At 38.2% G+C, this 144179-nt stretch overlaps 1 protein-coding gene and 1 pseudogene across 1 annotated transcript; one reads left to right on the top strand and one right to left on the bottom strand.

The window, feature by feature from the left end:
* Positions 1-41777: 41777 nt before the first annotated feature.
* On the bottom strand, positions 41778-118144 carry XRCC2 (X-ray repair cross complementing 2). The gene is made up of 3 exons (XM_004476306.4): positions 118005-118144; positions 104533-104614; positions 41778-43440 (listed from the first exon to the last, which is right to left on the bottom strand). Exons 1-3 carry the CDS (start codon positions 118041-118043, stop codon positions 42719-42721), a joined length of 843 nt encoding a protein of 280 aa, XP_004476363.1. The 5' UTR covers positions 118044-118144; the 3' UTR covers positions 41778-42718.
* On the top strand, positions 89891-91189 carry LOC101422270 (glutamine synthetase pseudogene; annotated as a pseudogene).
* Positions 118145-144179: the final 26035 nt, after the last annotated feature.

The following is a 144179-nucleotide window of genomic DNA, read 5'->3' on the forward strand; positions in this document are numbered from 1 at the left end:
GTTTGAGATTGGGCAGAATGTATCCTGCAACTTTGTTGTTTTTTCTTCAGTAGTGTTTTGGCTATTCAGCATCCCTGGAATTTCCATGTGAATTTTGGGATCAGTCCTTGAATTTCCAGAAGCAGCAGCTGGAATTTTGATAGGGATTGCGTTGAATCTGTAGGAAAATTTGGGGAATACTGCCATCTTAATAATATTATATCTTCCAACCAATGACAACAGGATGCATTTCCATTTATTTAGGTCTTCTCTAATTTCTTTCAACAATGTTTTGAAGTTTTCAGAATGTAAATTTTGCATTCCTTTTAAAAATTTTAACCTATTTTTATTCTTTTTGATGATATTGCAAATGCAATTTTTAAAAAAGATTTATTTATTTTTATTTATTTCTCTCCCCTTCCCACCACCCCCCATTATCTGCTCTCTGTGTCCATTCGCTGTGTGTTCTTCTGTGATGGCTTGCATTCTTGTCAGTGGCACTGGGAATCTGTGTCTCTTTTTGTTGTGTCATCTTGCTGCATCAGCTCTGTGTGTGTGTGGCACCACTCCTGGGACGACTGCACATTTTTCACATGGGGCGGCTTTCCTTATGGGGTGCACTCCTTGCACATGGGGCTCCCCTACATGGGGGACACCCATGTGGCATGGCAGTCTTTGTGTGCATCAGCACTGCATGTGGGCCAGCTCATCACATGGGTCAGGAAACCCTGGGTTTGAACCTTGGACCTCCCATGTGGTAGGGACGCTCTATACATTGAGCCAAATCCACCTTCCCCAATTGTTTTCTTTATTTCACTTTCAAATTGCTCATTGCTAGTATAAAGAAGTACCCTTGATTTTTGTATACTGCTCTTGTATCCTTTACCTTGCAGAACTCAATTTTAGCTCTAGTGATTTTTAGTGAATACCTATGGATTTTCTATGTTCAAGATCATGTCACCTGCCAATAGAAGTAGTTTTCCTTTTTCTTTTCTTATTTGTATGTTTTTCATTTCTTTTTCTTGCCTGTTTGCCCTGCATTCAATACAATGTTGAATAGAAGTGGTTAATCAAGAACATCCTGTTTTTGTTACTGATTATAGGGACAAGTATTATGTTAGCTGGGGGTTTTCCTAGATGTCCTTTCTCAGGTTGAGGAAGTTCCCTTGTTGAGTGTTTTGTTGTTTTTTAAAAATATTTATTCCCCCCACCCCACCTTGTGGCTTGCTTGCTGTCTGCTCTCTGTGTCCATTCGCTGTGCATTCTTCTGTGTTTTTGCTTGTCTCCTTTTTCTGTTGCATCACCTTGCTGAGTCGGCTCTCTATGGTGCTTGTAGGCTGGTGGTGCTCTGCAGCACCAGGGCCGGCAGCTCTCTGCAGCATGCGGGCAAACCTGCCTTCACAAGGAGGCCCTGAGATGCAAACCCAGGGCCTCCCATATGGTAGACAGGAGCCCAACTGATTGAGCCACAGCCACTTCCCTTGTTGAGTGTTTTACCATGAAAGGGTGTTGGATTTTTGCCAAATGACTTTTCTGGATCTGTTGAGATGATCACTCTAGAACAATGTTTATTCTATTGATTTGGTGTATTACATTAATTGATTTTCATATGTTAAAGCAATCTGAGAGCTCTAGGATAAATCCCACCTGGCCATGGCGTATAATACTTTTTTACATATGGTTGGATTAGGTTTTTAATTGAGGGTTCATGATTTCAAGCCTTTTAAATGTTAAGATTTTTTTAAAAATCCAGCATACCATCTATTCTAAAGAATGCTCCATGAGCACTTGAAAATAATTTGTACAATGCTGTGATTGGGTTGAGGGTACTATAGATGTTTTTTGGGTATGGTAGGTTTATAGTATTGTTTGAAGCTTCTGTTTTCTTGCTAATCTTCCTCCTAGTTTTTCTACCCAGTAATGAAATTGGGGTACTGAAGTATCCAACTATTGCTGAATTGTCTTTTTTTCTCTTCAGTTCTCTCTGTTTTTTGCACCATGTATTTGGGGTTCTGTTGTTAGGTGCATATAGGTTTATAATTTTTATTACTTCCTAAATGATTCACACTTTAATTATGATAAAATAATACTCTTTATCTCTAGCAACTTTTTTTTCTATTTTAAAGACTACTTTTTCTGCTATTAGTATAGTCACTCCAGTTTTCTTAGGTTTGCTGTTTGCATGATATATCTTTTTCCATCCATTTACTTTCAACCAATTTGTATCTTTCAATCTAAAGTGCATCTCCTATAGCGAACATATCATTAGATTTTGAAGGGAGGAATACTTAACAGTGGCAAAGGTAGAAAGATTTCATCACACCTAGATGGTCAAGAAAAAATGTGAAAGTCTTTGAAATGGGTGTTCTGTTTAGCACACACGTCTAGGTTCTTGCTGTTTCATTGAATTTGCTATTTTACAACATTGTAAATTGAAAATAGAAGTGCAAATGATTCTTATCCACAGAAATGCAAATGAATTTTTGAAGAGATACAACTGATTATACTGTGTGATACTGACCAGTTTTCCACCTATTAGCAAATTCATGTTTGCATTCCTCATTGCCTGTGTATCTCTGTTCTTTGCTTGTTTTTGTTCCCCCCCCTCATTGTTTGCATTTGCTGTCTGCCCTCTGTGTCTGCTAGTCTTCTCTTTAGGAGGCACTGGGAACTGAACCCAGGACCTCCCACGTGAGAGAGAGGCACTCATTCATTTGAGCTACCTCAGCTCCCTGGCTTGTTGTGTCTTTCATTGTCTTTCCTCTTTGTGTCTTTTTGTTGCATCATCTTGTTGTGTCATCTTGCCCCACCTTCCTGTTGGGCCTGCTCACTGTCTTGGTTGTCTTCTTCAAGAGGCACATGGCAACTGAACCAGGGGACTCCCATGTGGTAGGTGGGACCTCAATCGCTTGAGCCACATCTGCTTCCCCTATGTTCTTTGAATTCTCCTTCTAGCCAGTTATAACATCTTACCAGTTCCCTCATTCATTAATGAGCTTAATAGAATCTTCGATATGTGATCATTTATATTTACATGATGGTCACAATTCATCCTTTTTAAATATTATCATTTAACAGTTTTAATGAATTGAATACAAGGATTTGCCATTGTCACAGGCACAGCCATGCTTAATTCCAGCTTTATAAAGACTCCTAAGTAGAAATACCTTAAAATTGTATGAATTGTATGAATTGTCTTTAATACAGTAAGTCCATATTAAACATATTTTAGGCTAGGTTCAAGTTCTGTTTCTTAGATGGCCACTATAGTTTGAAATGTCAAAAGTAGAACGATTTCATCCTACCCACCAATATCTTCTTTGGTCGATATCTCAATATTAATCCAGGCAGTTTCACAGTACCTGTGAAAATTACAGAAATATGAGGCCAGGATAGAGGAGTTCTCTAGGGGACATATGCACCCTTATTCAGGTATATTATTCCTTACATTAGAGAAGGATAACTTTTTGCTTTTTAATTTTGCTTTTAATAATGATAAAAGGATAACAGTGTCAACTACTTGCAAAGATTTTGAGGTCTTAGATAGCCAGAGGAGCTCATAAGAAGGTATAAAATTAAGTCAAAACAGTGTCCTATGTGTGTATTAGAAAGTATTTATTTAGTTGATAATTATTTAACGTCACTATTTCTTTCTTTTTTATTTTCTTCACTATCTCACATTTAAAACATTACTTAAAATTTACATCTGGTGTCAGAATTTGAAAAAACACCAAGGGGGTTTTCCATTTGTCTGTTTGTAGAATGGTTGGAAATTATTTTCCAAATGAAAATCAGCAGATAAACAGCTTTCTGGTTACTAACCTACAAGGATTCCGATTTTTCCGTACAAATAAAATTGTATTCTGGGATAGAATTTCAGTGTGGTATATCATCTCTATAACTCCTATTAAACACTACTGTGGGTCAAAAGGTAAATCCTTGCCTATAATGTAAAAGAACTAACATTTGTAAGTTTGAATAATCTCAGAGGCAGGAAATTCATGTCTAGGTGGCATCTAATACCTTACTTCCTAGTCTTGCTTTGCTATTAATATTTCACCATAAGTAGCTTATTATTGGAGAGGAAGGGAGCTGAGACCTAGTTTGTATTGGTGAAATAATAGAGATACCCCGCAGGGGAGGATGATGGATCAGTGATCTAAAGCACAAAGAAGAAAAAACCAAAAGGAGCCTTAGGAATAGGCTAAGGCAGCGCGAAAGGTCTAAGATTGTCTAAGGCATTGATTCTCAAAGTGCAGTCTCAGACCAATATCATCAGCACTTCCTTGTTTGTCTGAAATGCAGACTCTCAGGTCCCACTCCAGACATATGGAATCAAAATCTGCATTTAAACTAGATTTCCCAGTGATTTATATACATGTTAGATTTTGAGAAGCATACTGGTTGAAAACACCAAGAATTAGAAATTTCTTAGAACAGGGATTAGGATCTCACAGGATAAAGTGGCCCCTTATGTTGTCTCTGTTAACCTACAGCTTACACTAACTCACAGCTCACTCAAGAAATATTTAATAATGTCTATGAGAAAATATAATATGATATGTATTATGGAGGATATATATATTAAAATTTTAACTGCTGTGACCAGGAGACAGGCTATCCTTAAAATAGGAAATAATCCAGATACCACCCTACAAAAGACTCTTTCAACTCTAACATGACTAGCTGCCATGATAAATAAGGCATATTGCTTTAATAAATGTTTCATCCAAACAAATGTTAAATGCCTATGATTACAAAATTAGATTTGTGATGTTATCCTGTTCACACTCTGTTCTTCATTACAAGTCAAATTTAAATACTCCATTGAAAATTTAAGAATAGTTTCAGAAGCTCTCTGCTAAATAAATGCAACTTCAATTTCAAGTTTATTTTAAGCAGTACTGTATAAAGAAAACAAGAACGGATATGGATAGCTGAAAAGCTGCATGCAGAGGCCTGTACTTATTACTTCAAGATATCCAGAGAAGTAAATTGTATCATATGACAAAAAATTTGGTTAATGTCTCTAAAAAAAAGCTAGACCATAGTTACTTCTCTATTTTGAACAGGAGTAATCTACTCTACCATGAATGAGCTATTAATTTTTTTAATTTTTATTTTTTTGAGGTACTGGGGCCAGGGATTGATCCTGGATTTCTTATGTGGGAAGCTGGCATCAACCACCGAGTCATATCAGGCCCCCTGAATTGTTTTTTTTTTTTCGTTTGTTTGCTTGGTTTTTGTGGTTTTTTTTAGAAGGCATGGGGAACTGAACCGGGGACCTCCGTGGGAAGCAGGTGTTCAACCACTCGAGCCACGTTTGCTCCCCAGCCATTATTTATTGAGTAACTACCATGTAACAAACACTGAAAGGCATAAAGGTATATAGAAGACAAAACTTGTCCTTCAGGAATTTAGTTTAGGCCAGGAGAAAAAGTACATGCACACAAATTAATAATCAAGAGAATATATGTCTCAAAAAAGGGATCCAAAAAATGTGCAGAAGGTAATTTTGGTCTAGGATGACCAGGGACGCTTTATAGAAAACGTAGGAATTAAGCTGGAGTTTGAGGGTAAATCTCAAGTTTAACAAAATGATAGAATCAATAAACATCTTGAGTAAAAGATTCTCCCTCAGCTACAGATCTCAAGGTGCTTTTCTCAAAAGAAACATTTTCTTATGACTCTCAGGTATCTGAGATCTGATTCTAAGGTCCAAATCTGCTATGCCTTACTGGAATATTAACCATCTTGTAAAGAAAATTATCATTTTTGGGCAATAACATAGTTCAAGCTGCCTAGAGCCTTGTTAATTTACCTGGAAAAATGCTAATATGTTCATTTCATTTTATTACCCTTGTGAATTTTTTTCCTTCTAATTTGGCTAAGAATTCTAGGTGAAAACAATCAGTAAAGCCAAGCAGTCACTTCCCTCTTTCCCTTTATTAGGTGTTTCCCTTCATCTTCTAGGGTTGTACTCTTTGTATAAAAACGTTGGATTTGTAGATGAGGGAACCACAGGAACCACTCAGCAAAGCTCTCTAGCCCATCTTTTCTAAGTTACAAGCAGAGAAAGTACGCGATATCTAAAGAAGAAAATATAAGAAGGCTGGGATTTGATTACCAGTTGGCTTATTATTTTAATTATTGTACATTTTTTTAAAAGATTTATTTTATTTATTTCTCCCAACCCCCATGTTGTTTGCATTTGCTGTGTCTGTTGCATGCTGGTCTTTTTTTAGGAGGCACCAAGAGCTAAACCTGGGACCTCCCATGTTGGAGGGTGGTGCCTAATTGCTTGTGCCACCTCCTCTTCCTGCTTTGTTGTCTCATTATGTTTTCCCTCTGTGTGTCTGTTGTTGCATCAGCTCATTGTGCCAGCCCATTGCATCAGCTCACTACTATCTTGCTTGTCTTCTTTAGGAGCCAATGGAAACCAAACCCAGATCTCCCATATGGTATGCAGGAGCTTAATCACTTGAGCCACATCCTCTTCCCTGTATTTTTTTTGTTTAACAATCAACCTAACTTACACAGAGCCTAAAGTTAATTAACTCTAATACTATGCCAAAGAATAACTTTTACAAGGTTACATGACTCTCATACAAATATAAAATGAACATGTGGTCAAAGACTTTATTCAACATCATTTAATGAGGAAAATGATAAAAGACTGGATTCAAATGAGAATTTGAGGAGCCAGTATTTATTACAATTTAACAGGAATGTTAGGATAAGATTGCTAGCTCAGACTGAAAACTGGCTAATATCCACCTGGGCCATAAACCCCAACTTCTGAGGTCATCTTTCCTAATGGACAAAAGTTATTTGCATATCTGGCTAGAAAAGAATCTACAAGTTACCTTGCTCCTACAGAGTGGTAAAATAACCCAGTCAATAGAAAGTCAACCAAAGTTACAATCCCAGTTGTGCATGAAAAGAATACCCAGGAATCTTTATTTCCTGGTGTTTTTTTTTTTTAAAGAAGGATGGAAATATGCACTGAGATTTGATGTGGGCAGAAAGAGCAATATTTGGCTTGTGTGTCACCTTTCTAAAAGTTTTCTTTCTTTTCAAGATTTATTTTATTTATTTCTCCCTTCCCTCTTGTCGTTTGTACTTGCTGTCTACTCTCTGTGTCTCTTCATTGTGTGCTCTGTGTCTGCTCGTCTTCTTTTTAGAAGGCATTGGAAACCAAACTCAGGACTTCCCATGTGGGAGGGGAGTGCCTAATGGCTTGGACCACCTCCATCCCTGCTTGTTGTATTTCTTCGTTGTGTCTCCTTATTGCGTCATCTTATTCTGTCATCTTGCTGCACCAGGTGGTCACATCAGCTCACTGTCTTGCTCATCTTCTTTAGGAGGTACAGGGAACTGAACCTGGGACCTCCCATGTGGTAGGCGGGTGGCCAACTACTTGAGGCTCTAAAACAGTAATGGCAAAAAGGGTGGAAGCAGTCTCAGTAGTATTTATTCAAATGGAAGAATGGATAAACAAAATGTGGTATATACATACCATGGAATATTATTCAGCCATAAAGAAGAATGAAATTCTGATATGCTATAACATGGATGTACCTTGAGGACATCATTTTAGAATAGGAAAATTCATAGAGTCAAAAATTAAAATAAATGTTACCAGGGGCAGGATGGAGTGGGGAAAGGAAGTTACATTTAATTGGGTTTCTGTTTAGGGTGATGGAAGTTTGGTAATAGATGGTGGTGATGGTAGTATGACATTATTAAGGTAAACAATACTACAGAATTATATAGCTGAAAGTTGTTATATACATTACCAGAATAAAAAAATTTTTAAACCCATAGAACTGTACAACACAAAGAATAAATCCTAACATAAACTATGGACTATAGTTAATAATGTAATTATAATATTGGTTCATCAGTTTTAACAAAGGTACCACACTAATGCAAAATGTTAATAATAGAGAAAACTGTGTGTGTGTGGGAGGAAGTAAATGAGATCTCTGTATGTTCTAAATGATATTTCTGTAAACCTATAACTGCTCTAATTAAAAAAAAAAAAAACCTTCTCATTTACCCTGGGGAAAAAAAGGTAATGACAAAGGTCCAACCTCATGCTAAAATGGTATGTAGATCTTTATAATGGAGATTGCATTGTACCAATAATAAGGAACATTCTTATAGCATGTATTCTGTCTGTACAGTTTGAGGAAACACAATTTGATTTATATAATGATCAAACTCAAAGAAGTAAAAACAAAAAATGTACCAGTGAATAGTAATGAATATAGAGTTCATTTCCATAGCAACCTCAGTGATCTGGAACACATTTGAGAACCTAGACATAAGTTTTAAAAAAGAGTAAGTTCCATTTTAGTTTTAATTCTAATAATCTTGCTCTTTTGGATAATACTAGGCAGTCATATTGGTGGCAGATGCCGTTGTAGGGGAATAAATAATTTATAGTGCTATAAACCTCTGAAGGCATCAGAGTCTTATTAGTAGAGTTCTATAAATCATCTTTATGTGTCATTCCTTAAAAAAATCTCAATTGTTTTTCACTAAACTCTCATAAGAAAGCATGCAGATATATAATTCAGAAATATGTCTATCAAAGTACTTTAAAATTTAAAAGCATTAGTATTTAAAGAGAAAACAAATCAACTGAATATATACTATGTGCAGGCTATTTTATTGGACCCTGAGTTATATTAAAAAGAGTAAAATATTGCCTCTGCTTTCAAAAAGTTTATAATAGGGAAGATATCTTTGCAAACAAATTTAATATAAAAACGTCTGAATGAAGTGCTAATTGTACATGTTGGCATACAGAAGAAAGGATGATTGACTCAAATTTGAGTTAGAAGTCAGGGAAGATTTCACAGAGTAAGGGACTTAAGAGTTGGGCTTTGAAAGATTAATATTCATTTGATTGGAAAATTCTCCAAAAGAAATGACAATTAATAAACGAACGCCTGCTGTAATAACGCCATCCTCAAAAGTGATTCCAATTATGCAGAAAAATATGTATCATTCTGTGGTGGATTGGAGTTATGTACCCTAGAAAAACATGTTCTTAATCTTGATCCATCCCTGTGGGTATGAATCCACTGTAAACAGGACCTTTAAAGATGTTATTAGTTAAAGTGTACCCATACTGAGTAAGAGTGGGTCGTAATCCAATATGGCTAAAGTCTTGAAAAACAAAGGAAATGGGACACAGAAGAAACCATGGGGAGCAGCTGAACTGCAAGTCAAGAGAACGCAAAAGAGAAAGAAGAGGCTGCAATACGCAGTCATGTGACAGAAAAGCCGAGGAACCCACAAAATTACCAGCCAGTCAGAAGATACTGACCCCAGGAGACAGCAAGTCTTCTAGCCTTTGAAATCTTGAGCCAATAAATTCCTGTTCTTAAGACAATCTATTTGTATGGTATTTCTTTTAGAAATTAGGAAACTTCTATATGTACTATACACAAATATAAATGACAAATTGAAATAAAAATATTAAGAGAAAAGAACTATGTTATGGACAATTCATACACAAAGTGTAAATTTATACATGAAACAAATTGTGAAAAAATTGTATTTGATCTTGCTAATAATTAATGAAATGCAAAGTAAAATGTAAAGCTAAAAATATTTTTCATAGAGCAGCATGACAAAGATTAAAGAGAGAATAATATTCTTGGTTAGCAAATGAGTAAAGAAACTAGCGCTTTCATATTCAGTTAGGAGGAATATAAATTGATAAAATGTTTCTTTTAGAAATGTGTTTCTACTAAGAATATATATTTTGTGAAAATAATAAGACAATACTGCAAAAATTACATCTATAGGAAAGATTACTAAAAAAGTAATTTAAAAATTTTATTATAATTTCAAACTTGCAGTACAGTTGCAAAAATAAAACAAACTTTATACCAAAAACTCCAACATACCCCAACACCCCCAGATACCCAGATCCACCAATTTTTAAATTTTTAAATTTTGCCATGTTTGCCATACCATCCATCCTGTCTATTATCTATTTTCGGAACATTTGAGAGCAAGTTGCACACATCATACTCCTTGAACACATAATACTTCCATGAACATTTCCCATGAAGGATATTCACTTACGTAATCACTTTAAATGCAGGTATCAAGTTCAAGAAATTTAACATTGAGATAAAGTTTACATTCTATATTCCATTTTTTTCTTAAGCCCCAATAATGACCTTTTTTTTTTTTTAGGAGGTACCAGGGAATGAACTCAGGACCTTATATATGGGAAGAAGGAGCTCCACCACTTGAGCTATATCAGCTCCACAAGAATGACCTCTTGAGCCTTTTCTCCTTCATTTTTAGATTCCATCTATTATTATTTACTATAGTTTATTGCCATTCTCTTTTTATAATTGTGAAAATATATATACAACATAAATCTTCCTATCCCAACCCTTCCGAAGCACACAATTCAGTGAGTTAATCATTCACAATGTTATAGTACCCTTACTACCACTCATTACTAGAACTTGTTTTGTTTTTTGTTTTTTTCTTCCCCTCCCTGCCCTGCTGTTTTTGCTATCAGTGTCCATTCGCTGTGTGATCTTCTGTATCTATTTCTCTTTTTGTCTTCTCATCTTTCTCCTCTAGGATTCATGGGATTTGATCCTGGGGTGGAGAGAGGCTCCCTGTCAATTGTGCCACCTCAGTTCCTAGTCTCTGCTGTGCTTTGCTTTGTCTCTCCCCTTCGTCTGTCTTTTGTTGCATCATCATCTTGCTGCATGACTCACTTGTGCAGCACCATCTCACCGCACAGGCGCTCGTGTGGGCATTCAGCTTGCCACACAGGCACTCGGCTCACCACGCGGGCACTTGGCTCACCATGCAGGCATTCGGCTCACCATGTATGCACTTGGCTTGCCATGCAGGCACTGGCTCACTGCACAGGCACGCTTTCTCTTCTTTTTCACCAGGAGACCCCTGGGATTGAACCTGGGTCCTCCCATATGATAGGCAGAGGCCTTATCACTTGAGCCACATCTGCTTCCCATATTTTCTATGTTTATTTTTAAGATACTTAGATTATACAAATGTCACACACAAAAATAGGGGATTCCCATATGTCCTGCTACCCACACTTCCCACATTTTCCCACATCAACAATATCTTTTACCAATGAGGTACATTCATTGCAATTGATGAACACATCTTGGAGCATCGCCACTAAGTGTGGATTAAAGTTTACATTGTAGTTTACACTCTCTCCCACCCAATTCTGCAGGTTCTGGCAAGATATCCAATGGTCAGCATCTGTCATTGCAATGTCATTCAGGACAATTCCCAAGTCCTGAAAAAGCTCCTGTATGACACCTGTTCTTCTTCTCCCTGTCCTCAGAACCTCCAGTGGCTACTGCCTCCACATCAATGATATAATTTCTTCCATTGCCAGAATCACAATAAGTCTACGGTAGAATACCAGTAAGTCTACTTTAGTCCGTAGTTCATTCCCCAATCCTGAGGCTTCCGGGATGGCAATGTCCACTGCACCTCTAATTGAGAGGAGACTGAGATCCCATAGGGCCGATGGATGGGACTCTCTTGCCTGTTGTAGATTCTCTCAGTTCCTTGGTATGGTAGTTATCCATCATCAACCCCTTGTTAATTATCCTGGATGAGACCAATGAACTGGAGAGTAGGTGTTGCACCTCCATTGAGATTTAGGGCCCAGCTGGCACATGGACAGCATAAAGATTTAAGTCTCCTGGATGTACACATACTGAATCTAGTGCTAATTGTGGCTTCAAACAGAAGGACAGAAGAGCTGTGTGTAGGGAAACCACAACTGAGTCCAACTCTGTCACACTAGGGAGCATAAATTCCAAAGCAGGGCCCACTGACAAGGCACCAAATGCCTGAGCTATCTGCCCTGACTATAGTGTCTGGATGTCTCCAGAGCTCTCAGGAACACTGCTATTTGGCATAGTATCTACTTTGGCAGTCAATGAAATCCTGCTGAGATGTGCATAAGCTTAACCTCTGGAATGACCTCCCGACTCACTTGGAAGTCTCTTAGCTATATAAACTCATTTGTCTTTACCTTTTTCCCCCTTTTGGTCAAGGTCTTTTTCCAGTTGCTTTGCTAGTTGGTGCTTGGTAGTAATCCCTTGGTGCCAGAGAGGCTAATTCCCAGGAGTCATGTCCCAAGCTGTGGTGGTGGGACGACTTGGTTTTATTGAGGCTCCCTTACACCTGAAATGTTGCCTCTCTCTTGAGGCTTTCAGAATTCTCTCTTTATGTTTGGCATTCAAAAGTTTGATTATAACATGGTACAGTGTGAGTCTATTTGGGTTTATCCTATTTGGAGTTCATTGAGAGTCTTGGATATGTATATTTACGTCTTATGTTAATTTGGGAAATTGTCAACCATTATTTCTTTGAATAATTCCTCTGCCCCTTTCTCTCTTCTTCCGGGACCTCTACAATGCAAATATCGGTATATCTGATGGTGTCCCACAGGTTCCTCAGGCTCTGTTCATTTATCGTCATTTTTTTTTTCCCTTTCTGCTTCTCAGACTGGATGATTTCAATTGTTTTCAAATTCACTGATTCTTTCTTCTGCCAACTCCACTCTGTTGTTGAACTCCTCTAGGGAATTTTAAATGTTACTGTGATCTTTAGCTGTTTCTTTTTCATAATTCCTCTATATTGATATTCTCTGTGTTCGTCTGTCATTTTCCTGATTTCCTTGTGCTCTTTGTCCAATTTTCCTTTAGCTCTTTAAGCATATTTAGGACCATCGTTTTAAAGTCTTTGTCTGGAATGTTCTAGTCTGAATCTTTTCACTGATGGTTTCTCATGCTTTAATCTTCTAATCTTCTCCTTTGCCTGGGCCATCATTTCTTCTTTTTTTGTAATCTTTTGTTGAAACCCAGGGTTGTTTTTTTTTTGTTTTTTTTTTGACATACCTGGACTGGGGATTGGACCCAGGAGCTCATATGTGGGAAGGCAGCACTCAACCACTGAGCCACATCATCTCTCTTGAGTTGGTTTTCTTGGTTGTTTGCTTGTTGTTTGTTTTTGTTTTTTTTAAGAGGCACCAGAAACGGAACCCAGGACCTCGCGTGTGGGAGGCTGGTGCTCAACTACTTGAGCCACATCTGCTCCCAACATTTTGATATTTTAATGTGTTGTGGATGGAATTTAGAGTCTGAGTTGCCTGTTCCTTCAGCTTTTATCCAGCAAGTATTATTGAGCTTTCTGGGAATGCCAAGAGCTAACAACAATGAACAACAACAAAGAAACAATGAAAAGAAAACACATTTTCCAGTCTTTGCGTATCGACTTGTACAAGTAATTACCTTCCAAGCTTACCCATATAAAGAGCTTAGAGAATGGGTCCAGGCCAAAGCAAAGCACAAAGGGCCTCCTTGTTCCTTTCTGCACATTTGTCTTATCTTGGGCATGCGTGTTTGGCCCAAGGAATTTCACCATTTACACAGATAATAAGGTCCCTTCTTCACTAGGAAATAGTTTGCTCATGTTTGCAGGCCTTGCATGATATGTCCTACAGCCAGCAATTTCTTGCCCAGGCAGCATGACTTGACTGCTCTCCCATAACATTCCGTAGAAGAGGTATGTGTGGAAGGCAAGTTCTAGGCCATAAAGTCCCTTAGACCACCAGTATTTGCAAGAGAGTTATTCTGTTCCCTCCAGAACCACATGCAAGGATCTGCACTGCGCACTTGAGCCAGCTCTGTGCTGAGACGGCGAGGGGTGGCATAAGGGCCAGCCATGGCAACACAAGATCCTGCTGCTCTTAAGTACCCTTTTTCTTCATTCTCTGCTTGCCCTGTTACTGCAGTTTTTAAAATCTATTTTCTGGAGTTTTGAGAAAGATGTTTCTGCCAGTCCTTATTAATTGTTCAAAGCTTCATGGGGGGATGGAGCCCTGAAACTACTCACTCTGCCATTTTATTTATTTTTCAGGTACCGGGGCAAGGGATTGAACCTGGGACCTCATAAGTTAGAAGCTGGTGCTCAACCACTGAGCCACATCTGCTTCCCTGAGTTGGTTTTTTTCAATTGTTGTGCATGTTGTTTGGTTTTTTTAGGAGGCACCAGGAACCATACCTGGGATCTCGCATGTGCGAAACAGGCACTCAACTGCTTGAGCCACATCCACTCCCCACTCTGCCATGTTTATCAGGGCCTTAAAATAAAGTTTTAAACGAATGTAATTCCCAAAAGTTGGAGATTCATTAGATAAATTATGGATCCATGGAATAGTAAGTGCATTAAAAATTGTAATCAAATAAAATTTTGTGGTGTGAGAAATAATCACAAAATATTAAGTGAGAAAAAGCATGTTATAAAAGTCTATTAGGGGAAGCGGACTTGGCCCAATGGATAGGGCATCTGCCTATCACATGGGAGGTCTGTGGTTCAAACCCGGGTCTCCTTGACCCATGTGGAGCTGGCCCATGTGCAGTGCTGATGTGCAAAGGGAGTGCCCTGCCACGCAGGGCAGTCCCCTGCATAGGGGAGCCCCATACTCAAGGAGTGCACCCCATAAGGAGAGCTGCCCAGCACGAAAGAAAGTGCAGCCTGCCCAAGAATGGTGCCGCACACACGGAGAACTGACACAAGAAGTTGACGCAACAAAAAGAAACACAGATTCCCGGTGCCACTGATAAGGATAGAAGCGGTCACAGAAGAACACACAGCGAATGCACACAGGGAGCAGACAACTGGGGGGGCGGGGAAGGGGAGAGAAATTTTTTTTAAAAAGTCTATTAGTGTTGGCAAGGATGTAGAGAAATTGGAACCTTTGTACATTGTTGATGCAATGTAAGTTGGTGCAGCTGTTTTGGAAAACAGTGAGACTGTTCCTAAGAAAAGCTAAACATGACTCAGAAATTGCATTTCTTGTACATACCCAAAACAAATGAAATATGGACTCAAACAGATATTTAAACACCAATATTGACAACAACATTATTCACAGTAGCCATAATGTGGAAACACCCCAACTACTCACCAAAGATGAATGGATAAATAAAATGTGGTATATAAATACAATGGAATATTATTCAGCAATTAAAAGGAATGAAGTTCTTATACATGCTACAGGATAGATGAACCTAGTGACATCCTGTTAAGTGAAATAAGCCAGACACAAAAGGTCAAATACTGTACAATTTCACTTACATGAAAATATTTAGACTATGTAAATTTATATACAGAGAAAGTAGATTAGAAGTTATCAGGGATGAGGGAAAAGGGAAACAGGTTTTTTGCAGAATGGTTCAAGTTTGTGTTTGGGATCATAAAAAATCCTTGCTAATAGATGGTGGTGATGATAGCACAACATTGTGAATATAACTAATACCAAATACCACTGAATTACACACTTAAAAATAGTTAAAATGGTGTGTGTGTATATATATATATATATAAAATCTTTATCTATATCTATATATAAAAAATCTATAACATAGATTAGGCTTTGCTTAGGCCAGGGGAAGAGTTGTCAGGATAAATGTGACAGCACTTCTAATGCATCCTGGTTTATGGAGGTGATGAAATGTTGCAAAAGTGACTACAGTTTTGGTTGCACAACATTGTGAATACTATAAAACATTGAATTGTATACTTTATATGGGTATCTTGTATATGGGTATATATGGGTATATGGGTATATGAATATTTCAATAAAGCTGTTATAAAAATATGCCAGTACAATCCCAATTTTGATTAAACAAAAGAAAGAAAAATCTTTATTCTTCTGCTTCTTTTCAGATTATGCCTTTTAGGCTGCACTCTCACATTTAACACTGACCTAATTCTAAATCAATACATCTTTTTCCTTATGAGGAACAGTGAAATAATTTTTTTTTTTTTTACCTATTATAATGCTTAAGAAAGTCTGAAAGGATATACCAATAAAGGTAACAGCAGAGGTGGAGTGGACATCACCATCCCAGGGTCCACAGAGTGGAGGAATAAAATATGGATTACAGTGGACTTACTGATATTCTTCTATAAAACTATTGTGACTAGTAATAGAAGAAACTGTAGCACTGAGGTGGAGAAAGTGGCCACAGTAGTTGCTGAGATGAGGGAGAGGGAAGAAGAGATGTGATGGAGGGGCATTTTTGGGACTTGGAGTTGTCCTAAATGATATTGCAGGGTCAGATGCTGGACTTTATATATCCTGCAATAACCCATTTAATGTACTGGGGGAGAGTGTGAACTCATGGTAAACTATTATCTATATGGTCCAGCAGTGCTCCAAAATGTGTTCACCGAGTGTGATGAGTGTGCCACAATGATGGCGGAGATTGTTGGTGTGGTAGGAGTGGGGTGGGGGTGAGGGGTATATGGGAACCTCATATTTTTTAATGTAACATATATCTTTAAAAAATACAATTTACAAAAATAATGGGGTGGGGGTGGGGAGTGGGGTATATGGGAACTTATGTTTTTTATGTTTTTTTATGTTTTTTAATGTAATGTTCTTTGTGATATATAACTTTAATAAAAAAAAAAGTGTAGCCTTATTTCAAACAGCAATAACACTTAGAAATTAAGTCTAAAGAATCAATGATATGGGAAGTGGTTGTGGCTCAACTGATAGAGCACCTGCCTACCATATGGAAGGTCCAGGGTTTGATAACCAGGGCCTCCTGACCTGTGTGGTGAGCTGGCCCACGTGCAGTGCTGCCGTGTGCAAGGAGTGCTGTGCAACAGAGGGATGTCCCTCATGTAGGGGTACCCCATGCACAAGGAGTGTGCCCTGCAAGGATAGCCACCCCACGAGAGAAAAGTGCAGCCTGCCTAGGAGTGGTGCCGCACACATGGAGAGCTCATGAAGCAACATGATGCAACAACAGCAAAAAAGTGACACAGTTTCCTGGTGCTTTCCAGGAAAGCAAGAGTGAGGGAAAAAGGAAATTCAGGGAAGTAGGAAGAACATATAGAAACCATATATTGCTAAGCTTGTCACAGCTTCTTAATATTTTCAGCTGATTGATCTCATGGGATATTTTTAGTGAGTTTACATGAAGCACTGCATTTAGGAGCAGTTCATTCAGGAGGAGGAAGGAAAATTATTTATATGCTGTTGCCCTTCTTTCCCAGCCTTTCATCAGTAAAAACAGTTCCAGATGACTTTAATGCCTTTAAAAACCCATGTTGTTACCTCACCTCTCAAGACCATTATTGAGGTAAGCCAGAGCCTCCAGTTTGATCAGTAGGCAGGCACAGCAACTGGTATTTCGTTGTCGGTTGGTGCTGTACACAGGCCTCCTTCATCTGTAAGGCTATGGTCACAGCAGCATGACTGGGACTACAACCATTGGAACAGTGTGAGCCATTGCTAGTACTGCTCTGATCTGGAAGATGCCTTAACTTCTTCACAAGAAGAAATGAAAGACTAATCTTAATGATATTGGTGGTCAGCTGAAGCCTCCTGAGATTTATAGGGTTAGCCTAACAAGCTAACAAGTTCTTGCTGCTGTAGCTGGGACCAAGTTTGTAACCAGTACTCATCATCTACTCCCCCACCACACGCTCGGTGGCCATCTCCTAGCCCTGTCCTACGGCCCTCACTTTTTCTATTCTCGCTTGTTTGTGTGCAGATATTTGGGATAAACAGCCCCAGCTGCTTGTCAGGGTGAAAACTCTTCACAAAGGTTGCTTGATGGCAGAGCCTCCCCATCCACATGGAGTATATAATTACCCAACGCTTGGGGCGCAGGTGTCCATCACCTCTGATGCAAAGTGGGGCATGCAGAGCTGCCATTCACCAACCCTTATTTGGGGTGTTGACATCCCTGGGGCACTAGCCACAATCCCATGATGGGACCTCATTCCCTGCTCTTTTGGACCCTTTGTGCTGGGTAATAAAGTAGACACTTGTTCCAAATCTCTGTACTGTGTAAGACTATATTCCCAATAGGCCTCATATAGCAACTTGCTCCTCACCATTCATTCTAGATTTCCTTTACTATTAGCCCATGTCTGCTTGCCTGGTGGTGTTACCCAGACCTTCATCTCCAAGAGATCTGAGCTCTTAATTGCTATACCCTATTGGGCCATGGCTGCTTCAATTCCTCATTTAGTTATCAGTGAGCATGGAAGCATAAAAAGATGCCCCAGTGTATGTCCTCACTTTACAAAAGAAATGCATATCTCTCACCCGTATGAAATCTTTTTTGAAAAAGCTATTCTGTTGAGATATATTTACTTACCATACCAGCCATCCAAAGTGTACAGTGGCTTTTAGTATATAATCAGTGTTGTGCATTCATCACAATTTTTGAACATTTTCATTACTCCAAAAAGAAAAATCCCATAACCTTTAAGTCACCTCTTAATCTATCTCAGCCCTACATAACCTCTAATCTATTTCTGTCTCTATAGTTATTTATATTTACATTTTATATAAATGGAAATATGCACTATATAGCACTTTGTGCGTAATGTTTTTAAAAAAATTTTTATTGAAGCATATCGCACATATATGAACATACATAAATAATAAGTGTATAGTAATAGTTGTGAACCTACGAAACAAACGTATATAACATCTTACAGGGCTCTCCTACCTCACCCTACCACCAATATTTTGCATTGTTGTTAAACGTTTTTAACTAATGATTAAAGAGCATCCTCAAACTATTACTACTAACCAAAGTTAGTAGTTCCCCCCAACTCACCCCATTATTATTATTTTTATATCATTTATATTTGAACATACATAAACAATAAGTGTATAGTAAAAGTTGTGAACTTACAAAGCAAACATGCATAACATCATACAGGAGCCCTCCACCAACACCTTGCATTGCCATGAGACATTTGTTACAATTATAAAAATCTTACTACTAATTATAGTCCTTATCTTACATTTGTTTTATTTTCCCCCCAACCAACCCTATCATTATTTTTTAAATATATTTTTATGATAGAAGTTGCAAACTTACAAAACAATCATGCACATGTGAAGAATTCCCAAACAACACCCCTCAATCAACACACCACAATATGGTGAAATATTTATTACAGATTGTGAGATAATAGCATCCAATTATTACCAGGTCCATAGTGTACATTTGGCACACATTTTCCATACTTCCCCATTATCAATACAGTACATCTTTGGCATAGACGCAAGAATATTACATTATTACTGCTAATCACAGCCCATAGGTCACTCCAGTTGTATTTTTCCCACGCTTCTCAACATTCCCACCACCCTGCAATAGTGATATACATTTGCTTTAGCTAACAAAGGACACTATTGCATCTATACCATCAACCACTATTCTCATTCACCTCTGGGTTTACTGTGCTATTCACTCTGTAGATTATTCTCTAGCATTCTGTCATTTGGCATTTACAGCCCTAGGCTACCATTTTCAGCCACATCCCCATTTATAAACCAGCTGTTACTACAGTGTGTTACCATCAACTCTGTACATTTCTGCACGTTTAGAATAAAGTTAATTAAAGCTTCTACATACATTAAACATCGGTAGTCCATCTCAGTCCTCCTCTTACCTCCTTTAAGAATCCACCAACTACCACCAGGGCTTCAAGATATTTTCCATCATTTGCTTCTAGAAGCATTAAGGTTCTTGCTTTTATATTTAGGTGTTTGATTAATTTTGAGTTAACTTTTGTATAAGGTATAAGATAGGGGGATTTATTTATTTATTTTTAATTATCCCCCCTCCCCCGGTTGTCTGTTCTCTGTATCTATTTGCTATGTCTTGTTTCTTTGTCTGCTTCTGTTGTCATCAGCGGCATGGGAAGTGTGGGTGGCGCCATTCCTGGGCAGTCTGCACTTTCTTTCGCGCTGGGCGGCTCTCCTTACGGGCACACTCCTTGCGCGTGGGGCTCCCCTACGCGGGGGACACCCCCGTAGCACTGCGCATGGGCCAGCTCCACATGGGTCAAGGAGGCCCAGGGTTTGAACCACAGACCTCCCATGTGGTAGATGGACGCCCTAACCACTGGGCCAAGTCCGTTTCCCTCTCAGCATCATTTTTTGAATGGACTGTTTGCACAAGCTGGGTGGGTTTGACCAGCTAATCAAATATCACTTGACCATATATGTGAGGGTCTGTTTCTGAACCATGAATTTGGTTCCATTGGTCTATGTGTCTGTTTTTATGCTAGTACTATGCTGTTTTTTACCACTGTAGCTAGGTAATATGATTTAAAGTCTGAAAATGAGAATACTCCAACTTTGATTTTCCTTTTTAAGATGTTTCTTGCTATTCAGAACCCCTTACCCTTCCAGATAAATTTGATAATTGTGTTTTTCATTTATTTTTAAAATGCTGGTGGAATTTTTATCAATATTGCATTGAATCTGTATATCAATTTGAGTAGAATTGACATCTTAATGATATTTAGTCTTCCAATCCATGAGTATGGAATGTTCTTCCAATTATTTAGGCCTTTTTTGATTTCTTTTAACAATGAGTAGTTTTCTGAATACAAGTGCTTTACATAGTTGGCACTTAAGTTTATTCTGAATATTTGGGTTTTATCCTTATATTTTATTTTCACCACTCTTTTGACACTTTTGTTTACTTTTATGATGTATTCTTCATATCTAGACTCTCTTCCAGGCTTCTCTCTTTTCATTTCTTTTCAGGCTGTAGCACACCCTTTAATATTTCCTGCAAAGTCGTTCTCTTGGTTACAAGCTCTCTCAATTTCTGTTTATCTGTGAATATTCTAAATTCACTCTCACTTTTGAAAGACAATCTTGCTGGATGTAAGATTCTTGGCTGGAAGTTTTTCTCTTTCAGTATCTTAAATATATCATAACACTGTCTTCTTGCCTCCATGATTTCTGGTGAGAAATCAGCACTTAATCTTATTGAGTATCCCTAATATGTTCTGCACTGCTTTTCTTTTTCTTTCTTTTTCTCTTTTTTAAAAATGTTACATTCAAAAAATATAAGAGGTCCCCATATGCTCTCCACCCCCCTCACCCCACATCAACAACCTCTTTCATCATGGGACATTCATTGCATTTGGTGAATACATTTTTGAGCACTGCTGCACCACATGGATAATGGTTTACATGGTAGTTTACACTCTCCCCCAGTCCATCCAGTGGGCTATGGCTGGACATACAATGTCCAGCATCTGTTCCTGCAGTACCACACAGGACAACTCCAAGTCCTGAAAATGCCCCCACATCATACCTCTTCTTCCCTCTCCCTACCCTCAGCAGCTACTATGTCCACTTTCTCCACATCACTGCTACAATTTTTTCCATTACTAATTACAATATTTCCGTAGTAGAATATCATTATGTCTACTCTAATCCAGTCTATTCCTCCATCCTCTATATCACTCCACCTCTATATCAAGAGGGGGCTTAGACTCCACATGGATGATGGTTGCAATTCTCCTACTTGTAGTTGTGGGCACTCTTGGCTCCCTCCTGTGGTGGTTGACCTTCTTCATCTCCCTGTTCGCTGGCCAGGGTAAGTCCAATAAACCAGAGGGTAGGAGTTGCAAGTCCACTGAGGCTCAGGCCCTGGCTGTCACATAGACAGTCCAGAGATTCAGGTCTCCTGAGTATACACCAATCCCAGTGCCAACCACAGGTCCATTTAAAGGTGACAGAAGAGGCATGTGTAGAAGGGTCACATCTGAGTCCAACTCCATCACACTCAGGAACAGAAACTCCAAAGAGGGCCACCTGATGGTACTGAATTCCAGAGCCATCTGCCATGACCATAGAACCTGTGGGTCTCTGTAGCCCTCAGGAGAACCAGTGCCTGGGGTTGTATCTACTTCAGTTATCTCTGGGACCCTGCTGAGGCACACGTAAGTGCGACCCCTCTGATGAACTCCTGACTCTTTTTTGGAGACTCATAGCCATATAAATTCATTTGTCCTTTCCATTTCCCCCTTTTATTCAAGGTCAAAAAGCAGTTTTTAATACCTGTTATTACAAGTATGCTGAGATATTCTGCTGGTCTGAGTTGGCCCTTTTATTCAAGGTCTTTTTCTAGTTATATCATCAGCTGGTCTTGGTAGTAATCCCTCGGCGCTAGGGAGGCTCATCCCTGGGAGTCATGTCCCACGTTGGGGGAGAAGGTAATGCATTTACATCCTGAGTTTAGCTTAGAGAGTGGCCACATTTGAACAACATCGAGGCTTTCAGGGGGTAACTCTCAGGCACCCTGCAGGTCTAGTTCATATTTCAGGTGCATAGGTTGATAAGCATAGTCATCAGTATCAAGGGCTAATTGTTGGACCATCCTTCTTTATTGGTCTTTGCCATTGCCCTTGGGGGATTGTTGCTCTTCCATTGGGGAATGTGATAGGCCTTCCCTGGTTAGGAACTCAGCACTCCCTTAGTTGTCATTTTTAACTGTAACCACTATGAAAATATCCAAACATTTTTATGTACCCTGTATACATGCGCTGGAGAACTCCCTCCCAGCCATGTGCCCCCCATCAATAACACCCCACACTAGTGTTCCTCCCCTGCCATGGCTGAACCTCTCTGTAGTCCAAAACTTCTTCAAAAATGAAGCCTACTATATTGCCAGGTTCTATTAATTGTAAAATGGAATATAGTGATGGACTTAAAGGTTAGATACAGAATACATGCTAATTTAGAAAAATTAAAGTAAAAATAAATTGGGATATCAAAAATGAAAAAATGAAAAAGCTTTGTTTTTGACATTTTGCCTTTCATCACTGCAATAGGTGTTGCCCTGTATGTACAGTGGCAAGGCAATTTCTTTCATTTCTTACTCAGTGGCTACATCTTTTTTTTAAATGATTAGTTTTGCCTTCAAAAAAGTTTTAGATCACAGTAATTCACATATATAATATAGGGTACTCCTACATATCCAACATCAAACAATTTGTCCCTTCCCCAGCAATGATATTTTTACATGTTCATATTATATTTGCTGCAGGTGATATACAGACATTGAAACAGAGCTTTCAACCAAGGTTCCATTTTGGTTTACATTATGGTTTATATTTTAGAGTATACAATTTTCTAAATTTTTAGTTATCTTATATTTTACATTATGGTTTACATTTTAGCCTATAGACTGTTATACATTTTTGCTGTAATTTAACATGTCCTATATCCATCATTGCATGATCTTGTGGAACACTTCCATTGCCCCACAGTTACCCTGATTCCATCTATTCAATATCTCTCTCCCCTTCCCCACAGTGCCCACAGTGACAATCAATCTTCATTACTTGAAGGACCATATTCACAGATACTTGCAACAATGTGAGGGCTTGACATACTCGACTGCCCTAACCCACTGGGAGCCACCAATTCTCTCAAGAGACACAATTCCCTCTGTTTGAGAACATCAGTCCTCCCCAGGATGTGGGTATACCTTCACACTCATTGTATGGGTCTCCACCCAATGATATAACCCACTATGACAAAATGAGCACTCACACACTCCCTAGAAGCCTGCCCTGTGTCAGATGTCCCTCCTTAAGCATCTTAAACAGGTAAACCTCCCTATTATATTTTCTAACGAGTTTCCTCAACATTATAGTTTCAACCACATACCTGACAATCTCCTATGTCCAAATATTCCCCCACCCTCCCCCCAATTTCTTGGGCCATCTGGCCCTTCCTCCTATCCCTAGGCCCCCTCAAGCTCTCAAAGCTCCACCCAAAGGTATCCCTATGCCCCAATTTTATCCCTTCCGTCTACAAATACTTACCTCCGGCTGATCATAGATTTCACCCATGTAGGTGTCAGCTCGCAACTTTCCTCTCCCCACTGCATTGCTTTTCTCTTGCTGCTCTCAGAATTCTTTGTCTTCAGCATTTGACATACTGATTAGTGTGTGTCTCAGACACATAATCTATTCTAATTTTTTGGGAAGGGAGTACGTTGTACTTCTTGGACATGGACAGCTATGCCCTTCAACAGGGTTGGGTCATTTTCTACCACTATTTCTTCAAATATTCCTTCTGCCCCTTTTCCCTTCCTCCTCTTCTCCTTCGGGGACACCCATGACACATATGTTTGCATATCTTTCTATCATTAAGTTCCCTGAGACCTTGTTCAGTTTTTTTCATTCTTTTCTTCATCTTGTTCTTTTGTATGTTCACTTTCAGAGGCCATTTCTTCAAGGTCACCAATTCTTTCTTCTGCCTCCTCAAATCTGCTATTATATGATCCCAATGTGGTTTTTTTCCCTTTGTTTTTTTTTTTTTGTCTTTATTTTTTTAATGTTACATTAAAAAAATATGAGGTCCCCATATACCCCCCACCCCCCTCACCCCAGTCCTCTGCCCATAACAACAACCTCCTCCATCATCATGACACATTCATTGCACTTGGTGAATACATCTCTGAGCACCACTGCATCTCATGGTCAATGGTCCACACCATAGCCCACACTCTCCCACAGTCCACCCAGTGGGCCATGGGAGGACATACAATGTCTGGTAACCGTCCCTGCAGCACCACCCAGGACAACTCCAACCCCCAAAAATGCCCCCACATTCACATCTCATCCTCCCACTCCCTACCCCCAGCAGCCACCATGGCCACTTTCTCCACACCAATGCCACATTTTCTTTGATTACTAATCACAATAGTTCATGAATAGAATATCAGTAAGTCCACTCTAATCCATACTCTATTCCTCCATCCTGTGGGCCTTAGAATGGTTGTGTTCACTCCACATCTATATCAAGAGGGGGCTTAGATTCCACATGGATGCTGCATGCAATTCTCCTGCTTTCAGTTGTAGGCACTCTTGGCTCCCTGGTGTGGTGGTTGACCTTCTTCACCTCCATGTTAGCTGAGTGGGGTAAGTCCAATAAGTCAAAGTGTAGGAGTTGCAAGTCTGTTGAGGCTCAGGGCTTTTAAAATTTCATTTATTGTCCCTTTCATTCCCATAAGATCTGCTATTTTTCTATGTATGCTTTCAAATTTATCTCTGTGTTCATCCAATGTCTTCTTAATATCTTTAATCTCTTTAGCCATCTCATTGAATTTATTAAGGAGATTTGTTTGAACATCCATGATTAGTTGTCTCAACTCCTTTGTCATCTGGAGGCTTATCTTGTCCCTTTTAACTGGTCCATATCTTTCTGTTTCTTGGTGTGGGTTGTAATTTTTGTTGGTGTCTTGTCATATGGTTTAGTAGAATATTTATTCTGGGTGCAGTTTTTCTCTTTAGGGCTTCCTGCCCTTTCTCCCTTGCTGGTTGTGTAGTAGGAGCCAAGGATGTAGTTGGTGCTATAAACTGTGGAGGCTCAAGCTACCCTCATTGCACCAGGAACCAATGAAGCTTCTCCCAACTTTCTCCTTTGCCAGGGGTAGGGACAGAACCATAGCTGTGTGGAATAATCCAAGTTGTGCAGGTCTAGGGTGTAGTTGCGCAGAGAGACTGATGAAGCGTCACATCTCTTTCTCCCCTGCCTGGGGCAGGGATGGAGCTGCAGTCTGCACCGTGTGGGTCCAAGGTGACTGCAGTTGTCCTGGTAGACTTCCGATTATTCAGTCTGTGCCAGTCAAATGTACCTGCATTTACCTGTAGAGGCTGGTGCAGGGCCCACCAGCTTCCTCCCTGTCAGAGGTGGGACTGAAGCCTAGACTAGGGCTGCAGGCCAAGCTTGGTGAAAGAAAACAGTCTCTACCATCACTGTGATTTTCCGTCAGCCCAGCTTCCCCTCATGCCAGGAGTAAAAATGGTGGCTACTGGCCTCTTTCGGAGTTGAACATGTTCAAACTTAAGCTGTTCTTATGTTTATACTTTACCCAGCTCAATTTACTAATCAATAGCTGAAATCGGTGGCCAACCATCTCCTCCTCTCCTGTTTTTGGGAAATGGAACTTCCAATTCCAGCCACAGAATAGCTCTCGGGGTGGCTTGCACTGTCAAAGTAGGATGATCATCAGCCTCCACGGCGTGGCCTGTAGTTTCCTGGAGAGGAAGCTGGCACAGGTCCCCCCAGCTTCCTTTCTGCCAAAGGTGGGGCTGGAGTTTACGCTAGAGCTGCAGTCCGATCTGGATGTTAAGAACCTGGTCCCCACCAGCACTGTGATTTTCAGTCTGTCCTGCTTCCTCTCCCCTCATGCCAGGCGTGGAGTTAAGATGGCAGCTACCAACCTCTTTCTGACTTGGACAGGTTCAAACCTTAGCTGTTCTTAGGATTATACTTTAGCCTGCCAAATGTACTCATCAGTAGTTGAAGTTGGCGCCCAACTGTCTCTTCCTCCCGTTTTTAGGAAGTGGAGCTTCCAATTCCAGCCATGGAATAACTCCTGAGGCAGCTTGTGCCCCCAGTGGAGGGTAGGCACTGGCCTCCATGGCATGGATTGCTCTACTTAGGAATCTTCTCTGCTGATGAGCAGTCTCCTTCTTCCATTCTTTCAAGGATGTTGCAGGATGCTCTTCTGGTCTCCTGGAGCCCCCAAACTGGTGCTTTAGATAGCTCTGGGTGATTACTAACTGCCCTGTAGCAGGAGCTGACTCTAGGAGCTTCTTACTCTGCTGCCATCTTGCTGGTTTTTCTGTGCCTAATGTTTTTTAAGTTATTATTTTTTAAATTAGAAAAGTTGTGAGCATAGAAATCAATCATGCATAATATACAGGGTTCCCATACATCACCCCACCACCAGGACCTTGCATTACTGTGGCACACTCATACCAAATCTTACCATGTACACTACTGCTAGATATAGAAACCTTTGAGACATTTAAAAGGGAGGAAGGGATGAATATAAAATATTGTCTGTGATCCTTCCTTTACAAAAGAACCACATACCCTTGGCAGGGTCTCATGGTTTCCTCTGTCCTATATTAAGGATGAAGTTTCGTATTGGAAGTGAAGTAATGTTCCTGGTGGAATAGGTTGTAGAGTGGTCAGTGGAGAAAAAGGACAGTTTTTAAAAATGGCCTAACATCTCCAATTATTTAGAATATATCACTTCTGAGGGAGAATAGCATGCAAGGTCTCAGTAAAAAATACAGAAAGCATCATCAGGCAATAAAATGACAATACTTGGTGACATCTGTCTTTTTATCCATCCATCCATCCATCCATCCATTCATCCATCCATCCAATAATTAAAATATTCAATATTTGTAAATACTATTTTGGAAAATGCCAACCTGTTACAAAATGCACTTTCTGCATTTTCAGAGTTTTTGATAATGGGAAGGAACTTGGCTAGTAGGATCATCCAGCATATTTTGCATGATTATAAGGAAGGGGTTTAAAAATTTCCATGTTTACTTTTTTCCTTTTCTTTTCTCCATTCTAAAAGCTTTGCTTTGGGCCAGGATTTACTTATTTTGTACTAACGAAGTTTATGGTTTACAGAATAATTATGTATAAAACATAGAATTCTCATATACCACCCCACCACCAACACCTTGTATTGGTGTGTGTAGCAGTTTGATATTATTGATGAATTCCAAAAAAATATATTGGATTATGTTTGTAAATTTGTCTTCTCCTGTGGGCATATTAGAGGGTATTGGATTCAGAGGTCTTACTTTTACTTGATTAAATAATGGTTGAAGCTTTGATTGGGCCACATCAGTAGGATATTGCATCCCTGCCCTCTTGGTGGGTGAGGACTCCCAGAGAAACTGCACTGAAGAAAAGGGAGGTTGGAATTTTGAGCTGAAGCCCCTTGAAATAAGCAAACTGAGGAGCTTAGTCTGAGGAAAGAGAAAAGGTCCTGGGAAGAGAAACAAGCCATTTGTCTGATAGTCTATAGCTGGCCTTGTGGAGATAGCAGAGGAGCTGAGCCAGGAAAGAAGTAAGTCCTGGGACAAGAGGAACCCAGGAAGCCTGAATCCTCATAGACATTGGCAGCCATCTTGCTCCAACATGTGACAATAGACTTTGGTGAGGGAAGTAACTTAACACTTTATGGCCTGGTAACTGTAGGCTTCTACCCCAAATAAATACCCTTTATAAAAGCCAACAGATTTCTGGTATTTTCATCAGTACCCCTTTGGCTAAAATAGTGTGGAATGTCTGTTAAAATTGATGATAGCATATTTTTACAATTGTATTATTAATTAAACTCCATGGTTTAACTTAGGATTCAATGGTTGTACAGTGTAGTTCCATGAATTTTTTTAAAAAAATTGTTACCATATATACAATCTAACAACCCTTTTAGTCATATTGAGATATATATTTCAGTGTTGTTAATTGCATTCACTATTTTGAGCTACCGTCACCAACATCCACTACCAAACATCATTACCAATGGGAACCCTCTACATTTTAAGTCTTAGCTTCCCATTACCTATCCCCATCCTGTCCCCTGGTAAACTATATTCTAGATTCTGACTCTGAGTTTGCTTATTCTAATTGTTTCAAATCAGTGAGATCATTCAGTATTTGTCCTTTTGTGTCTGGCTTATTTCACTCAACATGATATCTTTAAGGTTGTCCCTATTTTCACATGTGTCAGGTCTTCATTCCTTTTTATGGCTGAATAATATTCCATTGTATGTATAAACCACATTTTATTTATCCATTCATTGGCTGATGAACGCTTGGGTTGTTTCCTTCTTTTGGCAATTGTGAATAATGCCATTATGAATACTATGTGAAAATATGTTAGAGTCCCTGCTTTTAATTCTTCTGGGTGTATACTTGGTAATGGGATTGCAGGGTCATATTGTAGTTTTATACTTAGCTTTCTGAGGATCCAACAAACTGCCTTCCAAGCAGCAGCACAATTTTACATTGCCACCAGCAATGAAGGAGCATTCCAATATCTCCACATCCTAACAATTATTTTCCATTTTACAAATATCAGCCATTCTAATAGATGTGAAATGGAATCTCATGGTGGTTTGATTTGCATTTCCTTGATGGTTAATGATGTTGAGCATCTTTTCATGTGCTTCCTGGGCATTTGCATCTCTTCTTTGGAGACATGTCTATTCAAGTCATTTGCTCATTTTTGAACAGGGTTGTCTGCCTTCTTGTGGTTGACAGATTTCTTTATATTTTCTGTATATTAAATCTTTATTGGATAAGTGGTTTCAAATATTTTCCCCCATTGTGTAGGTTGCCATTTTACTTTCATGAAAAAGTCCTTGGAGGCACAGCAATTTTAAATGTGGATGAGGTCCAATTTATCTATTTTTTCTTTTTTTTCTTGGGTTTTGGGTATAAGACCAAGAAACCATTGCATAATACAAGGTTCTGAAAATACTTCCCTACATTTTCTTCTAGGATTTTGACAGTTTTCTAGTTCTTTTATTTATGTTTTTGATCCATTTTGAGTTGATTTTTGTATTTGGTATAAGGTAGGGGATCACTTTCTTTTGCAAATGGAGATCCAGTTTTACCAGCACAATTTGCTGAAGAGAATGTTCATGTGCAAATGTGTGGTCTTCATCACCTGGTGAAAAATCAATTGACTATAAATGTGATAGCTGATTTCTGAGCTCTCAATTTGATTCCTTTGGGGAGCTTCTCAAATGACTCCCTAAACCTGAGATTTCCTGGCCTATTCAGCAAATGCAGCCCTTCAAATAACTATCCCCTGCAGCCCTGAGGAAGTACAATGTTTTAAGTCTCTACCCCCACCACCCCTGTTCAGTGTGGTTTGAAACAATGCCTGCTAGCACCCTTGTCAAAAATGGGTTAAAACAATGGCTGCCACCATCCTTGTCTGGGGCAGGCTGAAACAATGGCTGCTGCTGTCACCTTTGTCTGGGGTGGGTTGAAACAATGGCTACTGCCATCCTTGTGTAGGCCAGATTGAAACAAAGCTGCTCTGAGAGTTTGGCTCCCAGTGATCCAAATTTGCTAATTGAAAGCCGTGATCATAGATCACCTGTGCCCACCCCTGTTCTTGGGAAAGAGGAATTTTATATTCCTTTCTTAGCAACAGGAGCTAGCCAGGGGCTGGACTCTACTGTGGCCTGCTGCAAGAGCCATGTAAGTGTGCTGGTAGCCACCAAGCAGAGAGAATAATTTTCTGTTCTTTATTGTAATTTATCAGTCTCTTTCTCCTGTTCTTCCCTTGTGTTGGACCATATTTCTCCGACCTCCAGAGCTTCAAAAGAGTCACTTCAGAGAGTGCCTACCTATTCAATCATTGTTTTGGTGGAAGGACTGAGTTCTGGAGCTCCCTATTCTACCATCTTCCCATGGGGAGCCCCATGTTTACCTTTGATAGATTAAATTTACAATTTCAAATGAAAGAAACATCTATACATGCTAAGTTTATATTTTACATCAAAGTTATAGTTTCATTAACTTTTGGATTATTAATTATTAAAATCCATACTTATTTTTCAACTGGGGCAAGTCTCCTTCCTGATGTTACTGATCAACTAATTTTCTGTTAATTTATTCATTCCTACTATGAACTTATTATATTTAGATTTAACTTACTAGATCTTATTAATGAATGTATTACTAAACATTTTATGTTTATTATTTGTCAATATTTTAAATATTAAGTTGTTTCAGCCAATTGTGTTCTACTTAAAATTGTAATAGTATCTAAATTACGTAGTATTTGGAGCCTTAAGGTTACTGGAGAAAAGTGTTTCTAAATTAATGTTTTGCATATTTTTGTTGCAGAGACATATGATGGGGTCAACAGTCAAGAAATAACTTAAATATAAAAGTATATTACATTAGAATAATATTTTGTATGTGAAAGGGAATGGAAATACACATTGGGGAAACAGAGTAATATAAGAAGTCTGACTATTAAATACTTAGCTTTTCTTTTACAATAAAAAAAATAGGTTGGAACAAATTACTATGATATATAGGTTTCACTGGCTACATTTAATAAATGGTATGTTTATTTTAAAATGTTACTATGTCAGAAGTTAAGTCCTTTGCCAATATTTAAACATATGAATGAAAACATTGAATGTCAACTCAAAAGATGTAGGTGATACATAATTTTCCAACTTTCTTTTAGAGTATTGAGTAGAAAAAAAGTCCTAATTCAGTCTCTTTATTTTATAAATAAGAGATTACATGATTTGCATAAGGTAACAGAGTAGTTGATTGTACTGCATCAGCAAGAATCTAAGACTCCTGACACTCAAGAGTTCTTTCCAAAAACGGATTCTGCTGCCTATAAATTTTATAAATTTATTTAAATTTTAAACGTACTAGTGACATATAACCTTATGTGTGAATGCCTTGTTTAGTCAATAATCCTTGGAAATAAGTAATGCCCTATAATTTATCCCTGGTCTACGGTAGGCTTTTATATAATAGATTTAATTGGCAAACCTATATTTAGTAATATAGTATTTTATTTTAAATAAATTTAAGTGTATCTCCTTGTAAATGATCAGTATAGACTTGTAGAAGTAGAAGAGGTCTTAGGGGTTATTTAACCCAGAGAAATAAAGAAGAATAAACTAAAGTGCAGTGAAGGAAATTATCTGCAAATAGTCTTCAAGAAACTCTGTACAATATTTGAAATGGTAAAGATGTGAATTATGTGACTATCCATAAATATTGCTTAATCTTTCAAAAGAGATCCTGTAAGAAACTTCAAAATAAATGAATGGAATCTAATAATTTAAAACTCAAGTGCTGTTATTTCTACAAGATCTTGGATTATATGTTCATTCGTTCATTAGAAGAAAAATCACATTTTCATTTCTTATATTTTATTTATATTAGAAAGAGCACTGCAATATTAATTCAAATATCTATCCATTAAATGCAAAAATGTTAATGTAATATTAAAAATGAAATTTAAATGAAAGCAAGGGAATATCACATTAAGGTTCCCATAGTAACTCTCACTACACTTTTCAGAGTCTGAATTGTAATATGGTCATTCATTACAGGCTCACATAAAATATAATTTTGCAAATATTTAAAGATGTATAGGTTAATTCATGTCAATTCAAGATTTCAGACAAATTGTAATATAATAAATCAAGAATCCCCCAAATATTAACCCATATTCTTAATTTATACATCTCTACATAAACAGATGCAAACTTCCTCAATGTTGAGTGATATGATAGCACCCACATGAATCATACCATTTTTACAGCTCCCATCATGGTTGAAATCTGAACCTTATGTTACTGAGATACTAATATAGGCATGGTAAAGTGTCTTTCAGTTCAGCAAGATTTAGAAATTACAAATCACAAATTTTGCCAGTTAAGGTAAAATAGGAATTCATTAGTTCATATAATTTAAAAGTCCAGTGATCAAGTGAAGTAAGAGATCAAATGATACTGCCAAAGCCTCACCTTTATCATTGGCTTTGCTTTTTTATACAGTCTTCAGTAGTGTATATTAATGTATGGAAAACTAAAGAAAGGTTAATCTCCTTTAACTCAGAAACATCTATGAAAGGAAATAACTAGATTATTACAAAGCCATATGTATGATAATTTAGGAAAAAATACAAACAGTGTAAATATCCATCAATAGGTAGGTTAAAAAACTATAGTATACAGAGCCATAGAAAAGATGAGATAGACCAATATGTATTGATGTTTAGGTTATCGACATTTTTAAGTAAACAATGCAAGTAAAAAACAGTATGTACAGTAAGGGGAAAAAAACCCAACAAAACAAAAAGTCAACAATGTAGAGAAATATGTAGAGAAAGTTTAGAATAATGTACTCGAAAATGTTAATGGTATGGATCTCAGAATGGTGGGATTAGGGGTAACATTTCTTTATTTTTCTTAATTTTTTCAAATGAATATATTCAAATGAATATAATTAGAAAATTAATAAAGGTATAAGGAAAATGGTAATAAGCACTGTTATGGGTGTGAAGACACTGATATTCTCCTCCACTGAGGGTAGAAGTATAACTTGGGATATATCTTCTTGAGAGAAATTTGATAACATGAAGAAGTTGCAGCACATCTACTTCTATAATTCTAGCTTTGAAAAATAATAGTGCAGGGAGAGGCTGTGGCTCAAGCAGTTGGAAGCCCACCTCTCACATGAGAGGTCCTGGGTTTGGTTCCTGGTGCTTCCTAAAGAAGATGAGCAGATACAACGAGCTGAAGCAATCAGCAGAGAGCAGATGTGGCTCAAGAGGCTGGACACCTGTCTCCCACATGGAATATCCTGGGTTCAGTTCCCGGTGCCTCCTAAAAGACAAGTAGACACAATGAGCAGACAGCAAGTGGACACAATGAGCAGAAACAACAACTAGACACAGTGAGCAGACAAGAAGCAGACAAGGGAGCCATGGGGGGGGGGGGGAGTGGAAATTGGACAACATATAAATATCTGAGAGCAATTACATAATTACATATCTGAGAGTGAATACTATGCACCTATTTAAAAACATACTTCAGAATATTGATGTTGGAAAACAATATTGATACACTATCAGATCAGGGTGCTTTTAGCTGCAAGTAATAGAAAACCTCACAGCTTAAATTATAAAATTTTTGAATACCTATGTCAGTTGAACATGCCCATTCATTTCATTCTTCCTGAAACCCTAATAAAGTGATAGAAAAGGGAGGGGGATAGCTTAAATCCATAAAGACAAAAAAAGGAGAGAGGAGAAAATAGCAATAAAATTTTTGAAGCCAGAAGTTGGTGATGGGTGTAAGTCTCTAGACCTAGTAGAACAGATGATGTGGAAACGTAAGCAGGCAGCCCAGAACCAGCCTGATTTACCCATTAGGAAAAAAAAAATGCTCGAGAACTAGATACACATAGAAAGTGGGAGTATAGAAGGGGATGATAATGGAGAGACTGGATGAAATTCTGTATAAGAAATGATCCCCTTAGGAAACCAAACGACTTCTAGTTTTCCAGGCTAGTTCTCCTACATTCAACCAATGAACTTTTAAAAATGTAGTCAGAGCACCCAATTCATATATATTTGTGTCTTTATATATTATGATCACTGTAATATGTGATATGGATGAGTTATAAGGCATATTAAAATGAACTTTAATGAACTGATTAGAACATTCTCAAATCTCCTTTTGCTGTCCCTTTGCTTTCCTAATTTTAGCATGTATTATATAGATTTTTTGATTCTTATTAAAAAGTTTACCTTCACACAAAAACTCGTATGTGAATTTTCCTAACAGCATTCTCCAAAATAGCCCAAAGCTGAAAACAACCCAAATGTCCATCAACTGATAGATTTTTTAAAAAAAGTGGCATATCCACACAAATGGTATATTACATGGCAAAAAAAGGGAATAAACAGACACATACTACAACATGAAAACATGCTAAGTGAAAGACGCCATTCACAAAAGACCACTGTGGTATGACTGCAATTAAATGAAATGTCCAGAATAGGCAAATCCATAGAGACAGAAAGTAGATTAGTAAATGATAGGGGTTGAGTGGTGGGGGAAATGGGAGTGCCTGCTAGTGGGTATGGGGTTTCTTTCTGGGGTGATGAAAATGTTCTAAAATTAGATGGTTTACAATTTGGAATATACTAAAGAACACTGAGTTGTATTCTTTAAAAGGTGAGTTTTGTGATATGTGATTTTTATCTCAATAAACCTGTTAAAAAGGGCATTATATTGGATGTATGCTTCTGTAATATCCTCTAAGAAAATTCAACATTATGTTTCTAGGGTTTACCTAATGTTTATGCATCTTAGAGTAGTGCATCACTTTAAAAAATATTTTTATTAGAGAATTGGTAAGTTTACAGAAAAATCATGCATAAAAGAGTTTCCATAAGTGTATTCCTTTTTAATGCTATAAAGTGTTTCAGAGTATGAATATATTACCATGTATTTATCCATTCTACTGTGAATGGATATTTTAGTTGATTCTAGTTTTTTGCTGTTACAAACAATGCTAATATAAATATATTCATACCACTCTCTTGATGCATATGAGCAAGAATTTCTCAAGGATGTAAGTAGGTTAAGGGGGATATGTATAACTTTATAAAATAAAGCCAAATTAGTTTTCCAGGTACACTTACTACTATGGTTTTACATTCCCATTAAAAATCATACTATAGAATATTCATATAGGTAAAATACTATTGAAATATTGTCAAATAAGGGTCCTTTTAGTGGCAACTAATAGAAAACCCTAACTCAGTTTAAATTATAAAATTTCTGGAGTCACAGAAATTCAGCACAGAAGAGTTCCCTTTGTCGCATATCTTTTTCATTTACTTGGTATTGTCACCCTTTTAGTTTCTATCATCCAAGTGTGTATGAGATGACATTTTATTGACAGACATTATCTGTATTCCAGTTACCAATGAGGTTAATCCTCATTTCGTGTTTCTTGACCATTCATATTTCCTCTGCAGAATTCCCCCGAATACCTTTTGCTCATTTCTTTATTCATTAATTTTGCCTTGATTAGTTTGCTTTGTAAGCTAAACTTTTTTTGTTCGTGTGGTTGCAAAATACTTTCTCAGTTTGTAGCATATCTCTTCATTTGTTAATAGTATCTTCAAAATAGATTTATTTCTCCCCTCCCTTCTCCTCCATTGTTTGCAATCACTCTCTGCTCTGTGTCTGCTCATTGTGCGCTTGTCTTTTTTAGGAGGTACTGTGAACTAAACCCAAGACCTCCCATGTGGGAGAGAGGCACCCAATGGCTTTAGTTACCTCTGCTCACTGCTTGTTGTATCTCTCATTGTGTTTCCTTGTTGTGTCTCTTTGTTATGTCATCTCTGTGTCATCTTGTTGCATTAGCCTGCAGTGCTAGCCTTGTCAGCTTGCTGTCTTGCTGGTCTTCTTTTTTTTTTAAGATTTATTTTTTTACTTCTCTCCCCTTCCCCCCCGCCCACCCCAGTTGTCTGTTCTGTGTCAATTTGCTGCGTCTTCTTTGTCCGCTTCTGTTGTTAGTGGCACAGGAATCTGTGTTTCTTTTTGTTGCATCATCTTGTGTCAGCTCTCCCTGTGTGCGGCACCATTCCTGGGCAGGATGAACTTTCTTTCGCACTGGGTGGCTCTCCTTACAAGGCGCACTCCTTGCGCGTGGGGCTCCCCTACGCGGGGGACACCCGAGTGGCAGGGCACTCCTTGCGCACATCAGCACTGCGCATGGGCCTTGCTGGTCTTCTTTAGGAGGTACTGGGACCTCCCATGTGGTAGGTAGGCACCCAAGTGCTTAAACCACATCCACTTCCCAATGGTATGTTTTAATGAATAAAAATTCTAAGTTTAATGTAGTTAAATTTATCTCTTTTACGTTAAGAATACTGCTTCCCATATCTAGTTCAAGAAGTATTTCTTTACCCTAAGATCATAAATATATTCTCCTGCATAATATAATAGTTTGTAATTTTTTGTTTTTGTACTTGTCTTTAATCATTTGGGATGGATCATTATTTTGTAAAACTGTGGTATTATGTTAAGACCTAATTTCATTTTTTCCATATATATAGTCCATCTTTGCTACAAAGATAGAATAGTGAGTAAATCCTTTCCACAATGACTTGCTGCTTCTGACACATATTAAACTCCACATGTGTAGGTTTGTTCTGGAGTTCTATATTCTGTTCTATTTGTTTATTCTTGAACCATTACCCATTATTTTAACAACTTTAGCTTTATAATAGCTTTATATCTAGTAGGCTAACACCCCTACCTCAGTCTTCTTTAGGAATGTACATCAGTTGTGGGAGTGTCTTGCTCAGATCTCCCTCCAAGAGAGAATCTGCCACAATGGGTGAAGTTAGTTGACAGCCTCTCCAGCTAAAGCACCTTCTAGATATGCTGCAGCATTTTAACTGAGGTCATGCTCTTCCAAGGAAGGCAGGGGTACCAAAAGATCGGCCATCTGCTCAATGTGGGACACCTCTACAGATAACATTTGCATTACTCTATTACTTCCTCCTTCTATATCCTTTTACTGTTTTTTTTTTCCTAACTTGAGTTGTATGTAGTGTTTTCTAATTTTTAATATGATTTACGTGATCTATTAGCAATTTTGAATTTTTTAAGAAATGTTCTAAACTTGGAATCTTTCTAGTTATCTTTTTGCTATTGACTTTTAACAATTGCACTGTGATCAAGAGATTGTCTTCATATTATTTGAAATTTGTTGAGATGGATTTTAGTCTGTGATCAGTTTTCATGACTTTCCTTTTTGTGTTTAACATATGCATTCTTATTTTGTATAGAGTTCTAAATGTTTATTAGTTCAAGCTTAATGTTGTTCAGATCTTCTTTATCCTTAATGATTTTTCAACCACTTCATCACTCAGTTACTAAAAGTACATTAAAATATCTTATTTTTTAAAGATTTACTTTTTATTTCTCTCCCCTAACCCCCCAACCCCCCACCCCCAGTTCCTTATCAGCGGCACTGGGAATCTGTGTTTTTTTGTTGCGTCATCTTGCTGTGTCAGCTCTCCATGTGTATGGCGTCATTCCTGGGCAGGCTACACTTTTTCTTGCGCTGGGCAGCTCTCCTTATGGGGCGCAACCCCCACGCGAGGGGCTCCCCCACTCGGGGGACGCCCCGGCATGGCATGGCACTCCTTGCATGCATCAGCATTGCACGTTGGCCAGCTCTACACGGGTCAAGGAGGCCTGGGGTTTGAATCACGGACCTCCCATATGGTAGGCGGACACCCTATCCATTGGGCCAAGTCTGCTTCTCTAAAATATCTATCCTGATGATGACTTTCTCAATTTCTCTGCACAGTTCTCTACATTTTTGCTTTATAAATTTTTTGGAGTTATCTTATATTGAGGGCATACAAATTTAAATGATGAATCAGACACTCTATCACTCTCTAGTGATCTTCCTTAACACAGATTTATATAACTACAAGAGCTTCCTTTTGATATTTCTCTGGTATATCTTTTTTCAGGTTTTGGCTTTCCACACTTCTGTACCTTTTTTTAGAAACATTTCTTTAAAAAGTATACAGCAGGATTTTTAAAAAAATCTAGTCTGATGACCCAAGATTTTTCACTGGAATTCAATCCATTTATATTTGAATTTTTTTAAAAAAGTTTCTAAATTTGGAATCCTTCTAGTTACTTTTTGCTATTGACTTCATAAACATATTTTTTTTTGTTTTTCTCAATCCATTATTATTGGGAACATATATTGTTTCTTTTAGATGTTGCTCTTCAAATTTTCAAATTCATACCTGATCAAGTCTAAAGTTGCTCTATATCTTTACTCTCCTTTAGAATAATATAAGACCTTTAGATTGATATAACTCTAATTATCTACCTTACATGTACAGGTTTACATGCAATAAGTTACCTAGACTTTTCCCTTTGTATGTTTTTTACTCCTACAAATTAGATATCGATATTATTGTTTTATACCATCAATATTTTTTTATTTTTTAAAAAGATTTATTTATTTCTCTCTGCCCCCTCCCCCCTCATTGTCTGCTCTCTGTGTCCATTTGCTATGTATTTTTGTGTGTGCTTGCATTCTTGTCAGTGGCACTGGGAATCTGCGCCTCTTTTTTGTTACATCATCTTGCTGCGTCAGCTCTCTGTGTGTGCGGTGCCACTCCTGGGCAGGCTGCACTTTTTCACTCGGGGTGGCTCTCCTTGCAGGGTGGGGCTCCCCTATGCGGGGGACACCCCTGCGTGGCATGGCACTCCTTGCACACATCAGCACTGCGCAGCACTGTGCGTGGGCCAGCTCACCACGTGTCAGGAGGCCCTGAGTTTGAACCCTGGACTTCCCATATGGTAGACAGAGCTCTCTTTAGTCACCCTTACTTCTTACATCTCAGGCTTTCTTTCTGGGATAATTTTCCTCTTTAATGGACTGTACCTTTTAGAAATTTCTTTGGTGAGGTAATTTGGGGGGCAAATTCTCAGTTTTGTTCATTTGAATATGTTGGGTTATTTCACCTCCATTCTTGGATAATCCATATAGTAGTTTGCATCAAATTAAAAAAATATATTAATAATATAGCAGTTTGTAGCTGAAAGTTTTATTCAAAGGAAGTGATAAGTACCATCTTACTTTTGTATGGCATTTATTAATGAATGTTTGAAATATCTTTTACATACATTTTTTTCACTAGATTCTTACACTGACCCTGAGAAATCTACCTATAAGCCAAGTATTATACAACCCCTATTTTTTAACCAGTAAATGGGATAAAAATTCCAAGACTTTTTCATCACTCACTCCAATTATTCTTTTGGCTCTATCTAGCATACCTGGTATCTATTAGCTATGTAACTTAAGATTTGCCATTTTCTGTCTTTCTCTTTAAGCCTGGTTTTATTTATAAGTATTAAAACTTCTACTGTGTTCACAATGCCCCATTCAGTACAACTTTTAGTGAAAAAGAATTTTTGATTAACCAGTATTCTTAATTCCTTCCAGCATGCCAGATAATAAATCTTTTTAAGATAACCAAGTCTTTGTTAGCTCTGACATGTTAATATATAATTGATAATTTAACTTAATATAAAAGTTCATTATTATTTAATTATGTTCCTGAAAAATGTTATAAATTTGTGAATAATAGTCCATTAAATTAACACTTCATTTATACAAAGGAGAAATGGGAAAATTCTATCATATTCAAGGCTAGAATTTTGATAATAAGCATTGCTAAGTTTTTCATATACATGTGTGAGAAACACCCACATACACACCAACAGACTACTGAGCTTAAAAGGTAAGATACTTTTCATATATTTTCTTAACAGCTGAAAGGAGAGGTACTCTAGAGTAGCACAATGGATTATTAATTTTATTGATCATTCTTTTATCAGGGGGAAAAATCAGCATATTTCCCCAACATACAAATATTTACCTATCACTTATACCAAGTCTTGCATGTAATAAAAATCTACCAAAACATAAATTGAAAAAGGATGAACTATAGATAAAATATATTTTTAACTATCTTAAATTATATTTTTCATAATAAAATATTATTCGGTGAGCACAGTTTGTGTGAACAACAGTACTGTGATCCTATTTAATTTACCAATTAGACTGTCATTGTTTTTAATTTCATAATATGGCTGTACAGCGAATGTTGGGCCAGACAAGCTGCTAGTCTGGTCAGTTTTATTGTCTGCTAACATTTTGGTTCCTCCTTACCCCTCAACAAAGACAGTTCCTTATAGGATTTATAGTTCGTTTGGGAGATGATCCCAGGAGACACTATGAGAAAGTAGGCATGTGATACAGACAAGGGAGGAAGGCCAGTAAACAGTGTGTTAATGAATAGATTATTGCTGTAAGCAACTGGGAATCAACCCTACTGGGACCACTCAGAAATACCACAGTGTGGTCTCATTAAAGGATAAGGAAGCTGGGATATTTAAATGTCAAATAACCCGGGGATGAGCCTCCCTGGCAACGAGGGACCACTATCAACTACCAACTGATGATGCAACTGGAAAATGACCTTATATGGAAGGTTCAATGCCGATCAGCAGAATATCCATGTCTACATAAAATACCATGACTTTAAAATGCTGTTTGACCTAAAGTAAGGGGGAAATGGAAAGGAGAAATGAGTTTATATGGCTACGAGTTTCTAAAAAAGAGTCTGGAGGCTGGCAGAAGGTTTGCCCTCATGCACAACTGAGCAGAGTCAGAGAGACAGATAAAGCAGATACAACCCCCAGATATTGGTTCCTTTGAGGGCTAAAGAGACCCATGGGAGTTATGGTCATGGCCGATGGGGTTAACTACCAGGGCAGATGGCCCCTCTTTGGAAATGGTGTTTATGTGTGATGAATCTGGACTCAGATGGGATCTCCCTTCATAAGACTTTCATGCTAATGTGCTGGAGGTGCAGTTAATGTTGGGGTTTAAGATATATTTAGGGGATTTGAATCTCTGGACTGACAATGTGATAGCCAGGTCCTGAGCCTCAACAGACTCCAGCACCTACAATCTGATCTATTGGACTTACCACACTCAGCTAAGATGGAGTTGAAGAAGGACAACCACCACACCATGGAGCCTAGAGTGATTACAACTGAAAATGGGAGGATTGCATCCAGCATCCATGTGGAATCTGAGCCTCCTCTTGACATAGAGGTGCAATGGACACAACCAATCCAATGTCCACATAGAAGAGGTGGCATTGGATTGGGAAAAGTGGACATGGTGGACGATGGGTATGGGGAAAGGCAGGAAGAGATGAGAGGTGGAGGCGTCTTTGGGACATGGAGCTGCCCTGGATGGTGCTTCAGAGGTAATCACCGGACATTGTAAATCCTCACAGGGCCCACTGGATGGAATGGAGGAGAGTATGGGCCATGATGTGAACCATTGTCTATGAGGTGCAGAGGTGCCCAAAGATGTACTTACCAAATCCAATGGATGTGTCATGATGATGGGAACGAGTGTTGTTGGGGGGGGGGAGAGGGGGGGTGGGGGGGTGGGGTTGAATGGGACCTCACATATATATTTTTAATGTAATATTATTACAAAGTCAATAAAAAAAAAAATCACAAGAAAAAAAAAATTCCAAAAAAAAAAAAAAAAAAAAAGTCAAATACTGGGTCTTCCATAAGTAAGGGTTTCTCCTTGGGTTTTACTCTAGGCCTTTTGGCCTGCACCACATGCAGCCCAGCAGGCTCTGGCATCCAAAAGACACCCTCAAAAGTCCTAGGTTTTTGAAACTTTAGACCCAGGGAACAAGGGTAGGACAGACAGGAAATGCTATATGTGCTTTGCCTACATTAAGAACGTTATCTCCCACTTTATCTTACTGTTGTGAGAAAGTGAATATTTAGGTATATAGTTTTAAACCCATGAGAACACCACTGTCAATCCCTTCCACTCTTCCCACAGGATACTGCAGATACATATGTGATGTATAACAATCTGACAAATGGATTGAATGAGTGCACCAGGGTCAAACTGAGTATCAAATATTAATACGGTTTAATCTTTTCATTAAAATGTATAAATAGAAATTCCAAAATTTTCATTCTCATTGCAATACATTATCTTGTGTACATTATCTTAAGATGCAGGCTCCCCATTCTGGCTATCACTAGACCAAAGTTTATAGATACTTATCCAACTCTCAGCTGGAAATGATTCAACTCAGTGCAGGCTAGGTCTGGACTATTCTAAATGGGTAAGAAAATACTAATAACATACTGTTCTAGTATACTTTTAGCATTTATCCATCACTTAATGAGGAGATGAAATTTTCAAAATAAACTTCACAGAATTCCTTGAATGGGTATCTTATTTCCTGGTGTTTTACTAATTATACTGAAAGCCAACCATAATGCAACTCTTAGAATTCAATGTAATTCAGATAAAAATGCTCTGACATTCTATCACCTCAGCAAGCACACAAAAGGATGTTAGTTTTTGTTGTGAAAGGTAAATGATTAGCTTCTTGGTTTCATCCCACATACTGAAATAAAATTTAAATAAACGTTTCTAAAGTCACAGGTTCTGAAGACTTACATATGAGAGAAGAGAAATGCATTTGAACTTTTCTAAACAGGTAATTATTTAATTGAATCCCAAAAATGTGACATAAACTTTACAAAAGTCCATTTTATTTAGACAGAAATGTGTATATAATTTATTTAGCTTTAAAGCAAGTTTAATACAAAGTTTAATTGTTAATATCATTTTGATTTACCTTCAGTGATCTGATTTACCTTCAGTGAACAGAATAGTCTGAAATTTTTCTGTACCAGTTTAAGAAATCCATTCTGTATAGAATACCATTATGTTAATTCCCCTAAAGCTTAAAATTTTAAATCAAACCACTTTAGCTTAGGGGAAACTTTTTAAAAACCACTTAATTTCCCGCAAAAGACTATTTTATGATATACATCAACAAAACTCAACCCCACTTTCCCTAATAATAAAAAAATGTTTTTTTGTATTGTGACTTTTTAAATGACGTGAAACTAAGGAAAACTGTTTGCTGTTTTTAGAATCATCTGGTTTGGAAAAAAAAATTCTATGTTTTACCATTTGTTGCCACTCCTTACAGAGATAGGGTCTATAGTCTATCTCTGTATCACACCGATGTTTAAAGGTAGAGGAAGGTCCTTCTGTTGAGTTTGAGGTTTTTTGCATTATACTTTGTGTTGTGGCAAAGAGAACCAAGCGAAACTCGTTTACTAGTTTCTCTAAGAACTGAGAACATTTCTTCAGCGTAGACTCCTGTAAGTTAACACTTTCCCCTCCATTGACTCGGTCTATCCAGTAAAAAGCTGATAAGCTATCTAAAATCAAAAGGCAGAGAGAAGGGTGGCTACAAAACATAGTTTCAAGTGAGTAGAGTGTGAGAAGTAACTGAGTACTACTACAGCAGTATACCAAAAAAAATCTTCCAAGACAATATTTTATTATCTCTTCAGAGCTTTGGGAGAGTCTATGCTCAAGAACTGTAACAAGACGAAGCATGTCAAAGTGGTAGTCTGTATCAATAAATAAGACTTCTACTTCCAGTCCACCTTCTGATTTTGGAAGTATACATCGTGCTGTTAGATGATAAAGCATTTCTGTTTTTCCTGTTCCTTCTGGACCGTGAAATTCAAGAATATCACCTGTATAAAATTTTAAAATGTCAGTCAAAATGCAGCAGTATAATAATCATAGGCTACAAAATGAAAAGTCTGCAAAAATGTTTAAAAAGACATTTACTGGAAAGTGAAAGAAAATCTAAATCACCCAAGAGCTCTGATGGAGATGCACAACAAGGTGAATGTTGTTTTTATGCCTACTAACACAACATCCATTCTGTAGCCCATGGATCAAGGAATCATTCAACTTTCAAGTCTTTCTTTTTTTAAATATATTTTTATTTGTTTTTAAAAAGATACGTAGATTACACTCAAGTCATTATTGAAGAAATATATTTTTGCAAGATTGTAGCTACCATAAATCGCAACTCTTCTGATGGATCTGGGCAAAGTCAAGTGAAAACCTTCAGGAAAGGGTTTGCCATTCTAGATGCCATTAAGAATGTTCGTGATTAATAGGAGGAGGTCAAAATGTCAACATTAACAGGAGTTTGGAAGAAGTTGATTCTAACCCTCATGGATGACTTTGAGGGATTCTAGACTTCAATGGAGGAAATAATGCAGATATGAGAGAAATAGCAAGGAAACTACAAGTAGAAGTAGAAGCTAAATATGTGACTGAATTGTTGCAATCTCATGACAAAACTTAACAAATGAGGAGTTGCTTCTTATGGATAAGAAATAAAGTGGTTTCTTGAAATGGAATCCCCTCCTGGTGAAGATGTGAACATTGTTGAAATGACAACAAAGGATTTAGAATCTTACATAAACTTAGTTGATAAAGTAGTGATGGGTTTTGAAAGGACTGACTCCAATTTTAAAAGAAGTTCTACTGTGGGTAAAATGCTGTCAAACAGCACCAAATGATACAGAGAAATCTTTTATAAAAGTAAGAGTCAACTGATACGACACACTTCATTGTCTTATTTTAAGAAGTTGCCAGAGTTACCCCAAACTTCAGCAAACACCACCCTGATCAGTCAGCAGCCATCAACATTGAAGCAAGAGCCTCCACTAGCAAAAAGATTATGACTTGCTAAAGGTGAGTTAAAATATTGTTAGCATTTTTAAGAATAAAGTAATCAAAGTTTAATTAAGGTATGTATATTATACATAATGCTGTAACAAATTTAATAGATTACAGTATAGTATAAACATAAATTTTTATATACACAAGGAAACCAGTGACACATTTTATTGTGAGTGTCTGGAACCAAATCCACAATATCTTTGAGGTATGACTGCAGTTCTAGCGAATGAGAAGCAAACTGATGTCTGTTGTGGATCTCTTAAGTTTTGCTTTCCTAATATAGGGGTCACTCCTGCCCTGCTGCTTACTTCCTTGGAGGTGAAGGAGTTATCTTGAAACAATGACAGAGAAGGCACATGCTAAGGGTCGTGGAGCAGGAACAAAGTAAGTACCTAGGACTTTGATAACAATATGGAGCCCTGCACCAGTCATGCACAGCCTGCCTTCACACTACTTGTTATGTGAGGAAAATAAGCCTCTATCTGGTTAAGCCACTATGTTGGACTTCTGTTACATGCAGTTGAAAGCAATCCATAATTCAGTGTTTTCTCAATGCTATTGGCATTACAAGTAGAGTAATTCTTGATTGTGCGGTTTCACATATTATAAAATGTTATAATAGACCCTAAATGCCAATAACATCCCTCAATCATTCTGTCAACTAAAACCACACTTACATACATACAATCTGCCTTCAGTTACTCTTTGCTATTTCAACATCTCTTCAAACAGTGTCCAAGTGGAATGACACCTGTGACCTTAAAAGAATTCAAATCTCTTCCTTTCTATATAGGTGTCAAAAACTCTCTTTCACTAAGGTCCTACAAGTAAAACAGAACAAAACAAAACATTTGGGGGAATTTTCTTGCTTCCTGAGTACTTCAAAACCCACTCTAATCACTGGCTTTAAAGCCTTGCTAGTTTGTTTGCTATTATTAATAAATGGCTGAACCATTTGATTAGAAACACTATGTTAAAAATGCAGATTCTGGGAGCTGGTGTAGCTCAAGTGGTTGAGCACTGGCATACCACATGAGGTCCCATGTTCAACCCCCAGTCCTGGTACCTGAAAAAAAAATGCAGATTCTTAGGCCCAATCAAATTACACGGTCCATCTGGAAATCCAGTTACTTTATTTCCTATTATTACTAAAAAAATCTCTTTATTTTGGAATATTTACAAATATTTGTAAAATATCTAGCAAGGTGCCACCATACTATATTATAAGATAGTATAAAACTTCAGCCAATTTCTACTGTACTTTACATACAACTTACAATTCTAAATATTTATTATATTAAAAAGATTCCAGCCTCAAGGATTAAATCCATTTTCATATTAACAATTATTCATGGACACTCTTATTAAAGACTAATGTGATTAAAACTACATTCCACTAAGAGGTCGGAGGTTCAGTTTACCCTGTCCTATTATATTACTGAAGATCTAATAAGCTGAAACCTTCCCATGCTTAAAAAAAAAAAAAAATCACTGGCCCATGCATTATAAAAAGAAAATAAACTACATGTGTTAAATAAAGAATGTTAGCATAGAACTAACATTAAGGTAGTGAGGGAAGTCGAAATCCATTTTGAAAGATTAATCTGAAAGCTGTTTGTAGGACACATGGATTGTGCAAAAATAAGAGATGGGGAAACCAAAAGGCAGACAGCACCAAATCCTCCCTTTTCCTTCCCCAGTAACCAGAATTAGGTGATCAGCAGCAACTAACCTTTCTAGAATACTTTATAACTTAAAAAGGGCTTCTTCATTCCTCATTTGATCTTAATAATACCATCTCTTCATTCCTCATTTGATCTTAATAATACCATCTGCCATCATCACATTTATTACAATATATAATAATTGACTATTCACAAAACACAGTGTCTTTTGAATGCACTTTATCAGATTAGTTTCATTTGAAGAAACTCTTAAAAGACAGTTTAAGAATAGAAATGAGTCCTGATTTAAAGAGTTAAAGGCCCAGAGAAGTGGACATGGCTCAACTGATAGGGTGTCCGCCTACCATATAAGAAGGATTCAGGGTTTGGTACCCAGGGCCTCCTGTCCTGTGTGGTGAGCCGGCCCTTGCGCAATGATGCCACACTCAAGGAGTGCCATGCCACACAGGGGAATCAATCTCCCACGTAGGGGTGCCCCACGCACAAGGAGTGCGCCCCGCAAGGAGAGCCATCCTGTGCGAAATGCAGCCCGCCCAGGAGTGGTGCTGTACACACAGAGAGCTGACGCAGCAAGATGACACAACAAAAAGAGACACAGATTCATGGTGCTGTATGACAAGAATGCAAGTGGACACAGAAGAACACACAGCAAAGGGACACAGAGAGCAGACAACCGGGGGGGGGGGGGGGGGGCCCTGGGTAGGGGAGAAGGGGAGAGAAATAAATGAACTCTCTAAAAAAAAAAGAGAGGCCCAAATGGCAATTTGACTTTTGGCACTTTGAAAGACAGCAGGGTATGATGTGGGGTGGGGGTGTGGCTTCGTTTAGCCAGAGATCTGTAGATATGCAGGCCCAGTTGTCACTGAGTCCCTTATACAGTCTAGAGTAGTTAACTGATTCAGAAGATAGGGAAAACCTAATGTGGTAGTTCAAAAGTTCTTTTCAGGGATAGGCTTGAGAGTACCTGCATGGATACATAAAAGCCATGAAATTCACAGGTGTAACCTAACAAGAATTTAGCTTTCAAAATGGTATGTTAAGAAACATCTTTAGGTGTTACAAATTAAAATGTCCTATAGCAGCTAGGATTTAAGATCCAAGATAGTAATAAGAGGCTGGATAGCAACTGAGAGTAAAGTACACAGAAACAATAGTTTAAACTGAGAGTACAGGAAACTCTTGTTACAGAAGTGGGTATAGTCCTAAAATTCAGAGTAAATGGCCCAAAACTTAATTATTAACTTACATCCACAGTTAGAGAAGCCAGTATGAAGACAGATACAACAGAAATGTAATAGAAAAATCAAGAGGGAGAACATCATGGGGCACAAAAAATGGGCTCAAGAAAATGAAGCAGGGGGGGTGGGGTTGAATGGGACCTCACATATATATTTTTAATGTAATATTATTACAAAGTCAATAAAAAATAAAAAAATTAAAAAAAAAAAAAAAAAAAAGAAAATGAAGCAGCATTATTATGTCCTAAATGCAGCAGAAAGGTCATAAAAATGAAAAAATGGCAGGGAAGAGATAGAGAAAATATCACTAAATTGATTTAGGATAGTAGCCTTAGAGCAGTAAATGTGTAGTTTGTTAAAGTACATTTAATATAAATATTATTTTATGAAGCAAACATAAAATTGAGATACTCAGAAGACAGAATGCACTAAAAAGGGCATCACTGCTTTTAGAATAACAGCAAGGATAGAAATCAGACAATAGGAAGTTAAGAAATAGATGAGTAATTAGAAAATGGATAATTATGGTTTATGTTCACTATTCAAAAAGTAAAAAATTCAATGTGTTACATGAGGCTGGAGGGTCAAATGAAGATAATTTAAGAAAAGGAAAATATAGTTTAAGGTGAAAGGGAAGGTTCACCAGAGAGAGAAATATGTGATACTGGTCAGAGGGTAAGTGTGAAATATCTTCAGATATTTCTGGAATTTCTAAAATAGGGAAATGATGAAAACTTTGCTACGTATTTTCTTGGAGAGATGACGGTGCTAATAAATATCCTTCAGCACAACTCAAAAGATTAAGTATTTGAAAGCACTTACCTACATGGTTTAACAAGAATTTTAAAAAATCATACAGGGAAGCAGACTTGGCCCAGTGGATAGGGCATCTGTCTTCCACATGGGAGGTCTGTGGTTTCAAACCCTGGGCCTCCTTGACCCGTATGGAGCTGGCCCATGCGCAGTGCTGATGCGCGCAGGGAGTGCCATGCCACGCAGGGGTGTCCCAGCATAGGGGAGCCCCACGTGCAAGGAGTGCACCCTGTAAGGAGAGCCGCCCAGCGCGAAAGAGGGTGCAGCCTGCCCAAGAATGGCGCCACCCACATGGAGAGCTGACACAAGATGACGCAACAAAAAGAGACACAGATTCCCGTGCCGCTGACAACAACAGAGGCAGACAAAGAAGACAACGCAACAAATAGACACAGAGAACAGACAACCGGGGCGGGGGGGGGGGGGGGGGAGAAATAAATAAATAAAAAAGCATACATAAACTAAGAAAACCTGATGTGAGTATATGGATTCCTTAAATGACTGGTTTGACATGAATGAAACTGAGGCAAAGAATTGAAGGTTAAATCATTGATTACGAGATTTTTAGGTAGACAAAACATTCTCCTTTTCCAGATTACTGGCAAAGCAGGTAAAGAGGTCATTTTAAACAACTGGAAGAGGAAAATCTGCTAACTAGTAAATAATCCATGAATATTATCATTGAGGTCCTTGAACTAGGTTTACTACAAATGTTTAATACTGAATTGAAGTTAGTTCAGATTCCGTAAAAATTTACTGCTTAATCTTAAGATCAAAAATCAAAGTCAAATATGTTCTATAGAGGACTCTACACAGTTTTTAAAATTTAAGTCACTATCTCATATGTTTCTATAAACTGTTACAAAAAATAGCACCCTTGTCCAACAAAAGCATTAAACATGACAATTTATAGTTAAAAGAAAAAAATCCCTACAGTTTGGCACTTGACAAATTAAACTAACTCAGAAAATCTGGAAGGTTTGGCCTTGACAGTTATTCTCACAAATAGAGTGCTGAAAGGAGTTTGGGTAACAGATTGTTGGAGTGAGTTTATGAATCTAAAGATCCTTCAAAATAAGGAAAAGAAAGAAAAGCCAAAAAATACATCATCTTGGTACCAATCTATGAATTGTATAACAAATTTGTTGAATTTGCAGATTATAATCATTACAATGCTGAAGAGGTAAAGAATTGGTATATGGTATTGAATAACCACTATAAAAATGCACTGAAAATGTTTACAGCAGCATTAGATTCCTATAACCCTAAATCTCTTACTGCTTCAAAATCAGCTACCCTAAAACAATTTCTGATAAATTGTTGTTGATAAATAATCTTTATGATATCAGTCTTATATCTGCTATTGCTCCAATGGAGTATTCATCTAACTAGTTTTATAGCTATAGGAATTATGGTTGTTTTAAGTAAACTTTTTTGTTAGTGACTAAATATGATAGTATTTTTCAATGTTTCTATAAATGTAAAATTGTAATATAGAAGTTGTGCTACACATTACTTTCTATAATATGTGACTTCACCCTAATTTTTATGGAGTATACTAAAATAATGAAGTAATATAGACTTTGTCCAGGGGGGACAGAGAAACAACAAACAAGAAGAAAAAGGATATATGTGTGTGTGTGTGTGTGTGTGTGTGGTTTCTGATAGTGTTAAGTGCTACTACAGTATATAAAAGAGAGTAATAGGATAGAGTGTAATTAATAGGGAATTTGGTACCTTCAAGTAGAGAGCTAATGTAAGCAAACTCAGAACTGGTGTCCTTGATATAGCAGGCAGTGAGACTAAATATTAAAGGATGGATAGCTGGGAACACTTGTCAGGCTGGGATGAAACCGTTGTCTATATATATAGGAAAACAGACTAGAGGCGTAGCCTGTGACTCTAGATAAAAAGATTGGGAAAAGTCAAAATGTTGGTAGGTGTTGGCTGCTCTTGCCTCTTCAATCAGGGTTCAAAGTAAGGCAGTTTGCTTTAATTGGCTTTTTTTTTTTTCCTTTTATTATCTTTTTATTTTTTAAAAGATATATAGATCATATAAAATAATTGGCTTTTTAAAATTTTTTTATTTTAGAAATGCCTTTATAAAATAATTGGCTTTTAAAGGTAGCCTACACAGGAAGTAAAACTGTGGTTCCAAATCTTTTCCAAGCACTCTCAACAGTTCTTTACCCAATATTTGGTGTTAGGCCAGCAGCAAAGATCAGACTGAGGTATAGCCACCTTCTACCTAAGCCTACAGAGCATAAAGAGGCAAATAGTAAATAGTCTTCCTGTTAGCAGAAGGCTCTGGGCTTTTAGGTCCTTGGCTTATGTTGCATAAAAGAATTGAAGGACACACCATAGGGTGGGCAAGGGAGTAAAGAGTTTATTAAAAAACAAGAAAATGAGAAAAGAACAAGGTCTGAGGCATGGACCATGGGTGGGCTACAGAATGAGATGTGGGAGAGGGGCCCCAGGTCAGGGCTTTTTAAAGTCTTTCCTCCTCCCCTTCAAACTGTTGGGGGAGGGCTATGGCTGTTTGCTGTTCTGATTGGTTGCCCCACCTGTCAGGTTTCAGAGGGCCGATGGTGAGAACTTTTGAGGGTATATGAGGCTTTCCCTTGACCCCAAATGGGATTCTCATGGCCAGAGTCTCATGGTATACTTCAGGAGGTTTCCAGGCAGGGTATCCCAGCCATGTCTGTGGGCAATGCTGTCAGCCAGACCTCAGCCACCTTTCCCCTTTCACTATACTAACCTGCTTCATTCTTATTTAAGAAACATGTCTAGATAAGATTTTAGCCACTGGTAACTTGGAAAAGGAATTGGCTGGAAACAAATAGACCAAAACCCTCTTGAGATTTTTAGGAAAATTTTATTTCTAAAGAAAGAAAAACTCTGGCCTCAGCTTGCAAAGACCTTTGTCTCTCGGCTCTTAATGCAAACCATGGGCCCAGAAAGCAGGTTGCAAACCCTGAGTCCAGAAAGCATAGTGACTTCTGGAAAGACAGAGGATTAGAAAGACACAGGACTCACTTCTGCCCCAGAAAAATAGCTAGAGGACAGGCAGAAAGGGCCTGGAAAAGAAAATGTTTTAGGGTTTACAGCACCAGGGGAAGGATGGACAACACCCAGAAAAGAGAGGGACAAAGGAAAGGGGTCTCAGCTTGCTGAAAAATCCAGTGAGAAGAACTGCAAAAGCAGCGGCAGGTACCCATTCCCTCACCTATGGAGCAGAAAGCAGTTTGTGAACTGTAGCAGCTATGGACTGTAGTAGCTGATGACTGAGGGAGTTACAGGGGTCCCTCTTACCCAAGAAAGGGGAGAGGGAGGGACACAGCCCACAGAAAATCCAGATTTTGGCCAACACATTTGGTCTGCTGCTTTGGAGAGGTCATACACTTCCAGGTCAGGCGCAGTTGTGACACTGTTTGCACTGAGAGCCCACAGGGAGCTAAAGACAATTTGCCTTCTAAAACATACTCCCTACTGCCCCAGGCTGGCTGCTAAGGAGGCAGAGGGAGGGGGTTGCCAGTCAAGGGTAGAGAACAGTTTCTCTGAGAGGCCTGGCGAGCTCTGAGGATATTGCTTCCGCACTGCCCACCTTGCCACTAAGGACATTCCTCCTTAACATCTGGGTTCTAAACTGAGAAGTCTGCCCAAGAGTGCCATCTGCTGGCCAGGCCACAAAAGTACATGAAAAGGGGAAAATAATGAACACAAGAGGCGAGTGGAGCCTTTACTGTCACCCTCTCCAACGCCCTTGGAAACTGGCCTGCACCCTATTACTGGGTCCTTAGCCCTGGTATGAGCAAATAAACAGGGGCAATTCTAAATATCTAGAACAAGTTGAACCAAGAATCAAAGAAAAGCAGTAGCACACAGCGACTTAACAGTAAATGCCTAGGCAAGAAAGAGAAACTGAACATCAGAATAAACTCAGCATCAGAACCATATGCCTAGACATCGGCAAAAATTTACAAGCCATACCAAGAAAAAGGAAGATATGACTCAGGCAAAGGAACAAATCAAAACTCCAGATGAGACACAGGACTTGAAACAATTAATCAATGAGGTTTATAAAACCTTGTAAATAAACTCATGGAGTTGAAGGCTAACATGGTTAAAGAAATAAAAGATATTAAGAAGACATTGGGTGATCACAAAGAAAAATCTGAAATCTTAGAAAATGAACAGACCTTAAGGGAATGAAAGACACAATAAGTGAGATTAAAAATACAATAAAGGCACAAAACAACCAATTTGAAATCATGGAAGAAAGACTCAGCAAAGTAGAGGAAAGAACAACTGAAATTGAAAAGAGAGTAGAACAGAGAGAAAAGAATGGAAAAAATTGAGCCGGGGCTCAGGGAGTTGAATAGCATGAAATGCACCAACATATGTATCATGGGAGTTCTAGAAGGAGAAGAGAAGGGAAAGGGGCAGAAAGAGTATTGGAGGGTGTATTAGTCAGCCAAAGGGGTGCTGATGAGAAATACCAGAAATTGGTTGGTTTTTATAAAGGGTATTTATTTGGGGTAGGAGCTTAAGATATCAGGCCATAAAGCATAAGTTACTTCCCTCACTGGTCTATTTTCACATGTTGGAGCAAGATGGCTGCCGGCATCTGTGAGGGTTCAGGCTTCCTGGGTTCGTCTGGGCTTAGCTCCTGTTTTCTCCACAAGGATAGCTGTAGACTATGAAGCTCTCTAGGCTTTGCCTCTCTCCATGAGGTCAGCTGTAGACCATCAGGCGAATGGCTCTGTCTCTCTTTCCCCAGGGCTCCAGCTTAAGATTTCAGCATCAAACTCCAACATCAAAACTCCAACATTAAGAACCTGCAACTCTGTCCTTTGCCATGCTTTTTATGCCCTAATGACATGGCTCAATTAAAGCCCAATCAGGCCCAGGTACAGATCAGATTCAAACATAATTCAGTATTCTTTTTGGAATTCATCAATAATATCAAACTGCTACAAAGGAAATAATGACCGAAAATTTCTCAACTCTCATGAAAGACATAAATATACGAGTCCAGGAAGCACAGCATACCCCAATTAGAATAAATCCAAATAGACCTACCCTAAGACACATAATATTCAGAATGCCAAATGCAAAGATAAATAGAAAATTCTGAAAAAAGCAAAGGAAAAGTGAAACTTTACATACAAGAGACATCTAATAAGAGTTAGTGTGGATTTCTTTTCAGAAACCATGTAGGTGAGAAGGCAGTGGTATGATATAATTATGGTACTGAAAGAGAAAAAGTGCCAGCCAAGAATTCTCTATCCAGCAAAACTATTCTTCAAATATAATGGCAAGTTTAAAATAGTCACAAATAAATAAACTAAGAGAGTTTATAAACAAGAATCCTGCTCTGCAGGAACCACTAAAGTGAGTTCTGCAGCCAAACCAAAAAAAGACTTGGAGGAGAGTATAGAAGTGACTACTATCAGAAAGGGAGATAAAAGATGGACAAAAATAAGAAATGACATATGAAAGCCAAAGGATAAAATGGCTGAAATAAGTAATGCCTTATTAGCTTATTGTTAACTGAATGTTAATGGATTAAATTCCCTGATCAAAAGATACAGGGTGGGGTGACAGAATGGATAAGAGAACATCAGCCATCAATATACTGTCTCCAGGTGACTCACCTTAGATCCAAGGATGCAAAAAGACTGAAAGTGAAAGGTTGGAAAAGATATTTCACACAACTAGTAACCACAAGAGAAGAGGGGTTGCTATACTGGTGTCAAACAAAACACACTTTAAATGCAAAAAAGTGATGAGATACAGAAGGTCATTATATATTAATAAAAGAGACAATCTACCAGAAAGGAGTAACATCTATCTATGTTTCTAACCAGAGGGTCCCACCAAAAACTCTGGCAAAACTGAAATGAAAAGTAAACGTCTCTAGAATAATAGTTGGAGACTCCAACATTCCACTCACATCAATAGATAGAACAACTAGACAAAAGATCAACAAGGAAACAGAGAAACTGAACAGTATGATAAATGAGCTGGACCTCATAAATACAGAACATTACACATCAAATCAGCAGGATATACACTCTTCTTAAGTGCTCATGGATCTTTTTCCAAGATAGACCACATGTTCAGCCATAACACAGCGTCAATAAATTTAAGAAGACTGAAATTATGTAAAGCACTTTCTCTGATCATAGTGGGAAAGGGAAAATTTTGCAAATATATGGAGGTTAAATAACACACTCCTAAATATTCAGTGGATCAAAGAAGAAATTACAAGAGAAATTAGTAGATATCTCGAGGCAAATGAAAATGAGAATACCACTTATCAAAATTATGAGATACAGAGAAGGCAGTGCTCAGAGGGAAATTTATAACTCCAAATGCTTATATTTAAAAAGAAGGAAGAGATAAAATCAAAGACCTAACTGAACACCTGGAGGAATTAGAAAAAGAACAGCAAACCAATTCCAAAGCAAGAAGGAAAGAAATAATGAGAAGAGCAGAAATAAATGAAATTGAGAACAACAGCAACAATAAAAAATAAAGAAAATCAACAAAACCAAAAGCTGGTTCTTTTCGGTCAATAAAACCAACAAGCCCCTAGCTAGACTAACAAAGAAAAAAAGAGAAAAGAGGCAAATAAATAAAATCAGAAATTAAAAGAAGAACATGACAACTGATCCCACAGAAAAAAAGCATCACAAGAGGATATTAGGAGAAACAGTATGCCAACAAATTTGAAAGCCTAGATGAAATGGACAAACAACCTACATTGACTCTACAAGAAACACAAGATTCAACAAGCCAATCACATTTAAAGAGATTGAATCAGTCATCAAAAGTCTCCCAACAAAGAAAAGTCCAGGACAAGATGGCTTTAGAGGTGAATTCTACCAAAGCATTTTCAGAAGAATAAACACCAAAATATTGAAGAGGAGGGAAACTTACTGAAGACATTTTATGAAGCCAATATCACTCTAATACTACAGCCAGATAAAGATATTACAAGAAAAGAAAATTACAGGCCAAGCTCTCTAATGAACACAGGTGCAAAAATTCTCAACAAAATACATGCAAATTGAATCCAACAGCATATAAAAAGACTTATACATCACAAACAAGTGGGATTTATTCCTGGTATGCTAGGGTGGATCAACATAAGAAAATCAATTAACGTAATACACCACATTAATAAACTGAATGACAAAAAACCACATGATCATCTTAATTGATACAGAAAAGGCATTTGACAAAATCCAGCATCCTTTCTTAATAAAAACACTTCAAAAGATAGGATAGAAGGAAAATTTCTCAATATGATAAAAGGCATATATGAAAAACCCATAGTCGACATTGTACTCAACGAGGAAATGTTGAAATCTTTCCCACTAAGATTGGGAATAAGTCAAGGATGCACACTGTCACCACTGTTAAGCAACACTGGGCTAGAAGTTCTAGCCAGAGCAATTGGATGAGAAAAATAAATAAATAAAAGGCAGATAAACAGGAAAAGAGGTAGTGAAACTCTATTTGTGGATTACATGATACTGTATTTAGAAAATCCTCTAATGTCTACAATAAAGCTACATGAGCTAATAAAGGTGTTCAGTAAAGTGACAAGATACAAGACCAATAGGCAAAAATATGTATTGTTTCTGCACACTGATTGGTATTAAACAATCTGAGGAGGAAATCAGGGGAAAAAATTCCATTTACAATAGCAATGAAAAAACCCAAGTATCTAGGAATCAATGTAACCAAAGATGTACAGGAATTATATTCATAAAACTACATAATGCTGCTAAAACAAATCAAAGAAGACCTAAACAAATGGGAAGACAAACATTTTCTTAGACTGGAAGACTATCATGAAAATGTCAGTCCTACCCAAACTGATTTCTAGAATCAAAACAATACCAATAGAAATTTCTGTAACAGCCTATGTTACAGAAATAGAAAAAACAATTACCAAATTTATTTGGAAGGAATAGGGCACCTAAATAGCCAAAAAATATCCCAAAAAAAGAGCAATGTGGGAGGACTCTAACACCTGACCTTGAAACATATTACAAAGCTACAGTGGTCAAAACAGCATGGTATTGACCAGTGGAATACTGAGAGTTCAGAAATAGACCTTTACCTCTACAGACAAACGGTTTTTGACAAACCTACCAAGACTACGTTATTGGGACAGGAGAGTCTCTTCAACAAATGGTTCTGGGAGAATTGGATATCCAAAAGCAAAAGAATCAAAGAGGACCCCTTTCTCACTCCCAATACAAGAATCAATGAAAAATTGATCAAAGACCTAAATATAAAAGCCAGGACCATAAAAGTACTAGAAGAAAATGTAGGAAAATATCTTCAAGATCTTGTGGTAGGTAGCACTTTCTTAGATCTTACACCCAAAGCATGAAGAGCAAAAGAAAAAATAGATACATGGAATTTCCTCAAAATTAAGCACTTTCGTAGTTCAGAGGACTTTGTCAAAAGGGTGAAAAGGCAGATGACTCAATAGAAGAAAATATTTGGAAGTCACATGTCCGACAATGGTTTAGTATCCATGATATATAAAGAGATGCTACAACTCAACAATAAAAAGACAAATGACCCAATTAAAAAATGGGCAAAAGACTTGTCCAAAGAAGAAATACAAATGGAAAAAACAAAACCAACCACATGAAAAAATGTTCAACATCACTAGCAATTAGGGAAATGCAATCAAATGCAAACCAAAGCTATAATGAGATATGATTTCACACCTATTAGAATGGCCACTATTAAAAAGTCAGAAAACTACAAGTGTTGGAAAGGATGTGGAGAAATAGGAACACTTATTCACTGTCTGTGGGAATGTAGAACGGTACAGCCACTGTGGAAGTCTGTTTGATGGTTCCTAAAGAAGATAGATATAGATCTGACATGTGACCTGGCAATACTGATGTAGGAATACATACACAGAAGAATCAAGAGCAGTAACATGAACAGACATCTTCACACTGATGTTCAGAGTGGCTTTATTCACAAAGCTAAAAGATGGAACCAACCCAAGTATCCATTAACCAATGAGTGGATAAACAAATTATGGTGTATACATATGATAGAATAGTATGCATCTGTAAGAAGCAATGAAGTCGTGAAGCATATGACAACGTGGATGAACCTGAAGGACATTATGTAGAGTGAAGCAAGCCAGACATAGAAGGACAAATACTGTATTACTATGCTATTATTAACTAAATATAGTGTGTAAACTTATAGAATTAATAACTAGAATAGAGGTCACCAGAAAACAGGATGAAGTTAGAGACTGGAAAGATAAGGGTTAAACTGTGCAGAATTGGTAAAAAGGTTATTCATAAGTCTTTGGAAATGAATAGAAACAGCGAAAGTTCACCATAGTGCTTGTAACTAGCAGTGGTTGAAAGGGAAAGTCTAAGGTCATGTATATTACTAGAAAGAAAGCTTAAAAAATGTAACATGGGACTGTATAGCATAGCAAAACCTCATGTGAAATATGAACATGGGTAATACCGCATATATGAGACTGTTTTTCTTTGAAACCGAACCAATATGTTAATGTTACGAGGTATTAATATCAGACAAAAATACAACCAATGGGGAAACGGACTTTGGCCCAGTGGTTAGGGCGTCCGTCTACCATATGGGAGGTCCGCGGTTCAAACCCCGGGCCTCCTTGACCCGTGTGGAGCTGGCCATGCGCAGTGCTGATGCGCGCAAGGAGTGCCGTGCCACGCAAGGGTATCCCCCGCGTAATAGGGGAGCCCGACGCGCAAGGAGTGCGCCCGTGAGGAGAGCCGCCCAGCGTGAAAAGAAAGAGCAGCCTGCCCAGGAATGGCACCGCCCACACTTCCCATACTGCTGACGACAACAGAAGCGGACAAAGAAACAAGACGCAGCAAATAGACACCAAGAACAGACAACCAGGGGAGGGGGGGAAATTAAATAAATAAATAAATCTTTAAAAAAAAAAAATACAACCAATGCAAAATATGGACAGTAAAGTATGGTAATATATTAATAATCTTCCATTAAAGGTGAAAAAAAAGGTAATATACTAAATGAAAGAAACTAGACAAAAGGTACTCCCTCTTTGACTCTCTCTATACAAAATATAAACACAAACAAATTAGAAAGCTGAAAAGAGAATAGCAGCTAAGTACAGCAGGGGAAGCATGAGAGATTACAGAGAAGAGCTTTTTTTTTGGTTTTAGTTTATCTTTGGATGGATTCTATGCTTTATTAATATGTATCAATAAAATTGATAAAAATAAGAGGAAAAAGCTATATAGCCCACTACAAAGGCAGATTTGCCAATTCCCACTTTATATGTGACCATGAAGGATCATGAGTAGGAAGTTCCTAGAAGACAAAGCTAGGAACTACAAGATGAACCCTGTCTTCAAATTTATAGGTTGCTGGATCATAAGGAGGCACATCCAGACATTATATAAAGAAAGCCTGATTTTGATCTGATAGAATAACTGGATGGGAGAAATGAATCTCTGGAAAGGGATGAGTGCACAGATATTTCAGTAGCAAAAGGGGTAGACTGTGGCAGAGATGCTATCTCTAACCCCCAATAAAGGTTTTCCCCTTCATTTGTAGCAATAGAAACTTTTAGCTGGAACATACTCACCTACATAAATACCACATTTTTTCAGCCTCTACTGCAGACAGGTGTGGCCATGTAACTAATTACAGCACAAAATGGAAGGATGGGCTTACCATACTGTCAATGAAGTTTAAGCTCCAGGGCCCTCAATCGCTCAGATCCCTCTCAAGGCTCTGAGAAGGGTCCTACCAACTTATTTGCATGTGCATAGGATTTTTTTGTAAAATTTTCAAAAGAAAGATATATTAATCACAATCAACTAGGAAAACTGTTTCTTCCTAGTCCCTTGTGTTCAGTGACAATGGAGTGACCACATATATTTTGGTTAAACAGAAATTGATTAGGGATCGATTTAATTTAGGGGTAGTGAGATGCATTTATATTATTCATAATCACTTCTATGTATTAATTAATTAGTTCCCAATTGGCTTGAATCACTTGGTATTGTGACACAAAGATGAAGGGTCAAAGGTCATATAAAATTTGAATGTTGTTCTATGGTACCCAGTTCTGGAAGTATGTTTTATGAAAGAAAAAAAAGTTTGTAATATACATGGACAGAATCAAACCTGTAGAAAATTCTTCAATCATCAGACATATAATATTTTAAGTGGAGAATGTAATTATTATAGATAAGGAGTCAAAATGGAAATAATACAGCGTATTCACTTATTTAAAACCACCCATTTTGGGGAGGGGGATTATGCGAAATAGAATTTATCAGGATTCCTATGTTTGTAGGGCACTAACCTATAATAGTGAGAACATCCATAACAACTCTTATATGAGAGAAACTGTCCAAATTTGGCAACAGTTCTAAAAATTTATATATTATAACAAAGTAGAAAGCTGAAAATAAATTTTCTGAACTATCAGTAATAAAGGTAAATTTTGATAAGCCATATTAAAGACTGAACTATATTTCTATTTTATCTTTAAGAAGTGATAGCACTATGTTGAACCTAATGAATTTGATATTAATAGGTTAAAACAAAGGTTGGCAAACTTTTTAAATAAATGGTAAGATAGTAAATATTTTAGGCTATACTGTTATCAATAGGTAAAAGAATGGGTATGGCTGGATTCCAATAAAACTAAATTTAAAAAACAAGTGAGGAAGTGGATTTGGCTGAATGGATAGAGCATCCGCCTACCACATAGGCGGTCCAGGGTTCAAACCAGCGCTTCCTGACCCATGTGATGTGCCATGCAGGGGTGTCCCCCACGTAGAGGAGCCCCACGTGCAAGGAGCGCACCCTGTGTGAACCGCCCAGTGCGAAAAAAGTACACCCTGCCCATGAGTGGCGCCACGAGAGACAACGGAACAAAAAGAGACACAGATTCCCAGAGCCGCTGACAAGAAAATAAGTGGACACAGAAGAACACACAGAGAATGGACACAGAGAGCAGACAACTGGGCGGGGAAGGGCGGGGAAGGGGAGAAAAATAAAAAATAAAAAATAAAATCTTAAAAACAAAAAACAAAAAAAACAAGTGACAGGAAGCAGATATGGCTCAAGCAATTAAGCTCCTGCCTAACACATGGGAGGCTTCAGGTTTAGTTCCTGGTGCCTCCTAAAAAAAGACCAGCACACAATAAATAGACACAGCAAGTGCAAAACAATGAGGGGGTGGGGAGAAATAAATAAAAATAAATCTTAAAAAAACAAGTGGCAGGCCAGACTATGCATGGTGGCCAGTTTGTTAACCCTGTTGTCACATGAGGGAGAAAAAAAGGAATAAACACCCAAAAGGTTAAAAAAAAATTAAAGATCTATCAGGCAGTTAATTAATTAAAAAATGACGTTATTCTTCTGAGTTTTATGTTTCTGATATCTGTCAGCTTTTCAAAATTTGTCATTTACTCCTTTTTCCCTCATTTTAAATATTTACTCTCACATGTAATTTTGTAATTGTAATTTTGCATAATTCTTCTTTAAAAATTATATAGGCTTCAGACCATACAACCTATAACTAATTTTTCTGGATCACTAAGGAACTTTTATAGAGAACGGACTGCCTGAACTTGGACAATTACCTGAGAGAAAATAAACTTTTATCTTATTTCAGTCACTGTTATACTGGCTTTTGTTATAGCAGCCAAACCAGTATCCTAATTAACACAGGGATGCAGTTATAGATAAAAGTCTTGCTATCATGAAGTTTATAATTTAGTGGGGAAAAGAAAACAAGCCAAGAAACAAAACACAATATTAAAATGTACATGATGGTACGTGCTATATGAAAAATAAAGAATAATAAATGGGTAGGTATGTGAGAAACCTTCTTAAATGATGTGGTAAGGCTTCCTAGAGTTGGGGACATTAACTCTGAGATATGTGCAATTAGATAATCTGGGGAAAGAATGTTCAAGGCAAAATGAACAGGAAGTAATTACAGAGGTCCAAAGATGGACATAAACATAGAAAGTTTAGGAAGAAAAACTATAACGTTACTATATAGTTAATCAGTGACATGACATGACACTAGTTTCTAAGAAACAGCATATTAAAATGGTAGATCATAATAGTGAAAATGAAACAGCTAATAAAACATGGCAGTACAGCACAGTTTAGATTCATATATCAGAATTCTTTTTTAATATTAAAATATTCAGTCATCCAAGAAGTTAAGCAAGGTGTGTTATCAGCAGGAATGGCATAATACGAACTCTAAACACCCCACCTTCAATAAAGCAATGAGAACATTGGTAAAAATAGTCAAAATCAACCTTTCAGAACCCTTGAAATTAACCAAAAGCTTAAAATAATCTGGGGAGCATTTATTCAAGATAAACAGCTAAATTTCAGTCAGAACAATGAACTTTGTGGCATTTTAACTTGCCCTGTTCTCATTGCCCTCTCCTCAGCTCCATAACAGCTTTAAAAACCAACAGCCCCCAAATAAGGAGCAAACCATCAGACTAGCAGCCAATGGAGAGGGCAGAATGATCCTCCACATGCTGATTCCCTAATAACTTTCATAATAGGATCTGTCTGGAAATTCCCTGGAACATCCCACTAGCAAGGATAGTCTTTATTCAACCTAAGAGTTGGCACAGTGCAAACAACCTTTTCCACAGGTGTGTTTGCTTAATATCACAGCTGACTGAGGCAATGATAACAGTGCAGACAAACAAGTTGACCAAAAAATCTGGAAAAGGAAAAGCTGGGGAATAAGATATCCATAGAGGGCTTTAAAAAACCTAGCACACTCTTTGAAATACAGAAGACCAAGATCATGTGTGGGAAAGATCTGAGAAGGCTTCCCCTTTCATCTTTGAGGGAAATTGAGGATCTGCACAAGGAGGAAATGAGGGCTACAGCAGAAACTGGCAGCCAGGCTGAAGGTATACCCTTCATATACACACAGAGTTCCTTGGAAGAGACCTGGAAAATTATTGGTTTCAGGCATTTAAGGACATCACTGTCCAACCACTGTCCTGACCACTAAGCTAACTGAAGAAATTCAGGAGTAGCAAAGTAAAAACTGACATAAAAATTTCAAGAAAGTGGTTCGAAAGCAGACTTGATCTAGAGATTATCCAAGCAGAAAAACAGAATGAAAATTAAAAATTAAAAGAGGAGGAGGAAAATGAATAGTAGGGGTGGAACAACCCACAAGAACATCTTTCTCAAGTTCCAGAAAATAGTCAAAAGACTGCAGTAACTGGGGAGGTACCAAATCAAGAAAAGGCAACCTAAAAGTGGTAGAATTTCTGTGGTACCTTAGACAGCCTACTCTCCAACTCCTCAATGGCTTGGTGCAGAGCTGGCCCATTTTCCCAGTTCCAAGGGAGTAGATTAACCCTCTTGCACATACTGGAAACAAGTTTGGCCTGGTATCTCTGGTGGTTGTCTGAAACTGAACCAGAACACTTGTCACAGGCTCACCATGCCAGAGCAAGCCCTGCATGTAGAGGGCAGCTCAAAGAGCTGTCCCGACAGAACACTGTGGGATAGTAGTCGAGTTGTGGCTGCCTGGGGCAAGAGATTCCTAGCAGTAGGACATACAATGCAGTGCCAAGACAAGATACCATGCAAGAAAGGATGAGGGTGGTTCCTACGCTTTGTCCTTGAGCTTTTCTCTAAAATCATTGCATGGATTAGCTCTGAAAGAGAGTAGAGAGGTCAATCTGCAAAGACTGGAAAAGGCATTTTCCTCTTTTCCTTCTCTATTTTTTGTAAACTGCTGACATTCAAGGAAAGCTCTGCATAACTGGATATAAGATTAAGTAACAGATGCCTCAGAATCTAAATTTCATCAATAACACATTAAGATACCAAAATGCCCAAGTTTCAACAAAACATTCCAAACATACAAACAAACAGGAAGCAGCGGTCCAGGCAAGGGAAAAGATTAAAGCACCAGAAACCATCAATGTGGAGGACCAAACCTGGGACACAACAAAGTCTTTAAGAGAATATCAATACAGAGATGGAAATTATGAAAAGGAACCAAACAGAGTTGAAGACCACAGTAAAAGAAACTAAAAATTCTCTAGAGGGATTCGACAGCAGATTGGAACTGGGAGAAGAAAGAATCACTGATCTTGAAGGTAAGATAATTGAAATCCAATCCGGCGGTGGATTCGGCCCAGTGGTTAGGGCGTCCTTCTACCACATGGGAGGTCCGCGGTTCAAATCCTGGGCCTCCTTGACCCGTGTGGCGCTGGCCCATGCGCAGCGCTGATGAGCACGAGGAGTGCGGTGCCACGTAAGGGTGTCCCCCATGTAGGGGAGCCCCACGCGCAAGAAGTGCGCTCCGTAAGGAGAGTTGCCCAGCGTGAAAGAAAGTGCAGTCTCCCAGGAGTGGTGCCGCACGCACGGAGAGCCGACACAATCAGATGACACAACAAGAAGAGACACAGATTCCTGTGCCACTGACAACAACAGAAGCAGACAAAGAAGATGCAGCATATGGACACAGAGAGCAGATGACCGGGGTAGGGGGGAAGGGGAGAGAAATTAATTAATTAATTAAAAAAAAAAAAAAGAAATCCAATCTGAGGGAGCAGAAGAAATAAGTGAAGAATACAGAACAGAGCCTGAGAAATCTGTGGGACATCATCAAGAGTACCAGTATGCACACTGTGAGAGTCCCAGGAGAAGAGGGAAAGGGGCAGAATAAATAATCAAGGAAATAATGGCTGAAAATTTCCCAAATTTAATGAAAGGCACAAATATATACATCAAGATGCTCAACAAACTGCAAACAGGATAAACTCAAATAGATCCAAACTACAACATATTGTAATCAAACTGTCAAATGCTAAAAACAAAGAGAGAATCAGAAAGCTTATGGAGAGAAGCAATGTGTCATGTTTAACAGAGCCTCAAGATTAAGTGCCAATTTTTCACCAGAAACATGGAGGCAAGAAGGCAAGAACCAAAGGGGTGCTGATCCAAAATACCAGAAATGTGTTGGCTTTTATAAAAGGGTATTTATTTGGGATAGAAACTTAAGAGTTACCAGCCAGAAAGCACAAGTTACTTCCCTCACCAAAGTCTGTTGCCATGTGTTGGAGCAAGATGGCTGTCGAAGTCTACAAGGGTTTAAGCTTCCTTTTCCTCTTAAGGATCCATGGTCCCAGACTCTTCCAATATTGGCTGTAGGCTGGGATAAGTGTCACCTCTCTCCTGGGGTTCATTTCTCTCCAGGCTCAGCTACTCTGCTCTCTCCATAAGGCCAGCTGTAGACTATCAGGTGAATGGCTAGTCTCTCTTCCTGGGGTCTCTGCTGTGTCTAATGGAACATTTTCTCTTCCCTCACGTATCTGTTTCTCCTGCGTGTTTACTAGCTGGGCTCCAAAATCAAAATGCCAACTTCTCTTCTCTGTGGTGTGGTTTCTCTGTGAGTTCCCACCCACCAAGGGGAAAGCCAGCATCGCCTGTAGATAGTTCATGAGTTTGGTGCTTTGCTAGTGGGCTCTACTTTGGGGTTTGTTCTCCCCTGTGTGAGAGAACTGGATTCAGTTGTGGTTTCTGTACACATGGCTCTTCTATCCCTTCTATTTGATCCTATAGTTGGTGCTGGAGTTGACAGGCATACGTCCAAGAGACTTGAATCTTTGAACTGTCCATGTACCAGCTGGGCCCGAAGCCTCAATGGAGCTGCAACACCTACTCTCGAATTCATTGGACTCTCCCAGGACAACTAACAAGGAGGTGATGATGGACAACCACCATGCCAAGGAACCAAGAGAGCTGACAACTGCAAGCAAGAGAGTCCCATACATTGGCTACATGGGAATGAGGCCCCCTCTCAAGGGAGTGGGAATCACCATCCCACAATCTTCAGGATTGGGAAACAAACTATGGACTAGAGTGGACTTACTGATATTCTATTATAGACTTATTGTGATTCTAGCAATGGAATAACTTATATCATTGATGTGGAAGCAGCGGCCACTGGAGATTGTGAGGGTGGGGAGAGGGAACGCAGGTGTAATATGGGAGGCATTTTTGGGACTTGGGAATTGTTCTGAATGACATTGTAACAACAGATACACACAATTACATATCTTGTTATATACTATAAAATTGTGTAGGAGAGAGAGTAAACTACAATGTAAACTATAATCCATGCTTAGTTGTAATGGTCCAAAATGTGTTCATCAATTACAATGAATGTACCACACTAATGAAGGATGCTGTTAATGTGGGATACTGTGGGTGGTATGGGAGCAGGGCACATGGGAATCCCCTATATTTGTTATGTAACATTTATGTAATCTAAATATCTTTAAAAATCTTTTTAAAATTACAGATCAATATCCCTCATGAATACAGATGCAAAAATCCTCAACAAAATACTAGCAAATCAAATTCAACTGTACATTTAAAGGATTATATACCACAATCAAATGGGATGTATCTCAGGAATGCAAGGGTAGGTAGTTCAACAAAAGACTATCAATCAATGTAATAAATCACATTAACAATATGAAAGAAAAAAGCTCACAGGACCATCTCAATTGATGCAAAAAAGGCGTATGACAAAATACTTCCACTACCCTTTCTTGATAAAAACACTCAGAAAAATAGCAATAGAAGGGAACAACTTCATCATTATAAAGGGAATATAAAAAGGGCATATATGAAAATCCCACACCTAACGTCACACTCAACGGTGAAAGAGTAACATTTTCTCCTGACAACTGGGAATAAGACAAGAATGCCCAGTTTCACCTCTGTTATTGAACACTGTACTCAAATATACAGAGCAATTGAGCAAGAAAAAGAAATAAAATGCAAGCAAACCGGATATCTCTATTCACAGATGATATGATTCTATATATAAAAAATCCAAAGTATCTAGAAGAAAGTTACTAGAGCTACTAAATAAATTCGGCAACATGGTGGGGTACAAGATCATACAAAATTTAGTGGTGTTTCTATACATCAGCAAAGAACAATCTGAAAAGGAAATTTTTTTAAAAAATTCCATTTACATAATAACAAAAGCATCAAATATCTAAAAATAAATTTAACCAAGTATGTAAAGAACTTATATCTGAAAAGTACAAATCGTTACTGAAAGAAAAGAAAGAAAACCTAAATAAGTGGAAAGACATTCCATGCTCATGGTTTGGAAGACTTAGTATCATTGAGATGTCAAGACAATTTGTCTTAATTTACAAATCAAAGCAGTCATGAACAAAATTCCAACAGCCTTCTTTGTAAAAATGGAAAAGCCAATTATCAAAATCATATGGAAGGGCCAGGACCCTGAAACACCAAACCCATCTTGTAAAAGAAGAACAAAGTTGGAGGACTCACAACTTATTACAAAGCACAAGAACAGACACTTAGACCAATGGAATAGAATGAGCAAAAACAAACTGCCACATGCATGGCCAACTGATTTTTGACAAAGGTGTCAAGTCCACAAATAGGAAAGAAAAGTCTCTTCAACAAATGGTGCTTGGAAAAACGGATACCCACATGTAAAAGAATGAAAGTGGAGCTCTACTTCATACTATATAAGAAATTAACTCAAAATGGATCAAAGACCTAAATCTGTAAAAATTTTATTTAGGAGAACATATGACCAAATATCTTCAAGACCTTGTAACAACAGCACAAGAAACAAAAGAAAAAATAGAGAAACTGGACTTTATCAAAATGAAAAATAATTGTACAAAGAAAATTATCAAGAAAGTAAAAAAGACAACCAAGGAATAGGAGAAAACAGTTGGAAACCATATATCTGATAATGGCTTAATATCCAGAATATATAAAGAACTTCTAAAATTCAACAAAAACAAATGACCTAATTAAAAATGGGGTAAAGACTTGAATATACACATCTGCAAAGATATACAATGTCCACTAGTCCATGGAGAAATGTTCAACATCATTAGCTATTAGGGAAATGCAAATCAAAATTATAATTCAATACCACTTCACAATCTCTTCTAGAATATCTATTATTTGAAATACGAAAAATAGCAAGTGCTGGTGAGGATGCAGAGAAATGGTAAAATGGTACAGCCACTGTGGAAAAGTGTTTGGCGGTTCCCCAAAAAGTTAAACGAAGAACTATTATATGAACCAGAAATCACACTTCTAGGTATATCCCTCCAAAAACTGAAAGCAGAGACTTGGACAGATATTTGTACATCAATATAAATAGCACACAATAGTCACAATAGCCAAAAGATGGAAGCAAACTTAAATGAGCATCAGCAAATGAATGGGAAAATAAAATTTGATGTATATATATGAATATTTTTCTGCCATAAAAAAGAATTAAATTGATACATGCGCCAAAATGAATGAACCTTGAAAATAATATGTTGAGTGAAATAAGCAAGACACATAAACACTGTATTATTCCACTTACATGAAATAATATGAATAAGCAAATGCACAGAGACAGAATGTAAAGGTTGCCAGGGACACACAGGAGAGGAAAGGGGAAGTTAATGCATAATGGGTAGAGCAGGGGTTCTTAACCAGAGGTCCATAGACCACCAATGGGTTGGTGGAAAGATTTCAGGGGGTCCATGAGCTTGAATTGAAAAAAATCAACTTATATTTATTTTCTCTGACCTCTGATGTTGAGTGTCTTAAAACTATCTGCTGCTACATTCTGAGAAAGGGTTCATGGTTTTCACCTGGCTGGCAAAGGGGTCTGTGGAACAGAAAAAAGGTTAAGGATCCCTGGAGTAGAGAGTTTCTATTTGGGACGAAGGGAAAGTTTGTCCCTTCGTCCCAAATAGAATGGTAGTGAGAATAGCACAACATTATGAATGTGATTAATCCCAGGAAAGGGTATGCTTGGGAATGATTGAGGTGAGAAAAAAATTTTTTTAAAGATTTATTTTATTTCTCTCCCCTCCCCACCCCCACTGTCTGCTCTGTGTCCATTCACTGTGTGTTCTTCTGCATCCGCTTTTATTATCAGGCGGCACTGGGAAACTGCATCTCTTTTTGTTGCGTCATCTTGCTGTATCAGCTCTCCATGTGTGCAGCACCATTCCCAGCAGGCTGTGTTTTCACGCGGGGTGGCTCTCCTTGTGGGGTGTACTCCTTGTAGGTGGGGCACCCCTTCGCAGGGGACACCCCTGCGTGGTATGGCATTCCTTGTGCGCATCAGCACTGCTCATGGGCCAGCTCACCACATGGGTCAGGAGGCCCTGCGTATAGAACCCTGGAACCTCCATATGGTAGACGGACACTCTATCAGTTGAGCCAAGTATACTTCCCTGAGGTGAGAAATTTCATGTTGTATACATGGATGCATAATTTAAAAAAACCATGAGTGACTAAAGAGACAATGACAATTAAATGCAATACATGAGCCTGTATTGGGAACTAGTAATGGAAGAGAAAATGCTCAAGAGAACACTACTAGGACATAGAAAAAAACAGAATATAGACCGAAAGCTTTACATCAATGTTGTATTTCTTGAACACAATAAGTGAACTTAAGTGACTACATAAGTCATTATCCCTCTTCTTAGGAAATATACATGGAAATATTAAGTGCTCAAGAAACATGATGTATACAACCTATCTCAAATGTTTAAAAAACAGATAGATGGGGAAGCGGATGTGGCTCAAGCAATTGGGCATCCACCTATCACATGAGAGGTCCCAGGTTTGGTTCCTGGTGCCTCTTAAAGAGTGGGCAGGCAAACACAGAGAGCACACAGCAAATGGACACAGAAAAGACAGCGACCACAAACAAGGAGGAGGGGGATAAATAAATAAAAAATAAATCTTAAGAAAAAAATAGATAGATGGACAGATAGAGGAAAAAAGGAAAGAAAGTAAGGATGGAGGGAGGAAAAGAAAAATAGATATAGCAAATATGGTGAAATGTTAAAAGTTGTTCCATATAGATATCTGTGTGGGGGCTATGTTTATGGGTTTTCTATTATTTTTGCCACTGGCCTTTATGTTTGAAATTACTTGAAAAATAAAAAGTTGGAAGGAGAGGAAAATTTTTTACTAGCAGACGTGTACTACAAAAGTATTAAAGGAAGTCCTTCAGGCTGAAATGAAAGGATACTAGACTGTAACTTGAATACACATGACAAAATAAAAAAGCACATATACAGGTGACTACATAGGTAAGCATAAAAGACAAAATAAATGTGTTTTTTGTTTGTAAGGTTTTTTTTCCCCCTTCCATAGAACTTAAAACTGCAGGGAAGCATATATGGCTCAAGCAGTTGAGTGCCCGGCTCCACATGGGAGGTTTTGGGTTCGGTTCCAGGTTCTTCCAAAAAAAAAAAAAAAACAAAAAAAAACATACAACGAGCAAAACAAATTAAAAAAAACAACTCAGGGGAGTCTATGTGGCTTGGCAGTTGAGCGCTGGGTTCCCACACACAAGGTCCTGAGTTCAATCCCTGGCCCCAGTACCTCAAAAAAAGCCAACCTGCATTAAGTAATTATTATAAATATGTGTTTAAGGGCATAGATTGTATAAAGATGTAATTTGCATGACAATGACAGCACAAAGAAGGGGAAAGGGAATGGAGCTATGTAAGGCAAAGTTTTTCTAAAAATTGAAATTAAGGTGATCTTAATTCAAACAAGAATAATAGAAATCAAGATGTTAATTGTAATCTCCAGGACAACCATTAATAAAATAATTTAACAAAACATAAAACGAATGATAAGAGAATTAAAATGGTATACTAGAAAATATCTATTTAATACGAAAGAAGACAGCACAGGAGAAATAAAAATGCATTAGACATATAGAAAACAAATAGTAAAATAGCAAGCACAAATCCAATCTCATCAATAATAATTACACTACTTAAGTGGGTTAAACACTTCCATCAAAAGGCATGACTGGCAGAATGGAATTAAAGAGCAGGATCTAACTATAAACTGTCTACTATGGACATATTTTAGATTCAAATACACAAATAGATTTAAAGTAAAAGGGTAAAGATATATCATGCAAACTAACAAAAAGCTGCTGTGGCTGTACTATGAAGAAAAAAGAGATTTTTAAGACAAAAAATATTAGAGTCAAATAAGGGTATTTTATAATGATAAATGGGTGATACAATCAAGAGGATACTGTTATAAAATTACTTATATGCACCAAATGACAGTCCCAAAATACAAGAAGCAAAAACTGACAGAATTAAGGGGGAAAAACAGGCAATTCAACAATTAATATTTGGACATCAATAATCCACATTCAATAATAAACAGAATAACTAGATAGCTTAGGTTTTTCCTAGATGCCCTTTATGAGGCTGAGGAAGTTCCCTTCTATTATTATTATTATTATTTTTATTTCTCTCCCCTTCCCGCCCCCACCCTCCCCCCCCCAGTTTTCTGCTCTCTGTGTCCACTCGCTGTTTGTGTTTATCACCGGGAATCTGTGTTTCTTTTTGTTGTGTCATCTTGCTGTGTCAGCTCTCCATGTGTGCGGTGCCATTCTTGGGCAGGCTGCACTTTCTTTCGTGCTGGGCAGCTTTCCTTACAGGTGCACTCCTTTGAACGTGGGGCTCCCCTACGTGGGGGACACCCCTGCGTGGCACGGCACTCCTTGCATGCATCAGCACTGTACATGGGCCAGCTCCACATGGGTCAAGGAGGCCCGGGGTTTGAACCGGGGACCTCCCATGTGGTAGGCGGATGCCCTATTCATTGGGCCAAGTCTGCTTCCCCTCTATTATTATTTTGAGTGTTGTTTTTTTTTTTTTAATCACAAAAGGGTATTGGATTTTATCAAATGATTTTGCTATGTCTGCTGAGATAACTATGGTTTTTTCCCTTTGTTATTAATAGGGTACATTAACTGATTTTTGGATTTTGGTAAACCAACTTTGCATCCCTGGGAAAAATCCTTTTTATTTGTTGCTGATATAAAATCCTTTTTATCTGCTGCTGGATTTGGTGTACAAATACTTTTGTGGAGGATTTTTGCATCTTTGTTCATATAAAGGATAGTGACCTCTAGTTTTCTTGTGAGGTTTTTGTGCAAAATTGATATTAGGGGAATACTAACCTCATAGAATGAGTTGGGAAGTGTTTTATCCTCTTCTATTTTTTGGAAGAATTTGTGAAGAACTGGTATTAATTTCTCTTTAAATATTTGGAGGAATTCACCAATAATGCCATCTGGCCCTGGGCTTTCTTTGAAGGAGATTTTTAAAGTTACTAATTCAATCTCTTAAGTAAAACCTAATATCATACTTAATGGCAAAAGACTGAATGCTTTACTCCAAGATCAGGAACGGTATGTTCTTTTGGACAGGATTTGACAGGATGTTCTAGCCAAGGCAATTAGGCAAGAAAATCAAATAAAAGGGATCCAGATTGGAAAGAAAGAAGTAAAACTATCTCTATTTGCAGATTACATTGATGTTATATGTAGAAAACCCTAAGGAATCTATACACATACACAAAATTAGAACTAAAAAATAAAGCTAAGCAAGGTTGTATTGATAGAAGAACAACATAAAAGAATCTATTATATTTCTATATACTATGAAAGAACAATCCAAAAATGAAATTAAGAAAATGATTCCAGGAAAGTGGACATGGCTCAACTGATAGAGTTGCCTACCATATGGAGGGTCAAGGGTTCGATACCCAGGGCCTCCTGACCCGTGTGGTAAGCTGGCCCATGCGCAGTGTAGCCGCACACAAGGAGTGCCATGACATGCAGGGATGCCCCCGTATAGGGGTGCCCAATGTGCAAGGAGAGCTGCCTCATGTGAAAAAAGCATAACCCACCCAGGAGTGGCACCATATACACGAAGAGCTGACACAGCAAGATGACGCAACAAGAAAAAGCAACGCAGTTTCCCAGTGCTGCCTGACAATGCAAGAGGACACAGAAGAACACACAGTGGATGGACACAGGGAGAGCACAACGCATAGGAAGGGAGAGAAATAAATAAATCTTAAAAAAAAAAAAAAGAAAAGAAAATGATTCCATTTAATATAGCACCAAACAGAATAAAATACTTAGGAATAAGTAAACAAAAGATGTACAAAATTCCTACTTTGAAACTACTAAACATTATTGAAAGAAATGAAAGAAAACTTAAACAAATGTGAAGACATCCTGGGTTTATAGAATAAAAGACTTATTAAGACAGCAATCTTCCCCAAATCGATCTACATATTCATTGCATTCTCTATCAAAATCCCATCTACCATGAGCAGACATGACTTAAGTGATTGAGCACCCATCTCCCGCATGGGAGTTCCAGGTTCCGTTTCCAGTACCTTCCAGACCAACTCAAGGAAGCCGATGTGACTCAGTGGTTTATCGGCTTCCCACTTGCAAGGTCCCAGGGTTCAATCCCTGGCCCCGGGTAACTCAAGAAAAAAAAAATCCAATCTATTCTTTTTGCAGAAATGAACAAGCTTATCTTAAAATGCACGTAGAAATTTAAGGGACCCAGACTAGCCAAAACAATCCTGAAAAATAAGAGCAAAGTTGGAGAACTCATATTTCCCAATCTCAAAACTTACTTCAAATCTGCAGTAATCAAGACAGTGTGGTACTGGCCTAAGGAAAGATATATAAGTCAATGGAGTAGAAGAGAGTCCCCAAATAAACTCATACACTTATGGTAAATTAATTTTCAACAAGGGTGCAAACCCAGTTAAATGGAGAAAAATAGTTCTTCAACAAATAAGGCTGGGACAACTGGATATTCACATGCAAAAGAATGATAAATGATAAATTTGATTTATCAAAATTAATAACTTTGTGCTTCCAAAACATGAAACATAACCCACAGAATAGAAAAAAAATTATGACATATTTGATAAGGGACTTGTAATCTAAAATAAAGGATTTTACAACTCAATAATAAAACTACAAATACACCGATTTAAAAAATGGGCAAAAGATAAAGACACTTCTGCAAAGAAGATACATAAATGCCCCCAAAGCACACGCAAACATGATCAACATCATTAGCCACCAGCAAAATGCAAATCAAAACCAGTGGGATACCACTTCACATCTACTAGGATGGTTTTAACTAATGGACACTAACAGTTGTTCACAGGATGTGGAAAAAATTGGAAGCCTGGTGGCAAGTTTATTAAAAAAACCATAATAATAATTATTATTACTATTTTAAGGATTTATTTTTTTATATCTCCCCACCCCCTCGTTGTTTGCACTTGTTGTATCTGTTCATCTTCTTTGTTTCTTTAGGAGGTACTGGGGACTGAACCCAGGACCTCCAATGTGGGAGGGAGGTGTCTAATCACTTAAGCCACCTCCATTCCCTGCTTTGTTGTATCTCATTATGTTTTTCCTCTTGTGTCTCTTGTTGCATCATTCTGTCATGTCAGTTCACTGTGTCTGCCCATCACACCAGCTTGCTGTCCTGCTCATCCTCCTTAGGAGGCACCGGGAACCTCTACTCCCTGCTGTGTCTTTCATCATGTTTTTCTTCTTGTGTCTCTTGTGTCAGCTTGTCACGCCTGTCATGCCAACTCGTCTTCTTTAGAAGGCACCGGGAACCGAATCACAGACCTCTCATGTGGTAGGCGGGAGCCCAATCGCTTGAGCCATATCTGCTTCCCAAAATACCATAATTATTTTTGACTAAGAGAAGATCAATGTTCAATCATATGCTAAAAAAATACAACTGTATTTTATGAAGTCAGTTGCCTTTTTATATAAGTAATATTTAAACATGCTATCACTGCCCAAAATTGAAATGATGCAGAAGTACGTAAAGTGCAAAATATGAACTACTTTTATGTGTTCCATTCATTAGTAGGTGACCATTGTCAGCAACATAGTATACATTTTTGTTAATTACTTTCAATATGTCTAGTATAGGTATATTATCAGGCACCTACAGGGGTACAAAGGTACGAGGACACACACACACACACACACACACACACGTGTTCATGCTTGCAAAGTTACTTGTATGGTGAGCCACACAAGCTCATACCTACTCAGCTAGATCCTTAAAGATCCTTTCATGTCAGTATTTCACTCTTTTTACTGATTTTAATTATCCTATTATAGTCTGTATTTCATCAATTTTAAAATGCACATTTTTTCAAACTTCAAACTTCTGATATTGGGATGCATCTTACAATATACAGTGATTTATGAGTGTCATAGGCCAGAGTGGTGAAAATATTATAGCCTGCCTATGTGAGAACAGTTATTTCTAATATCATACCAAGACAACTACATCACTTAAAGTTCCAGTTTAACTATTAGAGACCATTCGAGAAAGAAATATGAGTCCTGGTTGTGATCTGAAAACTTTCATGGGGAAGCAGATATGGCTCAAGCAATTGGGCTCCTGTCTAACATATAGAAGGTCCAGGGTTCGATTCCTGAGGCTTCCTGGTGAAGGCAAGCCTGGCCCACACAGTGAGCTGGCCCGAGCAGAGAGCAAGTCCATGCGGAGTGCTGACCCACGCAGGAGTGCTGGCCTGCACAGAGAACTGGTGCAGCAAGATGACACAACAAAGAAAGACACGGAGAAGAGACAATAACAGACAGAGCAGACCAGGGAACTGAGGTGGTACAAGAGATTGAGCACCTCTCTCCCACTCCAGAAGGTACCATGATCAGTTCCTGGTCACCTAAAGAGAAGACAATCAGACACAGAAGAACATATAGCAAATGGACATAGAGAGCAGACAGCAAGTGCAAAAACAACGAGCGGAGCAGGGGGGAGAGAGAGATAAATAAATAAATCTTAAAAAAAAAACACTTTCATATCATTTATTAAAATCAATAAAGACAGTGTCAAACTTACAAAACAGTTGTCAGTGGCTTGGAAGATAATCCTGGAGCACATTCATTTAAGAAAGGTTTTATTAGAAGTAATTTGATGGCAGAGCAAATGGTACTGTATGGTAAAACAGAGATTATGATCTCAAATCAAAAAATGATTCAGAAGATGCAAACTGCATGAAAAAGTTATAGAGATGTGTTACCCAGTTTATTTTAGCTTACATTTGCCTAAGAGTGAAGCTATGCTTTATTAAAAAAAATCAACATCCAAATAAGTCTATTGGAATTCTTCAAGGAAGTATAAAATAAAAATTCTAGGTAGAAAGAATGTGCTGTCAGTTTAATTGGCAGTATTCTTTTCTTTCTTAGAAATACATAAAATAACGGTGTGCCTTAAAATTTATGGCTCCTTATATTTGATGTAATATGGCAATGATATTCAAATGAATAATTCTCTAAACATAACCCCTCTTCTAACCTATATATGCACCTAAAAGCTGGATTGTCATTAACTGGACAGTTTACTTGGTTCCATTAACATTTGTTTGAAACCTGCTTCTCAAGCAGGGATCCAGCAACTGAGATAGATTTTGTAAATATATTTCAAAATTTCATCCTTCGAACTTGGAATTTAAAGTTTATTTGTCCTTGCTAATCAAAAGTGGTGTCTGAGGGAATGATAACCAAAACGAAAGAAAAGTATTTCTATGTTAGCAAGACCATAGGGTTTTATTTCTTGTATACTGTCACAAAATTTTCTATTCTTTCATGTACCACAAGAACTTTCTCTTATTTCAAATAATGTTATGAGGCCGATATTTGCTTGCATTTTATTCCAGAGGTTAAATGCTCTGGAAATTGCACTTCATTAATTTATATTTTCCCATTTAATGAACTACCTGCGTTCATTCAACTTGGAAAGTTTTAATTTATATATGAATATAAATACAAATATGATCACAATCACAGTCATGATGCTATTTAGTAAACATTCTTTTCCATAAATTTACATGAAATATGTTCCTACAGCTGGGCATTTTATTAGGCTCTTTAGCCATAGGATTTCTATTCTGATGGAACAGAATTTCAGTTTTACAAATAGGGAAACTAAAGAAAACAAATGATTTTAAAATAGAATCTCTCTCTAGCCTTACTATATTAATTTAGACTATTAATAGCTCTCACTTGGATTAATAAAGTAGACCCTCGCCTATTATTACTGCTTCAATGTCTCTTATTCAGTCCAGTCTCAACATTGCTATAAGACTCATCTTTCATCCCCTCTCAGTTTAGAGATGGAGTAGGCATCGCCATCCCAGGGTCCTCAGGATAGAGGAATAAAATATGAATTAGAGTGGATTTACTGGTATTTTATGTAGAACTATTGTGACTCTAGCAATAGAAGAAATTATAACATTGATGTGGAGACAGTGGCCTTGGAGTTGCTGAAGGCAGGGAGAGGTAAAAAGAGGTGTGATTTGGGGGGCATTTTCGGGACTTGGAGTTGTCCTGAATGATAATGCAAAGACAGATGCAGGACATTATATATCCTGCCATAACCCACTGAATGGACTGGGAATGTAAACTACAATGCAAACTATAATTTGTGCTGCATAGCAGTGCTCCAAAATGTATTCATCAAATGCAATGACTATACCACACTAATGAAAGAAGTTGTTCATGTGGGAAGAGTGGTGGGTGTGGGGAGTGGGGTATATGAGAACCTCATATTTTTTAATGTAACATTTTGTGTGATCTATGTATCTTTCAAAAATAAAAAACACACTTAAAAAAAAGACTCATCTTTTCATAAACAAACATAAAGATGTCACTATCCTACTTAAATTCTTTCTATTGCTTCCCCTGACTTTCTGCAGCATTTCTAATATGTTCATTGGAATACTAATTCCAAATGATGTTGATATAGGTATTTCCTATTTCAAAAAGTGTTTTACAGACAAACATGCTGGGACATAATAAATTAGAACATTTCCATTGCTATAAGGCTTCTCAGAGTCATTAATAGTAATTAATCTCCAGAAAGGAAATAAAGTATATAGAATTTCTAAAACGAATTTGAAATTGGAACTCTTTTTCCACAGAGTATCTTATAGAATAGGGTTCCAGGAAATATTTTTCTCAAAATATGGTGTACAGGGTATACTTTCAACTTAGTTCACACAGTATACTAGACCCTTCATAATTGGGACAAAAAGCAATCTAGCCTCATTCCAACCACACCCCCTTTCTAAACACTAACACCAAGAATAATTCTTCCTAAACATACTTTTCTTTCACACCTTTTTGATTCTGTACATGATATTCTATTCACCTGGAATGTCCATCACACAATATTCTATTGGCCAACTACTTTTCATCCTTTAAAAACAAATTCAAATGTTTCTATTTCTATTAGGCCTTTCCCAACTCAGTCCAGAAGAATTAGATGGTATCACTTTTAAGCTTTTTGTACGTATTTCTAACAAAGCAATTTTCATTCCACAGTATAATTATTTTCTTACTTATCTTTCCCCTGAATGATCCCTGATAGGGATGATATCTAATTTACAGGGTAACCCCTTGCTAACCACAGAGTCTAATGCATATTAAACGCATTAATATTAGAGCCACAGACATATTATTTTAAGAATACACCTTGATTCTAACATCTATTTCTTTTGGAAAAAAGAGTCCTATTGCCCAAAATAATTTGCCCCAAATTTCAAACTGAACCATTTTGTATAGATTGTGACAAATGAATTTGCTTTTTTGTGGATTAAAAATGGCCCAATATTAGCAATTAAGCTCTAAATGCAGACTATATTCTTTACCAAGGCCAAAAAGAATTCTTCCAGAAATTAAGCTTTGGATTGAGTGCATTTTCATTACTCATTTAAATGCAGAAAAGTACAATTACACAGGTGTTCCTAATATATATATGGTAATTTAAAAATAACTATACTTGTATTTACTTCAATAATTATGTATTTCCAAAAACAAGGATCATGCTTGTAGAAGGTAAACAGCAAAATGAAGTTAGAGTACACAAACCAGCCAATAATATTTTAAAAAAATATTTATTTATTTATATCCCCCTCTCTCATCCATTGTCTGCTGTACTTTCTTCTGTGTCTGCTTGTCTTCTCTTTAGGTGGCACCAGGAACCGATCCTGGGAGCTTCTGGAGTGGGAGAGAGGTGCTCAACCTCTTGGGCCACCTCAACTCCCTGGTCTGCAGCATCTCTCTGTTTTTTTTCCCTTAAGTTTTTATTTATTTATTTATTTATTTCTCTCCCCTCCCCCTCAGTCGTCTGCTCTCTGTGTCCATTCGCTGTGTATTCTTCTGTGTCCACTTGTATTCTTGTGAGCGGCACCGAGAATCTGTGTCTCTTTTTCTTGCGTCATTTTGCTGCGTCAGCTCTCCTTGTATGTGTTGCCCCTCCTGGGCAGGTTGCACTTCTTCGCGCGGGGCAGCTCTCCTTGCATGACGGGCTCCCCTAAGTGGGGAACACCCCAGCATGGCACGACACTCCTTGCGTGCATCAGCACTGCGCATGGGCCAGCTCACCACATGGATCAGGAGGCCCTGGGTTTAAATCCTGGACCTCACACGTGGTAGGTGGACGCTCTATCAGTTGAGCCAAATCCACTTTCCAGCTGCGTCTTTTATTGTCTTTGCTCTGTGTCTCTTTTTGTTACGTCATCTTGCTGAGCCAGCTCTCTGCTCAGGCCAGCTTGCCTTTGTAGGCCAGTACTCCTGCGCAGGCCAGCACTCTTGCATGGGCCGGGGCTCCATTCAGGGCAGCCCACTGCACAGGCCAGCATTCCACATGGGCCAGCTCACCGTGCAGGCCAGCCTGCCTTCACCAGAAGGCCCCGGATATTGAACCGGGGCCTCCTATATGGTAGATGGGAGCCCAATTGCTTGAGCCACATCCACTTCCCCACAATAACATTTGCTCTACTGTCACCAAGTTTAAGTAGATATCTTCTATTATTCAGGATGACATGAATTATTTTGTTAATGCTAATATCCTGACTTGATTTAATTTTATTAATATAATTCTTTTTGGTGTATCAGTACCACAATGATTATCTCTTTTTCCACAATTTAATAAGTGATTGGTAATTACTAGAGACATTCCAAAAGTACATGTTTTCCATAAAATGGAAGAATAAAAAAGTGAGGAAACTTTATTTTTATAGCATGAAAAATGTTCTATTATTACAGTCTTCCTGATCATTCAAATTAAAGGGAAGAGGTACATGTATAGAAAGTCAAAATTGGATCCATTGCCTCTATTTTGACTTACAATATCTAATTTGGTTTAGAATATTCTCTGCAAAACAGAGAAAGATCCTAGTCATAACAATGACAGAATAAGATATTATACAAATAATTAATTAATTCCTCTATGATGGTATGCACTTCTCCCCTCATTTTTTATTGAGATATACACACAGTAAAGTACACCAAATACACTAATTATAAATGTATAGCTTGAAAAATTTCTTACTGATTCTGAAAATACTATATTATAATAAAATGATGTACATATTTTCTTGACAACTTAAACTGAGAATCAAGAGTAAATCCAAATTTTTCTCAAGTCTATCAATTTTTATTCAACTACTGTTCTGTGCACTAAAACCAGGATAGCCTCAAGGTCTTTCAGGAAGACAGGTTAATTTGCATTTATAGTAAGGAGTTCCTGGCTGCTATATTTTATATGCTAATATAAGAGTCTCCCAACTGTCATGCTGTCAGCTCTTAGTCTTTGTGCCTGGCTCTCAGCAGAACTTTCCTTCAGCTTCTAGACCTCTAGACTGAGAAACACAATTATGTAAAATCTGTGCCTAACATAAAACTAAACAGTCTATAGAAAACTGAGGCTTTGGGCATGTATATTCTTTGTATGCAGGTACCACCAGAATATAATCTCTATGTGGGCGGGGAGTTTTATCTGTTTTGTTCAGTGATATATTACCACAGCATAGAACAATGTATGGCAGGGTAAGGAACAATAAGTATTTGCATAAGTGAATGTATACATGTGATTGTGTTATACATAAAAGCATTATTCTCATATAAATAATTATTTTAATTATGTCTCTTCTCCCAAGAAGAGCTGAAATCACTAAAACAAGAAAAAAAGATCTAGGACTAAAATGAGGAAAAGAGAGGAAAAGTCAAAGGAGGAATAAGGAATAAAACTATACGATTTTATTAAAAAGACAATTTTTAGGGCATTGATTTGAATATATATTTTGTTGACTTAATTCTTAATTTTGTTGCTTAATTCTCAAGTTTTAGATGTGCTCTAGAAAACTGGAATATAGTAGGACCTAGTTTTACACAACCAGTACTTTCCAAGACCCTTGTATAAGTTGAAAATCATGCATAATAGCAAACCTCATTATTTAATAAGTATTTCTTATACAAACATATCGATCACCCTTTTCTAAATAAATAAGGCAAATAAACAGCGTAGGAACAAGAAGTAAATAAAACTAAACACAGAAATATTTTTTAAAAATTTTAATTCTCTTTTTCAATTGCCAGTCACGTACACCTGAATTTGCATGTGTTGCGTTCTTGTAAAATGAGGTGCTACTATACTATTAAGTGGCCTCTGGATAAGACGCTACTTCTATTTATTTCTCTAGTTACCAACTACGCATTTCAACTCATCCTTTCACTCTATCATGCTATTCTGGGAATAGAAAAGCTTGTCTTTGAGAACAATAAGAAAATGTAACCTAAGTAAAGAATACTACTAAATATTGTAAGTAATATTTAGTAATAAATATGTTAGTCAAGATAACCACATCTAGAATAGAAGTGTTTGAGGAGCTCCATGGACCTTCTCCCCAGTAAAATAACCATAACTCAGGGAAATTCTAAAACAAATTTAAAATTTCCATTTAAAGTCTCTGAAAATTTTCCTAATGGCATAGAGCAAATGGAAAAATATTTATTAAATCTCAAAAAGAAAGAGCCTGTGGTACTTGAGCCACAACCTGCTAACTCCTTCTCTGCCTCCAACTCCACCATGAAAGCTCAACTCTGGGTTAGTATGGCTAAGAAGATAGGGCTCCATCTGCTGCAAGAAGATGGGGCTCCATCTCCCACAATTGATGGCTACAGTATCTTCCCAGAAGGGATAGGCCACCAGTATTTCTCAGCCACCACCACCTCTGTATTTCAGAGGCTAAATTCCAAGCAACTGTGGCTGAAAGTATGGGGGCTCTCTTCTCTACCCAGTCCATACTGGTACAGTAGAGGCCCTACTCCAGGTATGACAGGCTGCAAATACTGAGGCCCCAATTGCCCTTGTCCAAACTTACTCATAAAGGGGAGGTTCCACACTGGGAGAGGCAAGACAAGAAGATCAGAATTTACCAAGCCAGACAAACAACCTGCTCATAAAGCAGAGGTAGCACTCCAAGGGAAGCAGGCTATCACCCCTCCACCAGCTTCAGAGAAGTGGCACAAAAATTTTGCCCCGGGATAAAACAATTCCTTAGAGAGCTCAAAAGCTCTCCCCAAGAACAGGCACTGTCTGAATCAACTATTTTGAAACTCTGCAGTCTAGTGGAACACTGTTCAGCATCCAGGGAGGAACGAAAGGAAGAAGCTGGTAAAGTGCCATAAATACCAGTGAGTTTCCCCATCCCTGCAGTAACTACCATTCCTCTTCCCCAGGCTCATGGGACAGCAGTGAAGACTGGAACTCTGGCCCCTAGTGTAGGTTGCTGGTGCCAAGGTGGGACAAAAAGATTTAGTCCTCCAAATTCTGGGATTGCTGGGTGAGGTGGTCTGATTCTCCAGCTACTTCAGACAGGTGGAGTTGGGTCTGAGAGCAGTCATCATTATAACCCCCCCTCAGGCAAATCAGAGGAATTGTAAAGACAGTAACCTTCCTCAAAACTAGGAAAGCAGTTAAAGGGTTGCATTAACTGGGCAAGTACTGAATAAAGAATATACCGCTTCAAAAGCCATAGAAGTATCACCTAGCACCCTTGCTAGCCCTCCTCTACACCCTCCAAAAGGTGGGGTGAAGCCAGCTTGCACTCCCATTGTGGGTCCCCAGCCATGTTGCAGAGGGAAAGAGTGACCCTTGTGTGCATACTGGGGTGCATGTATGCCAGAACCAATCTATCAGGTCAAAAGTCTATGGCAATTTGATATTATTTATGAATTCCAAAACACAGATATTATGTTTATAAACTGGTCTGCTCCACTGGGTGTGATATCCTTTGTATTATATTCAGCTGCGATGTCTCTGATTAAATTATGTTAAGATTAGGGCTTGATTCAACCACATTAGTAGAGCATGAATCAGGGTTGAGTCCACACTTCCTTGGTAGGCTGACACTCATTCAAGATGACACTTGCAAAGACAAGGAAAAGGAGAGAACTTCGATCCGACTGCCAGGATCAAACAGGGTTGATTCCCCGCTGCCCTTGGTAGGCTATATAAACAAATGCTCAATGAAGAACACATGGAAGTAGACACACAGAAAAAGACACAGCAGAGGAGAGAACTTGGTTTTGACACTGGAGCCCTGGGGAGAGTTGAGCCATTCACCTGATAGTTTACAGCTGACCTTGTGAAGAGACCAGAGCAGCTGAACCTGGAAAGAAATGAACCCCAGGAACCAGCCGACAGCTGAGATCAGAAGAAATTGGACCCACAGAGCCTAAAGAGGGAAGAGGAAGGCTGAACCCTCACAGATGTCGCCCCTCATCTTGTGTCAACCCATGGCAACAGGCTTTGGGTGAGAAAGTCCACTTATAGTACCTTGAGCTGTACTCTTTAGGGCCTTGTGACTGTAAGCTTCAACCCCAAATAAATATCTTTTATAAAAACCAACCAATTTCTGGTGTTTTGCCTCAGCACCCCTTTTGACTGACAAATACACAGACTGAGAGACTAATCAAGGAAATTTGTCTAGGGCTCACCCTTCCAGACTTTGTCCTGAGGGCAGAAAAACTGCTTGCAGAGAGCTGCAACAGTATGAGAAACTATTAAATTGAAGTAGCCTGGAGCAAAGGACTAGCAACCACACTCAAGTGATCACCCAAAGGAGGTGATGATTACCTACTTGCATTAAGTAACTCAAGTGAGCACTCCCAAGGAGGTGAGTCTATTTCAAAGGGAGTAGAAGGGGCATTCATTGGAACTGTAGTAAATTATAAAAGGGGTAGTCTTGAGTCCTCCAGCAGACACAAGTCCTTGAAAAGAAGCATGTTCTGCAGCTCCTCAGATAAGACAGAGTACCTTGAACTTTGCATTTGCCTCAGGCTAATATTCTTCCTAAGAAGGCTAAACTCTTAAGGAGACCACCAGTCAAAGTAGAGCAGATTTCAAAGACTGTGAAAGGTGCTTTTGGCTATGGTTTGTTTGCTTTGATTACCTCCTGGCATTCAAGAAAATCTCTGTCATATCACTAGCTGGATGCAAGTTAAGGAAAGACAGTTTAGGAACTAAATCCCAGAGTTAACACTTTAAAATATTAAAATGTACAGCATGCAACAAAACATTACAAGATGAAAAAGGAAATGGGAAATGATGGCCCATCCAAAATAACAAGATAAATATCCAGAAAATATCAACAAAGAGAACCAAGGTTTGGATTTACCAGAGTCTTAAAAAAATGATCTCCCAATATGCACAAGGAGACCAAGAAAAAAAGAGAAAGAATTAAAGAATATGAGGAAAATAATAAATGAAAAAATATGGGAAACTCTTTGAGATTGTCAATAGGAACCAATAAAAATACTGGAGTTTAAAAATGTAATACTGAAATTAAAAATTCCTTCTATGGTTTCAACAGCAGATTGGAGGTGGCAGAAAAAAGAATCAATGATCTTGAAGACAAGAGGATTGAATGATTCAGGCTGAGGTGAAGAAAGAAAAAAGAATAAAAAAGAATGAACACAGCCTAGGAGACATATGGGGCAACATCAAGCATATCAGTATAAGCATTATGGGAGTCCCAGAAGGAGAAGAAACACAGAAAGGGACAGAAGGAACACTCAAAGAAATAATGGCAGAAAAACTTCCCAAATTTAACAAAGGAAGTTAATATGAACATTCAAGAAGTTGAACAAACCCCAAACAGGAAACATGGCCAGACACATAGTAGTAATCAAATGGTTAAATGCCAAGCTCAAGAGTTCTGAAAAGTAATACATTATATACAAAAGAATCCAGTAAGATTAAGTGCCAGTTTCTCATCAGAAACCAGGGAGATAAGAAGGTAGTGGACTAAATATTTAAAATGCTAAAAGAACAATTGACAACCAAAAATTTCATATGCGGCTAGACTTTTTTGAAAAAATGAAGGAGAGATTAAGACATTTTCAGATAAACAAAAGCTGAGGGAGTTCATCAATCTAGACCTGTCCTACAAGCTGGTCTTTAACATTAACACACACAAAGGTTATTACAAGGGGAGGGGACGGGAGGGGTAGGGCATAGCCTCCATAGGTAGGGATCAGAATTTCAACAGTGTTACTTATAAATTAATTTTATACAGATTTTATTTACATATCTAAGCAGTCAGAGAATGGGAGGATATACAGCATGGAGTGAACATATTTGTACTGGGATGAGGAATGCTGGCAGGAGGATTCTTCAGACTAAAATGAATGCATTATCAGTGGTTCAAAGCAGCATGAAGAAATAAAGACCTGTGAAAAAGGTAACCATTGGGGAATTATAAAAGCCAGTATTATTGTATTGTATTATTTGGTATAACTCCACTTCATACTTCCTAAAGATGCTAAAATGCAAATGAACTTTAAAAGTAATGATAAATCTATGCTTTTAGACATACAATGTATAAAGATAACAAATTAGAAAAAGGTGAGGGGAGGGTGAGGAATAGGAACAATGTGTGGTACTGAATAAAAGTTGGTATCAAATAAAACATGACTGCTATAGATTTAGGATGTTAATTTCAACCCCATGGAAAACAAAGAAAATACATAAAAAATATATTCAGAAAGAAATAAGAAGGTACTCAAAATGGTACAGATAAAATAGCAGAATGTTCTTCTACTGGGTGTTTAGAATGTGGTGATATATGGGAAAAATACAGTGTAATTTATAGACTACAGTTAACAACATTAAAATGTTTTTGTAGTGAGAGCAAACAAAGGTGGTACTATATTAATTGCAAAGGTAAAAAAAATTATGAGGTTTGATTTTGTGAGGTATGAACATGATTAAACATGTTTTTTCTCTTCTTCATTTTTTCTGCCATTAATAAGGAGACCTTGACTATCTCATTTAATGTGTTCATCTGTATATCTTTCTGAACACTAGAGAAAAAACTGAGTTAACAGTTGGAATTAGATGAGATAAAAATGCCTATAAAAGAACTTTTTAGGAATAATGTTTCCATAACTTGTTGATCTTCCTTTTACTGTTCTTTTATTCTTGTGCATTTGAAACAAAGTTGCAGTTCCCTATATTGTATATGTGAAAATATGATCTAAAACTGTTTTGAAGACAAAATTAAAAATTAGAAAAAAAAAAAAGGATGTAGACACTGAGGAAGAATGAAAGAAAGTGCCTTGCCACTGTACATACAGGGCAACACCTATTACAGTGATGAAAGGCAAAACGTTAAAAACAAAGCTTTATAATATTTTTCATTCTTTTAATACACCAATTTATTTTTACTTTATTTTAGTATTTCTAAATTAGTATATATTCTATTTCTAAACTTTAAACCCATCACTATATTTCAATTTCCTAATTGAATTTGACAATATATTAGGCTTCATTGTGGAAGAAGTTTTAGACGACAGAGACGTTCAACTATGGCAGGGGAGGAACATTGGTGTAGGGTGTTACTGATGGGGGGCACATGGGTGAGAGGGAGTTCTCCAGGACATGTATATACAGGACTTAAAAATATTCTGATGTATGTTGGGTAGTTTCATAGTAGTTACAGTTACAAATGTCAACTGAGGGAGTGCTGAGTTCCTACCCAGGATAGCTCTGTCACATTCCCCAATGGAACAGCAATAATCCCCCAAGTGCAACAGCAAAGACCAACAAGGAAGGATGGTCCAATAATGAGACCTTGATATTGATGACTATGCTTAGGAGCCTATGTGCCTGAAATACGAACTAGGCCTAGAGCTGCAGGGTGCCTAAGATTTACCTCCTGAGAGCCTCCATGTTGCTCAAACGTGGCCACACTCTAAGCCAAACTTAGCACATAAACGCATTACCTTCCCCCCAGTGTGGGACATGACTCCCAGGGATGAGCCTCCTTGGCGCCGAGGGATTACTACCAATCACTAACTGGAGAAGCAACTAGAAGGAGACCTTGAATAAAAGGGTCAACTCAGACCAGCAGAATATCTCAGCCTACAAGGAGGATCATGTGTTAAAAACTGCTTTTTGACCTTGAATAAAAGGGGGAAATGGTAAAGACAAATGAGTTTATATGGCTAAGAGTCTTCAAAAAAGAATCGGTAAGTCATGAGAGGGGTCGTGCTTACCCACCCCTTAGCAGGACCCCAGAAAAAGCCAAAGATATACAACCCTAGGTACTAGTTCTCCTGAAGGTTACGGAGACCCACAAGATATATGGTCATGGCAGATGGATTTGGAGTTCTGTGCCATGTCAGAGAGCCCTACTTCGGAATTTGTGCTCCTGAGTGTGATGGAGTTGGATTCAGATATGACCTTTCTACACATGCCTCTTCTGTCACTTTTACTGAACCTGTGGTTGGCACTAGGGATGGTGTATACTCAGGAAACTTGAATCTCTGGACTGCCCATGTGCCAGCTGGGCCCTGAGCCTCAGCAGAGTTGTAGCTCCTACTCTCTGGTTCTTTGGACTTACCCAGATCAGCTAACAGGGAGGTGAAGATGGTCAACCACCATAGCAGGGAATCAAGAGTGCCTACAATTGCAAGCAGAAGAATTGCATTTATCATCCATGTGGAATCTAAGCCCCCTCTTGATATAGCGGTGGAGTGGACATCACCATCCCGGGGTCCACAGAATGGAGGAATAAAATATGGATTAGAGTGGACTTACTGATATTCTACTATAAAAATATTGTGACTAGTAATAGAAGAAATTGTAGCATTGAGGTGGAGAAAGTGGTCACAGTAGTTGCTGAGATCAGGGAGAGGGAAGAAGAGATGTGATGTGGGGGCATTTTTGGGACTTGGAATTATCCTAAATGATATTGCAGGGTCAGATGCTGGACTTTATATATCCTGTCATAACCCACTGAAATGTACTGGGGAAGAGTCTGAAATGCAGGGTAAACTATTATCCATGTGGTGCAGCAGTGCTCCAAAATGTGTTCACCGAGTGTGATGGGTGTGCCACAATTATGGCGGAGGTTTTTGGTGTGGGAGGAGTGGGGTGGGGGTGGGTGGGGGGTATATAGGAACCTCTTTTGTTTTTTAATGTAACATTTTTTGTGATGTATATATCTTTAAAAAAATACAATTTACAAAAGTGATGGGGGTAGGGAGTGGGGGGTGAGTTATATGGGAACCTCTTATGTTTTTTAATGTAATATTCTTTGTGATCTATTATCTTCAATTTTAAAAGGTGTAAAAAAAAAGAAATAAAATTGCTCATTAAAAAAACAGCAAATAAATATGAAAGTAGGTATTAAAGAATTGAGGGCAAAAAAAAGATGTGAGATTTACAAGGACAAAACAGAAAAATAGCAGAAGCAAGTAGTACATTATCGATACCTACTTGAAATGTAAATGTGTTTCACTGTCCATTTAAAAGGAAGAAGTTGGCAGAATGGATGAAAAAGCAAGACCCAAACAAGACTTAATTATGAGTATACACGCACCTAATGATAGAGGTCCAAAATATATGAAGCAAATATTGACAGATTTGAAAGAAGAAATAGACAGTTCTACATTATTAGTAAGGGATTTCAAGATACCACTTTCAATAATGGACAGAACATCTTAACAGAAGATTAAGTAAATACAAGACTTGAATGACACTGTATCAGCTGGGGTGGCCAAGGGCTATGGTCTATAGTACAAATATAGGAAAATTTTGTATGTCACTCGTAGAGGCTGTTGATAGTTCATTAGTGTATGGGGGAAAATGCACCTAAAGCATACTTCTATGGGATATAAATGTATTCTTGTCACGGGTATGTTTTTGGGATAGAGGCCCACATAGAAGCTAACAAAATATTAAACTTCCATCATTGGGAAGTCCTGCTACTTTCTCAAATAAGATGGCAAAAATCTCTCTGGAATATATAAGTCTTGCCTAAAAAAGCAAAGCAAAGCAAAGCAAAGCAAAGCAAAACAAAACAAAACAAAACAAACAGGACAGGATGTCAAACCCTTGATCTTAATACTTGCACTTATGAACCTAATTCCTATAATAATGAAGCAAAGCCTAATTATAATTAATGCCAAAGAGTTAATTCCTGAAAAATCTCCTTGTTCCTCAAATGTAACCTCTCTCTATGCCAGTCTCTCCAAATAAACTCACCACCTTCCCCCCAACATGGGACATGACTCCTGGGGATGAACCTCCCTGGCACCAAGGGTTTATTACAAAACATTAACCTGTGATGCATTTGGAAAAAGACATTGACTAAAAAGGGGAAATACTAAATAAAACAGTTTTTATGGCTTAGAGATTTCAAAGTGAGTCAGGAGGTCATTCTGGAGGTTACACTTATGCAAGTCTCAGGCAGATTTCACAAACTGCCACAGTAAACAAAACCTGAAACAAAAGTGCTTCCAGGGAGCAGATGTGGCTCAGGCAGTTGAGTACCTGCTTCCCACATGAAAGGTTCCAGATTCAATTCCTGGTGCCTCCTAAAACAAACAAATAAACAAAAACAACAACAAGCAAAACAAACGAAAAACCAACTCTAGGAAGCTGACGTGGCTCAGTGGTTGAGTGTCGGCTCCTCACATATGTGGTCCCAGGTTCAACCCCCAGCCCTGGTACCTTAAAAGAAAAAAAGTGCTCCCAAGAGCTCTAAGGACTTTCAGATACCATGGGCAAGCCACACAGCCTCAAGAAATCAACACCTCCTTGACCCTTTAAGGGACCTATTTAGGATTATGTGAAAATCTATTTCCCCAATATGATATACTCATTTTTAATTCTCCTAATCATAATTCTACTCCCTTTATTTGAACCTGTAACTGTCTATGCAACTGCTAAATATATTTCTCCAAGACTTAAATCTTCAGATCATCTATATGCCAGTGGAGCCCTGAAACCCAGCAGACTTACAGACAACTCGTACTCTCCAGTTCTTTGGGCTTATGTTGGACAACCAACATGATGATGAAGATGATGGACATATCCCACCCCAAAACAAGGAGTATCTTCAACCGCAAAACAATTCCTTTCCTCTGTCCCATAATACTTAATATAATATTAAGCACCCTCTCAGTCTGAAGCAGTAAGAGTGGACATCAGCACAAATCACTCAAGATCAAGGAATGAACAAAAATAAGGAGGGAGTGTAATAATAGATCAAAGCAGTTTTACTGTTATTGTATTTTCTTGTGTTAATGGAGTAATTTGTAACACTAACATAAAAAAAATCGAAAAGCATTTAGCTAGACAAATAGAAAAAAAAAAAAAAAGAGGATTATAAGAGAATACCGAGCAGAGCCGAGAATGAGAAGAGAGGCAGTCTTCTGACCAGTAACCCCGGCCTCCTTGCCTCACCTGGCTCTCGCCGCCAGCCCGCTCTCGCCGCGCAGGAAGCTCTGTTGCTTGGACTCCCCCCGGTGCTTGGATCAGCGGGAGTCCGACGACAACGAAAAGAGGCGTGAACCCAAGTCAAAAAAGAGGAGACTGAACAAGGGCGGCGCCATGGATATGTCTTACTTCCTACAGCTGGGAACACCTTCCACCATGGCCACCTCAGCAAGTTCCCACTTGAACAAAGGCATCAAGCAGCTTTATATGGCTCTGCCTCAGGGTGAGAAAGTCCAAGCCATGTATGTCTGGATAGATGGCACTGGAGAAGGACTGCGCTGCAAGACCCGCACCCTGGACAGTGAGCCCAAGTATATAGAAGAGATACCCGAGTGGAATTTTGATGGCTCTAGTACTTTTCAGTCTGAAGGTTCCAACAGTGACATGTATCTCATCCCTGTTGCCATGTTTCGGGACCCTTTCCGCAAGGACCCTAACAAGCTGGTGTTCTGTGAAGTGTTCAAGTACAACCGAAAGCCTGCAGAGACCAATTTGAGGCACACCTGTAAACGGATAATGGACATGGTGAGCAACCAGCACCCCTGGTTTGGAATGGAGCAGGAATATACCCTTATGGGAACAGATGGGCACCCTTTCGGCTGGCCTTCCAACGGCTTCCCGGGGCCCCAAGGCCCATATTACTGTGGTGTGGGAGCAGACAAAGCCTATGGCAGAGACATTGTGGAGGCCCACTACCGGGCCTGCTTGTACGCTGGCATCAAGATTGGAGGAACGAATGCTGAGGTCATGCCTGCTCAGTGGGAATTCCAAATAGGGCCCTGCGAAGGAATCGACATGGGAGACCATCTTTGGGTGGCCCGTTTCATCTTGCATCGTGTATGCGAGGACTTTGGTGTGATAGCAACCTTTGATCCTAAGCCCATTCCTGGGAACTGGAATGGTGCAGGCTGCCATACTAACTTCAGCACGAAGGCCATGCGAGAAGAGAATGGTCTGAAGTACATTGAGGAGTCCATCGAGAAACTAAGTAAGCGACACCAGTACCACATCCGCGCTTATGATCCCAAGGGGGGCTGGACAATGCCCGGCACCTAACTGGCTTCCATGAAACCTCCAACATCAATGATTTTTCTGCTGGTGTGGCCAACCGTGGTGCCAGTATCCGCATTCCCAGGACTGTTGGTCAAGAGAAGGTTACTTTGAAGACCGCCGCCCATCTGCCAACTGTAACCCCTTTGCAGTGACAGAAGCCCTCATACGCACGTGTCTTCTCAAAGAGACCGGCAATGAGCCCTTCCAGTATAAAAACTAAATGGACTAAACCTTCAGCCATCAAACTCCTCCCAGTTCTTCATCCCTCAGCCACTTTTCCTCTCTCCCAGTTGTCCTACTAGCTGTAACTCAAAGGGCAGAATATTATTCCTCATGCCCAGTTAATATCTCTTGCTTTTTTGGGCCAGGGTTGAGGGGTCAAGTTCTTAATGTCTGTACACCCACCCCACCCCACCTCTTTTTTCCTATCACTGAAGCTTTTGAAGACTGAGGCAATAGTGCATTAGTGGGGAGGAGGGTGGGGAGACCTAACCACTGCTTCCCTTTAATCAGGTGTGTTTGTCCAGTGGGCATAGCTGTTGGAACAGAGAGTATCTGTGTTTGTGAAGGGAGAGCAGGACTTTTTTTGTGAGGTAGCTGAAGGTGAGGGGGCCTGACTGCTCTATAGTTAGAGCACCTCCTCCCTTTGGTGGGAAGTTCCATTTTTAAAAGATTATAACCAACTTAGAAGTGGGAATTAAGTAGAGAAAGAAGGTTAGGGAGATCAGGAGGAAAATGCCCCTGGTCTCTCGACTGTTAAGCTTGGGCTAAATGCCCTAGCCTGAAGACAGCTCAGAGGATTAACTGATATCCCTACCTTAAAAAGAAGGAAAAGTTCCTATCACTTGGTCCTCCATTTATAACACAAAGCAGAATAGTATTTTTATATTTAAATGTAAAAACAAAAAATTATATATATGGGTGTGTGCATATGTGTGTTTTTCTAAAGGAAAACATTCTAAGCATTAGGAAGCAAATTTGATGCAAGTTTGGTTAGAAATAAGGGTCTCCTTTTGAGTGGGGGTGGGAGAGACACCTTGAAAAATTGGCTATTTAGGGCCATTATTCCTTCCCTACCACTCAAGGAGTTTGGTTGTGCCCTGTCCACCTTTCTGAAGAGAATGGAAATGGGTGGAAGCAGGTTACTAGCCGTGGCAATCACCTGAGTTCAGTGGCTCTGGATAAAAGATAACACATGTGCTTGTACACACACCGGGTGTTAGTATTATGAGTTGGCTGGTCAACTTGAGCATGTTCCCAACAAAGGGGGTATTGGAGTTATTTTCTGGTGGAAGAGCATGTCATTAAAGCAGGCCTTTTGATATATTAAAAAAATTTAAAAGCAAAACAAGTTTATATTTTAATCATATTTGTAGGGTTTCTAACTCTTTCTGTTTTACAGAATTGCTTGTTGGCTTCAAGTCTTCCCATCTCTGCCTTTTGAAGAGATGGGGAAGGCCTGGAGTCACACAATTGTAATTTTGTATTCTGGTGTCTTTTTCCATGAGTGCAGGGTATTCCTTTCCTTTAAGATTTCTGAAGAGTCTTTTTTTTTTCTTTTTATAATTAAAAAAAAAAACAACCAAATCCTAAAAAAAAAAAAAAAAAAAAGAGAATACCATGAACAGCTGTACACCAACAAATTAGATACCCTAGATTAAATGGACAAATTCCTAGAAACACAAATTACCTACAAAGACTCTAGAAAAAACAGAAGATCTCAACATATCAATAACAAGTAAAGATTGACTCAATCTTCAAAAACCTTCCAATAAGGTCCGCGGTTCAAACCCCGGGCCTCCTTGACCCGTGTGGAGCTGGTCCACGCATAGTGCTGATGCTCGCAAGGAGTGCTGTGTCACGCAGGGGTGTCCCCCACGTAGGGGAGCCACCCAGCGCGAAACAAAGTGCAGCCTGCCCAGGAATGGTGCCGCACACATGGAGAGCTGACGCAACAAAAAGAGACACAGATTCCCGTGCCGCTGACGACAACAGAAGCGGACAAAGAAACAAGACGCAGCAAATATCAAATAGACACAGAGAACAGATAACCGGGGGGGGGGGGGGGGGGGGGGGGAAGAAAGAAAGAAATCTTTAAGAAAAATACAAAAAAAAAAACTCCCAACAAAGAAAATCCCATGGCTTCACAAGTGAATTTTTTGCCAAACAATCCAATAATTAAAACCAATCCTGCTCAAACTCTTCCAAAAAATGTAAGAGAAGGAAACACTCTAACTCATTTATGAGACCAACATTACCCTAATACCAAAGCCAGATAAAGATACCGTAAGAGAAAATTAGAGACCAATATCCCCTATAAATATGGATATAAAAAGACTCAACAAAACACTAGCAAATCAAATCCAAAAACACATTAAAAGAATTATACGCAAGGGTCAAGTAGAATTTAGCCCAGTTATAAAGAGGTATTTCAATATAAGAAAATTAATATACTATACTATATTAACAGAACAAAGGAAAAAAAACACATGATCATCTCAATTAATGCAGAAAAGGCATTTGACAAAACCCAACATCTCTTCTTTATAAAAACACTTAGGGAAGCAGACTTGGCCCAGTGGTTAGGGTATCTGTCTACCACATAGGAGGTCTGCGGTTCAAACCCCAGGCCTCCTTGACCTGTGTGGAGCTGGCCCATGCGCAGTAGCCCCACACACAAGGAGTGCACCCTGTAAGGAGAGCCACCCCGCGTAGGGGAACCCCACGTGCAAAGAATGCGCCCCACAAGGAGAGCCACCCGGCATGAAAGAAAGTTCAGCCTTCCCAGGAATGGCGCCGCAAATACGGAGAGCTGACACAACAAGATGACGCAACAAAAAGAAACACAGATTCCTGTGCAGCTAACAACAGAAGCGTACAAAGAACATGCAGCAAATAGACACAGAGAACAGACAACTGGGGCGGGTAGGGGAAGGAATGGGGAGAGAAATAAATAAATAAATAAATCTTTTAAAAAAACAAAACACTTAGAATATTAGGAATAGAAGGAAACGTTTTCACCATGATTAAGGGCATATATGAAGAACTGCAGATAACATCATACTGTAAAAGGCTGAAACTTTCCCTTCAAGATCAGGAATAAGCCAAGGATGCCCAATGTCTTTCACTGCTATTCAGCACTGTACTGGAAGTTCCAGCTAAAGTAATTAGGCAAAATAAAGAAATAAAAGGGTATCCAAAATGGAAAGGAGAAGGAAAACTTTCATTATTTACAAATGACATGGTCCTGTATACAGAAAATGCTGAAAAAATCCATAACAAAGCTACCAGAACTAATAAATTCAGCAAAGTGGTTGGGTATGAGAACAACATGCAAAAGTCAGTAGTGTTTCTATACATTAGTATTGAAAAACTGGAAGAAGAATTCAAGAAAAAAAATTCCTTTTACAGTAGCCCCTAAAAGAATCATATATCTAGGAATAAATATAACCAAGGATGTAAAGGACTTATACACAGAAAACTACAAAGCAATGCTAAAAGAAATCAAAGAAGTCCTAAACCTATTACTTTTTCTTGATTGGAAGAATAAATATTATTAAGATGTCAATTCTACCCACAGCAATTTAAAAATCAATTCAATCCCAAGCAAAATTCCAAAAGCCTTGTTTGCAGAAATGGAAAAACCAACCATCAAATTTACATGGAAAGGTAAGGAGCCCAAAATAGTCAAAGCAATCTTGAAAAAGAAGAACGAAGTTGGAGGAATCACATTTCCCAATCTCTAAACTTATTACAAAGCCACAGTAATCAAGAACACGATATGAACACAAGGACAGACATGTAGACCAATGGAATAGAATTGAGAGTTCACAAATCAACCCTCACATTTATGGCCAACTGATTTTTGACAAGAGTGCCAAATCTACTGAATGGGGGAAGGATAGTCTCTTCAACAAATGGTGCTGGCAGAATTGATGTCTATAGGCAAAAGAATGAAGGTTGACCCCTACCCACACCACATACAAAAGTCAACTCAAAACGGATCAAAGACCTAAATATAAGAACTAGGACTTTTAAAATTCTAGAAGAAAACATAGGGAATCATCTTCAGAACCTTGTGCTAGGCAGTGGTTTCTTAAAGTTTATACCCTAAGCACAAGCAACAAAATTAAATTGGATAAATAGGATCTCATCAAAATTAAAAACTTTTGCACAGCAAAGGACTTTATCATGAAAGTAAAAAGACAACCTACAAAATGGGAGAAAATATTTGGAAACCACATATCTGATAAAGGTTTAATATAGAGAATATATAGAATTCCCTCAATCAACAACAAAAATTCAAACAACCCAATTTTTAAAAATTGGCCAAAGAAGTGAATAGTCATTTTTCCAAAAAAAGATATACAAATTGCCAATAACACATGAAAAGATGCTCAATATCATTAGCTATTAGGGAAATGCAAATCAAAACCACAAAGAGATACCATTTCTCATCCACTAGAATGGCCACTATTTTAAAAAATTAAAAATAACAAGTGTTGGAGAGGATATGGAGAAATACTAACATTCATTCATTGATGGTAGGAATGTATATTAATGATGCAGTCACTGTGAAAAACAGTTTGGTGGTTTCTTAGCAAGTTAAGTACAGAATTAACAAATGACCCAGCAATCCTACTTTATTCACTTGAGTGAAATAAGTCAGATATAAAAGGCCAAATATTGTATTCTCTCACTGATATGAATAATTAGAATAAGCAAATCACTGAGTTAGAATTCTCGAATAGGTTACCAGGGGCTGGGTTGGGTATAGGGAATGGGGAGTTAAAGCGTAATTTGTATAAATTTCTATTTGGGTTCATTTTCTCCCCATATATTTACTTTTTATTGAATTTTTAAATGTTACAGAGTTTCTGCACTGCTAAAACCATATCTGAAAATTCAAAGAAAGAAACTGTACAATGCACAGCCTCTTCTGATTCATGGGCATTTTGATAATTTCACAATCTTTTAAAAAGTTATAAAATGAGTTGAAATTTTAAACCTGCTGCAGGACTTCAGATTTCTAGTACAGTATGCCATGAAATAACATTTCCACATATTCATCTAAGTTCACTCCTCGAAACCATAATACCCAAGAAGATGTTCCTGGGAAAGCATACCTTTCAGGGAAAATATGTGGCTCAATGTCCAAGAGATTATATAAAGTTTTGGTTCCCAAATGAAGTCTTCAGTTTAACCAAGATCCCTTGTGTCTCTTTTAAACACCCAACCTCTCCTTGGCTCAGCTGCTCACCCAAATAGATCAGAAGGTAAGCATCCTTCCTACCGCCTCAAAAAATGCCAACATTATTGCCCAGAAGTGGTTGGCAGGTCCTATCAGAAGACACTGTAACCCTCCTGGAGTCCAATTCCTGAAATGATACTTTCATCAAGACTGAACTCCTTCACGAAAATGCTCCCACATCAGGATGGTTTTATTCACCCATTTGCTTCACTCTTACCAATAGCAAGTCTGCAACTCCTGTATCTGGCAAAAGGATTTATTATAGAGAAACCCAGACTCTGCATCAAATGATTACATAATAACACTTTGAAATATTTATATTGAACCAATGAGACAAAACTAGGAAAATATCAGAAAATCTTATTAGATGGAAAGAAACTTTTCAGTAACTCTGGGTAGCTTCTTGAAGTTCCTTTTAAGGACTGAAACTTACAGGATCATTTAAGCTGTAATTATTAAAAATACAAGTGCTACATCACCTGTCTTCTGCCCCAGACTCTTCAAATTTACAACATAAAGACACACCAAAAGGCTGATAATAGAGTTAGCTGGGACAATCACTACAGCTACAAAACATCCAATACCTTGAAAACATGGGCACAAGTATGATATCTGGAATTCTTGCCAAAGATCACACAAGAACCATGGAACTTAAGGGTTTTAGACAAGGTTTTGCTCATGCTGCTTTGAATTGACGCAAACAGATCAATGAATGCTGTAGCATGAGCTGAAACCTGCTAGATATTGTTTCCACTGCCATTTACTATACAATTTAAACTTGAATAGAGACTAGAGACTTTAGCAGCACCTGAAGTAGAGCCCCCTGGTGGCCACTGTCCTTTACACCAAAGGCTATTTGGTTCCATTGTAGGAGCTGGCAAATTCATGGGATATTTCACAATCCTAATGCATATTTCAGGTTACTAAACCAAGCAATACGTTCTGTCAAGGAATTAATCCCAAGTCAAAGCGCAAAAAAAAAGGCCTTACTGTGGAAAACAGAAGAAGTACTACTCAAAAAATTACTAAAAGAAATAAGATTATTCCTTCCCCCAGCCCCCTTTTCCCACTTGGTGAACCCAGGTTTAATTTACTTTGTGGTTACCTCAGAATACAACTAAAGGCTTAAATAATAAATCAATGCCCTACACAAATTATTTGAATATATCAGTTCTTTAAAGAGGCATGTTCCAGGAAGTCTAACATAGCTATAGCCTACTACAAAGAGTGTTCCTTAAGGGTGGGGCACAGGACAGGTTAGTTAGAGTCACTTAAATCTTCATCTTTTACAGCAGATCAGAACACAGATGGCTGACTTTCTGCAGGATTTGAAAGGAATCCAGTAGAGCTGGTTTCAAGTTTCATATTGACACTTTTTTTTCTCTTTATTTTTTTTAATGTTATATTAAAAAAATATGAGGTCCCCCCTCACCCCACTCCTCTGCTCATAACAACAACCTCCTCCATCATCATGACACATTCATTGCATTTGGTGAATACATCTCTGAGCACCGCTGCACCTCATGGTCAATGGTCCACACCATAGCCCACACACTCCCACAGTCTACCCAGTGGGCCATGGGAGGACATACAATGCCTGGTAACTGTCCCTGCAGCACCACTCAGGACAACTCCAACCCCTGAAAATGCCCCCACATCACATCTCTTCCTCCCACTCCCTACCCCCAGCAGCCACCATGACCACTTTCTCCACACCAATGCCACATTTTCTTTGATTACTAATGACAATAGTTCATTAATAGTATATCTGTAAGTCCACTCTAATCCATTCTTTATTCCTCCATCCTGTGAACCCTAGAATGGCTGTGTCCACTCCACATCTATATCAAGAGGGGGCTTAGATTCCACATTGACACTTAATAGCCATAACCTTCTTATCCAGAAGATGTGACCCACATGAAGTCTACAATGAGTATAGCAGGTTAATTTTAAATTTTGGAAATGGATGGTGGTAATGGTAGCACAACATTGTGAGTGTAATTAACAGCAATGAATTATATATGTGAAGGTGGTTAAAAGGGGAAATTTTAGGCCATATGTATGTTACTAGAATAAAAATTAATAGATAAAACATAGGACTATATATATAACAGAGTGAATCCTATTGCAAATGATGGACTATACTTAATAGTACAATTATAAAAATGTTCTTTCTTGAATTATAACAATGTACCACCCTAATGCAAGGTGTTAAAAATAGGGTGGAATATTGGGGAAAAAATATACCCTGTGGCAATTTGATATAATTTTATGAATCCAAAAAGAGAAAAATTATACTTATAAACTAATCTATTTCTCTGGGTGTGATACTCTTTGATTATATTAAATTCAGTTGAGAGGCCTTTCATTAGCTTACGTGTTAAGATTGTTTTAAGGCTTTTGATTCAACTGTCAGTAAGGCGTGATTTAGGTTGAGTCTCTACCTCCTTGCTAGGTCTGATATAAATGGACTCACATGGACTGACACACAAAGGAAGAGAGAGTTCTGTCCTTTTTGGCCCTGCCATGTGACAGAAAGGAGAAGGCTCAAACAGCTAAGACCCTGGAGAGATGAGTCATTTGCCTGATAGCTTATTGCTGAATTTGGGAAGAGTGCAGACTAGCAAGACTGATACAGACAAGTCCTATGCCAGCTTGCATCTGAAATTGGGAAAGAGAGGAGCAGCTGGGCCTGAGAGAGGAAGCCCAAAGGGCAAGGCAGAGACCATGCACAGGTTGCCTGCCATCTTGCTTCAACACATGACAGCTGACTTTGGTGAGAAAGCATGCCTTTTGGTGTCTTGAGTTAGACTTTCATGGCCTTAAAACTGTAAGTTTTTACCCCAAATAAATCCCCGTCATAAAAGTCAACAGATTTCTGGTACTTTGCATTGGAACCCCTTTGGCAAACTAATATACACCCTAATGTAAACTACAAACTATAGTTAATAGTACAATTATAATATTCCTTCATCAACTATAACAAAGGAACCACTAATACAAAGTGTTAATAATGGAGAGGAGGGTAATATGGGAACACTGTACTTTTTACTTGATTTTTCTGTACAACTTCTCTACAACTTCTCTAATTTTTCTTTTAATGGAGAATTTGGTTGTCCATATTAATTGGGAGCTGATAGCTCTATGAGAGTAACAAGCTAACCAAACACCAGCTATAAATTTACCATAAAAAACCTGAAAAAGAGACAGCTAAGAACTCTTATAGGGTCTGAATAAACTTCAAAGACTATCTCAGACTACTCCTGCAAATGGACCCAATTTAATTGGGTTGGACTATGGAGCATTTACACCCTCAAGGAATTGTTCAAAACAATAAAGCAATCAGCCTAAAATCAGTGGAGACTAGCGGCTTGGTGTGATATCAGCAGAGAATTTAAAAGAAAAATCAGGAATAGAGAGTTCAAGACAGTCCTACTAAAACCATTGTCATCCACGATGATTATGTACAACATCCAGCCTAGGCCCTCTGATGAGCAGCATCAGAGAATTAATACTGGAGGAAACAGACTTCACTAAAATAGCCCAGCCAAGTCACTAAAAAAATAAACAAGGAAAAAACAACAATAAGATACCTCCCCTGGGGGGTGGGGAGGATGAGAATCAAATACCCAATATTGCTACAATATATCATTCCTAATACCCAATTTTCAACCAAAACTATTAAACCTGTAAAGTATGACCCACACACTGGAAAAGGAGACAACTGAAACTAGGTATGAACTTACAAGTAAAGAAAGGTATGATGACAAAGTTCTCAAATAAAGTATATCAATAAAGAAGCAGAAATTTTTTAAAAAACACAACAACAAATGGAATTCTAGAGAAAAAAAGTGTAAAAACAAAAATTAAAAATTCACTAGAGGGGCTCACCAGTAGATCTGTACTGGCAAAAGAATCAGCACAACTGAATATAAACTGATATGATTATGCAACCTGAAGAACAGAGAGAAAAAAAGAAGAAAAATGAAGACATCTACATCACTATTAATTAGCACTATTCACAAACTGCCCAAAGGTGGAAGCAAACCAAGTGTCCATCCACAGATGAATGGATAAACAAAATATGGTGTATATATATATATATATATATATACACACACACATACATACACACACACACACACACACACACTGGAATACTATTCAGAAATAAAGAGGAATGAAGTTCTGATATATACAACATGAATGAATGTTGAAGACATCATGCTGAATGAAATAAGGCCAAACAAAAAGGACAGATAATTTGATGTTTCATATAGGGAATAAGAAAACTATGCAAATTCATAAAGACAAAAGTAGATTATAGGTTACCAGGGGTGGGATGGGGGTGAGGAATGGGGAGTTAAAGCTCAGGTGTAAACAGTATCTGGATACAAGATTAAGGGACAGCCACCTCTGAGTCTAAATTTCAGTGAAAAAACATTAAATTAGCAAAATGTCAAGTTTCAACAAAAGATTACAAAACTTATAAAGAAGAAGGAATTGATAACCAAGGAAAAGGAAAAGAGTAAAGCATTAGAAACCACCAAATGAGCAAACAAAAGCAAATTAGTCAAGTGATCTAATCAAAAGGCCCTTTAACTGAAGCAATCTAATCAAAAGATCCCTTAACTGAATCTAGCCAACAGGTCCTACATAAAATAGGCTTATACAAACAGGAATGGATTATCTCAAGAACATAGTTTTCTGGGGTCCACAGAAGACTCAAATCAGGACAAGTACTAAATATAATCAAGACTTAAAGGAAAGCATGGACAAAGAACTAAAGGAAATCAGGAAAATGATAGATTTGCACAAAGAGAATATTAATAGAGAGGTGAAAATTATGAAAAGGAACCATAGAGAATTGAATCCCTCTAGAGGGATTCAACAGCAGGTTGGAGCTGACAGAAGAAAGAAAGAACTTTAAGATAAGACAATTAAAATCATCTAGTAGGATGCCATCAAGTGTACCAATATATATACATTGTGGGAATCCCAAAAGAAGCAAGAAAAAAGAACAGAGAGAATTTTCAAAGAAATAATGGCTGAAAACTTCCCCCAAATTTAATTAAAAAAAAAAAAACAGTAATAATCACATCCAAGAAACTCAATGGATAAAGAATTCTGAAAGCCACAGAAAGAAGCAATACATAACATACAAGGGACACTCAAAAAGATTAAGTGCAATTTCTCATAGGAAACTATGGAGGCAAGAAGGCAGTGAGATGACATATTTAAACTGCTTAAAGCAAAAATTGCCAATCAAGAATTCTGTATCCAGCAAAACTGTCTTTCAAAAATGAGGGAGGGATTAAGACATTCCTAGGTACACAAAAGCTAAGGAATTCATCAATGTTAGACTGGCCCTACAAGTAATGCTAAAATAGTTCTGTGGGTTGAAAGGAAAGGACACTAGACAATTGACTGAAATCACCAAAAGAAATAAACATCTCCAATAAAGATAATGACATAGTAAATAAAAATGCCACTACTTTTTTTTTTTAATTTGTAACTCCATTTTTTACTTCCTATAGGGTCTGAAAAGTAAATGCACAAAATGTAATGAAATAGCAGTGGTTTTGGACTCAATGTATAAATATGTAATTTGTGACAAGAACTACATAAAGGTGGGGGTAAATGAACATAGTTTATATATGTTTTATTATATATAAACATTTAAGTTGGTATCAAAGCGAACAAGATTATTATAGATTTAGGATGTTTAATTTAAGCCCTATGGTAACCAAAAGAAAATATCAAAGAATATGTAAACTCAGAGAGACATAGAGCATATGTTACCAGGTGTTGGAGGCAGGAGCAATGGGGAGTTACTGCAAAATGAGTGTACAGTTTCTCTCTTGGGTGAAGGTAAAGTTCTAGTAATGGATGGTGGTGAAGGTACTGCAACATTGTGAATATTGTTAATCTCAATAAATGGTATGCTAGGGAGGGGTTGAATGGAAAGATTTGTTGTATATATACTTCCACATTAAAAAAAAAACAACTAGAGAGATAATGACAAATTAAATACAATGCATGATATTCAATGTGATCAAAGGAGGAGAAAAGGCTCAAAAGGACATTATTGGAACTTACGTAAAACGTGGAATACAGAATGTAAGATCTACATCCATGTTAAATTTCTTAAACATGATAACTCCATTTAAGGTGATTACATAGGTCAATACTCTTGTTCATAGGAAATATTCATGGAAGAGTATGTGTACAATCTGCTCTCAGATGATCAAAAGATAGATGAAAGAATGAAATTAAAGGTAGGAAAGGAAGAAGAAAGGGACAGAAAAAGAGAGGGAAGGAAAAAGAAATGGCAAAGGGCAAAATGTTAAAATTGGTGGATCTGGGACAGTGTGGTTATGTTGGAATTCTCTGAATGGGGTTTTATTATTTTTGCAACTATCCTATTACTTTAAAATTATTTCAAAATAAAAAGTTAAAAAAGAAAGCATAGTCATAAATATTTGTAACCTTGGGATCAGGCAATAGTTTCTTAAATAGAAACCAAAGGCATGAGCACAAAAGAAAAAAATAGATTAGACCAACAAAATTAATAACTTTTGTGCTTCAAAGGACATTATGATGAAAGCAAAAAGACAGCAGAAAATTACAAAACACTTGAAAACTATGCATCTAATAAATTTGTATCTAGAATATATAAAAAGTCTTGCAACTCAATACTAAAAAGATAAATAATCCATGTTTGTAAATAGGCAAGGCATTTGATTAGACATGTCTAGGAAGAATATATACAAATGGCCAAAAAGCACAAGCAAAGATGCTAAACATCATTAGCCATCAGGGTAATGTAAATCAAAACCACAAAATAAATTACATACCCACTAGGATGGCTATTATCAAAAAGACAAGATGATAACTGTTGGAAAAGATATAGAGAAAACGAATCTTTCATATACTGCTGGTGTCAGCGTAAAGTGTATAACTCTTCAGTGAATTCCCTGGAAGTTCTTCAAAAGGTTAAACAAAGTTATCATTAGACCTAGTGATTATACTACTCCTACGTAGATGCCCAAGAGAAATGAAAACACGTTCATGCAAAAACTTGTATACGAATAATCACAGCAACATTATTCAAAACAATCAAAAAGTGGAAAACACCCAAATGTCTATCAACTGATAAGTGTTTTAACAAAACATGGTATAACCACACAATGGACTATTACTTGGCAATAAAAAGTAATGAACTACTGATAAATGGTACAATATGACGTTGAAAAGATTATGCTATGCAAAAGCCAGTCACAGAAGACCACCTTATTGTATGATTCCTATTACGTGAAATGTCCAGAATTGGCAAAACTAAAAAGTCAGGAAGATAATGGTTGCCTAGGGATATGCATGTATGGAGCTTCTTTTTGTGGTGATGAAAATGTTCTAAAATTGATTGTGGTAATGATCACATCTTATGAATACACTAAAAACCAATGAATTGTAGTTTAAATGGGTCAGTTATATGGTATGTAAACTACCTGACAATAACACTCTTATATTTTTAAAAAACCAACAACATTGTGGATAAAGGCCATTATAAAAACCTACAAAATTGTGTAGGGCTAAGTATAAACTATAATGTAAACTATAGCCCTGGCAAGTACAATGCTTCAATGTGTTCATGAATTGTAACAAATGTAGCATACTAATGAAAGATGTTGTTAATGTGGGAAAGTATGGGAGGGGTAGGGAGTAGTGTATATGGGAATCCCCCATATATTTTTTAAAATATTTATTATTATTTCTTTATTTCTCCCCCTTCGTTGTCTGCTCACCTTTTTTTTTTTTTTTTAGGAGGCAGTGGGAACCGAAGCTGGGGCCTCCCATGTGGGTAGGAGGTGCATAATTGCTTGAGCCACTTCCGCTCCCTCACCTGTAATTTTGATTTAACATTTATGTAATCTAATGCTTCTTCAAAAAATTTTAAAAAATTTAAAAACCAACAATCTAAGCACACTATCTTTTTAATAAATTTTCTGTAACGTAGAAATGCTAATAGAAAATAAGTGGGTACTTATTTTCCCTAGTAAATAAGTACTAATAGAACATGTTGACACCTAAGGATTTTCCTGTGATTGTGCAAACTTCTTAAAAGGAAGAATAAGAAATAAACAAATGACAATTAAAAAAAAAAACCTCCCACAAACATTATTTGTTGGGATAAAAGAGGAAGGCCAATGTTTATTGCAAAGATTTACCACATAAGAGCCAGAATTCATCTCATTTGACACAGATAAGGAAAGGTTGAAGAGACCTGTTTAACAATTCTTCTATCTCAATATTTAATTTTACAGTTTAACCTGTATAATCTCTTGGTGCAAGTAGGTATATATATCTAAATATGTGTGAAAAAAATTTGTTTTATAAAACTTAATTTATGACTTTATAGTTTGAGTGTTGTTTTTACCATGCATAGGTGATTCTTCATCAGCAAACAGATATGGTTCTATTTCTTTCAAGGAACTTCTACCTTCAAGTCGGGCAAGGAGCTTACAAAAGAGAGAGAGAAGGAGAACTCATTATCTAGAAATCTACATTTATATAATTTTCCAAATGTCTATAAAAAGTCTTAATTTTGATGATTTAGAGGAAATTATGAAATAGGAAATACAATATTAGAGAAATATTGCATTCTTTTATTCAGAAAACATTTTGGTTTTTGTCATATATCAAATAGTGATGATATTTTATAAAATGAGTCCCTACTCTCAAAAGAGCTCATAGTTTAGTTTGGGCTATAGGACCAAATTGCTAATTGCCAAGTATATATATTCATACCATATTATCTTTTTTTTTTTTAAGATTTATTTTATTTCTCTCCCCTTCCCCTCCTCCCCTCCATTGTCTGCTCTGTGTCCATTCACTGTTGTGTTCTTCTGTGTCTGTACGCATTCTCAGCGGCAGTGTGACTCTGTGTCTCTTTTTGTTGCGTCATCTTGCTGCATCAACTCTCCATGTGTGTGGTGCCACTCCTGGGCAGGCGGCACTTTTTTTTTCCCACATGTGGCGGCTCAATGTGAGGTGCACTCCTTGTGTGTGGGGCTCCCCTACACGGGGGACACCCTTGTGTGGCATGGCACTCCTTGCATGTGGCAGCGCTGTGCGTGGGCCAGCTTACCACATGCGTCAGGAGGCCCTGGGTTTGAACCCTGGACCTCCCATATGGCGGCAGATGCTCTATCAGTTGGGCCACGTCTGCTTCCCCATATTATCTTTTTCACTGTACTTTACCATACTTGTTTTACAGTTATTTGCTTTTCTCTGTATCCCCCATTGTATTGATAACTCCTTATCTAGTGAGGAGAGGGGACAAAAAGAATGGTCAAAGAAAACTTCCTTGAGTAGCTACCACCTGGGCTGTGTCTCAAAAGATAAGTAGGAATTTGTTAGGTGAATGGTGCATAGACAAGCATACTAGGCAGATGGGACAGCATCAGCCGTGGCACAGAGGTCACAAATAGCATAGTGTGTAAGTATACTATAGACAAATTGGAATTGCTAGAGTTTGTAGACTGAAATAAGTACAAGAAGATGTTATCATAAAAGAAAGCATACATCAGATCACAGAAGGTTTTAAATGTCACATTTAGGAGCTTGTTCTTTAGCCAGTAGATAAGAAAAGCTACCGAGCGTCTTTGACTTATTTTTCCTTTCTTCCTACCCACCACCCACTACCACCACCATCAAGGGGTTTTAAGCTAAGCAGCAAGAGGTTGGCTAGCACAGTTGTTAAGAGTAGACACTTGGGACTCCAGAATTGGATCATCTAGGTCACTTGTCTGGGCCTTACATTTCTCGTTTTAAATTGAGGATACAAATGAACCTCTCTCACAAGGCTACTGAGGATTAAATGTTTTTATAGAGTGCTTGGCACAGAGTTAACTATTGACTATTACTATCTGCTTTTCAAACAGATCATCTTAGGTTATTAGAGGATAGATTTGAGGGGAGTAAAACTAGATGCAGAGAGAAGTTTGGAATCTGTCACACTAATTTGGAGGAGGATTTCCTGAACTAAGGCAGAAGTAGGATGAAATGAAGCAGGATTGGATGACTGATTTAAATGTCAATGAGGCAAATGTAGTCAGAAAGTTTCTAGGGAATCAGCATGGTTGGAAAAAAAAAAAAGGGAGAGAGAAAGAAACATAAATGAGAAGAAAAGCAGTCACCCTTTATTTGTATCTTTTAAAAAAATAATTGCACTTCCTTGTGCATTTTTTAAGAAGTTTGTGCTTGCTGTCAGCATGTGCACAAACGTTTCCATTTGCTGCACATTCTTCTGTGTCTCTTGTCCTCTCGTCTTCTCTTTAGGAGGCACAGGGAACCAATCCAGGACCTTCTAATGTGGGAAGAGATGTACTCAATCACCCGAGCCACCTCAGCTCCCCGGTTTGTTATGTCTCTCACTGTCTCTCTGTGTCTCTTTGTTGCGGCATCTTATTTGGCCAGGAGACCCTGGGAATTGAACTGGGGGGCCCTCCATATGGTCCCTGGGAGCCTAATCTCTTGAGCCACATCCACTTCTTAGTATTTTTTTAAATTTTTAAATTACATTTCTTTGAAGATACATAGATCATAAAAAATGTTACACTAAAAAAAATAAGAGCCTATTTATATTTTTTAAAGTGAAGAAGTTTTGAAAAGATTGCCTTAAGTGATGAAAAGCTTCTAGACATTAATGTAGCAAGTATTTATAGAATTTCTATTACGTATGAAGCACTGTGCTAGGTAAAATGAAGACTACAAATATGAACATGACAATTAACCTACATAAAAGAAGTTTCAATCTAAGTCCTCTAGATGATATTAAATTATAAAACAAGGTAAAGATTGGTAAATCCATGAGAAAGATATAGATGGAGTGCTTTGAGAGAGGAGAGATTGTGAAGAGATATAGGAGGTGAACTATTTGCATAAAAATACTAAGACAATTACGTCCTTTTTAAACCAGGTTGACAGTTTCACTGATGGTGCAAAAGCAATGGTGGGTGATACCGCTGGCACTTGGCACAATCAAAATGTGTATCAAAATATACTAGGATATGGGAAGCTGACTTGGCCCAGTGGTTAGGGCATCCGTCTACCACATGGGAGGTCTGCGGTTCAAGCCCCCGGCCTCCTTGACCCGTGCGGAGCTGGCCCATGCGCAGTGCTTATGCGCGCAAGGAGTGCCGTGCCACGCTCCCGTGTAGGGGAGCCCCACGTGCAAGGACTGCGCCCCGTAAGGAGAGCTGGCCAGTGCAAAAGAAACTGCAGCCTGCCCAGGAATGGCGCCGCACACACAGAGAGTTGATGCAGCAAGATGAAGCAATGAAAAGACAAAAACACAGATTCCTGTGCTGCTGACAACAACAGAAGCAGACAAAAAAAAAAAAGAACACACAGCAAATAAACAGAGAGAAAAGACAACTGGGGGGAGGGGGGGAGGGGAGAGAAATAAATAAAATAAGTCTTTAAAAAAATATTTACTAGGATATGAGCAGCACAAGCTCACAGTGAAAAAATAAATAAAAAAACAACCCATCATTTTCATATAAAAATGTCTTTAATGAAGCAGTAAAAAGTATTAGTTTTATTAAATCATAATTATTGAGTGAACATATTTTTAGTATTCTTTGTGATGTCATGGGAAACATACCGAGTAGTAAAGAATTTAACCTTCCCCAAAGAAAAGTTTGACCTTTGCCCTTGGGTCCTAGAGATAATCTCTAAGTTTCTAGAATGTTCTGCCTGATAAAAGTATGTCTACTTGGGAACCTTGGGCCATGCCAGGTAGTCTAATGATGTGATTTATGGTGGGTGCTTTGGGTCACACAGTATCAGCTTGACCTTGGAGGGGCTGGAGACTGAGGTCAGCTGTATGGGCAACTAACCATGTTCTTTGCAGCAGAGCCCCAACAAAGATTCTGGACACCAGGATTCAGGTGAGCATACCTGATTGGCCATATCCTCCCAGAACCTGAAAACAGATTTACCCTTAGATTTAAACTTACAAAGAGTAATTAATATTAGCAATCTTTAGAAGTCAATTTATGAGGACAAGGTATACCCCAAACCTAAGCAGAAAATACCCTAAAAATCTGACATACACCTGATTGTAATAGAAAATAATAATGCTGTCTAGATTTGAGGAATGAGTCAAAAGAAGCAAGCTATAGTCAACCTAGAGTTTCAGAGGGGCAGAGAAGAATTTAAGTGTAATTTATTCCAGTGTAAAGGGAAACCAAGTAAGTGCTACTTCACATTGACAGCAGAATCCTTTTAGAAAAGATTAACACATCAGGCAATCTGAGCTTGGCAATAGTGGCCATTAAGATAATTCAAGCATTTCTCTTGATCCTCTAAGCAACTGTTTAATTTTGCTTCTGAGGCACATTTTTCTAACTGGGGAAGAATACAAAGTGGACACAAGGATTTTAGTCTAGTTGGCAGTTCCACTAATCACTGTAAATTCACAGATTTGGTATTTGAGTTATAAATCAGTATCTGCTAGGTTCTGTAATCATGAGAGGCATTTAATAGCTACAATTTGAGTGTTTGCTGTGGTATCAGCAATTCATACTTTTAAACATTGTCTCTTTTAATTGTCACATTAACTCTATTTGCTATTATTCAGATTTTTAGATGAGAAATTAAATGCAGAACAAGGATTTAACTGAGATCTCTTTGAGTCTTAAAACCTAGAAATTTTCTACTATGCTGCACATCAGAATCAGTATCATTGAGTCTAATCAAATATGAGTACAGAAACTAAACTGAGGTTTTGGACCTATTAAGCTAAGGATCAAACCAAACTGGGGTCCTGTCCAGGCAATTATCTGACCTCTCTCAAACACATCTATTAGTACTCCCTCTAATGCCAACAAAGAGCCTCAAATGTTTTCAGTGGCATCAATAATTATTGGAGCAAGTATATAGCCTGCAAAAGGGATACTACTCAATCACATAGATATTCATTGGTAAACATTTAATGCAAACCAAATGTGTTCCAGGGACTGAACCAGGAGGTGAGAAGATGTAGCAGATTCAGTTCCTGTCCTCAAAGAATTTAATGGGAGAAGGGTCAAAAGTTTTTAAAAAGTACAATAAAGTATTTCAGGAGCTATAATAAAAGTATACATGGGCCACTGAGAAGGCATCAAAAAGGGGAGGTCATTTCTAATATGTTTGTGAAGAACAGCTTTAATTCTGAATCAGAGATTTAGTACATACCATAATTAGCACAGAATGTACATTGATACTAAGATATCTATTTTTTTTAAAAAGATTTATTTATTTATTTTCCCCCCTTCCCCTCCTCCTGCCCTGCTTTTTGCTGTCTGTGTTGTCTTCTCTTCTCATTTTCTCTCCTCTAGGATTCACCAGGATTCAATCCTGGAGACTCCTGATGTGGAGAGAGGTTCCCTGTCAATTGCGTCACCTCAGTTCCTGGTTTCTGCTATGCTTCACCTTGACTCTCCCCTTGTCTCTCTTTTGTTGCGTCATCATCTTGCTGTGTGACTCACTTGCATGGGCACTGGCTCATCACGTGGCCACTCATGCGGGCACTTGCGCTCACCATGCAGATACGCGCTCACCATGAGGGCACGAGATTGAACCCAGGTCCTCCCATATGGTAGGCGGAAGTTCTATCACTTGAGCCACATCTGCTTCCTGAGATGCCTATTTTCTTAAGAGTAAATTTATACAATTCCAAAATGTTAAAACATTGTTCCATCTTTTGTCTAATAAAAAGCAACAACAACAAAGAAAACTCTGTGATGGGTAGGAAGAGACTACAAACCATATTTGAGTCTCATTACAACTGACTAAAATATGAAGAGCTAAATCAGAACTTCTAGGGATACCCTTTGATCTATAATTAGTACCATGTTGGTTGCAATCTCTAAAACTGATGGGTAAAAAAAGTATGCTAGGATATAATTAGGAAATGATCATTAAGATAATTAACACTTATTTAATACATCCTATGAGCCGGTCACTGTTGTAAACATTTTATTTTGTAGTGTGTTTATTCCTCACAACCTTTGAGGTAGATAATATTTATAATCCTCATGTTATGGCTGAAGATACTGAGGAACAGTTTTAATCCATGCTACTTTGTATTAGGACCAAATTACACATAAAAAGTAGAAAAAGAGAAACTATGTGTGCTACTCTTACACTGATTTTTCAATATACTCTTCTCACATATTATTTCATTTTATCTTCAACGCATTTTATAGGCAACTAGTATTGGTATCACAGGTAAGAAAGGCAGTGATACAGTTAAATCAAGATCATACACTAAGTAGCAGAACCTGGGCTGTCCTAATTTAGTACTCTACTGGAATGATGCTGTGGAATGTAATGGAGGTTTATGGAGGGCATGTCCACGCTGTGACTGTCACAAATCCAGTCATCCAAAGGTATGAAAATAGGTTGAATGTGTTCAGATGTATTCTGTTGAAAATGCCACCCATTAAATTCAAAGTGTCTTGTTGGATTCAATGTGTACTACAATAACCTAAGAAGGACTAGGTTCCTCAGCCACTTTTGTTAAGAATCTTTACCATGACCATATTCTTAGAGCTAAGAAGACTTTTCAGGCTCTTCTATAGAAAATCTTTTCCATGACTATTCTTAAAGCTAAATTTCTTTATGCTGAGAGTAAATTGGATCATTTGCATGAAATCCAATAAAATGGCTAAGTATACATCCTTACAGATATCTTCCAATATCATATTTTATCATCAGAAACTTTGTTTCCAAAGACAGAATAACAAACATGATATTAAAAATGGACATAGGGCAGCGGATTTGGCCCAGTGGTTAAGGCGTCCGTCTACCACATGGGAGGTTCACAGTTCAAACCCCTGGCTTCCTAGACCCGTGTGGAGCTGGCCCATGCGCAGTGCTGATGCGCGCAAGGAGTGCCGTGCCACACAGGGGTGTCCCCCGCGTAGGGGAGCCCCACGCGCAAGGAGTGTGCCCCACAAGGAGAGCCGCCCAGCAGGAAAGAAAGTGCAGCCTGCCCAGAAATGGCACCGCACACACAGAGAGTTGACGCAGCAAGATGACACAACAAAAAGAAACACAGACTCCCATGCCGCTGACAACAGAAGCAGACAAAGAAGACGCAGCAAACAGACACAGAGAACAGACAACCAGGGTGGGGGGGAGGGGAGAGAAATAAGTAAATAAATAAATCTTCTTAAAAAATAGACATAGAAGGTAGAGCATAGTGGACTTTTTAAATGGGCAATTTGAGAGAAATTTCCCTCATATGAACCCCCAAATTGTCTCCTAGGGTATCCCCATGCTGACAGTATCTATTCTTAACTTTGTCAATTCATTAATTCTCATAGCCACCCCCAGCCTTCCTATTCTGGAAGGAAGTAGAGCAAAATACTGTACTTGGACTCTAGAAACAGAACTCCTGCTCTGCCACTTGGTAGCTATGTAAGTTCGGAGCAATTATTACACTTTTCTTAGTCTTCTGTTTTCCTCCTAACACCAACTTGTGGGGTTGCAATTTACAGAAATTAAAAAGGACACCTTCCACAGTATCTAGCATATAAAAGGTACTCAAATGATAACTGTGGCTACTATGTCTGTATCTTTATGCATTTTTTCCTTCTACCTGGAATGTCCTTAGCCTCTACCCTCAATTAAATTCTCTAAAGGCTAGACTATTGAACAGATGAAAAGTTGATACCTTCTTCAAGGCCAGCTTCTTCCATGAAGCTATAACTATACTTAAGAACACATTACCAATTCATATCCCCATAGATCAGCCTCTTCCTCTCTTCTGAGAGGCTTGCCCGTGGGAAATGCACATTCTGCAGTGCTCTTCAGGTCCTAAGTTTTACAGCAACAGGTCCTTAGACTCCTGAAGGAAGTCTTGGGAAGAAGCAGATTGAAGTATGGGTGTACATGGGTGGTGATGGTGGTGATGGTGGTGGTGGTGGTGGTGGTGGTGGTGGTGGTGTGGTTGTAAGTCAAGACTTTAGTTTGGGGCTTATTAAGCTGTTTCCCAAACTTTTTAATTTTGAAAAATTTCAAAACTATAGAGCAACAGTAAGAACAGTACAGTGAACCCCTATATAATAACTTGACCTAGATTCACTAATTGCTAGCATTTTGCCACATTTTCTTTAACTTTTTTTTTCTGAGCCCCTGCCACCCACATACTTTAAAATATATCTTCTAAGGAAAAAAATATTATCCAGCATAACCATGTTACGATTATCAAACTAAGAAATGTATACAGAAATACATACAAAACTTTTCTATAACACATAGTCTATTATATTTTCCCCAGATCCAGGATTCAATTAAGAATGAGCACGTTAAATTTGGGATGCCTATTAGATATCCAAGTGGGAATGTTAAGAAGATAATACAGCATATGTATCTGAAATTCAGGGGTAGGGTCTGATTTGCTTACCAATGTTTCATTATGAGAAAATGAACTAAATACTAAGGAAATACAGTTGGACTGGGTGCCCATTTGAGGTTGATATTTATAAGTTTAAAATGAAATCAGTCAGTCAGCTTGTGATTTTCTCTAGTAAAAGTCAGTCGAGTAGGTAGAGACACAATGAAAGTGGACAGGAGTTTAACCCTGGTTATGAAAGTAGGTTAGAGATGTAAAGAGGCAAGGGAGCTAAGGGTATTAGAGTAACTGTAATGATGGGGCAGGGTTTCTATTCTGGGTAAGAAGGAAAACAAAGGGAATGGGTGCTGTTCTAAAAGATACACAAAACCAAAATATTATTTAATAAATATTAAATATTTGTGTTATTATTTACCTCTGGCAAAAAGCCCCCATACCTTTTCTAAGAAAATCAATCTTTATTGTCAGTAAACATTTATTAAATGATTACAGAAGATTCTGCATTAAGTGTAATGGATACAAAGAAGTCTAAGAACCCAAATGAAAAAGGGTAGAGCTGAAAGGGAACCAAGAAATCATAGCCTAATACCCTCATTTTATAAAGATGGACACAAAGGTTTAATGACCTTTAATGACAAAGTTTGTTCAGGGCAGAGCCAAGACTAGAACCATGGTGCCTGAACTTCTAGTCTAGTATTCTCCATCTCAGCCCTCTACAATTAAGACATTAGAAAACTTCTGGAAGAATGTACAAAAACTATTTATAGTTATTATCCTTGGTAAAAAAATAACTGGAGTGGGAAAGTTGTCTACTTTTAACTGAATACAATTTGAATTTTCTGCCATGAGTATATATTACTTTAGTAATAAAAATAATGGGGCTACAGAGATATACTTACCAAATGCAATGGATATGTCATGATGATGGGCGTGAGTGTTGCTGGGGGGGGGAGTGGTGGGGTGGTGGTGGTGGGGTTGAATGGGACCTCATATTTTTTTAATGTAATATTTTAACAAAATGAATAAAAAAATTTTTTTAAAAAATAATGGGGCTAGTTAATTTCAAAAAAATAAAAAGCAAAAAGTACGTTGTGCCCATCAACCAATATCGGACAGATAGTTTCAATTTTTCTGTTCATCAATTATTTTTAAACTCAAGGCATATTAGCATTTTTTGAGAAATCCAATTTTATTCCCCAAATTGTATAAATGCAAAGCACCATAATATTTAACAACTGTATATAAATGAAGCCATTTGGTAGATGGTACCAAAATATTACCAAATTCATTGAGTCTTTTCTAATATTCGCAATGAGATTTAAAAGAAAAATGCCATTCCCACTTTGCAAAGGCAAAGTAAAATGAATTATTCTATAGTGAATTATACTTAAATGCTTGTCTTCTTTAAATAAAGGGCTTGGTATATTCTCCACTTATTATCTCGCTTGTCATAAATTGCATCACTAGAATCCGTTAAAAGAAAATATTCCTTGTAACTCTGTTTTCTTGGAAGAGTTTGTATGAAATGCCTTTGCCCTACTATTTCATAAGATGTAGGAAAGTTTAACTATTTTCTAAGGTTGTAATTCCAGTGAGTTAACATTTTAAGTAATTTATTTAGTTTTTGTGATAGCTTGTGACTTCAGATATATTTCTCAACACAATACCTCAAAGGAGAATCCATAAAATGGACTAATGTGCAAAAAAAGAAAGAAAATAGTGTTCAAACAAATTAAGCACTAGCCATACTGTATCCAAAAGCACTTAGAGAAAAAGAGACTTGCTTAGTTGGTTTTGTTAACAGACAGGAAAAAGAAAAAAAGTAGCACCAACTTACCTACCTTCCTGTTCTTCTCCCCAGCAATCTCATCCCTACTCTATTCCAAATATATTCTTATGAGCTAGGCAATCTTCCTTAGAATCTCCAGACAAATATGACAGGCATAGCATATAACTTTGAATTCTGGTCCATGACTTCTGTGTTGTGCTTCCACTTTTTTGGATGCCAGGCTTGCTCTGACTGCAAATTAACCTCAAGTTTTAACTGTAGCAGCTTTTATCCCAAACTGCAGCTCCACTCTCAGAGCAGTGGTCACCAAACTGCAGCCCATAAGCCAAATCCAAAAGTTTAAATATAAAGTTTTATTGAATCACAGCCATGCTCATTTGTTTACATATCTTCATATTATAAGAGCAGAGTTCAGTAGTTGCAATGGAAACCACAGGTCTTATAAAATCTAAATATTTACTATCTGGCCCTTCATAGAAAAAGTTTGTTGATCCGTTTTAGAGTACTAATGCCTCTTCTTTAACCTTGCTCAATACCAGAACATCAGAACATCAGAAACAGAACCACTTCTGATTAGATTCAACTTATATAAGTGTATTTCATAAGAGATAGGGCCTACCTCCCTTTGACTAGTTTCCTTCCAAGAATAAATCAAGGGATTTGCCTAATTACTACTGACACATAACTTTATCTTCTATAAGGAGACATATTTAGCCATAGGAGAAATAAAAACATTTCTCTGGTGAGGTCATGCCAATCAGTCCAAAGTTATATCCAATCCTAAATATAGCAAGGCTTCTGTTTCTTTGTCCAAAGAGAAAATTATTCTAACAATATTTTGTAAGAAAATCCTTAATAAACAGGCTGGTGATGCTTTACTTTTCTTCTCAATTCAAAAAGAAATGAATTACAGATAGAACTTTCTTGTACCTAAGCAATGCTCTCACTGTGCCTTTGCACATTCAGTTTCCTTTGCCTGGAAGGTTTTCTCTACTTTAGCTCTTTATCCAATTCTATTTATCCACCCTTGAAGTTTTAGCTAAAATGTCAACTCTTCTGATACAGACTGTGACAGTTCGAGCTTTTTGTGGGCTCCAGAAAATATCATGTTCTAATCCATTCCTGTGGGTGTGGAACCCTTTGATTAGACTGCTTCACTGGCATGATCTCATGGTCCTCTTGCTGGAGTTCACACTTCATATACAGAAGACTGAAAGCAGAGACACACAGAGAAAAAGTGGCAGAGACAGAGAAATCCCGAAAGGTTGGAAGAGACATGGAGAGGGGAGAGATGAGCCAGATGCCTGATCACCCACAGTTGAGTTCAGGGACTAAGTAAGCCTGGAGGAAAAGGCAGAGACCCAGACAGGCAGAACTTCCATTGTGTTTTGCCACATGGTAGGAGTCTAGGATTGCCAGCAGCTTTCTTTCGGTGAGACAGTACCTCTGATGATGCCTTGATCTGGACATTCACAGCCTCAGAACTGTAAGCTTTTAATCTAAATTCCCTTTATAAAAGCCAACCCATTTCTGATATATTGCTCTCGCAGCTTTTAGCAAACTAAGACTTAAGCGCTTCCTCCTCTGAAAATGCACAGAACTTTCTACACTACTATAACTTTATAAAAACATATCTATCTAGATAGATATAAATAGATAGCTAAATGGATGGATATAGAATGACACAGCAAATGTAGCAAAATGTAAATTTTCATAGATTTTGTATCTGAGGAGGGGTATGTTGGAGTTGTCTGTATGGGTTTTGTATTATTTTTGCAACATTTAGTGAAATTAATAAAATAACTAATACTTTTTAGTGCTTTTATGCCAGATACTGTGGTAGGTATTATTTTGCAACTGTCCTGTATATTTGAAATTATTTTAAAATACAGAGTTTAACAGGTGGAAAACAAAAACAAAAACAAAAACAAACATCTGTCACCATAATTTGACTAAGTGCCTCTAAAGGCAGGGAGGGGCCATGTATATTCATTTTAACATTCAGTGAAATTAATAAAAATAACTAATATTTTTCAGTGCTTTTATGCCAGACACTGTGGTAGGTGCTTCACAAGCATCTTAATATAATCCTCACAGTAATCATGCTCAAATGATGAACCTGAGGTAAACCGAAGTCCTTCCCCTTTCTCATTCTAAATCTCTTCCTAATTGGTCTCTCTCTACAACCAAAACTTTGACACCCCCTTCTAAACAGTTAACTGCTCACTGGACATCTCTGGTGGAATAAATGTTTTAAAGGCACTTTAAACGTAACATATTCAAAACCAACCCTCTCACCCTACTCTCTCTCCAAAAAAAAACCCTCCTGGTCATATTCCAGTGTTTCTCGTAACCTGAAGAATGACACCACCAACCATATGAGCCAGAAACCATGCTATTATCACAGACACCCCCCTCTTCCTCACCTCCAATATCAAGCCACCACCAAGTCTTAGGTAATTACCGCCTAAATAATTTTGAATCTATACACTCCTTTCTATCTCTATTACCACCACCTGCTGCCAAGTGACCATAATTTTTCACCTGGATAAAAGCAAAAGCCTTCTGCATCTACTCTGAGCCCTCTCAAATTCACTTTGAAGCACTAAAGTCCCAGTGATCTTTTAAAATTGTACATCTGTTCATTTCACTGCTTAAAATCTTTCCATAGCTTCATACCTCATTAGAATCAAGACAATTTACAGAAGGCCCCGTATGATTTGAAACCCACCCACCTCTCCTTTCCAGCTTCCCCTTACACAACGTTCTTGCCAAACCAACTTCCTATGGTCCTTAAAACTTCAGTTCAGTCATCTCCTCCTCCAGTTACTCTTTCAATAGGTTCCTGCCCCGCATATATTGTTGTTTTTAAGTCAGCCTCCCTTACAAGTTCTTAAATGTCAGAAGTTGTGTCTTTTCTTCTAATTCCTATCGATTAACCAGTTGTTGACATAAGCGCTCGATACTTGGTTAAAATTCCTGAATACTTTCTGTCCGTGCAGCAAAGGTCTTGTGGCTATGGAGATACTTGGGTTGGGAATGTAAATTTGGGATAGCAAGGGCTTGATGCCAATAAGCAGACACCTTTAGACTGGAGGGAGAAGGTGAGATAACGTACTCAACTACCCCTATTCTAGAAAAGCTACGGTAAACGCTCCAAATGAACGCGATTCTTCCTTTTCCTTGCTTTTCTTGATTATACCATCTTTAACTGTAGTTAATTTGTGGCCGGTTTAACACCATAATCCTTGCAAGTAGATATCTCGTAAGCCCTCAGTAAATGATTATCCTATCTATCAGTAATGACTTCCTCCCAGAGTGTGCGCAGTAGGCCTCCCATTTCGGAGGACTCAGGAGCCTAAGGGGCCGGCTCTTGGTACAAAGATGAGAGGCGGCGAATGGAGCCAGAATCGCCAATCTGAGCAAAGCGCACCCTGTTTTCGTCTCAGGTCAGAGGGAAGCCGTAGAGTGATGGGGGGCGGGGGAGCTGCCTGAGGACGCCGCGCCGCCCTCGCACCCATCCAGTCGCTGCCCGACCTGTCCCGGGAGCAGAGCCCGGCAAGGCCGCGGCACTCCCCGGCCTCTCCCAGCCTTCCGGCTTCCCTCGGGTCTCTCCTCTTCTAGGAGACCTTGTTTTCATCTGCCTCATTCTTCACTCCTCACGCCGGGCCCTCGAGTGTTCCCTCCCTTTTATCCACCCAGCCGATCTCACCTCCGTCCCAGACTCAGCTCTATGGAAGTCACTACACATCCCGACGGCTTCAGGGACCAGGGACTTAATTTTCCCGCTGCCAGCGCCATTTACCAACTACGCTAGTCTAGCAGCGAAGTCAGACCCACGGACCAACAGCGCTCGGGAGAGTGAGCATGCGCACGAAACCAACGCTCTGGCCCGGGGCGCCGAGACAGGGAGCATGCTCAGAAGAGCGTGTGGGTCGCCCGCTGGCAGCCAAGGCGGCCCTGCGCCGCTCAGCACCTTTCCCGGCTGAAGCTGACGTCAGACTTCCGTCTCCCCTGCCTCAAACTCTTCGTCTCCTTGGTAACCGAAAGACAGCTAGTGCTTTCATTTTCTTCTGTCTTAAACTTCCACCAGTTTTTATTAGGTAAAACTAGGAGCATATACTAGTTTTGTTTTGTTTTGTTAATTTTTACTATAAAAAATGAGCAGGCAGGCTTCTATGTTTATTCTTGGGTTGGAAACCTATGGCTGTAAGCTTTTGATTAATGGTTAATTCTAGAAAAAAAAGAAAAATAGGCTGAATTTTAAAAAATTACAACGAGCCTATACTGTAGTTTTGCCAGGCTTTTTAGGGGTAAAAGAATTCTATTACTATTGGCATTCAAATGTCCATTCATTGGAATATATATATTTCAATATATATTTAATTTCTTAGAGCTTACCATGTACCAGACCTTGTTCGAAGTTCAGGGGATAAAACAGAGAATAAGAGACGTGCCTGAATGGAGTGATTTCCTGCAATATGCTTTTAAAACTCCCTTTCCAACATCTGTCTGTTATTTATTGGAGCAAAACTGTAAGGTTGGCACTCTCCCAATTCTCTTTTCCTGTCCTTCCACTCTTGCATCTATGTTAAGAAATAATTATTTTAATAATAGTTAATACATAATGCTTAGTATGTGCCAGACACGTGTTTTATATATAATAACCCATCTAATTATTATGGTCCTGTGAGGTAGGTACTGTTATTACCCCCATTTTACAGATAAGGAAACTGAGGAACAATTTTGGCCCATATTCCTGTGTCAACCATGTTGTAATGAATTGATACAGTATTGGGAAATGAGGAAATGAAGACCATAATTTTTAGACAATTCAAAAAAAACCTGGCTGTGAATGAAGGAGATAATATAGTATCTAGAAAATAAATATGGAATCAAGAAAGGTGTTTGTTTTTTTTTAAGAAGGCAAAGACTTGGCATGCTTAAATGTTGACAAGAAAGAGCTGGTAGGGACTTAATGGTCCAAGACATGAACTGAGAAAGGACCCTTAATAGATACCTGATGATGGAGGAATATGTCAACTCCAGAAGGCATATGTCTTGGTTCAAGGGCTGCTATGATAAATACCACCAAATGAGTTGACTTAAACAATAAGAATTTATTGGCTTATGGTTTTAGAGGCCAGAAATATCAAATCAAGGTGTTGGCAAAGCTGTGCTTTTTTTTGGAGTCTGTAGCTTCTGGTGATCCTTAGTGTTCCTTGACTTGCATCTCTGCCACCATCACATGGCAATGTCCTTTATCTCCTGTGGCTTTCTCTGACTTCTAGCTTCCTATCTTCTGACTTCAACTACTGACTGTGCCCAAATTTTCTATATGTATAAGTAGTAATACAGCTTAAGACCCACTGCGATTCTATTTGGGTACATCTTAACTAATAATAACATCTTTAAAGGTCCTATTTACAAATGGATCCAGGCCCACAGGAACACGGTTTAAAATGGGATACATGGTTCTAACTGCCACAGTATAGAAATTAGTCTTAGATAGGAGAGGGCATCTCTTCCACTGTGACCAGAGACAAAGAATTATAAATGGGTGCAGATGCAGATAACTTTTGAGATAGGGAGGTCAAAGAGGTTGAAGAAGTTCTAGTCTAAGGGCTTATATTTTCTCTCTGAAGTAGAAAGAGAGGTCATAATCCAAAACTTAAGTTAAATTCCCCTTGTGAAAATTAATATCTTCAACTAAGTCAATACTTAAATGAATGTCACTGTATCTATGGGCTCTGCTGAAAATATTCCTCAGAAAATCATTCCTGGTCCATTTCTAGTAGTGAACAAAATGAAATGCTATGCTAATGTAGAGTATGGCAGTAATTATTTTAACTAGGAAACTTTTCCTTTAGCACTTATTATCTATAGTCGCGTTTAATATTCAGCATATGTTAGTACAATTCTCTCACTGCGAAAAGCTTTTCTCTTTAACTGGGTTGTAATTTTCTTGAATTCCAAGACAAATTTTCTGAACTCATTGTGGATTTTGATAGCAGATATACCTAGAATTTTAAACTTGTTCTGTCACTTATTACCATGTTACAAGTCACTTAACGTCTCTGAAAATTAGTATTATAGTGTTGTGAGGACTAAATGAAATAGAGCACCTGGCCCCAAATATTGATTCTCTTCTACTTCCCTCTCATTCTTAAATCATCAGTTAACATGGTGCCGAAGATACAATAAATGCTTAGTGCATACCTATTGTTCACCAAATTGGTAGTGATTAAACCCAGATTAATGGATGAACCTGTTTCACAGTTGTCTAGTGTGGCACACCATAAAGGTACTAAAACGTCTGTAGGCATTAAAATTTCACTGGAATGTGAGATGAAGTAACTTTTTTATTACAACTCTTTTGAAGTACAGTACTATATATATGTTTGGGAAGATTAGGAACTTGGAAAGGAGTGAAAGAGAGGAACCACAAAAGACATGCTTGAGTAACTACAGGAATCTCTAGTCCATATATAGGCTTAATGGATTCTATGACTCTTGTGATAGAAGGGAGGTTGAACAAGCTGGTGTATAACCACCACCAACATTCCCCTACTGTACCTTCTCTCTACCCACTTGCACACAGAAGCAGGATTCTGAATCTCTAAAAATGTACAAATGTTTAAAGTATATCATTTGTAAAAGGTGCCAAATTATTTGCTCACCTGAACAAGTACACAAATCTTATTCCAAGTCTCATGGACTGATCTAATGGTAACAATGATAATGATTCGGGTTGTAATAGGTTAAATTGTGTATTGCAGAAAAACACGTTCTTAATCTTAATCCATCCCTGTCGTTGTTAACCAATTGTAAATAGGACCTTTTGGAGATGTTATTTTTACTTAAGGTATGGCCAACTACATCAGGAGAGATCTTAATATTATTGGAGGCCTTATAAAGACGACCACAGGGAAAAGGCTACAGAAAACCAAGAAGCTGTAAGTCAATTGAACTTGGAAAAGAATGTCACCATGTGCATTGCCATGTGACAAAAAAGCCAAGGATCCAAGGATCACTGACAGCCAGCCCCAGAACACCCAGTTTTCCACAAGAGAGCATTGCCTTTCCGGTGCTTTGATTTTGGACTTCTCCTAGCCTCAAAACCTTGAGCCAATAAATTCCTTTTGTTTAAGCAAACCTTGTGTACAGCATTTGTTTTAGCAGCTGGGAAACTAAACAGACAATAACCCTTTTCAGCGGGGGTCCTGAATTTCCTATCTTACAGAAAGGAAAGCAAAGTCTGTTGTTTTTAATTACAGGAGAAATACTTATTTAAGATTCAAGCATGCACTTTTATAAAGTGAAAAATTACTAATTCCCACCTAATTCTCAATATCTTCCCTGGTAATTTTATGGCCTAGGAGTAAGCATTCTTAAAAGGTTTGTTATATAACCTGACATATATCTATGTATATTCATGTGTGTGTGTTTGTATGTGTACACTGACACAGACACACAGGTACATGCAAAAAATAAAGCTGGTACTGTTGAGAAATAAAAAGTAAAAAAACCTTGGAAAAATATCTAGCAAGCCACTCTTGCCCCCACTTCTGTAAATCAGTCTGTGAGAACGCGGCCTTGCAGGAGAATATCAAAAGAATGACTCCTGCCCCCCGCGTCTGTAAATCAGCCCGCAAAAGCACGACCTTGCACCTGCATTCTGCTTCTGTAACCCTGCTTACAAAATTTCACCTAGCAACGCATTAGCAAATGATCAAGAGTCATGCTGATCCCACATAAAATCCTATATAAACCTATGAAAACTGAAAAACTGGACTCAGAATTTGGAGATTGACTCTCCTCTGGGCCTGTGCATAATAAATTGGTTCCTCCACCTCTCTGAGTGCTGTCTTGAATTTTTCTGCCACTGAGAACTCCTGGCTTTGCTGCAACAGTAAAATTTACAGGCACATTTTAAACACTGATACATAATTGTCAAATCTTTTGTTGGTATTTCTCCCAGTAGTGTGTGATTCAAATACCTATTCTAATAACTGTCTTTTTTTCTTCCTCACTTCTTTCTTTTCTTCTTTCTTCCCTTTTCTCCTTCCTGCCTCCCTCTCTCACTTCCTTCCTTTCAACATGTATGGTTCCTTATTACCTATTAAATAAACTCCAAGTTTCTTAACCTAACAATCCAAGTTCTCCACATTATTGACCAAACTTAGTTTTCAGTATTACCACTTGCTAAATTCTCTCATCCAGCCATATATTTTCCTTTGTATAGGAATATACTCTTTACCCCTGGCAAACTCACTCATGCCACCTACATATAAATTATTCCTTCAAAGCCCTCTTTAAATGACATCTTATTCATGAAGTTTTCCTTGAAAACTCTATTGAATTTAATTTTCCCCATCTCTGCATCCTGCAAAATTTTAGCTAAACCTTAACCTTCTGCCTATTATTAGGAAGACAAAATAATGCATATGTTGGAGATTGAATCATGTTCCCCACAAACAGCATGTTTCTTGTCTCAACTCCTGATCTTGTTGGTGTGTACTCATTGTAGTAAGACTTTTGAAGCTGTTATTAGTTAAGGTGTGCCCAAACTGAATAAAGGTTGACTTTAATCCAATATGGCTGAATTCCTTACAAGCAAAGGAAATTGGGCATGGCATGGGGAACAGACAGAAGCTGGGAGTCAACAGAAGACATAAGAGAAAGAAGACACTGCCATGCACATTGCCAAGTGACAGAAAAGCCAAGGAACCCCAAAGATTGCCAGCCAACCAGAAGATACCCCAGCCTCTGAATCTGTGAGCCATATGACATAACCTGGAAGGGTAGGCAAGGAGACTAATCTAAGCAACTTGGAGACACAGTACTTTGCAATCTTTTCTAAGGCTAAAGACAAAAAGCCTGTAAACAGATATTGTTGTAGGTAAATTTATTTTTCATACTGGTATGTATTAGCAATTCTGTAACTGCTTTATTTGTATTATAAAATTAAACAAAAAAATTAAATATGTTATGGTTAATGAGAACCTGGTTTCTCACTATGAGAAGAGGAAATTAAAAATAAATAAAGGGGAAGCGGACTTGGCTCAACGGATAGAGCATCCACCCACCACATGGGAGGTCCACGGTTCAAACCCAGGACTTCCTTGACGCATTTGGAGCTGGCCCATGTGCAGTGCTGATGCGTGCAAGGAGTGCCGTGCCATGCAGTGGTGTCCCACACATAGGGGAGCCCCACGCGCAAGGATTACATCCCGTAAGGAGAGCTGCCCGGTGTGAGACAGAGTGCAGCCTGCCCAGGAGTGGTGCCACACACATGGAGAGCTGATGCAGCAAGATGACACAACTAAAAGAGATACAGATTCTCAGGCCACTGATAAGAATGGAAGCAGACACAGAAGAGCACACAGCAAATGGACACAGAGAGCAGACAACTGGGGTCAGGGGGCAGAAGGGGAGAGAAATAAATCTTTTAAAAATTAAATAAATAAAATAAATAAATAAGGGGAAAGGCTAGAATGAACACTGTGGTTTTGGATTAGAATTGGAAGTATCAGTCCAAACTCATAAAACTCAAAATGAGGGAAGCAGCCTTGGCCCAGTGGATAGGGCGTCCATCTACCACATGGGAGGTCTGCCGTTCAAACCCCGGGCCTCCTTGACCCGTGTGGAGCTGGCCCACGTGCAGTGCTGATGCGCGCAAGAAGTGCCGTGCCACGCAGGGGTGTCCCTCGCGTAGGGAGCCCCACGCGCAAGGAGTGCACCCCATAAGGAGAGTTACCCAGCGCAAAAGAAAGTGCAGCCTGCCCAGGAATGGCACCGCACACACGGAGAGCTGACACAACAAGATGACGCAACAAAAAGAAACACAGATTCCCGTGCTTCTGTCAACAACAGAAGCAGACAAAAAGAAGAACATGCGGCAAATGGACTCAGAGAACAGACAACTGGGGCAGGGGGCAAAGAAATAAATAAAATAAATCTTAAAAAATAAAAAATAAAACTCAAAATGACACTGTAGTAATTGTATGAAAATTGTTTTGATCCTGTGGACCCCCTGGAATGTCTTGGAAATCCTTAGGCATATGTAGAGCATAGTTTGAGAACCACTGGTTCAGTGCTAACTAAAATTACACTGTTCCTGATAACAATTCCCTTGGATAATTTTCACATTTTACAAGAATCATTACTTAATAATTACATTTCAAAATATGTGCACAGATGTCTATGGATGTTCACAAAAGTTAAGTAATAAAGTCTACTAAACATTTACTTTTGTTCTGTGAAAATATGGTAACCATTTTAATAACAGAGGAAGAATGACCAAGAGAAAAAGGAAATCGCTCACAAAGATCTGATGGTCTTACTGTTGATCACTTCAAATGTTAAGCACATTGTACTTCTGTACGTGGTGTTGAAGGCCAGGACATGAGAGAGAAGCTGAGAAGGAAGATTTATTATGACCTGCCAGACTCGGCGGACTCCTGTCCTAATAAAAACCAAGCCCCAAATAGGATTTTTGGGTTCTTTTTTTACAGAGGATGTAAGAGTGGGGAGTCAAACCGTGCTTATATGCAAAAGGACTTCTGTTAGTTTCTTAGAGTTTCATGAGTTTTATCTGAGTATTAGATAGGTTTTGAATTAACACATACTCTCCAGGTAAGCTTGAATTAACCCATATCCTCCACATTTCAGGTAAGCTTGAATTAACACATTTAGCTTACTCACATAGCCCAGGTTTTTTTAAAGAAACACACAGCCCCACACACACACAGCCCATATCACTTCCACTCAAATTGAAGTGCATTATTTTTTGGTAATCAAAATTACTGAGGCGCCTAAAAGGAAAACAGAATGTTTTTTTTATCAATGGTTCTGAAACCTTGGGTGGGAAATGTTAGAAAGAACACTGCACCTATAAGAAAACAAAACTCACCTGATTGTGGAGGAGAAAAGAATTCTATTAATGAACTTGCAAGAACAGGTGCTGGACCTGGACAAAATGGCTGGTGCACCAAACAACAAGAAACAGTTATATTTATAACCTAAACCTAACATGTGGGTCCCTCCCCTGTTCCCCGTTGATTGGATGCTTTAGGGGTTACAGCCTATGGGAGAGATGTAACTAACGTTCCCGGTTCCCGCTCTGATTCAGGGCTCTCCGGTTCCCTACACTCCTGCAGGCTGGGTGGGCTTGGCACGACTTTCAAACCTGGCGCGGTTTTCAAATTTGGTGCCACTTTCACTCCTGGCCCCACCCCCAGTACTCACCATTGGCCCTCCCTCATTTCGGCACCACTTTTCAAATTCTTGGTGCGCAAAAGCCACTGGAACCCCTACCCTGCCTCCTCGAACAGCAGAACCAGCTCTGGCTTCCCTTTGTGAAAATTAAACTTGACCCTTTCCCACAGGAAATTAAGAGTGCAGCAGGATAAAGGTGGTTGTCAGTCCAAGCCAATAACTATTAATAATATAAAAGCAAGAACAGTAGCAACACTGGTTCCCAGCAATTCTTGGAACAATACAACTGAGTCTAAAATAATCTGTAATAATCTAAATTGGTGCAACAAATAATATTGAGAAGTACAGGGCATGGGTACTAAACAAAATGAAACTTGGATACATGGATATGGAAAATGATCTTAAAAATCATTGAGAATTTGGGATAGGGAACTCAAGATTTGAGTAAAGAAGTATTCATACACAATACAAATGTTAAAAGAGAGATGAATTGGTACTTTTTGTCAAAAATATGTATGTCTGTTATAGAAATACACATAATAGTATATGAGATGGTGGGGAGCATTTGGGAAAGCCAAAATGGAGGAATGCAGAAATTATATTGCTGCAAGAATAGACTATAGGTGCCTGACTACATGGAGAAAATGAGTAATGTTTCCCTAAAATGACATGCAAAACTGACAGAGGAAACGAAAAGAGGATTTAACTGTCTGATTATCTGATAGAAATCTCATTCTATTAAAAGCACAACATCAGATATGTTCTTCACTTGCTTTGTTGGATATTAAATTTTCAAAAGTATCTTAAGTTAGAGGAACTACTATACAGAGCTTAATTCTGACCAAGTAGAAAGGTGGAAATGGAAAAATTACCATATTATCTTATAGGAAACATGGGGAATTGTAAGATATGTACCCTAAACCTAAGAATAGTAGAATTTCAGAGAAGAAAAAAATAGCTATAAGCCTGTGGGTTAAATAATATAAAAGAGAATAGGACTAACAGAAGATAAGTCTTTAAATATGAGTAGGTCCCTTATATCATGAAATTGCAATGCATGTGAAATATTTTGATTAAACCAAGCATTTAATAGAGTTTATGAATAATATGGAGAAATAAGAGCTGACTGACAAAACAGATGCACTACTGTCAAGTCTTTATTTCTGGATGATTTAAAAGAGTAAAATCAATATATCTTTAGACTCATCAGTTCTCTAAGAATCCATGCTTTGGAAAATACTAGCACACATGAAGAAATATGTACAAGGATGTTTACTGGAAACTCATTTGTAATAGAAAAAAAATTTTTAAATACAAATATCTATAATTAGGTGATTGGTTTGATAAATATTGGTGATTCCATGTAATGGAATATTGTAAATCACTCAGAAGTAGAAGGTAGAACTATATATGGATATGAAAAAGCTATCAACACAATACTGTTCAGTAAAAAAGCAAGAGGTAGAGCAGGATATTTTATATGAGGGATGCTTGTTTTGTTTTGTTTTGTTTTCTGTTTTTAAAGATTTATTTCTTTATTTCTCTCCCCTTCCCCCCCCCACCCCAGTTGTCTGTTCTCTATGTCTATTTGCTGCGTCTTCTTTGTCCGCTTCTGTTGTTGTCAGCGGCACGGGGATCCGTGTTTCTTTTAGTTGCATCATCTTGCTGAGTCAGTTCTCTGTGTGTGCGGCACCATTCCTGGGCAGGCTGCACTTTCTTTCGTGCTGGGCAGCTCTCCTTACGGGGTGCACTCCTTGCATGTGGGGCACAGCACTCCTTACACACATCAGCGCTGTGTGTGGGCCAGCTCATCACATGGGTCAGGAGGCCCGGGGTTTGAACCGCTGACCTCCCATGTGGTAGACGGACGCCCTAACCACTGGGCCAAGTTCGCTGCCGGATGCTTGTTTTTAATTCCATAAGTTGCTATATTGTTTTTGTTTTGTTTTGTGGTACTGGAGCTAGGGATTGAACTCAGGACTTCATATTTGGGAAGGTGGCATTCAACCATTTGAGCCACATCAGCTCCCCCAATTTGTTTTTTTCATTTGTTTGTTGTTCATTTTGTGTTTGTTTTTTGGTTTTTTTTAGGAGGCACTGGGGATCAAACCGAGGACCTCGTATGTGGGAAGCAGGTGCTCTACCACTAGAGCTACATGTATTCCCCAATGCTACTTTGTTTTAACATTTTTAAAAATACTTATTACTTCTATCCTAGGATTCAGGTTGACTTCTTTTTCTAGGGATCATGATCCCTACATACTTTCCTGACTTCTGCATGACACATGTTGGCTAGACTTGCAGCAACTTTGGTATACAGTTGTAGCAGTTTGATATAATTGATGAATTTCAAAAAGAAATATTGGATTATGCTTGTAATCCGATCTGTACCTGGGCATGATTGAGTTATGATTAGGGCATTGAGTCCCCACCCAGTCCCTACCCTTTGGTGGGTGGAGACTCACAGATAAAAGGCATGACAAAGAACAGAGTTGAGGGTTTCTGATATCGAAGTTTTGATTTTGGAGTTTGGTGCTGAAGACTTAAACTGGAGCTCTGGGAAGTAAACTCGCAGAGGAAAGAGAAGCCAGCCCCAGGAAGGAAGGAACCTTGAACCCAGAGAAGAGCAAGCCCCAGGAACGTAGGAACCCAGGAAGCTTGAACCCTCGCAGATGTCGGCAGCCATCTTGCTCCAAATAGACTTTGGTATCTGTAAGCTCCTACCCCAAATAAATACTCTTTATAATGCCCAGCAGATTTCTGGTGTTTTATATCAGCAGCCCTTTGGTTGACTAATACAACAGTCCTTTTCCCTCTTTGAAAGACCTGGCATTTCCTCAAATTGATTATATGTTGACTTAAACTTAGATATTGACCAAGTGGCCAGGAAGGGAGGTGAGACTAAATCTTGAGGGGAAGAACTTGTTGACTTGCAAAACAGGGACCTCTGTATTGTCTTTGAGCAAGGGTGGAGCATCAGCTTCTAATGAGGGAATGTGTCACTTCTGCATCTCAGAGGGTTCAGGCAAATCTAGCTATTCAATATTTGCCAATGATTGGTGTGGGAAAAGTGGCCATGGTGGCTGCTGGGTGCGGGGAATGGGAGGAAGAGATGAGATGTGGAGGCGTTTTCGGGACTTGGAGTTTTCCTGGGTGGTGCTTCAGGGGCAATTACTGGACATTGTAGATCCTCCCAGGGCCCACTGGATGGAACGTGGGAGAGTATGGGCTATGATGTGGACCATTGACCATGAGGTGCAGCGATGCCCAGAGATGTACTTACCAAATGCAATGGATGTGTCATGATGATGGGAGAGAGTGTTGCTGTGGGGGGAGTGGTGGGGTAGGGGCGGTGGGGTTGAATGGGACCTCATATTTTTTTAATGTAATATTTTTAAAAAATGAATAATAAAAAAAAAATTCTACTAAAAAATATATATATATATATTTGCCAATGTATCAACACAGATGTTCCCAATACAAATCTTAGGGTCCCACTCCTTCCCAATCAAGGTCCTAACCTTAGTGTAGCAGACCAAGCTGTAGATCTTCAGCTTTTTCTGTCCTCCCTCTGCAGGATATAAGTCTTTCATGTTCCTAAGGAAGAGTCCTGGCGTTCACACTTTAAATTGTCTTTCTCCAATAAATTAATTGCACCCCAGCAATAAGTAGCCAATCCCACATTCCTTATAATTATTTCCTCTCCTGCCTCTAAAAGCACTCGATATATTATACCTACTAGTGTATTCCTCTCTACTGATATCCCATCTCACAATACCAATAGAGAAAATTCTAACAATTATACCTTTACAGAGTTCCACGGGCTTTCTATCCTCCACCTAATTCTCATTGCCAGTTGGCTGGCAGATAATTGAGTTCCAGAGTCCCATTTGAGAGAGTCTGCTTCTTCAGGTCTTAGATCAGGTTTCCCAGGAAATTCCCAGGAGATTTACTTGCAGGAGATTTATTAGGGAATGCTCCTGGGAACAACATCTGTAAGAGAGCTTGAGAAGCAGGATCGTGGGAGAAGTTGGACTGTGATGCAGTTCCAACAGGGGCCTTCATCAATTCTATGGGGAGCTCTGGAGTTAGGATATGGCCTTCAGACATGTCTAGAATTAAGGCCTTTGTATCTCCTATTAAAGGATATAGCCTGCCAATCAAAAAAGGCTTGCCCCTGGGTGAGGAAGCTCTCTTTGTCTAAGGGCAATTCCTGGGAAGAGACCCAGCTGTGAGCTGTAAGCTGCCAATGTGCTTGGTAGCTGAGGGAGTAGGTGCCTCAGTCCTGGAAGGGGGAAATTTGGCAGGGAGCCACAGCACTTATTAAAACTTCCATGATTAGAAATAGTAAATGTATTTCAAATTAAAAATAAAAATGCAGAATTATATACTGAGTCGATAATTGCTATTTTGCCTTTCAAAACCCACTTCTCTTTTGTCTCAACTTTGCTTTGATTCATTGGCCCACTTACTTCACACGAATCTTTATCCCCAGGCTCAGTGATAGGATGCATGACTTGGGCCAAACTTCATTGCACCACATTCCAGTGACCTCAGAGATGAGCAAGTGATTCAAGACAAGTAATTCAATTCAATGAGATGCACGATATCTTCTATGGCTTCTGGTTTGGGAAGGAAATGTTTTCTCTTTTTTGCATCATACGTTTTGGAAAAGACTGTCTCTTCTTTTGCATGGTGTAGTTAGAAATATGAGTTCTGAAACTGCAACAGCTTGTGATCAGAAAGGATGGCTGAGGGAGTGAAGAAGGGAAGACAGCATCACACGATCCTGAGGCAGAAACCGACAGCACTTTTGGCAGTTTAAGGTTATTTTATGAATCCCAAAAAAGAGAATGATTATGTTTGTAAACTAATCTATTCCTTTGGGTGTTGTACTCTTTGATTGCATTGAATTCAATAGAGGGGCCTTTGCTTAGATTATTTGATAAGCTCACTTTAGGGCTTTTGATTGGACTGTGTCAGTGAGGCATGACTCAGGTTGAGTCCCCACCCCCTTGCTGGGTCAGATTAAAATGGACACACAGAAAGATAGACACAGGAAAAAGGGATCTTCCATATTGGATGCTGCCACGTGAGAGAGGACTGTAGGTAAACAGAAGCCCCCAGAGAAGCTCAAAGAGCTGAGACCCTGAAAAGTGAAGCCCTATGGTTGACTGCTTATAGTTGAGCTGTAAGAGATAGAGGGGAAGGCAGAGACCTCTGCTGAGATCAGGGACCATCTTCCTTCACCACATGGCAACAACACCAGGGTCGGTAGTAGCTGACTGGTGAGAAAGCATCTCTGCTGATGCCTTGATTTGGACCTTTCATGGCCTTGGAACTGTAAGCTTTTACCCCAAATAAAAGCCAACACTTTTCTGGTATTTTGCATTGACACCTCTTTGGTAAACTAAAAAACCACTGAAGGCATAGAAAGAGATAGGAAAAAATGCATATGTAGCTTCCAGTTTCAGCTCTAACATGTAAACAAGTTGTCACTCCTGTCCTTATAACAAGAAAAAATTTAAACAGACTGAAAATCAGTGACTTTTCTTGAACCCATCAGAGAGCTTTATTAGTTGTAAAAGTATATCACAAATTCTAGAGCAACCACGATAAACTTTTTTAAAAGGAAGTATAATTGCTAGGGTAAAAGAAGAGGAAAAAAAATTGATTCATGAAATGCTCAATTAAAACCAGAGAAGGCAAAAAAGACTCGAAGGAAAAAAAAAAAAAAAGAGAACAAGTGCAATGCATAGAAACAGTTACAAATAGTAATTAATAGTATTCAATGATTAATAGTAATTAATAGTATTAATTCAACAAGATCAATTGTAACTTTGGTTTAAAATTTCAAGTTAGATAATACCTTTTATGATTTGATACAATATTGAAATTAAGTTTTAGAAACCAAGACAACAGACTTGTTGAAGTCTCTCCCTACCCCAACCCCAGCAGCCTAATGTTTACTTTTTTATTTTTATTTTTTACTTTTAAACTATCAATTTTGAAATAATCTCAAACTTAAAGGACAGACAGTAACAAAAAGAATACAAATCCCATACAAAAATATCCTGGTTTGAATATTTTGTGGAACCCAGAAAAGTAGGTTCTTAAGTTAAGCCATTCCTGTGCCTGTAAATCTATTATATGTGGTGTGAGCTTTGGGTTAGATCTAGTTAAGGAAACTTTTGATTAGATCACTCTTGATTAAATTGCTTCAGTTAAGGGCCTATGATTAGATGATGGGACACTTTGATTGGGTTGAATTCACTTGGGGCCTTTGATTGGAGTAATTCAGTGAGGTGTGACCCATGGTAGATCTCAGTCCTCTTGCTGGAGTCTTATATAAATGGGAGAAACACACAGAGAAAAAAGCCACAGGAAAACAGAACTGTAAGCATTTACCCTGCCATGTGAAAAATGAATCCAGGATTACCCAAAGCTGAGCTTGGAGAAAGTGAGCCTGGAGGAGAAGCAGAGTCAGGTCACCATTTTGCCTTGCCATGTGGAAGGAGTCCAGTGTCTGCCAACAGCCAACTTTTGGTGAGAAAGCATCTCTGATGCCTTCATATGGACATTTTCACAGCCTCAATACTAATAATTTCCCATTCGTAGGAGGAATTTCATTGCCTCACCTTGAAACATATTACAAAGCTACAGTGGTCAAAACATCATGGTACCTGCATAAAGATAGACACATCAGTCATTGGAACAGACTTGAGAACCCAGAAATAAACCCTTACCTCTAGAGTCAACTGGCTTTTGACAAACCTACCAAGTTAATGTGAACAGAAACAAACAATCTTTTCAACAAATGGTGCTGGGACAATTAGATATCTATAACCAAAAGAATGAAAGAGGACCCTTAACTCACTCCCTATACAAGAAGCAACTCAAAATGGATCAAAGACCTAAATATGAAAGCCCGGACTATAAAACTGCTAGAAGAAAATGTCAGGAAACATCTTCAAGACCTTGAAGTAGGTGGTGCTTTCTTGAACCTTATACCCAAAGCATGTGCAATAAAATAAGAAGTAGATAAATGGGACCTCCTCAAAATTAAACACTTTGCATCTCCCAGGACTTTGTCAAAGGGGTGAAAAGGCAGCCCACTCAATGGGAGAAAATACCTGGAAATCACATGTCTTATAAGAGTTTAATATCCAGGATATATAAAGAGATGTTTGAAGCAGACCTCATGCCTCCCAAATACAAGAGCCTTAAAATGTACATGCCTACCGACACAGTAATTCCACTTTTATAAATCATCATGAATATATGAAAAGGTTTTGCCAAAATATTAGCCCTAGTAATATTTTTATAACAATGAAAAACAAGACTTAGTATAATTGTCCAACAATTAGTTACAGTATATCTTGCAAAGGAATGAGAGGTAGCCATTTAAAGTCATTGTAATCCTACTTTATGATATACAGAGATGTGCCTGATATGAATGTATTGTTAAGAGAACAAAAAACAGGTTATAAACACAGAATGCGATATATAATCTGTTTTTGTGGCAGATATATATACTTTGAAAAGAGTCTGGAAAGATTAAATAAAAATGTTAAAAGTGATTTATTGGGCAGAAAGAAAAAAGAAGAAACGTTACAACTCAACAATAAAAAGACAAACGACCCAATTAAAAAATGGGCAAAAGATTTGAATAGACATTTGTCCAAAGAAGAAATACAAATGGCAAAAAAACACATGAAGAAATGTTCGACATCACTAATGATTTGGGAAATGCAAATCAAAACTACAATGAGATATCATTTCACACCTATCCAAATAGCTACTATTAAAAAGAGAGAACTGCAAGCGCTGGAGAGGATATGGAGAGATAGGAACATTTATTCACTGTTGGTGGGAATGCAGAATGGTACAGCCACTGTGGATGACTGTTTGGCAGTTCCTAAAAAAGTTGAATATAGAGTTGCCACATGACCTTGAAATACCACTACTGGGTATATACCCAGAAGAACTGAGAGCAGTGACACGAACAGCTATCTGCACACCAATGTTCATAATGGCATTATTCATGATTGCCAAAAGTTGGAAACAGCCCATGTGTCCATCAACAGATGAATGGATAAACAAACTGTGGTGTATTCACACGATGGAATATTATGCAGCTGTAAGAAGAAATCAAGTCATAAAACTTCCAGGTTCATAAATAAACCTGGACACTATGTAGAGTGAAGCAAGCCAGGCAGAAAAGGCAAATACCATGTGATTGCATTATTATAAACAAAATGTATTGTGTAACATTTTATGTGATTGACAAATTTTTTATATGTATCCAGTACATTTAAATGAGAAATGTATGTTTTTATTCACCTATGTGTTTTCTTTTTAGTTTTTAATTGTTTATATTTTCAATTATTAAATATAAAAAAAAATTTTTTTAATTTCCCATTATAAAAACTAACCCATTTCTGGCATCCTTTAGCAAACTAAAGCAAGAGAATTCCAAAATACTCTTATACACCTAGAAATCCAGATCCACCAATTTTAACATTTGCCATATTTGCCTTAACATTCTATCTATCCAACAAAGTATCAACCATCTATCTATTCATCTGGGTTTTTTTTTACCTGTCTATCTATTTATCAATCTGTTTTCTGAACATTTGAGGATAGGTTGTATATGTCATACACTTTGGATACTTAATATTGCTTTGTTCCTAAGAATGAGGACATTCACTTATGTATCTATCTTAAGGAGAGTTATCAAGTTAAATAAATTTAACACTGATATAAGCTTACAGTCTTGATTCCAAATTTTTTCATATATCCCAATAATGTCCTTTTGATCCTTCTCTTCTCCCTTATTAGCTCCTGTCTGAGATCATGTTTGACTTTTTAATTGTATTTGTCTTTTAGTTGCTCTTTCTTTTTAATTGTTTCAAATATATATACAAAATCAACTTTCCCACTGCAACCACTCCAAAGATACTATCCAATAAGATTAATCATATACACCATTGTGATGATTTCAAGCTACATAGACCCCAGAAGAGTTATATTCTTAAATCTAATCCATTCTGGTGGGAGGAAACCTATTATAAGTAGAGTCTTTTTATTAGGTTACTTCCACTAAGGCATGACCCAGGATAGATCCTGATCCTCTTACTGGAGTCCTTTAGAAGAGAATATAATTCAAGAAAGAAAAGTAAAAGCCATGGAAGGAATAAACTGAAGCAACAAAACCTGGAAGAGGGCAAGACCAGCAGACACTGCCATGGGCCTTGCCACATGACAGAAGAGTCTAGGATTGCTGGCATCTGGTCTTTAGAGGGAAAACATTGCCGGATGTTGTCTTGATGTGGACATTCTTCTAGCCTCAGAATTGTAAGCTTGTAAGCCAACAAATTCCCATTGTAAAAGCCAACCCATTTCTAATATATTGCTTTCAGCAGCCTAACAGATTAAAACAACCATGTTGCAGTACTCTCACTGCCTTCCATTACTGCAACTTCCCACTTCCCCAAACAGAAACTTTATACCTATTATGGATTAACTCCCTCATTCCCCTGTCCCTTGTCTCCTGACAATCTGTAATCTAACTTATATCTCTTTGAGCTTGCATATTCTCAGGCATTTTATTTGTAGGTTACCATGAGGCTTAAATTTAACATTCTAAATATCTGTAACAATCTCATTTACTTTGATACCATCTTAATTTCAATGCTATATATAAACTATGTTCCCTATTGTCTCCACACCCTCTTGTCCCTAATAATATGTTTACATATTATTAATTCAAAGTCACTTATTTCTCATTACATTTTATGTTCTTGCCTTGTATAACCTGTATGAAGTAAACAGTGGAGTTACAAATCAAAAATTAAATAGTACTGCAATTTATTTTTACCCGTCATTACCCTTACCAAATACTTTTCCTTCTTCATGCAGCTTCTTTCTACTCATCTTTCCTTTCAACCCTCAGAACTTTTTAGCATCTTTAGTAATGCCTTAAAGTGGTGATGAACTCCTTCAGCTTTTGTTTTTCTGGGAATATCTTAATTCCTACCCCATTTTAAAAAATACACTTTTTAATCTTTTTAAAGAAACTTAGATTACATAAATGTTACATTAAAAATATTGGAGGGAAGCAGATGTGGCTTAGGTGACTGAGCTCCCGCCTACCACATAGGAGGTCTGTGGTTCAGTTCCCAGTGCCTCCTAAAGAAGACAGTGAGCTGGCACGATGGGCAGGTGCAGCAAGCTGACACAATAAGATGACGCAGCAAAAGACACAACAAAAAACAGGGAGCAGAGATTCCCAGTGCTTCCTAAAGAAAATGAGCAAGACAGTGCACTGACGCAATGGGCAAGCACAGCAAGCTGATGGAACAAGAGACACAAGAAGAAAAAACATAATGAGAAACACAACAAAGCAGGAAACAGAGGTGGCTCAAGCAATTAGGAGCCTCCTTCCCACATTAGAGGTCTTAGGTTCTTTCCTGGTGCCTCCTAAAGACACAGCACACAGCAAGGGCAAACAATGAGGGGGTAAGGAGAAATAAATAAATTTTATTTATTTATTTGTTTATTTACTTATCTATAAAGGGAATTCCCATATGCCCCACTCCCTAGCCTTCCCAGATTTTCCCACATTAAGAACATTCTTCGGGAGGCAGACTTGGCCCATTGGTTAGGGCGTCCGCCTACCACATGGGAGGTCCGCGGTTCAAACCCCGGGCCTCCTTGACCCGTCTGCAGCTGGCCCATGCGCAGTGCTGATGCGCACAGGGAGTGCCCTGCTATGCAGGGGTGTCCCCCGCGTAGGGGAGCCCCACGCGCAAGGAGTGCGCCCCGTAAGGAGAGCCGCCCAGTGCAAAAGAAAGTGCAGCATGCCCAGGAGTGGTGCCGCACACACGGAGAGCTGACACAGCAAGATGACGCCACAAAAAAAAAAAAAATGAGACACAGATTCCAGGTGCCACTGACACAAGCGGACACAGAAGAACACACAGCAAATGGACACAGAGAGCAGACAACTGGCGGGGAGGGGGTGGTGGGGGATGGGGAGAGAAATAAAAAATAAATCTTTAAAAATAAATAAATAAATCTTTAAAAAAAAAAAAGAACATTCTTCATTAGTGTGGTATATTTGCCACAATTGATGAACACATCTTGGAACATTGCCAGTACATGAGAAATATAGTTTACATTGTAGTTTATACTCTCTCCCACCTATTTTTGTAAGTTGTTACAATATATACTATGGCCCGAATCTATCATTGCAATGTCATTCAGGATAATTCCCAAGTCCCAAAAATGTCCCCAAATTATACCTATTTTTCCCTTTTCCTTCCCTCAGAACCTCCAGTAGCCACTGCCTCCATATGAATGATAAGAGTTTTTCCATTGCTAGGATCACAATAAGTCATTAGTAGAATAACGGTAAGTCTACTCTAGTCCATCGTTCATTCCCCAATCCTAAGGATTCTGGGATGGTGATGCCCACTCTGCCTCTAACTGAGAGGGGGCTTAGATCCAATGGGGCAGAATGATAAGAATATTTTGCTTGCAGTTTCCAACTCTCTCTATTCCTTGAGATGGTCATTGCCAATCATCATCTCCTTGTTAGTTGTCATGGGTGACCTTCCCCACCTTTGAAAGACAGTTTTGGTGGATATATTTCTTGGTTGCAATTTTTGCTTCTAGCACTTCATTCTTTATTTTTATTTTTTTAAAGATTTATTTATTTATATCCCCCTTCCCCCACGTGATGTTTTGCACCCACTGTCTGATCTCTTTGTGTTCTTCTGTGTCTGCTTGTCTTCTCTTTAGGCAGCACCAGGAACCAATCCTGGAACATTCTGGAGTGAGAGAGAGGCATTCAATCTCTTGTGCCACCTCAGCTCCCTGGTCTGCTGCACCTTATTGTCTCTCCTCTGTGTCTCTTTTTGTTGCATCATCTTTCTGTGCCAGCTTTCCATGTGGGCCAGCTCTCTGTGTGGGCCATCCTTCCGGCCAGGCCAACTCACTGCACAGGCCAGCTTGTCTTTCACCAGGAGGCCCCAGGAATTGAACCCTGGACCTCTTATATGGTAGATGGGAACCCAATCACTAGAGCCACATCCGTTTTCCTCAAGCACTTTAAATATGTCATCCCATTGCCTTCTTGCCTCCATGGTTTTGATGAGAAATCAGCACTTGATCTTATTGGTACTCCTTTGCATATGACATGTTACTTTCTCTTGAGACTTTCAGAATGCCCTCTATCTTTGGCATTTGACAGTTTGATTATAATACACTACAGGATGGGTATATGCTCTTTTGGAGTTTTTTAATATATTGGGATGTAGATTTTCATGTCTTTCTTTAAATTTGAGAGGTTTTCAGCTATTTTTAAAAATATTCTCTCTTCTCTTTTCTCTTTTTCTTCTCCTTCTGAGACTCCTACAATGCATATATTGCTATGCTTGATGTGTCCCACAAGTTTCTCAAGTTCCGTTGACTTTTCTTCATTCTTTCTTCTTCCTGTTCCTCAGACTGGATGATTTCAATTGTCTTATCTTTCTGTTCACTGATTCTTTCTTCTAGCTCCAATCTACTGTTGAACCCCCCTAGGGAATTTTAAATTTCTGTTACTGGGGTCTTTAGATCTGTTTTGTTTTGTTTTGTTTTTTAAAGATTTATTTATTTATTTAATTTCCCCCCCTCCCCTGGTTGTCTGTTCTTGGTGTCTATTTGCTGCGTCTTGTTTCTTTGTCCGCTTCTGTTGTCGTCAGCGGCACGGGAAGTGTGGGCGGCGCCATTCCTCGGCAAGCTGCTCTTTCATTTCACGCTGGGCGGCTTTTCCTCACGGGCACACTCCTTGCACGTGGGGCTCCCCCACGCGGGGGACACCCTTGCGTGGCACTGCACTCCTTGCGTGCATCAGCACTGCACATGGCCAGTTCCACACGGGTCAAGGAGGCCCGGGGTTTGAACCGCGGACCTCCCATATGGTAGACGGACGCCCTAACCACTGGGCCAAAGTCCGTTTCCCTAGATCTGTTTTGTTCCTTTCATAATTTCCATCTCTCTACCGATATTCTCTTTATGTTCATCTATCATTTTCCTGATTTCCTTTTGTTCCTTGTCCATGTTTTCCTTTAGCTCTTTGAGCATATTTAGGGCTCATTTTTCAAAAAGTCTTTGTTTAGAATGTCCCAGATCTGATTCTCCTCATTGATGATTTCTAATACTTTAATTTTTTCTTTGCCTGGGTCATCACTTCATATTTCTTTGTATGTTTTATAGTCTTGTATTGAAACCTGAACATTCTGATAGTTTAACATGTTATCTCTGGAATTTAGACTCTGAGGCATCTGTGATTTAATCTTATATCCAGCTAGGGTTATGATAGAGCTTTCCTTGAAAGCCAGGAGCTAAGACAAAAAAATAAAAGTTGAAAAAAAAGCAAACATCTTTCCCAGTATGTGACAGTTTGAATTTGGTGAATTGTGAAAAGAGAAAGATTATGTGTTTGAACTAATCCATTTCTGTGGTTTTGAGACCCTTTTTGTAGACCATGTCAGTGAAGTGTGACTCAGGTTTGTCTCTACCCTCTTGATGGGTCTGATATAAATAGAGACATAGAGAGAGGGGCACAGGAAAAGGAATCTTCTATATTTGATCCTGCCATGTGAGAAAAAAGACTCAGGTTTCACCCACAGCTGAGCTGCAAGGATAAAGACCCTGAGAGGCTCAAAGAACTGAGGCCCAGCAGAGATGAGCCATATGCTTGAGAGCTTGCAACTGAACTCTGGAAGGAAGCAGAACAGCTGAGACTGATAGAGGAGGCCCAGAAAGAGACAAACCCTATGCCTGGTTGCCCACAGCAGAGCTCTGGGAGATAGCAGATTCTGTCAATTCAGTTGAAGGCAGAGATCTTGGCAGAGATTGGTAGCCATCTTGCTTCACCATGTGGCTGGACGACAGAATCAACAGTAGCTGACTTTGGTGAAGAAGCACCTCTGAAGTACCTTGATTTGGATAGTTCACAGTTGGCCTTAGCTGTAAAATTTTACCCCAAATAAATCCCACTTACGAAAGCCAACCCATTGCTAGTACTTTGCATTGGCAGCCCTGTGGCAAACTAAAATACAAGTCTTTACAGATCGACCTGTGTGTGTGCTTTCCTTCAGGGCTTATCCATACAATAACTTTGGAGAATAGCTCCAGACCAAAGCATAGGAACCTTCCTGGTTCTTTCTGCATGAGTCCTGTCTTGAGCACACACATTTGACCCTAGAATTTCCTGTTACATGGATATAAAGGTCCCCTCTTTCCTACGAAACAGTTTCTTCACTGCACCAGGCACTGTACTGTATGTCCTATAGCCAGCAATTCCTTGCCCACAGCAGCCACGTCACACTTTCCAACAGCTTTCTGTAGGAGTGCTCTCTGAACTGCCCTCAACTGCCCTCGATATGCAGGGCACATTCTTGGATGGCAAGATATTCGTAGCACCAGCTTAAGGGTTACTCTGCACCCTCTGGAACTGAGACCAAGGATCTATACTAGGAGGCTGGGCCTGCTCCCTGCCAAGCCAGTGAGGGGTGAGAGAGGTGCCATCAGGGCACAAGATCCTGCTGCTAGTACCCTTTTTCTTGATTCAGCACTTGCCCTGTTACTGAATTCCTTTAATTGTTTCCTAGAGCTTTGAAAAAGATGTTTCTGCTAGTTCTTGCTGGTTGTTCAAACTTTCTGTGGAGGGATGTAGCCTGAAACTTCTCATATCAGCATTTGATTGGGTCAGGGCCTATCAATAATAATTTTAAGTGTGAATAGTATAAATATACCAGTTAAAAGATAGATTATCAGGGTGGATAAAAATCAAGATCCAACTGCATGCTGTCTACAAGAAACCCACTTTAAATATTTGAGGGTATCAAAAACTTCTACAACTACGCTTCTGACACCAACAGCAGAAACCACAGTAACTCAATTCAATTCAGCTTTGACTCTAATTACCTGGAGTTAGGTCAGACTCCACAGGATAAGGACAATCCTCTCAATATTCCCCTTCAGGTGCCAGCAGCAAGTTCAAGGGCCCAGGCTACCTGCAGTTCTGACCAACTGGGTACAAATTCAGGGATTCCCACTTCCCCATTGGGTTTGATAATTCACTAGAACCATTCACAGAACTCACTGACAGTCCTATACTTATGATTATTGCTTTACTATAGTAAACATATATAAATAAGGAGAATATAAATACATCTTCCAGCACAAAGATATATTTTATCAATCATGGAAGCTCACTAGAGCTTCAAGTGTCCCAAGGTTATGTGGCATAAGTCAGTCTCCCAGAGGTCAGAGAGGTGGACTGGTGAACTGATTGAAGAGAGTAGAACATACTAAAATGTGTGGGATACAGCTAAAACAGTACCAAAAGGTAACATTTTAGTACTAAATGCTTATATTAGAAAAGAGGAAAGATCTGGAATCAATAATCTAAGCTTCCACCTTAGTAAATTAGAAAAAGAGCTACTTAGTTCTAAAGTAAGCAGAATAAAAGAAATAATAAAAATTAAGACAGAAATCAATGAAATTAAAAGCAGAAAAGCAATAGAGAACATCAATCAAACCAAAAGCTGATACTTTGAAAAGATTGATATAATTGATAAACCTGTAGTCAGGCTATTTTCTCTCAAAATAGAAAAGATACAGGGAAGTGGACTTGGCCCAGTGGATAGGGCATCCAATTACCACGTGGGAGGTCCGCAGTTCAAACCCCGGGCCTCCTTGACCCATATGGAGCTGGCCCACGCGCAGTGCTGATGCGCGCAAGGAGTGCTGTGCCACGCAGGGGTGCCCCCCGTATAGGGGAGCCCCACACACAAGGAGTGCTCCGCATAAGGAGAGCTGCCCAGTGCGAAAGAAAGTCCAGCCTGCCCAGGAATGGCGCCACACACACGGAGAGTTGACATGTTAAGATGATGCAACAAAAAGAAACACAGATGTCCCAGGCCGCTGACAACAACAGAAGCGGAGAAAAAGAACATGCAGCAAATGGACACAGAAAGCAGACAACTGGGGCAGGATGGGGGGGAGAGAAATAAATAAATAAATAAGAAAAGATACAAATTACTTATAACAGAAATGAAACAGGGATTATCACTACTAATCCTATGTACATTAAAAGAATAATAAAGGAATATTACGAATAATTCTATACCCCCATGTTTGGCAATCTAGATTAATGGACAAATTCCTTGAAAGACACAATTTACCAAAACTCACACAAGGAGGAATAGGTAATTTGAATCTGTTTATATCACTTAAAGAACTTGGATCAATAATTAATAACCTTCCAAAAAAGAAAGCATGAAGACCAGAAGGTTTCTTTGGTGAATTCTTCCAAATGATTAAGTAATAAACCATACTAATTCACTACAAGCTTTTCCAGAAAATGGAAACAGAGGAAACACTTCCTACCTCATTCTATGAGACTAGCATTACCCTAACAGCAAAAAAAGATAACATTATAAGAAAGGAAAATTGCAGATCAATATCTCTCGTGAACATAGATATGAAAATTCTCAACAAAATATGAAGAATTTTAATTCAACAAATGTCCAAAAAGAATTACATGGGACATGGGTATAGCTCAGTGGTTGAGCACCTGCTTCCTTTTTATGAAGTCCTGGGTCAAATCCCCAGTACCTCCTTAAAAAATAATAATAAAAATAAAAAGAACTGCATGCCACAAAAGAGTGGGAGTTATTATAGGTATGCAAGACTGGTTCAATATTTGAAAATCCATTAATCAGTTAACCAACAGGCTAAAGAAAAGTCATATGAGCATATCAATTCAGGCAGAAAAAATCATTTGACAAAACCCAAAACTCATTCATGATAAACATGCTTGGTAAATTAGGAATAGAGATCTTTTTCAATTAGATAAAGAAGATCTGCAAAAGCCTGACAGCTAACATCATACTTAATGGTGAGAAATTGGATGCTTTCCCCCTACAACTGAAAACAAGGCAAACAGGATATCCCCTCTCACCACTTCTTTTCAACATCAGACTAGAAGTCCTAGCTAGTGTGATAAGACAGGAAAGGAAAATAATAGGTAGAGATTGAGACAAAAGAAATAAAATTGTCTTTATTTGCAGATGACACGATTGTCTATGTAGAAAACCCCCAAAGAATCAATAATAAAACACATTCTTGGAATTAATAAGCATTTATAGCAAGATTACAGTATTCAAGGTTAATATAAATATGTCATTTTCTTTCCTATCTACCAGCAATAAATAACTGGAATTTGAAATTAAAAGTGCAATACAGTATCAACAAAACAAAACAAAACAAAAAACCCCAGAAATATATGTTTAACAAAATATGTCCAGAATCTATATGCAGAAAACAACAAAACTCTGATGAAAGAAATCAAAAGAGATCTAAATAACTGCAGAGACCTTCCATGTTCATGGATTGGAAGAATCAATATTGTAAAGATGCCAATTCTTCCCAATTCGAACTACTGATGCAACCAATTAAAATTCCAGCAAGCTATTTTGTAGATATCAACAAATTGAATTTTAAGTTTGTATGGAACACCAAAGACCCAGAAGAGTCAACAAAATACTAAAGTAGAGGAACGACACTACTCAACTTCAAGACTTACATAAATCTGTAGTAACCAAGACAATGTGGTATTGATGAAAGAAAAATACATCAGCGGAACAGAATAGTGGCCCAGAAATAGATCCAGACAAATATAGTCAACTGCTCTCTGATAAACAGCAAAGGCACTTCAATGGAGAATAGTCTTTTCAACAAACAGTGCTGAACATTTGGATGTCCACACGCAAAAAATGAATCTAGACACAGACGTTGTAACTCAAAATGGATTATAAACCTTGATGTAAAAAGCAATAATATAAAACTCCTAGGAGAAAATATAGGAGAAAATCTATGTGACCTTGAGTTTGACAATGGATTTTTAGATATAATACCAAAAGCACAAACCATGAAAGAAACAATTGTTGTTAGACTTTATTAAAGTTAAAAACATCTGCTCTGCAGAAGGTACTGTTAAGAGAATGAAAAGACAGACTTGAAGAAAATATTTTCAAAACATATTTCATAAAGGACTTGAATCCAAAATATACAAAGAACACTTAAAATTCAACCATAAAAAAATAAATAACCTTATTTTTTTAAATGGGCAAAAGATCTCGATAGATAGCTCACCAAAGGAGATATACAGGTTGCAAACAAGTAGATGAAAAGATGATCAACATCATTTATCACTAGGGAATTGCAAATAAAATGACAATGATATACCACTACACACATATTAGAATGTCTACAATCTTAAAAACTGACAATGCCAAATACTAATGAGGATTCAGAGCAACAAAATATCTCATTCATTGCTGATGGGAATAAAAAAAAATAGTACAGTCACTCTGGAAGACTATTTGGAAGTTTCCTAAAAAGCAAAACATAGTCTAACTGTATGATCCAAAAATCATACGCTTAGGTATTTGCCCAGTTGATTTGAAAACCTATGTCCACAGAGAAACATGCATGCAAATATTTATAGTAGTTTTATTCATAATCACCCCAAATTAGAAGCAACTGATATGTCAATCAATAATTGAATGGATAAACAAACAGTGGTACATTCATAAAATGGAATACT

This window comes from Dasypus novemcinctus, chromosome 5 (genome assembly GCF_030445035.2).
Source record: "Dasypus novemcinctus isolate mDasNov1 chromosome 5, mDasNov1.1.hap2, whole genome shotgun sequence".
NCBI lineage: Eukaryota > Metazoa > Chordata > Mammalia > Cingulata > Dasypodidae > Dasypus > Dasypus novemcinctus.

Coding starts and splice junctions, on each gene's coding strand:
- XRCC2 (XM_004476306.4), bottom strand. CDS start 118,043: ATGTGTAGTGACTTCCATAGAGCTGAGTCTGGGACGGAG. Junction 104,615..118,004: donor GAGCTGAGTCTGGGACGGAG/GTGAGATCGGCT, acceptor CTCTTTTGTAAG/CTCCTTGCCCGACTTGAAGG. Junction 43,441..104,532: donor TGAAGAATCACCTATGCATG/GTAAAAACAACA, acceptor AATTTTATACAG/GTGATATTCTTGAATTTCAC.